This window comes from Peromyscus leucopus, chromosome 23, assembly GCF_004664715.2.
Source record: "Peromyscus leucopus breed LL Stock chromosome 23, UCI_PerLeu_2.1, whole genome shotgun sequence".
In the NCBI taxonomy this organism is placed as follows: domain Eukaryota; kingdom Metazoa; phylum Chordata; class Mammalia; order Rodentia; family Cricetidae; genus Peromyscus; species Peromyscus leucopus.
In genome coordinates, this window is record NC_051082.1 from 1,655,375 (window position 1) to 1,797,473 (window position 142,099).

The 142,099-nt window shown below is 50.3% G+C and overlaps 2 protein-coding genes across 4 annotated transcripts; both read left to right on the forward strand.

The window, feature by feature from the left end:
* The first annotated feature begins 14,001 nt into the window (after nt 1-14,001).
* Nucleotides 14,002-65,681, forward strand: Pitpnb (phosphatidylinositol transfer protein beta). Of its 3 annotated transcripts, XM_028859116.2 has the most exons (12): nt 14,002-14,106; nt 17,118-17,148; nt 19,941-20,086; nt 27,242-27,333; nt 27,915-27,922; nt 28,572-28,646; nt 30,576-30,659; nt 46,625-46,702; nt 57,476-57,586; nt 59,897-60,019; nt 62,786-62,870; nt 63,863-65,681. In XM_028859116.2, the coding sequence occupies exons 1-11, from the start codon at nt 14,087-14,089 to the stop codon at nt 62,831-62,833; spliced, it is 816 nt and encodes a 271-aa protein (XP_028714949.1). In that variant the 5' UTR covers nt 14,002-14,086; the 3' UTR covers nt 62,834-62,870; nt 63,863-65,681. The 3 variants fall into 3 exon arrangements, with proteins under 3 accessions (XP_028714949.1, XP_028714948.1, XP_037054491.1); XM_028859115.2 differs by lacking the exon at nt 62,786-62,870 and having other exon boundaries at nt 14,003-14,106; XM_037198596.1 differs by lacking the exon at nt 62,786-62,870 and having other exon boundaries at nt 14,045-14,106; nt 19,972-20,086.
* A 30,846-nt stretch (nt 65,682-96,527) lies between these two features.
* On the forward strand, nt 96,528-138,184 carry Mn1 (MN1 proto-oncogene, transcriptional regulator). The gene is given in 4 exon segments (XM_028859114.2): nt 96,528-98,071; nt 98,073-98,758; nt 98,760-100,975; nt 135,670-138,184. Coding segments are annotated over 4 exon segments (3,960 nt in total). The 5' UTR covers nt 96,528-97,189; the 3' UTR covers nt 135,846-138,184.
* Nucleotides 138,185-142,099: the final 3,915 nt, after the last annotated feature.

A 142,099-nucleotide genomic window follows, 5' to 3' on the forward strand; every position in this document is an offset into this window, starting at 1 on the left:
GTATGTGTGAAGGCTAGAGGAATAGGTTTTGATTTAAAAGATATTTGTGGTGAGGTGTGGTGGCATATGCCTTTAATCCCAACATTGATTGGGAGGCAGAGGCTGGTAGATCTCTGAGTTCCAGACTAGCCTGGTCTACGTAGTAAGTTCTAAGGCAGCCAGGGCTATGTAGAGAGACCTTGTCTCCAAAAAAAAAAAAAAAAAAAAAAGTTTGCACACAGCAGAAACAGTCCAGGTGAGTGTAGCAGTGGTAATGGCGTCACCCAAACTAGCCTCATTCTAGGGTGGATGGGAAAGAGTGTGTGTGTGTGGGGGGTCCTCAAAGCTGCATATCTGTCATAAATAAAAAACAAAGCAGAGCACACACAAGTCTTCTCAAGCCACTGCTCGGAATTTAATATCAACTTACTGTTATTGTTTTTGCCTGTTACCTGTGTGGGCGTGCGCACGATACAGCAGCTGTGTGGAGGATCCACTTTTACGTGGTTCCAAGGATTAAACTCAGGTCATCGGCTTCACGGCAGGTGTTTTACTCCATGAGCCATCTTGCCTTCTGCTAGACAAGTGCTTATGCCACATGCTGCCACAGAATGAGATGGAGAAAGTCTGATGTTCACTCCCAACAATAACATTTCCCTTCAGTGAAACAGCATAATCTCCCTTCTTCTCCATGGGCATCAACCAATGTGATCACCCCTCATGAACACATGGAAGACAGAGGAGCCTTGGGTGCATCTTGAATAGAAATATGAGAACAAGAGAGCTGGAGAGAAGATACCCAATCCCTTCTCCTTCAAGACAGTACTCGGTCTTTGTAAAGAGCATCTCTCCTTTAAATTGGGGACTGAGGCAGGCATGTCCTACACCCTTTAAGGCTCTTAAAATTGTGTGATTTGCTTTGTTTTTGAGTCTCATGAAGCTATGGCTGGTCTAGAACTCTTTATTTAGCAGGAAATGAGCTTGGACTACTGGATTCTTCTGCAGTTACCTTCCAAGTGCTGGGATTACAGGTGCAAGCTATCTTGCCTGGCAATTTCCTATAATTTTAAGTTGGTATTTTTCAAAATACACAATTAAAACAATTTAGTTGCTGAGAACCCTAAAATCACTAAAATAAAAAGTAACAAAGCTAAAACTTTGCATAAATTTGTGAAGCTGTAAGCAGGATGGGGATGGAGAAATACAGGAGACAATTCTTCAGTGAGATCAGGACTGTTAGGGATAGGGATGCAGACCTAGACAAGGTTCAGTGGAAGCTATATGGTCTTGGACTTATGCTAGAGAACAATATAAATGGGGGGTGGAGAGCTGGTCCAGCATTTAGAGTGCATGCTTGTGGAGGACCTGAGTTTGGTTGCCAGTACACATGTCAGGTGGCTCCCAATCAACTCCAAGAAGACCTGAAGTGTCTGTCCTGTACAGCCTGCACTTAGGGGCACACACCCATACAACTAATAACAAATCTTTTTTTCATTTATCTAACTTTATTTTATGTACACTGGCATCAGAGCCCCTGGAACTGGAGTTACATACAGGTAAGAGCTGCCATGTGGGTGCAGGGATTTGAACCTGGGTCCTTTGGAAGAGCAGCCAGTGCTCTCTACTGCTGAGACATCTCTCTAGCCTTCCCCAACAATTTTCCTTAAAAAGAAGTTAGCAGCCGGGCACTGGTGGTACAGACCTTTAATCCTAGCACTTGGGAGGCAGAGGCAGGTGGATCTGTGAGTTCAAGGCCAGCCTGGTCTACAGAGCAAGTTCTAGGACAGCCAGGGCTATGCAGAGAAACCCTGTCTTGAAAAATAAAACAAAACAAAAAGGAAATTAGCATGAATTATTAGACACTTAAATAAAAGCTATGATCTATACTTCTATGATCTATAATTTCTATGCCATGGAAATTCTGTTCTAGGACAGTGAGATGGCTCAGCACTTGCTTCACAAGCTTGGAGACTTGAGTTGATCCCCAGAACCCACAAAAGGTAAGAAAGAACTAACTCTCAAGGGCTGTCCTCTGCCCACCACATTATATAATATTGGCACGTGCATGCACACACACACACACCAAAATACACTAACAAACAAAAAGTGTAAAGAAAATAAATTTTATAAGGCATGGTGGCATATGTCCTTAATCCTAGCACTCAGGAGGCAGAGGCAGGTAGCTCTCTGTACACTCAAGGCCAGCATGATCTGAATAGTAAGTCCAGGCCAGCCAGGAGTATATAGTGAAATGCAACTTTCCACCTCCCGCCCCCCCAAATAAGGAAAGAAAAGAAAGAAAAATTCCTTTATACATAATACCTATTAAAGGCAGCTGAGGTGGCACATGCCAGAACTTGAGAGATAGAAACAAGCAGACCTCTGAGAGTTCCAGGCCACTTTGGTGTCACTGTCCCTCTCCACGGTCCCTTCTCCACCCTGTCCTCCCATTCCAATTTAACCCCTTAGGACCCTACATCCTACTCTAGAGACACCTGCTCGTCCATGTTCACTGCTGTCCTAGTCACAACAGTCAGGAAATGGAAGCAGCCCAGATGTCCATCAACTGGTGAATTCCAAACACAGCAGGCAACACTCCCGCTAACACGGAGGCAGGCCCGTGAGAACACAAGCAGAGAGGGGTGAGGTATTTCTGTAGCTGTGACAAATACCCGGCAGCACCATTTAAAATAAGGACTGAGACCACAAGCCGCCAGAAAACAAAACAAAATGACTATACCCAACACATACATTTCAATAATGACTTTAAATAATAGTGGCCCCAGTTGGCCAATGGAAAGATACAGGCTGGCGAATGGATTATGAAACAAAGTCCATCTTTCCTTAGTCTACAAGAAACTCACTTTAAAGAGAGGTACCAACTTAAAGTGAAAGGATGGAATAAATTATTCCAAGCAGATGAGACCAGGAAACAACCAGGTACTCCTTTCCTTGATATCTGTCTTTAAGTAAGCAGGAGAGATAAAGAAGAGTACTTCATTCTAATCAAGGGAACAATTAACCAAGAAGACATTTATAATACTAAATATATATGCACCAAACTCCATTGCATCCAATTTCATACAAAGCATACATGTGGAATTCAAAACACAGATTAACACCAACCCAGCAGTGGGTGATTTTAATACCCCACTTTCTCCAATAGATAGGTCATTAGGACAACAACAAAAAAATAGAATTAAATGATACCATACATCAAATGAGCCCAGCAGTTATCTCTCAGAACATTCCATCCAAACACCAAAGAATACACATCCTACTAGTGGCTCAGACAGCTGTTTTAAACTATACCAAACCTGGGATACAAAATGAATCTTGACAAGCACAGAAATTTTGAAATACTTCCATGTATCCTACCTGACCATAATGCTTAAGATCAACAGCAAACAAGCCTCTAGTAAGAACACAACTCATGGAGCATAAACATGAGTGATGAAGAAATCAAGAAAGAAATGTTTTGGCCGGGCGGTGGCGGCACACACCTTTGATCCCAGCACTAGGGAGGCAGAGGCTGGTGGATCTCTGTAAGTTCAGGGCCATCCTGATCGACATAGTGAGTTCCAGGACAGCCAGGGCTACACAGAGAAAAACCTTGTCTCAAAAAACAAACAACAACAACAAAACAGAAAAAGAAAAAAATTTAAATTCCTGGAACTAAATGAAAATGAAAACAAAACTAGCACACACTAAAAGCAGTCCTTTAAGAGAAATCTATAGCTTTAAGTGCCACACTAAAAAAAATCAGAAAGAATACAATAAATGATTTAATGATGCAAATCCAGTATTTGGGAACACAAGAACAAATCAAACTCAAATCCACTAGATGGCAAGAAATAATAATTTTAAAAAAGGGCAGAAATTAATGAAATAGAAACAAAGAAGTAATCTAAAGACTGGTTCTTTGAGAAGATAAACAAGATTAACAGACCCTTGGCCCAAGTAGCCAAGAAAAAAGGACCCAAATTAACAGAATCAGGAATGAACAAGGAAACATTACAATAGACGCCAAAGAAATTTAGAATATTATAAGGCAATGCTTTAAAACTCTGTACTCCATTAAGTTGGAAAATCTAAAACAAGTGGATGAATTTCTAGGTTCATCCAAACCACAGAAGTTAAACTAAGAAGAAAACAACCATCTCAACAGATCCATAAGAAACTGGGAGACTGAGGCAGTTATAAAACCCTCTGACTAAAAGGAATGCTCAGGCACAGATGGACTCACAGTGGAATCCTATCAGAGATACAGGGATGCTTCAACATATATAAGTCAATAAACATAAAAAAATCATGTAAATATGCTTAAAGACAAAAACTGCATGATTATCTCAAGAGATGCAGAAAAAGCCTTTTGACAAACTCCAACATGCTTTCATGATTAAAGGTCCTAGAGAGAGTGTAGGGCTGGGAGGAACATAACTCCACATAATAAAGGTTATATGTGACAAACCACAGCCAAACATTATTCTAAGTAGAGAAAAGTTCAAAGCAACCCCATTAAAATCAGAAAGAAGACAGCACTGTCCACTGTCCCCACTCCTTAAATACAGAGCTTTAAGCACTAGCTGGGACAGTAAGGGAAGGGAGGAAACTAAAGTGATAAAAAAGGAAAAAAAGTCAAATTATCTTTACTTGTAGATGACAAAGTATTATACATAAATGATCCCCAAAATATCATCAGAAACAATCAACAATTTCAACAAAGTGACAGGATACAAAATCAACTTATAAAGCCAGGCATAGTGGCGCACGCCTTTAATACCAGTACTTGGGAGGCAGAGGCAGGCAGATCTGTGAGTTTGAGGCCAGCCTGGTCTACAGAGTGAGTTCCAGGAAAGGCACAAAGCTACACAGAGAAACACTGTCTCAGAAAAATCCAAAACAACACCAACTTGCAAAAAACAGTATCCTTTCTATACACCAACTATAGAGACCCATAGAGGTTGCCTAGTGAGAACTTACTTATGGTCCAAGGATCCGAGCTTGCTTTACCCAGCAGGGCTACATAAGGGGACGATTTGACCACAAGCATGGCTGCCAGGTGTTTGTTTGGAAGGGTCTACACTTGGCTGTGCGGTGTGCTTGATCTAGCAAGGGGGAGGTCTTTTGCCCCGCCCTTGGCATTGTTATAAAAAGTCCTTTTGAAGAGCCAGAAGGGGCCGGTGGGTTTTGATCCAGGTCCTGGAGCTATCCTGTGTTTCTGTCTCCTCTGCTGTCTTTCCATCTAAAAGTTTCTTATCCTTCTCTCCTCCTCATAGGAGCTCTTTTAAAAGGTGGGAGCTGGCCTCCCACAACCAACAACAAACACACTGAGAAAGAGATCATGGACACAGAAAGAAAATAAATTATCTTAGAATAAACATAACCAAGGTGAAATAATACTATAATAAAAACTTTAAATCTCTGAAGAGATTGAGGAAGATTGTAGCAGGAATCTTAAATGGTCTTATTAATAAAAACAAACCCGGAGCCAAATATTGGGGTGAATGCTGGAAGATCAGAGAAGCAGAACAAGCCACAGCTACCTCACCTTGCCAGTTCCTCAGCTGATCCTGTTTCCTCAGACTGGAAGTCTCTCAGTCCTCATCCAGAATGGCTCTCAGCTGAATTGCTGCTCAAAAGTCTAAAAGCTTAACCAGACTAGTTCCTGGTTTTCACGCCTTTTATACCTTTCTGCTTCCTGCCATCTCTTCCTGGGATTAAAGATGTGTGTCACCATGTCTGGCTGTTTCCAATGTGGCCTTGAACTCACAGAGATCCAGAGGGTTTCTGCCTCTGGAATGCTAGGATTAAAGGTATGTGTGCCACCATTTTCTGGCCTCTTTATCTAGTGGCTGTTCTGTTCTCTGACCCCAGATAAGTTTATTAGGGTGCACAATATTTTGGGGAACACATTATCACCACAGAAGATACTAGAAAATGGAAAGACATCCCATGCTCATGGATTAGTACAATTAATGCTGTGAAAATGACCATTCTACAAAAGCAATTTACATATTCAATGTCATCCCAATAAAAACACCCACAGCAGTCTTCACAGAAATAGAAAAAAATCCTACAATTATTATAAACACATAGATCTCAGATAGCCTAAAGGATTACCATTCCTAATTTCAGGATATATCACAGAGCCATGTGGCATGGGCACAAAAACAGACAGGAGAGCAATGGGACAAAACAGAAGAGCCACACACGAGCATACACCTAAGTACAGCGATCTGATACTTGACAAGCACATCAAATACACACACTGGTGAAAAGACAGCATCTCCAACAAATGTTGCTGAGGAAACTGGGTGTCCACATACTGAAGAATGAAATAGACCTCTATCTATCACCTTGTGCAAAAATTAGCTCCAAAGGGATCAAAGACATTGTTGAAGAAACCCAAAACCCTGAAACTGCTAGAAGAAAACATAGGCAGTACCCTACAGGTCATAGGTGTAGGAAAGGACCTTCTGCAAAGGATTCCATTTGCCCAGCAATTAACAAGTGATACTTCACGCTAAAAAGCTTCTGTATAGCTGAATACTTAACTGAGTGAGGAGGAAAGCCACAAAGCGGGAGAGAACCTTTGCTAGCTATATATCTGATGGAGGATTAATATCCAGGATATATAAAGAGCTTTTTAAAAAATCAAGAAAACAAATAATCTAATAATGAAAAAAAAAAACTAGAGTTCTCAAAAGGAAGAATAAAAATGGTTAAGAAATATCTTAGTGTTTATCACGGTGGGGGGCAGGGAACCCTCACTCACTGTCGGTGGGGAAGGGACCCTCACTCACTGCTGGTGGGGAAGGGACCCTCACTCACTGTCAGTGGGGAGGCAAACTAGTGCAGCTACTCTGGAAACCAGTGTGGAGAACCGTCAAAACACTAAAACTACATGTATTATATGACTCAGCTGCACCACTTCTTGGCCTATGCCAAAGGACTCTCAACATCCCGGCCCAAAGACACTTGCACAACCGTGTTCCCTGCTGCTCTCTATTCACAATAGCCAGGCATCGGAAACAACCTAAATGTCCTTCAACTGACAAACAGATGATGAAAATATGGTACATATACACAGTGGAATAGTATTTAGAAGTAAAGAAAAAAAATCATGAAATTTGCAGGTAAATGGATGGACTTGAGAAATACGTGAAGTAACCCAGACCCATGTTCTCTCTCACCTGTGGTTTCTAGACTCATATCTTCAAGTAAGTGAATAACCTAGAGTAACCACAGAGGGAGTGTAAAGGGACCACAGGAAAGGGAGGGGCCTGTAAAGAGGGGACTAGCAGGAGGATACAGGTGATTGGAGGGGGAAATGGAAAACATGGGGAGAAGGCTTTAATTGGGGAGGGAGGACCATACAGCAAAGGGAAGGAGGAGGGGCAAAAAACCCCACTAAGGATGTTTGAAAAAGACCTAGAGAATTGTTATTTTATTGTAGCAGGAATCTTAGAGAGTCTTATTAATAAAATCAAACCCGGGGCCAGCTATTGGGGTGAAATGCTGGATGGTCAGAGACAGAACAAACCACAGCTAACTTCACCTGGCCAACTTCTCAGCTGGTCTTATTTCCTCAGACTGGAAGCCTGAGTCCTCATATCCGAATGGCTCTCAGCTGAACTGTGCTTCTAGAAGCCTGAAAGCTTAAACAGCCAAATGCTGCTAGTTTCTGGTCCTCACACCTTATATACCTTTCTGTTTTCTACCACCACTCCCTGGGATTAAAGGCTTGCTTTCTGGGATTAAAGCCGTGTGTCACCATGCTTGGCTGTATCCTTGAACACATGGATTTCTGCCTCTGGAATGCTAGGATTAAAGGCGTGTGCTACCACTGCCTATCCTCTATGCTTAATACTGTGGCTGTTCTGTCTCTGACCCCAGAAAAGTTTATTAGCATGCACAATATTTTGGGGAACACAATACCACATTTTATATTTATCTAAAATTATATATAATACATATATGTGGCTTAAATGAAATTACCTCAGTTAGGGTGATAATACTCCCCCTCCCAGGAGCCATAGACTGTCTAATAAAACCGCCAGTAGAGGGCATGAGAAACCTTTGGAGTTGTTGGTCGGGAAGTCCAAGAGATTCCCAAAACACTATAGCCTGTTGCTATTGCCCTTGGTTGCCTCCTATGTATATGAGGTCATGCCTGAGCAGATCCTGAAGGCAAAAAGCAAGTTACATGAAGAAGTTGCCTAAAATGCCTATGGTTTCTACTAGTTATAATGCTGTCGGCTGCCAAGCATGCATCTATAGCCTCAAGGAGAATGCCCTATGACAGGCTGACAGAGGAAGAGAATGTGAGGGCCTGGCTTACTGATGCTTCTACATGTTTTGCAGGCACCACCCAGAAGTGCACAGATGCAGCATTACAACCCCTGGGATAGCCCTGAAAGATGCTGGTGAAGGAAAATCTTCACAGTGGGCAGAACTTTGGGCAGTATATGTGGTTGCACATTTTTGCTTAGAAGGAGAAGTGGCCAGAGCTGTGATTGTTTACTGATTCATGATCTGTAGATAGTCAATGGATTGGCTGGATTGTCAGGGATTTGGAAATAGTGTGATTGAAAAATTGGTGGGAAAGATATCTGGGGAAGAAGTAAGTGGATAGACCTCTTTGGATGGGCAAAGGATGTAATGATACTTGTATCCCGTGTAAATGATTATCAAAAGGTGATTTCAGCAGAGGAGGAATGACCCATCTGTGGACAGTCAGCGTCTTTCCCTAGACTTCCCTGTCATTGCCCAGTGGGCCCACGAACAAAGTGGCCATGGTGGCAGTGATGAAGGTTATGCATGGGCTCAACATCATGGACTTCCACTCACCAAAGCTGATCTGGCTACAACCATTGCTGAGTGCCAAATCTGCCAACAGCTGAGACCAACACTATTTCCCAGGGTGACCACCCAGTGACCTGGTAGCAGGTTATTACATTGGACAACTTCTTCCATGGAATGGACAATACTTTGTCCTTACTGGAGTAGATACTCATTCTAGTTATGGGTTTGCCTTCCTGCATGTGATGCCTCTGCCAAAACTACCACCCATGGAATTACAGAATGTCTTACTCTGTGGAATAATCCTTTTGTGCACTGTGAAGATTTGTCACTGTGATTGATTTAATAAAGAAGCTGACTGGCCAATAGCAAACAGGATAACGTTAGGCAGGAGAGCCAAACTGAGAATGATGGGAAGAAGAAGGGCAGAGTCTGGAGTTGCCAGCCAGATGCAAAGGGAGTAGAGATGAATGTGCCATGTTAATAAAGGCACTACCAGGTGGCAGAGTGTAAATAAGAAATATGGGTTAACTTAAAATGTAAGAGCTAGTTAGTAATAAGCCTGAGCTACTGGCTGAGCATTTATAAATAATCTAAAGTCTCCAATTGGTTATTTGGGAGCAGGCGGTCGGGACATATACATGTAGGAAAACTCTGCCTACATCTTACCCACCATCAAGGCATTTCACACAGCACTGCTTCTGACCAAGGGACTCACTTCACAGCCAGAGAAGTTTTAACAATGGGCCCATGTTCATGAAATCCACTGGCCTTACCATGTTTCCCACCACCCCAAAGCAGTTGGCTTTATAGAATAATAGGATGACCTCTAAAAGATACAATTATAATACCAAGGAGGGCAGTAGCCTGGAGGGCTGGGGCAGGGTTCTCCAGAAGGCAGTATGTGCTCTGAATCAGCATCCAGTATATGGTAGAGTTTCTCCTATAGCCAGGATCCACAGGTCCAGGAACCAGGGATGGAAAAGGGAACAGTTCCACTCATTATCTGCTGTGGGATGTCTTTCTGTAAGCTCTGATTGGTTGATAAATAAAGCTACTTGGCCAATGGTGAGGCACTATAAGGTTAGGTGGTACATTCAAACTGAAGAGAGAGGAAGAAAAAGGTGAGGGGAGTCATTGTGATCCACCGCCAGGAGAAGCAAGATGTGAAAGTCCTGGTAAGCCACGAAGCCACGCAGCCAGACATAGAATGATAGGAATGGGTTGAATTAGTTATAAGAGATAGTTAATAATGTGCTAGAGCCATAGGCTATACAGTTTGTAATTAATATTAAGCTTCTGAGTGATTATTTTTATGAATGGCTACAGGATCACGGGCCAGGTGGTACCAGAGAAACTTCCAACTTACAACTATCACCCCCTCAATGATGCACTATGACAGTTTTTGCTATTCTCACGACCTTAAATTCTGTTAGCCTAGAAGTATTGATTCTAGGGGTGGGATTGTTCTTGTCAGGAGACAGGAGAAACATTCCACTGAACTGGAAGCTCAGACAGCCCCCTGGCCACTTTGAGCTTCTGATGCCCTTTAGCCAACAGGCTAAGAAAGGAATAACAGCGTTAGGAGGAGTGATTGATGCAGACTACCATGGAGAAATTGGATTGCTTCTCCACAATGGAGGTAAGAAAGATTATGTCTGGAGTGCATGAGATCCTTTAGGACATCTCTTGGTGTTACCATGTCCTCTGATTAAAATCAATGGGAAACTACAACCCAATCCAGGCAGGATGACAAGAGGCATAGACCCTTCAGAATTGAAGGTATGGGTTCCTCCTCCAGGAAAAGAACTAAGACCTGCTGAGGTGCTTGCTAAGGGTGGAACGAAATAAAAATGGGTAGAAGAGGAAGTAGCTATAAATACCAGCTAAGGCCATGTTACCAGTTGCAGAAACAAGGATTACAATAGACGTGAGAGTTTGTCATATTTTCTTAATAATGTGTTTGTAGAGATATTTATGTTCTCTTTCCTTAATTTCCTTATCATGTAATATAACATCAACTGAGATAATATCAGTGGTTATCATACTAAGTTTTGAGATACTAAAAAATGTCCCTCAAACGACACTGCTACCTATTCTGAAATATATAATGCATTTGTGGTTGTATGTGGATAGTTACATTGTGGTAGGTCTAATCATAACCTGGTTATTTGCATTTGGAAATTAAGCATGGCATAAAGACATGCAATTGTGTGCCAAGTTGATAAGGGGTGAACTTGTGATAGCTATTCTTGGTTATCAACTCTACTACACCTGTAATTAACTAAAAACCCAAGTCACTGGGCACACCTGTGCGGGATTTTAGTTAACTGGATCATTTAGTTAACCGTTCTTTGCATGTCTGCTCTGGCTTTCACTTCAATGGCATTAGAGCTTACTTCTTCGGGAATCCAAAATATACTGAAGACCAGCTGAGATATCCAGTCCCATGGTCTGAACCACTACTGGGAACTTTCCTCTGGGAGACAGCCATTGTTGGACTGGGACATAGCCGGTAAGCCATTCTAATAAATTCAATATATATATTCTATCAGTTCTGTTCCTCTAGAAAATCCCAGCTAACACAGTAGCCAAAAGCTGTCTAAATGGATGAAAGGCCTGATAAACAGGAGGGAAAGCATGTCTGGAAATGGAAACACAGCCAACTACATGTGGCTAGTGAAGCCATAGTTATTGGAGAACCTACAACTGCCAGTTTACTAAACCAGCATCATACCTAACTGCATTCTAAATACTTATCCTTATACCCACATGTAAGTGCATGTCTCACTCCTCATCAAAGATCTGTATTGCAGCAGCAGGAGACCATTACAGAAAGCCACAAGTGGTCAAAATGCAGAGAACACTGGCCATGGGTGCTCAAGCCCCTGCTGATACATCTACAACACAATTCTTGCACTTAATACTCAGGGAGCATGATAGAAGAGGAGGTGGAAAGATTGTAAGAGCCAGAGGACCAGGAAGTCGGCCTGGTGAGATAGTCCCTTCTCCTAAATCTCAACAACATGGCTGCCTAAACAAGACTAGAACAATTCCAATGACATCTGACATCCCAAGGTTATGGGGAAAATCTCACCCCCACCCCTAGATGAAGATCTATGGGCAATTAACAACTGCACTCCAGACAGAAGCAAGGGGAGAATTAGTCTTCCCTAGGGATGTGTCCCCTGACTAGCTATCTAAATACTGAGTGGTCAGTCCTAGAAACTTAAACATACAGGCAAAATTGAATTGATTAACAAGTTGTATTTATATGCTCATTTGTTTATATGTATGTGTAATAATAATGGTTAAATAAGAGAAAGCCCTGGCTTTGAGGGGGAGAGTGTGGTCAGATATGGGAGGGGTAGAAGAGGGTAGGGAGAAGTGATGTTATTATGTTTTAAGAGTCGTATAAAGTTCTCAAAGAATAAGCAAAAACATTATTTAATAATAAAAAAATTATGTGCATGCTTATATGCACACCTTCATGCACATGCCCTCAAAGGCCAGAGGTTTCAGATCCCCGGGGCTGGAGTTACAAGTGGTTGTGAGCCACCTGTTGTGGGTACTGGTCTTCTGGATGAGCAGTAAGCACTCTTAACATCTCTCCAGCCCCTTTCTGGCTTAATATTTTAATTTACTGTTGCCAATCCCTGGAAGTTTTTATATGGTTCCCATTTGAAAAACACTAGTAGCCAGGTGATACGTTACATAAGTGCTTCATCTAATTTTGGTTTTGCTGTAGTGTTGAAGACTGAACTCATTTCACTGCTGGTACATGTTAGGCAAGTACTCTGTAATCTGAGCTACCTTAGTCCTTTTCGTATCTTTTATTCTCTAAAATAAATCAGTTGTAGATGGTAATCACCTATTTTTGGTTGTATAAATGGAGTCTCTGCAAGATTCTTTACCTAAGGTCTCTTAAGTCAAAGAGCCAGAACTCAGACCCAGGTCTTCTACTCCCAAGTCCAATCCAGTTTCTCAAGTTGGTACACCTGACCTGTGCTCTGATACTTAACAAAATTAAAGAATGCTTGGGGCTATTTCCAGTTTTCATGAAAATATTCTCAAGATCATTCGAGAAGGGGAAAATATGGTTTGACAGAGTAAGCAAAGTGACTAAAATGTACATTGACATGAAATTATGCCTATGATGTCTACAGTTCACCAGTTGCCTGGGAGTCCCACCAAAAGGCCCCTGGATCCCAAGTTATGAATCTCAGTGAGTGGAGGTAGTCAGAAGGAAAAGCTATGTATAAACGCAGTATTCAAGCGATTGTTCGAAATTGTTTGATCAGATTTGTGTTACATCAACTAGTGCACAAAGCCCGTGCAGGACACACTGTGTGTGTGTGTGTGTTCAGGAATCTTCGGATTAGCTATGGTAAAATCTAACTTTCATTCTTATTGTAACAAGCTCTGTGCCCTGGAAGTACATAACGATGAAACCAATGCCCCAGGCTGGCAGAATTTGTCTAATCCAACTGGGTCTCTGTCATGCAAATTTGCATTTGTTGAGGATTAAATGTTTGGACAGGGGCTAAGCTATTAAAAACACTGGCTGCTCTGGCAGAGGACCCAGGTTTGGTTCCCAGCACCCACGTGGCATTTCACGACTGTCTGCAACTCCAGTTCCACGGATCCAGTGCCCTCTTATGGCCTCAAAAGGCATCAGACACGCACATGGAGCAGACGTGTATGTAGGCAAAACGGCCATACACTTTTTTAAAAAGTTTTTTTTTTTAAAGTCAGTACGGGGGGCGAACACATCAGCGTTAAAACACCCTCCTGTAAAATCTGAGGCGCCAAAATCTGGCGTCGTCGGCTTCCACACCTGTGTGAAGTCTCTAACGTGCACGACGGAAGCGAGGTGTCAGGAAGGCGGACTTCCTCTGCGAGCAGCGAGGGAATGCAACACCAGCCACAGCACAACGCCGCCTAGGGCCCCGGACTCGAGAACTCACTCGAAAGCAGCCTTTTGGGGTACTGAGGCTGGCGGGAGGACGTCGGACACCAACGCAGCCTCAGCGCTCGCCGAGTGTGCGCAGGCGCCGACCCAGCCGCACGTGCGCGCCAACGGGCCGCGCAGCCGCCGTGGAGGGCCCGTGCGCCGAGGGTGGGGCGTGGCCTGGGCGGAGCTAGCCCCCAGGCGCGCTGACGCAATGGCCCGCGGCGGAAGGGTGCGGACGCGCCTGCGCGACCGGGGCTCGGACCATTGGGAGGCCGGGCTGCGCATGCGTCCTGAGAGGCCCGGCGGTGGCGGCGGCGGCGGCGGCAGCTGTGAGGGGGTTCCCGGAAGATGGTGCTGATTAAGGAATTGTGAGTGGGTCGGTGGGCTGCTGTGAGGCTCCGGGACGCGAGCTGGGGAGGGTCGGTTGGCTCAGTGTGGGGGGCGCTTCCGGGACGCTGCGAGCCCCTTACCGGAGCCCCGAGGCCCTGTGCGGAGACGCCGCCCTCCGTAGCCCGCCCCAGGCTCGGCGGCGCGGCCGGAGCTCCCGTGGGAACCGGGAGTGCCCGGCGAGGGGTCGCCCGGAAGTTCATGCCAGAACCCCTGCGGGCTCGGTGGACCTGACCCCTAGAACATCGCCCTGCCATCGATCTCTGGCCCCGCACCTCTTCAGATGAGGCGACACCGGCCCCACCTGCATTCCCGGGGGGTGCGATGCTGCCTTAAACACATGGTGTGGCAAATGAAGACATCCCCAGGTGCATCGGGCTGGCCCCGTGATTTATTTCGTTGAAAAGTTGTGCTTCCCCACTCCTTAGAGCCGTGAACATGACAGGAAACTGTGGTGGCAGGGACTGTTCCGGCTGTCACACCTGAATCAGTGCTCCTGGTGCAATTAGGGGTTTCAAGTGTGACCCATTTTGTTGTCGCTCTTCTCCCCCACCCCAATTTCAGATTGTTTTTTTTTTTTAAACAGACCCTAATTTAGCTATGTAGACAGCTTGTCTGTGTTAATTTCAACGGTGTAAAAAAAAAAAAAAAAAAAAAAAAAAAACCACTAACACAGTACCTCTACTTAACACTGCCCAGATTATTTTTTCTGCTTATATCTAAATTTTCTCTTGCCCATCTCAGCATCGCAAGACCCCGTGTTGCTCTGCAAACAGGCTTAACTTAGGGCAGGTCTGTTTCCTTTTCCTTCTGCTGCCTTGGTTGCTTTTTCTGCCAATCAGTAGCTCACCTTCTCGTGGAGTTTGTATTGTTTGTCTTTGACCATGTTCTCTCCGCATTGCACGCTGTCCTTCCTCTGATACCTCCAGCTCTTAGAAACAGTCTTTAGCACTTAGAAGATACTCAGCAGTGCTCTTGGAGGTAAGAAGAGGGCATGGAGAGGGGGTAATGAGCCACTATGTGGGTGCTGTAAACTGAACTCAGGTACTCTGAAAGAGCAGCAGGTCCTCTTAGTCATCCAGCCATCTCTCAGCCCCTCAGCAAACATTTGCTAATGAATTGATGACAGATTACTTTTTGGAAAAAATTTAAATTTACGTGTGTGTGTGAGTGTGTGTGTGTGTGTGTGTGTGTGTGTGTGTGTGTGTTACACACACGTGTACGTGTGTACAGGCAGGTGCCACAGCATGCTTTTCGAGATCAGAGGACAACTTGAAGGGTCAGTTCTGTCCTCCCATTAGGGTCCTGCAGCTGGAATTCAGGTCATACTTGGAGGCAAATGCCTTTGCCTGCGGAGCCATCTCTGGCCTGAAAAAAAATCACTACTTCTTGTTAGTGATGGGGAACCTGAAAAGAGGCATGCTTTTGCATTCTGCGCAGAGCAAAGATTGGCATTTAAAACATATTCATAGCACTGAACTTTGAGCCTGTGTGAAAACTTTCTTCCAAGTAATTTCAATGTATCTTCAATGTAAATTCAGTGAAGCATTGCCTCATTTATTATTCTAATGGCAGATATTAAGACAGAAGGAGCCGGGCCGTGGTGGCGCACGCCTTTAATTCCAGCACTCGGGAGGCAGAGGCAGGCGGATCTTTGTGAGTTCGAGGCAGCCTGGCTACAAGTGAGCTCAGGAAAGGCGCAAAGCTACGCAGAGGAACCTGTCTCGAAAAAAAAAAAAAAAAAAAAAAAAAAAAAAAAAGACAGAAGGAGACTCTGAGACAGATAGAAATTGACTTGTTCCAGACCACCTAACGAGAGTTGCAGCCCGGATTAAACATGAGGTGTTTAGTTGTTTTTAATATATTAGTTACTTGTTTTCAAAATGAGAATTAACTGTTGAGTAGCCCTATTTGACAGTTAGGTGAGTAGTCTGCGGGCAGATTAGTCCAGAGTGGGAATTTATACACTATGCATTTTGCAAATCCTCTAAGATTTGTTTTTATTATTTTAAGTTTTGTGTGTGTGTGTTTGCTTGCGTGTGTTTGCCAAGCACAACCACTGTCCAGGGCCCTAGAAACATCAGACTTGGGGCGAGGGTCCTCTTGGAGCTCCCAATCCCTCCTTCAGACCTCCCTTACCCCCCGCTCACATCCTCCTCACTCACATTCTGGCCTCCATGGGCATCTGTACTTACTTTTGTCTCACTAAACTTGAATAATTAGGTTGTAGAGGTACTTTTCTGGAAACATTCATTCGTGGACTTCAAGGCATGTTTGTATTCTGAGAGAAGTATCAGAAATAAAATAGGCACAGGGTTATCGAGAGCTCTGTGGCTAAGAGCACTGACTGCTCTTTCAGAAGACCTGTGTTGGGTGGCTTGTGACCTCCTGTACCTGTAGTGCCAGGTGATCCCATGCCCTCTTCTGTCTTTTGTGGGTGCTCTCTCGTACACATAAAAGTAAACCTTTAAAATGTATAGCACATAAATGATGAATGCAAGTATACTAAAAATTTCATGAGATTGTCCTGACCAGAGACTCTACAGAGGATGAGCTTTGTCAACGCTTGCTTACCCTAACAGGAATCACACCTCTGCATCTTGGGTCCTGTGGCAGTGAGGCGGGTAGCCCTCCAACGTCAACAGTGGCAGTCTTAGTCTTGTAGCTGAGACCTTAGGGTCCTAGGCTTATAAACACCCTCTCCTGTAAATAGCATTCTTGTTTACGGTGTCACTAGATTTAAAGTTCCAAGACAAGCTGTGATGGCGCACGCCTTTAATCCCAGCACTCGGAGGCAGAAGCAGGTGGATCTCTGTTTGAGGTCAGCCTGGTCTATAGCATGAGTTCCAGGACTACATAGAGAAGCCCTGTCTCGAAAAAAAAAAAAAAAGAAGAAGAAGAAGAAAAATTATTAAAGTTACATTGAGTCTAGAGATCTGTGTTTTAAAGCCATATCAATATGTAATGTGTATATTTTTCTTTTTCTTTTTAGTCGTGTGGTTTTGCCGTGTTCTGTTCAGGAGGTAAGTTGTTTTTTTTTTTTTTTTTTTTTTGTTTCTGCGCATTCCATTGGTATGATCTACTGATATGTTGATCTATGCTGTTTTGGTAATATGCATTTGCTTTTGTCTTCCTTCTTGGTGCGGTCCTGGGATTTGGACCCAGGGCCTCACACGTGCTGCTAGGCAAACAGTCTGCCTTCATTTGCCTTTCCATCCAGTTCTTGTGACAAAATGAATCATGTGTTACAGATAATTGTAAATAAATTTCTGTTATATTGTCTCATTTGGAAGAATCTGTAGAAAATAGTTTAACCAGTGTAGAAATTGTTTCAGCGTTGTCCCAGAAAAATGAGGTTCCAGCCTCAAGGTGGCCTCCTTTACTACTGACATTGGTCTTTCCGCAGAACTTGCTTTTCTGTAACGTGTGTGAGTTAAGCCTTCTCTGTCCTGCCTGTGGTAACTCTGGAGCTTTTCTGGTGGTAGCTCTGCCTGCCAACCTCACCACCCCCAAGACCTTCTGTTCCACTTTAGCAGGTCACAGAGTTAAACATTCCCAGCACATCCATTTGTGCTAATATGATGTGACCTCATGACTTTACACAGCTGGCCTTGTCGCTACATGCGCTGTAGCTGCTGCTGAGCACTGAAATGGTGTTCCACATGTGATCTTACCGTCAGCTCAAAGTGAGATTATGATGGAGACGGTGGACAGGGAAGACAAAGCAGAGAGGCTGTCTGAGAAGTTGGCTTGTGGAGCCAGGGTAACCCCCTGGGTCCTTCTGAACGTGCTCACAGTAGTTCCCCAGCTGACAGTAGATCCTGAGCAGAGAGTTGGAAGTTGAACAAAACAAACCGATAAGCTAAGAAGTGACAGATGACAGAAGGCAGGAAAAGCAGAACTGAGGAAAAGCGGTGGCTTTCTCCTGTGTGGACCTGAGTGCAGCTGCGTGGTGACTGAGCAGGGCAGGGCTTTCACCACAGTGCTCAGAACACTGGGCGCACCAGGCCCAGCTCTGTGTTTGTACAATTGATTAATTGAGCTCAGAGGAGGGACTTGACATTTATTTTTGTTGGGTTTATTTTCGGGGGAGGGGGAGTAGCTGATTGAAACAACTTGTTAAAATCTGGAGTCTTGATATTGTCACCCCAGATCTTTTCAGCTTGTTATTATACTCAGATTTAACAAGCATGCCCCCCTTCCCTGAGTCTTGAGTTACTCATTTTTGTTTTTTCAAGACAGAGTTTCTCTGTGTAGCCCTGCCTGTCCTGGAGCTCACTCTGTAGACCAGGCTGGCCTCAAATGCAGAGATCCAACTGTCTGTGTCTCCTGAATGCTGGGGTTAAAGGTGTGGGCTACTACATCTGACCCTGAGTTGTTTTTCAAATAACACCCAAGAGACAACCTAGTAGCATGCTTCAAGTTACCAATTCATTAATCTTTTGGGGAGTCTAGCCATTTAGTTTCTTCATAGATTTTGTTAGACCAAATTTGTCCTCTATTTTAAAGACATTTTAATCCTGTTTAGAAATCTGACATGTTGAAAGAAAATTTTGAAAGGACTTTTAAGGACTATGACATTAGCATTAGACTAACCCAAGAAACATGTTGGAAAACAGAGGGAACAGCCTTCCCGGCCATCCAGATTCTTTTGTTTGTTTGTTTGTTTTGGATTTTGAGACAAGGTTTCTCTGTGTAGCGGCCCTGGCTGTCCTGAAAGTCTTTGTAAACTAGGCTGGCCTGTCTCTGCCTCCTGAGTGCTGGGATTAAAGGTGTGGCCCAGCACGCCCTGCTCAGTCCAAAGCCTTAAGTAGATACTTCCTTGGGAGCACTTTTTTTAGTTCCAGCCTTTCAGACCCCTCCAAATCGAATTGAGTCATGCAGGGTAGGGGTGAGGGTTATTAAGTTAGCCAGCACAATGTTGCATTCCCCGTGAGTGTTTCCATGAGTATTTCCTGAGCTTTTGATGATGCTTTTATTCTCTCAAATATAATTTTAGCTTTGAATTATGAGTTCTTAGAGGTAAAATTTTATGCCTTTTCTTTGAAAATAAGCTCATAAAGAAGAAAAATGCTGCTTCAAGCTGTCTTAATCAAATTTGAAGAGATTGGCATTAGTCCCTGGAACAAGTGAGACCATAAGAGCCTCAGTTTTGCCCCTTATGGTGACTGTTAGTGCACAGTCCAATACTGCTGACGCATGAGAACTGCCCTAGCCCTGAGAGCCCTGGTTCACCGTGAGATAGGAATGACCTCGTACTCACCAGCCTTTCATGCCTATGCTCACATGCTTATGTTTCCAGAACGTTTGTGCTTATTGGAGGATTTTGTTGAAAAGTCCTGATCTTGGGTACCCAATACTGTGTCTTTTTCAGCTGAGCAAGGGCCAAATTGTCACTTGCTTCATCAGTCATGGAAAAGACCCCAAAGCTGTGCTATAAGGTCCTGAGGCTTTTCCTACCACACAATACTCTTCATTCCTCAGAGAGCTAGCTGGTTGCTCAGCCTTAAGGTTACACTCCTGAGGTGTAAGAGAAGTAAAAATGTTCCACGAGGTACAAGTTCATGGTTCAGAAGCTGAACTAAGTGCTGACATTTTCCTGATACATGTTGTTATAGAAGTAAAATATTAGGAACTTCTATTTGTGAACAATCATGTGATCATCCGACATTTGTCACTTGAGTTCTGTTTTCATGGAGAGCACATGCTGAATGGTTTGCTTAGACTTTTCTGTATCATCTTTATTAACGTTTTAGCATAGCAAAGTTCTGCTGCTCTTATTGACTTAGTAAAACTCTGCTCTCTGGAATTTCAGTATCAGGTTGGACAGCTTTACTCTGTTGCAGAAGCCAGTAAGAATGAAACTGGTGGCGGAGAAGGAATTGAAGTCTTGAAGAATGAGCCCTATGAGAAGGATGGAGAGAAGGGGCAGTACACACACAAAATTTACCACCTGAAGAGGCAAGTGGGGTTTGCACCTGTGACCTGCAGTACCTACCTGGCAGCCTCCTTACAAGCAGGCCTGCTGAGCTATGATATGCAGTGACCGTGTGTTGTGCTTCAGTTTATTGTGGGCCCCCTCATGTTTTATACTAAATTATAAAGGTGATACATCTGCTTGTAACAGAAGTTCAAACAGTAGGGAGGACTATAAAATTAAACCTTCATCCTCAACCTGGAGAGAGATGGTTAGCGGTCAGGAGCACTGGCTGCTCTTGTAGAGGACCCGGCTTTGGTTCCCAGAACTCACATGGTGTCTCACAGCCATCCACCACTCTAGTTCCAGGAGATCCAGCACCATAGGGACCAGGCACATACATACATACATGCAGGCAAACCACTCATACACATAAAGTAAAAATACATAATTCATCCTCACTCCTTGCCATCAATATCCTTAAGAAGAGAAACACTTGAAATACTTAAAAGTTTATCCTTCCAGGTCCTAGTTCATCCATGTTTTCATGTGATATCTATAGGAGTCTTTTTTTTTTTTTTTTTTTTTTTTTTTAAATGTGTGTGGGTGTGTAGGTTCTTACTCAAGTGTGTGTGCCAGTGTTTGTGGGGGAGGCCAGAGTACAGCTCAGTAATGTGCTCAGCATGATGGTCTCTTCTGAGGTAGGGCATGTATTGACCTGGAACTCACCAGTTATACCAGACTGACTGGCACTGGGATTGTGGGTATGGGTCACTGTGCCCCCGGTACGCTCACGTGGTTTTGGAGATTAAAGTCAGGTTGCAGGACAAGAACTTCACCAACTGAGCAGCCCTGGGCTCTGTGTGATTCTTTGTAAAGCCAAGTGAAATTCCATGGTGTGGGCCCAGCATAGTTAATTTACCTGTTCCCTACAGGGTAAGGAATGAAGATTCGCACATGTTAGGTAATTGATAGTTTAGTATGGTTTTTGTAGTTACAGCAGGTGCTCTCAGCCACTGAGCCGTATCTGCAGCTTCTCTTTCACTATAATTTTTATCATCTATTAGTTCATTTCTACAAGCAGCTAGAGTTCCTTATTGAAAACACTGGACTTTTCTGGGAGTGCTATAATAAGCCAGAGGGTTTATGTGTAAAGTCTGTGACGTCCCTTTATAGATTACTATTCCAGTGTGAAAACATTAGCTTGTTCCATTGCCGTGACAAAACACCATGACCAAAAACAACTAGGCGAGGAAAGGGTTCATTTAGTTTACAAGGAACAGTGTATCATTGAGGCAAGCCAAGGCAGGAAACTGAGGCAGAGACCATGGAGGAGTACCACTCACCAGCCTGTGCCCCCCCATCATTAATTAAGAAGACATCCTTACAGACTTGCCTGCAGGCAATCTGGAGGAGGCCTTTTCTCAAAAGTTCTTCCCAGATGACTAGATTGTGTCAAGTTGACAGAAAACCAACCAGGACACCTCTTGAAATAAATATGTAATATCTTTTGTTTGAAACCTAAAGGTTCAGATGTTAGAAAAACAGCTCCTGGTTATGTAGAAAAGGTCTATTACTGGGCCACTAGGTATTCATATAGTGTTCTGTGTTGTTAAAACCTAATCAGATAAAAAGCCTAGAAAGTCATTAAAATGTTAGTAATGTTCGTCACTTCCTGCTGAGATAGGGGTGATTTCACTTTTATTGGAAAAAAGGCTATTAAATACCATTTTTGAAACATCTGATTTAGGTAACTCTCCAGCCATAAATAATGACTCTTAGTTGAAGCGAGCTATAAATATGGTCACTGCAAGTGATACTATTGCTCAAGAGCTGATTTGGGCATGTAGAACTTTCAGGCTTGGTAGTACGGGTCTCTAGAGGCAGCCTTCCTGTGTTCTGGTCTCTTGGAGCAGCATCTTTACTACTGAAGGGGTCATTCAGAGTCATTCCACAACGTCTTTTCTGTGTACCAGTCCTGAAACATAGGCAGGTTATGAGTTTTGCGTAAGAAGACATGGGAATACACACTTGCCGTGGTCAGTAAGTGACAGAGACTTGTTACTCTGACTTAATTTCTCTCTTGCTCTGAGTATGAAGTCCCAGGCTTGAGGAACACGGTTGAGAATCCAGTGAGCGCAGGTCCCCTGAGAAGGAGCAGAAGGGGACTAGTGGGATGGTGAGGCTGCTTGACTTAGTGCCCACTCCTATCAGGCCCTTCAACCCCATCCAGAAATGGTACCTGGATAGAAATACAGCAAGGCATAAAAGGAGACAGGACAGAGGGCAGCAGTGATGGAACTTCATGAGCGATGCCAGAAGCCTCTCTACCTCCAGAGACCAAACAGGCCATTGCTGCTGCTGTCTGGGAGCAAGAAAGACTCAGATTCATTACTGTCACACTGACTGCTGATAAGCCACCAGATAACCACATTACACCACATTACAGAAGGACACAGATCACTTAGCATCAAGTAAGGCCTTGATTCCAGGAAAGGTTGATGTCAGTACAGGCTCTTCAGAGTTGGGTTCCTCGAGGGCATTGTGTTAGCATTTTAGATGGTGGTACCCACTCTCCTTGTTTGTATGCAGAGCATTTAATTCTTTAGTTAAGCCAAGTTGTGTGCCCTGTACCCACTTAGCATAAGTAGAATTAAAGATTTGGCTGAGACCACCAACACCTTATTTTATGAAATTTGTGAAATTCGGTGTTTTACTTGACCCACAGTAAACAAAGTCTAGACTCCTTGGCTTCTTGATTATAGCCACTTGAGTATGAAGAAGAAATACTGGTCAGATATTTTGCCCTTTTTTTGTCAGTCTCCTTGTGTAGCTCAGACTCATACTTGTGATCCTCCTGCCTGAGCCTCCTTGAGTGTTAGAACTGTGAGGTGCATTGCCATGCCTAGCCTTCTTTATTGTACAGGACTTCTGTGTGCTGTGTCAGAGAGGTGATTTTCAGGTCTTCCCCTATTCTGTAGGCTAAATTTCTTATTTTCTTGGGAGTGCCTTTTGAGGCCTAAGCAGTTTATTGTTATTGTTATTTTAAGTGAACTTCTGGTTTTCTGGTTTTGTTTGTGCTCACCCAAGTCACTGGCACATGCCACCCTGCACCACTAGGTCTTTGTCCATTTGGGATTGGTTTTGTCGCCATTCATTCTGCCACTCTGCAGCTTGGTTTAATTTTCCACACACAGCCAGAGTAATCTTAAAACTTGACCCAGGCTGTGTTGTTCTCCTTCTCAAAGCTTCCAGTGGCTTCTGTAGACACAAAAAAATGAACTTTATGCTCCAGCCTGTCAGTGGGCAGCCCACCTAGTCTCCTGCTGCCCACACCTCACTGGCAACCCTGTCTTGTCATAGTCTTCCTTTGGTCACTGCAGTTAGCCATGCTAGGAACTGCCATGGCTCAGGCCTCCCTGTCCTGCTGCCCCCTCTCCTGTAGCGTACTCCGCCCCTGCCCTGTGCTGGCTGTGCTGGGATTGCCCGTTGGTTCATTGTCCAAGCCCCCAGCAAGGTAGTTACAGTCATTTGAACCATGTAAGTCTCTTGGTTTGCCTCTTCTGTGACCGAGTTGCCTACCCTGGGCTGGAGAGACTGCTCAGTGGTAAGAACAGGTACTGTTCTTGCAGAGGACTTGAGTTCAGTTCCCAGCACCCATGTCAGGCAGCTCACAGTGGCATGTGACTTCAGCTCCAGCTCTGGGGAATCTGATGATGTTTTTCAGCTGCCCTGCCTGGGAACAAATGGTTTATAACCATTGTTCCATTATGATCAGATCTTAGTACAGCCTTCTTTCTACACAGTAGACTAAAACACTGCCACTGACTTTGATCCCCAGGTGAATATTCTTAAAGTGCATGACAAGGGCATGCCCTCTGAGAGAACCTTCATGCTCTCAGGCTTTGTGCTATGGGAACTCTCCACTTAACCAGCCCAGATCTAGACAGGGTACCCTGAGGTGAGGCCTGCTAAGAACATCAGAAGGTGTCACCATCTCTAAGTGCTTAGGGGAGGAGAGAGGAGAAAAAGTGATTTTCATTAATCAACGTGATAGAGGAAAATTAAGAGATTATTTAAGATAGATAACAGAGGAAAAATGATAGCCATGCTTCTGGTTGTCTTGTTAAGAATGTGAAAAATGTCTACTAATGAAGATTTCTCTTCTTAAAAGCTGTTTTCTTCCAGGTGCACATTTCCCCAGGTTTAGTTATTTACTTAGGCACATGAAGACAGATTACCAGTGAATGTTTTCATGCTAGGTACAAAACTATAGTAAGTTTGGAGCAACCAGCTCAAAGATGGAAATTTTATAACTTAAGTTTTTAAAAAAGGAACTTAAAACGGTAGAAGCAGTCTTTTGGAACTCTGATAGGAGACAGTTGAGGTTAGGATGGAGAAATATTAGAAGTGGGTGTGGGGTGATGACTCAATGGGCCATAGTGCTTGCTGAGCAAGAATGAGGATCTGAGTTCAAATCCCCAGCACGTGCATAACAACTGAATGTGGCTCTGTGCACCTTGTAACCCCAGCACTGGTGGACAGAGGTGGGAGGATTACAGGGCCTGCAGCATCCAGTATAGCTCAAGGTCTGGTGGGAGACTGCCTCAAAGTAATGAGCTGAGGGCCATAGGACGGGCACTTAGCATCCTCTGGCCTTGAGTGTGCACACTGGGGAGTCAGCAGGTTTCATCCTGGCTTATGGAAGTTAGAGTTTTTCCACTCTTGGGCCACGTAGGATAAAGCTGTTTCTGATGTAATCTCCAGGGGGTTGCCAAGTTGACTGGCTGAACCATTGACGGGTATTTGTCATACTCTGAGATGACGCATACCCCAATTATGCATAGGTATTACGTTATGCTATGTTGGACCTCACATTGCACAAGGACTGTTGGTTCTAGTTCACATCTGTGTGTTGTTTACACTGGATGTTCTTTGGGTGTGTGCATTGTATGTGTAGGTGAACTTATACATGCATGTTCACATGCTCATGAGTGTGCATATGTGCTTTGGCACACTTGGGAAGTTAGAGGACAGTTGTGGGAATCCAATCTCTCCCTAAGGATCAAACTCAGGTCGTCAGGCTTGGTGGCAAGTACCTTTACCCACTGAGACATCTTGCCAGTCCCCACCCTGTTTTCTGAGGTATGCACTTAGAGCTTGCCCATTAGGTTATACTGGCTGACCAGCAAGCCTTGGGGACCCTTCATTCATGCTTGGCTTTTTACATGGGTTCTGGGGTGGAACTTGGGTTCTCGTACTTATATGGCAAGAATCTCCTTGACCGAGTTATCTCCCCAACCTGCCTTTGACTTTAAGACAACTTTTTTTTTCAGTTATCCTGACTTGATATTTTCTGATGTTGGTGCGAGTCATCGTACCATTTGGAAAGAAGAAATGCTCAGAGTGGGCCGTCATTCATTGTTGTCTTTGCAGGACATGAAGGCACATGGGAAGCTCTTTTTGTCTGTTCTAGGATTGTCACATGCCTCAGTACTCAAAGTATATTTTTTTCCTGTGATGTCATTTGTCCGAATAGTGAAACTCCCCAACTGTGTACCTGTCGTGTCCTTTGGGCCTGGCATTTTGGGCTCCTCCCTCCTCATGCCGCACAGCTTTCTGGTTGGTGTGAGGCTTCTAACATCTGCTTTGTTTCGCCTCTGGCATTGAGCTGAGGAATAGCTTTTACCCACTGCTTACCCTTAGTCCAGTCAGAAGTCCTTCCTGGCTCCCAAGTTTGCTTACTGAAGAAGTTTGTTCTCTGTCTTACTGAATAAATAAGTTTGAAATTTATTTAATGACATAAAGTGCTTGAAGTTGGGGGCATGATGTAGTTTTGGCTTATGTGATTTAATATTTTAATTACTAGCTATCTGAGATGATGAAACAGTACTTGCCTTATGGTGCTCCTGGGATGTTTAAATGAAGGAAAGCACCTTCCTTTCTACCAGTTTAAAGTTTAACATCAGCAACAGTTGATGGGGTGGGGATGGGGGCTTTCAGTGTTCTAGGTACATCATAGACATTGTGTTTCAAGTTTTGTGACTTCAGGGCAGATAATACTAACTCCAAGTTAGAAGATCCAAGCCATGTACCAGGTGTTGACAGGTTGGAAGGTGGAGCTTAGGAGTTGACTCCAGTCTGTGGTAGTGTATGCTGGAGCTGTCCTTACAGAAGCCTCTGTTCATAAGCATATTCAAGTCGTTGGTATTTCTGTGTAAGCTGCAAAAAAGAAAAAAGGAAGAAAAGAAAAGAAAAGAAAGAAAGAAAAAAGAAAAGGAAAGAAAGAAAGAAAGACCAGTTTTCCTTCTTGTTAACAACTAGTGTTTTCTGTTTATAAGAGTGGATCAGTTAGTTGTCTTTGGGGGGTTCTTGATGGGTAGTTTTCACAAGCTTGTGGATGTCAGCCATGTATTTAACCTTTCTCTTCCGAGCATTATTTGAGGGAGCTAGCAACAGCCATTTCTTGAACTTACAGAATTCCTTCCTTTTTTCCCCCCTGAATCAGAGCCTGTCTACATAGCCCTGGATGTCCTGGAACTTGCTATGTGGACTGGGCTGGCCTCAAACTCACAGAGATCTGCCTGCCTCTGTCTCCCAGTGCTGGGATAAAGACGTGTACCACCACACCTGGCTATTTTTGATGAGCTAGCCTCAAGCTCATGGAGATCCTTCTTTCTGAGCCTCCTGAGTGCTGATGTGACTGCTGTTAAGACATAGCCCTGCATTTATGGCGTGCTTCTGTGGTGGTGAAGCCTGACTACAGGCTTGGCTGGATTTCATTCTGGGGAAGTTGATTCACACTTGGTAGAGGGTGAGGACCAACACCAGATTTGCCTGCTGACCTCCACATGACAGTGGTGCGTACATATCTCACACACACACACACACACACACACACACACACACACACACAAAAAAAAATGAAGCAAAAAGTGTCAATACACAAAAAAAAAAAACAACACACACAAAACACAACACACACACACACACACAAACCTAAAAGACCAAATAGTAACCCCTTATAGCTAAACTTTCTTAATAATTTTTTTGACATTAATTTGATACATGGTTATTTTGGGATTGAAATAAACTGTTAGTGCTCTATAGCTCATCAAATTTAGAATGTGATAACATTTTTGATAGAAACAAAAATGATTGTACAGTTGAAAATGTATCCAATGTCTTTCTCCTCACAGCAAAGTTCCTGCATTTGTAAGGATGATTGCTCCTGAGGGCTCCTTGGTGTTTCATGAGAAAGCCTGGAATGCTTACCCCTACTGTAGAACAAGTAAGCCGGCCCCCAGCAGCACTGCAGCCTGCTGCCCTTGTGAGGAGAGGGACACTAAATGCCCCGAGGTTAGACCAAGCAAAGCCTTCTGTGGGGTCTCAGATAGTCACTGGTTTCCTCCTCAGACCTCTGTGTACCCCTCAGGTTCATTCCCAGATATGACAGCCTTATGGAAGTCCTGCTAACTGCTGGCTTTGGGGTGAACAAGTAAACACAGAAAGCGTAAAGGTCATGCGCACCCAGAGGTGCCTTTTGGTGTGCTACAGCGGCACTCTAGGAGGATGTCACAGATGGATTTGCCAGACCATCTTCATAAATGATGTTATGCTTTTGTGATATTCTTATTAGCATTACTTTGAATTAAGGTAGATTATTCTTCATATTGTCTTCGTAGTCCATAATCTAAATTGAGGATCTCTTGGTGTCGCTTGTGTAGAGACCATTTTGAAGACATAAGCTACTAAGTGTTGTGTGTTTGGGATAGCTTAGTCCACCAGACATAAATATGGGGACGGGCTGTTTTGACTCCATCTAATTGAAGTTTTTCCTGTTTTGCTGCCCGCCTCTTCTCTCTGCCTCAGTTGTAACGGTGAGTAGCACACACTAAACTTTGTTTTTGCATCCTACTGATTCCTAACTGCTGCTTGCTTTTTGCTTAAGCTCCATTGCTTCATGGCCTGCCCCGTACCCTCCCTCTGCCGCTCCCACCTCACGCGTCCCAGGCTTGCCTCACACTCCTGGTTGGTTCTGCTTTGCTTTTGCTGCTTGCTCTGAATGACGGAATTGCTCAGCAGACCTCACGGCCTTTTCTCTGCCCCTGTGCTGCATCACAAGTGGGAGTGCTTGAATTACGTAAAAGCGTCTTTGCTGTACCCATCAAGCCTCTAAAAACCGGGAGCTGGGGCTGGAGATTCAGCTTGGCTATTAAGAGCACAGGCTGCTCTTCCAGAGGACCCACGTTCGGTTCCTAGCACCCACATGGTGGCTCACAACCATCCATAAATCAAGTTCCGGGGAATCTGATGCCCTCTTCTGACTTTGGCAGGTACCAGACATGTGTGGCCACATACATAGATGTAGGCAAAACACTCATACACCTAAGATAAAAATAAATCTAAAACAAAATGGAAAGCTAATGGCTCTGGATTTGGAAAGCCATCCACACTGGGGTTCTGTGTGGGGGAAAGACCCCAGAGAACTGTGAAGGGGGCATCACTTTCTTGTTGTGTTCTCTGCAGAATGAATATATGAAAGATGACTTCTTCATCAAAATCGAAACATGGCACAAACCTGACTTAGGAACGTTAGAAAATGTAAGTTTCCACCCTGCACTAAGAAGGCCGAGTATAGCTGCTTCATGGAGGGCTTGGTCCATGTGTCCAAGGCTTGATTAGAGCTGGTGGTGCCAGCTCTGCTTGAGTGAAGAAGGCTGTGGGAATGGGAATTACTGGAAGCAGTCCACTCTCCTCAGTGCCCTGATGACCCTGGATTAAACAAGCTCCTGGCAGCACGGCTGTGTCATTGGGGTGAGACGAGCCAGCCAGATGCAGATTGGCTTCCTCTATCAGTCCTGCCTCGATGCTTGAGTGGACTCTTGTGAGATCGCTGTTGTTATCAGCAGCTCTCTTACTTGCAACAAGGAGGACGTGGGTGACAGCACTCGCAGATGGTGCTAGATCCCATTCTTACCTGGGGTTTGGGATGGTTTTCCTCTGCTCACCAGAGCAGTCCTTAGCAGACCGATCACTGATCACTCTGATGTCTGCTTCCACTTCACTTGTCTGGGCCCCAGATTGATGTCAGAGAGATGAGCAGAGGGCAGGAGTGAGAAGGTCCTTGTTGGCAAAGATGTTGTTGCCAAGCTCCCGACTTAGGTTATGATAAGCATGTTAAGGTTCATTCATGCCTGAGCTTCAAGAATACCTGCCAGGACTCTGGAAATAGCCGCGAAGGCTTGCTCAGGAGCTGGGGAAGCATCTGGCAAGCCCTGACACCCTTGGCCCCATGGGTCTCAGAAGCGTCTGTAACTCTGGAGCACAGCATCTAGAAGTCATTAGGAGTGTGTGTGCTCAGGCCTCCAGCAGGCTGCCTTCCAGTGCATACCCACATTCAGGGTTCCTGCTCTCATCCTAGAGTGTGAGTTAGTGGAGGGCTAAATTCTAGTCACACTGTTCTGTTACTCTGCTGTTTCGTTATTGGTGCCCATTCATAGAACTCAAATTTTAGTTTGTGTGCTTGTCAGTTCATCATGTTTTTCATAGAAGTTCTCTAAAATAAAGGGTCTGAATGAAGTGATCCGTGTCGATTGTGTTTTATACTCTGTGTGACTTTATCCTGCCATTTCTAGCTTTCAAATGGGCTTACCTGTTATTTTAAAACAGTTCCCAGGGATTGAGAAGTAATTGAGTAACAAGTGTCAAGAAGTTGACAAACTGAAAACAGGCTGTAGAACAGTCATTGCCTTCTCTTTTTTAAAGAACATTTGTTTTTAATTGTTTCATGTTTTTTTTTGGTTTTGGTGGGGTGGGTGCACATGAGTGCATATGCCAGAGGAGGTCACAAACTTCCAAGGCTTTTGCAACTGGAGTTACAGGCAGTTGTGAGTCAGCCAGCATGGGTGTTGGGACCTGAACTCTGACCCTATGCAAGAGCAGTTTGTGCTCCTAATCACCAAGCCGTCTCTCTAGCCTGGTGGTTCTCAACCTTTGACCACCTTGAGGTCAAAAGACCCTTTCACAGGATTCTGCTAAGACCATTAGAAAACACAGATACTTACATTACAATTCATAACAGTAGCAAAATTACAGTTATGAAGTGGCAGTGAAATAATTTTGTGGTTAGGGTCACCACACCATGAGGGGCTGTGTTAAAAACCAGCCCTAGTGCGGCTTGTTGAAGTCTGGTTGTCGTGTTACCTTTGCTAGCATAGCATTTAAGGGTTCCAAGCACTGTGCTTCTATCTATCATTTGCATTAAACAGGCAAGATACATTTTGTTACAAGAATCACCTCTTAGTACTACTATAAAACAGCCCTGACGGATTTCTCATGCATAAATCCACCCCTCTTTGGGGGAGTGATACAAAGAGTAAAAGCTGCCCAGATCTCAAGATGGCCAGCTGCTGCTTACTGAAATAGTAATGTCATCCCCATACTGTACCCTGAGGGACTCAAGCTTAGATGACATATGGAAATGGAGTGCTTTCCTGAAAAAGAACACACTAAAGTTTTCTGTTTTCACAGGTTCATGGTTTAGATCCAAACACATGGAAAACTGTTGAAATTGTCCACATAGACATTGCAGATCGAAGTCAAGTTGAACCAGCAGTGAGTACTATTTGATGGCATCTTGATGTGTCCCCTTCACGGCTCCAAGTTCTTTTCTGTCTTTACGTAGTCCGCATTTCTACACTGAAACAATCCTGGCGCTCAGGTCTGGTCTAGGCAACAGGGGCCCTGGAGGAAGAGAAAGTGGTCCTTTTCTGAGCTGTAGGCAGGCCCTTTAAGAAGGGGAAGGGTACCTTGCATATGTTGGACAGTGTTTGCTCAAGAAATGTTTCCAAAAGTATTCTGTTTGCTGCTTTAAAGTTATACTGTGTATGAGTAAGAAAGCAGAAATCCTCCTTACATAAGCTCAGTTAAGGCTAGTCTTGTTAGAAACATCTGGTGTATGATCAAACCAGCTAGCATGCTTTTTTAATGATTTTGTTTGCTAAGCTTTTTAAATTTTGTATGTGTGTGTTTAATGCAATTGCAGAGCACACATAGAGGTCAGAGGACAACTTTCACGAGTTGGTTCTCTCCTTCCATCTACACATGGGTTGTTACAGGGTCAAACTCAGTCATCAGGCTTGGGTGACAAGGCCCTCTATCCACTGAGCCATCTTGCTAGCTGTTTTGATTTTTATTCAGTGTAAGTATCTATGCCTGCCTCTTGTGACTCAGTGTCCTCTCCCCACATCAGGTAAAGACCCTCATTTGTTTCGGTTTCATGAGGTTGGTAAAGACTAACTCAGGCCTTTAAATAAAACAGAGTTTGCAGGTAACTCTTGATCTGCAGGTGCAGCTGTACACATTTTATAGCTAGGATAGCCAAGGATCGTCCCCTGCTTTGTGGTACCTCCCTGGTTTGGTTTGTCATGGACTGTGGGGGACCAGCCCCCACACTTATTTACCCCAGGAACTCTTGAGGAATGAGGGATAAGACACTTTGTTAGAAATAAAGAGGAGAGAAACAGAGAGAAAACATAGGATAGACTCGGGTGGGCCTGGATCCTTATCCACCAGCCCAGAACTTTATTCCAGAGGTCTGTTTATAATAATGCTGAGGGGTGGAACAAAAGATCTCCAACCCTTGCTAGTTACAGTCACCTGGTACCCAGGCCCATGGTCCTATCAACCTCCCATGAAGTCCTGCTGGGTAGAGCCACTAGGAAACCTAGTGAGCCCCAACCATGGACAGGGTAGGGTGCTCAGTGTCCTCTACCGTTTCTCTTTTTAGTGCATAGTCTCTTAAATGAGCAGTGTTATCAGCTCAGCAGGACAGAAACAAATACAAAATGTCCAGGTTTACTGTGAAAAGTTAAAGTTAAACCTTCTAAAACAGGTCTCCAACCTTTATCAGAAACACTGGGGTTGAAATTGATAGTGACCAGGCTAGACAGAATGTGTGGGCACTGAATAGTGGGGATGATCCTGGGGTTTGCCTTGCTTGTTTTTAATTGTACTGTGATTTGAAGTTAACCTCATTTCAAGGCTGTTTCCACCTTTGAAATTATGTAAAGGAGGCTGTTTCAATCAGTTCAAGTGAGGATCGTTCAGATGGCCACTGCTCTTTTGTTGGGGTGTCTTTTAGCCATTGTTACGGTGTGTGAAAGAATGGTGAGAGGAAGAGAAGTGTCTGGGGTGAGAGGAGCTGGTCAGCAGGCTAGCTGGTCATAGACAAGGTGGGAGAACAGTGTGGCAAGCCAGGGTTGGGTGCCCCGGGAACAGCATTAATACGTTGGTGTTTGAAGTGATGTGTTGTGTTGGCCAGGCAGAATAGAATGGTGGCATCAACTAAACCTGGACCTTCGTGGTTCAGTAGAGCATAGGACATGCCCGGCTTTGCTGGGAGCATGAAGAGTTTTTGCTCTTGTCCTGGGACAAAAGTGGACAGTGTCTGAGAGTGTGGCCAAGGCAGCCTTCTGCTCTGCATTTGCAAAGGCTGCACAGGTGGTTGGTTCTGTGGGTCTTTTGGTCTGTGTGCTTTCTTAGTCCTGATAGTGAAAGTGCAACTGATACCGTGTAGGATGTCAGACCTGACATGATGAGAACCTAGCTTAAGGACTGGAGAGCAGCTGCTCTTACAGGGGACCTGGATTCAGTTCCCAGCAGCCACGTCAGGTGGCTCACAACTGTCTGACTCCATTTCCAGGGGGATTGGATGCACTTTAGCCTGCATGAGTGGCTGGTGTGCATAAACTGACACATACTCACACATACATAAAAATACATAAAAAGTATCTTTTAAAAGAAGGTATTTGCAGTTTTAAAAGACAGTGTTGTCACAGCAGGCAGCATGTCATTGCATACTTCCCATCTGCCAGCTCCGCCGTGGGGTAGCTTCCCAAGGTCAGTGGGAGTCCCTTGCAGTTGGATAAGACCAGCCCAGTACCACGATCTCGCTAAGTAGTAGAGGTCCACAGTGCTGCAGGGGACACAAGGTCACCAAGGACTCAGGCCCAGGAAGGCAGAGATGGGTAGGGTTGCCGTGGTTGAAGGGGCTATGTATTACACCTGTTTCCTGCCGGCATCGCTCTCTCATGTCAGTCTTGGTTCATGTGTCTGTCTTTTCTGCATAGAAATTGGACCTCAGGGAGGAGTCCTGCTGTTGGCATGTTCCTTAGGCTTCTACACTATGCCCGTGGTGATTGCATGGTAGGGAAGAGCAGGAAAGAAAGGGGGAGGTACCATTAAGATGAGCCTGTGCAAGCAACAGTTTTTTACTGGAATAAACATTCATCTGTTATCAGTTTGACGACAGTGGGATTTGTCAGGAAACATTCTTGTATTTGACCTATGGCCAAGTGTGAGAATCCGTAGAACTGATGTATCAGAATCACCACTGTGCATGCCCTTTGACCTGACTCTCCAGTGTAGTGTAACGGGTCTTGAAACCTAGGACTGGAGACTGCAGTTTAAGTGTTCACTGTCAGTCAGGAGATGACTAGAGTCATGGAGGCACATGAGAGAGAGTGCTACACTTACTGGATGGAAGGAGTGCTCTGTCCCATAGAGAGCCCTTCCTAAATAGTCTGGGAGGCAAGGAGGATGAGGAGGAAGGGCCAGTCTGATATGCTCCCCTAGTATCTGAAAAAGGAGAGCAGGGTTTTGATACACCGAGTGTCCGTAAGAGTCAGGGCAGGAAGACATGTGAAATAGATTTGGAGATGCCCTTTTTAGCTGTATAAGTTGTATTACAGTCTTACTTATGGCCAGTCAGTGACCAGGTAATGTAACCCCAGTGACTTTTCATCTTCGCAGTCATTTATCGGTTGGAAGTGAGTCAGAGGTTCCCTGAGGAACTGTAGAGTAGGACTCCCTGGACAAACAAGGCTGTCCTTAGAGTGCAGTTCATGCCAGCCACCAGTTCTTAATGCTGCTTTGGAGATGGAATGGTGATAGAATTGAGAGCCAGTAAGACATTGTGAGATGGGATGGGGTGCTGCCCCCGGTGGGTTGAGTCACCACTGCCCCAGCTCACCCTTGCAGCCTAGAAGCAGGCTTCACTCCAGCTTTGTAAGACGCACCTTTGAGTCTAGGCCTGTGTGGAACTTTTGAATAGTTCTGCCTTCGTGGTTCTGAAATAAACCTCTTCTACCTTCATGGTCCCAGCGCTATATGTGGGTCAGATGACTCACAGATTTTTATCACCTTAGTCCCTGCCAGATCTGGCTACCTCTGTGGAGTCGTGGCCAAGGAGTTAGCTCTGTACCGCAAATAAATGTATTGGTGGTGGCTTGGAAAAAGGAAATTCAGGTGCCCTTCAGAAGGCAGTGGGCTTCTCCAGGTTGAGATTCCTGGAGAAGTTAGTTGGTCATCCCCACCGCCACCCCCTGCTCAGTGAGAGTTTTAAGTCTGGGTTTTTGCTTTACATTGAGTGAACCAGCTTGCTTCTTTCTTAGAAACTGCTTTTCAATTCTTTGTATACAGTTCCTGGGCACACACGGATAGCAGAGGGCATCAGATGTCTTCTTTAATTCCCCACCATATTCTTTTGAGGCCAGAACTCTACCTGAACCCAGAGCTTGGTGGGTTTGCTTTTGTTGTTTTGTTTTGAACTGTGTAAGCCTCAGAGATTCTCCTCTCTGCACCCCTCAATGCTGGGGTTACGGGTCTAGGCCTGTGTGTCACCATGGGGGAGACACACAGCTGCCTGGTGTTAGGGTCTGAACGCTTCCTGGTTGTGCTGCAAGCGATTTCACTGTAGACCCATCTCTTCAGCTCAGAGCACGCTCCTAACAACAAAACTAAACGGTTTATTTTCGTTTATTTTCTTCCTGCTGTTTGCTTTATAAGAATCAAACCAGTTGCACATGTGATTTTGAGAAAATAGGTAGCCAAGGTCTGTCAATCAGGGCAAACGTAAAATAGTTGAGAACAAGAATGTGAAAGGAAGCTTGAGTCTTTTCACTCCATCTGGTGGGAGTTCTCTGTCACTGCAGATGGGTTTGGTCTCAACATTTCAGTCCATAGTGACTCCTGCTTGCCTTAGGGCTCCCCTTCTGCTGGGCTGCTAGGTGGCTCACATTTCACTCTTGTGGACTTAGTGTTTGCTCATTCTCAGGAACTGTATTTTACCATGTATTGGAGGGACTGTGATTTGACCCATGGTGTGCCTGCATACTAGGCTGAGTGCTTCAACATGTCCGTAGATTTCTTCTAGAGGCGAAGACTTGCTGTGAAAGTCCGTCAGTGTGACTTAGGCTCACAGCACAGTCGCTGTAGGAACCACCTGCATGTCAGTGTGTGGGTTATCAGGGGCGTTTTGTTGGCACCTTTTGGGAAACTTCGGTAAGACTTGGTTTAGAGACATTATTTCTTAAAGAAACTAGTGAGCTGTCTGATATTTCTGTATAAGTATCTCACTCAGTTTCTTTTGCTCATTGGATTGTATCCACCTTGCAAAACTGACTTCCTCTTTGAGAGAAAGAGGCACTGAAGTAGAGTGCCAGTAAGGGTTTGTACCCTTCAAGGAAGGGTCCCTCTCCCTGGAGTCCAGCAGTCACAGAGCACACTGTCCAGCAGAACACCTCCGTCCACTCACACCCCAGCCCCTGTGTTCCTGCTCACACCCCCTGGGCAGCACTGTGCTCACTTGCCCTTCAGCCACTAGAAAGAGGCGAGTCCCGCTGTGGAGGGGGCTTTCCAGTGGTGCTTTGCTGGATTTTTTTTTTCCTGTCATCGTTGGCTGGTGTTGTTGTTGCTGGTGATATTTTTTAAAGGAGGAAGTCAGGAGATTGAGGGACGAGGGTTGCTTGAGCTCAGGAGTTTGAGAGCCTCATCTCAGAAAAACACAAGATACAAAGAAAGAAGGAAGAGAGACTCAGAAAGGCTTGGTCTTACCATGCAGGCAGTAATGCGCACAGTGCTGCTGCAACCCTTTCCAGATCCTATACCATGGGAAGTACACGGTGCTGCCTGCTCTGCAAAGACTCTGAGCTGCTGTTTGTGATCTGTTTCTGTTCAGGTTAAAAAGTGTCTTATTGGATTGTAAAGAGTCATATGTGCAGCGTAAACATCCAAATGTCAGTTTAAAGATTGCCCCTTCTAAGGTTGTTGTTGGTGCATAACCGCAGCGGAATGTTTGGTCTTCTTTAACTGCCCTGATGAGATGCTCACGCATAGCCTCAGCTTGGGTCCAGATCGTACACAAAGGCAGCACTTGACATCTGCTTCTGCTTTGCTTCCTAAGGTATGAAATCTGAATGTGGCCCTTTTAATCATGCCCAGCACTCCATCTAAGTAGCTTTCCATGATTTGTATACAAAAGTCACTTCCCAGGAGAGGAAGGCTCATGAGCTTGAAGTGTGCACACCACTCACAGCAGAAACCTTCAGTTTGAAAGTCATTTGAAAGAAATGAGTTTTAAAAAAGAGAAATTGGAACCACATTTAAAGATATTTATGTGAAATGAGAAAGAGTTCGTTAGCCGTTCTGGCTCAATACATGCTGTGTGACTGTAACTTCCAGGATAGGTTTCTAGAAGTTAGTAATAAGCCTGTATTAGTAACTCAGAAGTATTAGATTGCTGGAAAGATAAGGTTTAGAAACAGTGTTGTAGTGCATTGAGATGGCTTTGCAGCTAATGGGGCTTCCTGACAACCCTGAGTTCAGTCCCCAGGATGCACATGGTGTAAGGAAATGTCCACCGCCTGCAAGTTGTTCTCTGGCTCCCCACACATGTGGTATGGTATACAAGTACCTACGCTTTTACACTCACACACTGTATTTTAAAATACAAAAACATAGCTCAGTATAGTGATACACAATATTTTTCCCCATCTTAAAATGCAGCAGGTTCAAAGAGGATAACATTTTTTCCCCTCGTGTTTCAGTATAACTGTCGTATTTTTATTTGTGGTCAAAGTACTTTTTTTCACATGAGGCATTTCAAAACCAAAAATGACACAGTTTTAGGATCATGGTGATAGATCACTGAAGATGGCATTCCTTGACAGGAAGAGGAACCTATTTCTGGGTCACAGGAAAGGGTGCACACAGGGCCCTCCCACAGTGGTCCTCTGCAGAGCTTGGAACAGCTGTCCTTGTGGTTACTCAGTAAGTGGGGCTGCTGAAGTTTGCTGGGCTTTACTCAGTGCTGTTTGCTCGTTTGAGCCCTTCCTCCTCACCTGCCTGTGTGTCAGAGCTCCTTCCTTTCTGCCTTCCCCCTGCAAGCTCTCAGTGTGTCCTGGAATGCTACTGTGCCCTGGTACTTACTCCACTGCCTGGACCAGGATCCTGGACTCTAGCTCACTGTACACATACATCTTTTTCCAGGAGACACACTTCTTAAGCAGCTTTTTCCACACAGGGTCTGGCAACAAGCCTGGGGGTCCTCTTAGTGGTACTATGTCCTTCGTAGGAGGACACAGGCCCCCTCCCTTGAAGTGCAGAGCTCACCGCTCTCACAGTCTTGTGGAGAATCCCATGAGGCATAGAATGCTCAGCTTCCCCAGTGACAGCTCCTGTTCACTTGTGGGAAGTGTGTTCTGCACACAGGTGAGAGACTGCAGTGAGTGGGAATCCGGAACAAGAAGAGTCTCAGTTGGAGGTCAAGGCCCAATCTTTACTTAACCTTTATTTACCCCAAGGCAGGCTGGCAGCTTTTCTTTCTAGAGCTGATGAAGAGAGCACTGTTAATTTACTTAAGGCAGAGGAACAGTTCCTGGTTCATTAGTCCATCTTCCCCTGGTTTTCAGAAGCAGGCTCTTTGGAAAGGCCTGGGCATTGTTTTTCTTTAGATTCTGAGTTCTGTTAGACCATGTCTACACATTATGTATTCGATGGATAGTCTTGGTAGCATTAGCTTAACTGCACTGCTTCTAGAGAAACAAACAACAACAACAACAAAACTGCATAATCTTTAAGAGATAGAAGAATATATTTCCTAAACAGTCTGTATAGGGGTTTCCCCCCTCTTAAAAATTAGATATATAATAGTGTAGAATCTGGCTGGAAAAGATTAATAAATATTAATTCAAACCATGTGGGATCATTATTATTTGTCAGCTTTTGAGCTGACATTTTCTTCTGGGTTAGCTCACCCAAAGTTCCAGGTTAACCAGTGGGGGTGACACCCTGATGGCCAGGACAAGCTGCGATTTGGCTCTGTGTGTGTGTGTGGGGGGGGACCACTTGCAGGAGTTGGCTCCATTTTAAAAGTTTGTAGCTGATCACTGATGCGTATGAGCGACTTCGAGGAGCTCTGCTCATGATGCATGTACGAAGGTGGGAGGCTTATGACCCAGCTGCCAGTGGGATGGGTGCAGGGTGTAGTAGCTTCCAGTCTGAGGTGGCTGGTCTTGCTTGTTCTTGAAACTTGTTCTTGAAAAACAGACTTTCCATTTACTTATCCCACTTGCCTTTGCTGCACAGTGAAGCAAGCCCTTGACAGGATCTTTTTCTGTGGTGAGTAGTAAAGGATCCCCTCCCCCTGCCCCACCATCTTCAAAGAGGATATAAATAAATGTAAGTATGGTTACCATTAAAAATAAATGTGAAAATATTTTCCCACTTTAGTCTGCTGCCTTACATGGTCAAGTACTTCCAGCATGGACTTAGAGAGCGCCTGGTGTGTTAGGAGATGTGGCTGGCAGCAGCGCCCTCTTGTGGGAAAATAACATACTGCTTTTTTCCATGTGTACATTTCTGTTAAAGATCAGTGTGTAAAAACATCTTCACAAAATGACTTTCTGACTGGACCCCACTACTGACTAGGTCTTAGAAGAAAAATAGTGGGGATGGCTGGGGAGAGGAGAATTCTGAGAGCCAGAAAATGTTTTTGAGCAGTTCCCTGTTAAAATCTTTTTGAGAAGTGTCACTATTGTTTGTTTGTTTGAGGAGACTTACTCTGGAGCCCTGGCTGTCCCAGAGCTTGCTGTGTAGATCTCAGTCCTGGGATTGAAGGTGTGGTCATTCTGGCGGCACTGTGATATACTTAGAGACTGTTCCCTAGGCTGAGCAGCAGCAGAGGTCTTCCAGTCCTGTTTTTAGAGTGCAGTACTGAGGGCAGCAGCCTAATTCCTGCTCTGGGGTCACGGGTACCATGTTTAGGCAGGAAACACCCTTCCCCTCCCCACGGTCATGGCTGAGAGCATTGCTGGGGTGCTGGGGTGCTGGGGTGCCTCGCTCATCCAGAAGTGAAGCCACCAGCACAGATGATGCTGTGTGCTGCTGGAGTCTGCTTTTACGGAGAGGAAGTGGCTTTATAGTTTTTAGTAATTTTAGTGCCAACAGACCACACAGGACTCTGGATTGAGGAGCTGCGGGGCAGGTCGAGTACACCCAGCCCAGCAAAGGACCTTCCCCGTGTAGTTGATGCATTCGATGTGGTGTCTTCTGCGATACGCCGTCAGTTAGAAGGGAACAGAAGTGTTAAGGAACTGCCAAACATTTCAGGTGCAGTTTGGTTTTAAAATCAATGTTTGAGGAGCACCTTTACTGATGTTGGCATGTTAATAATGTGTTAAAACTTGTATCATTGATATCTAGAGTCTTAAATGCCTACGTTAAAATAATTATTACATATATAATATATACATACATATATGGAGATGTTGGGGTTGGGGCACGTGGTGCACATGTGAATGTCAGGACAGCATTGCAGAGTCAGTTCTTTTCTACTTTTACATAGGTTCTGGGATTGCACTTGGGTCATCAGCTTATTCGGGCAAGCATCTTGGTCTGCTGATCTGCTGATCCATTTTGCAGCCAAATGCTTCATTTTTGTTGGTGTGTTTTCAGGAGTTGTTTATATATATATATATTGGTTTTTCAGGGCAGGGTTTCACTGTGTAGCCCTGACTGTCTTAGAACTCACTCTGAAGACCAGGCTGGCCTCTAACTGTGCCTCCCTCCTGAATGCTGGGATTAAAGGTGTACACCACCACCACCACCACCACCACCACCACCACCACCACCACCCAGCAATTTCTTTCTTTTTTTCTTCTTCCTTTTTTTTGGAGACAGTATCTCACTGTGAAGACCAGGCTAGCATCCAACTGAGAGATTCATCTGTCTCTGCCTCCTAAGTATGAAGGTTAAAGGTGTGTGCCATGATACCAGGGTCTTAGTCTCTTCATTTTTAAGGGGTATAATAAATATATTAACATATAGTAAGGGCAATATTAAAATAAGTAGAGCCAGGTGGTGGTGGTGCACGCCTTGGGAGGCAGAGCCACTGTGAGTTCAAGGCCAGCCTGGTCTACAGAACGAGATCCAGGACAGGCACCAAAACTACACAGAGAAACCTTGTTTTGAAAATCTAATAATAATAATAATAATAATAAATAACATGGCAGTTCTGTACATAAAACATGCCTAAAACTGTAAACTCCGCCCCTTGGGAGAAGGGCTGGAGGGGACCACAGGTAGTTTTTTCAGGCACCGTCACCCCAGGCATTTGCTCTGTGCACCTCACCGACATCTCCTTTGGGAGCACGGTTTGTTTTCCTTCCTCTGTTGTCAGATGTGCAGTGTGTCACGTCCCACATTGCTTAGTAAACTTTCTTCCCAGAGCTGAAATTCTGACCTTTATTATTTCTTGGGGGTCTGCCCTCATAAACACGGCTTTGACCTCCAGCAAGGAAAGGATAGCATTAGAAATCAGGAGGAAGCTGCTGGCCTGGAGGTTCTTTAACCTAGCACTGCCAGCAGTGACCCACCCCAGTGGCTATACAGTCCATCTGGGGTCATCTTGCCACTCCAGGACTGTTGGGAGGGTCTCTGTAGAATTAGAAAGACTGGCACAGTCTGTCCGCATTTCTCAACCACGTTCTGATGTACATGTCTTTGATCTCCATACAGGTGTTTGTAAATGCAGTTTTTAGGATTCATTGGAAAGCAGGATTCATGGAGGGGCTGCATTATAGAATATTTTTAATGCACTTTTGTTCCTCTGAGGTACATTCAGTAACAGAAACTAGGCCAACAAGTTATTGACAATTAGTGGTCCTTTGGGACTCTGCTTTAATGAATAGATAAGAATGATTTGTAATTAGCATAATAATTATATGCAAATGAAGGCTTCTGAATTGCTCTAAAACACTTCTGAACTGTTTAAACAGCCCTCCTGAGATCTTGTTACTCTATTAATTTGTGTAGCAAATCTTTTTTTCATAGATCATGCAAAGATAAACTTCAGCCTGGCCCCTATGCCAGTGATTATGAATTCCAAGGTGGTAGGACCTGAATTAATGAGATTTACTTATTCTGTATTAATGGTACTCTGTGGGAACCTGCAAGGGTGAGGAGTCACTGGGGAGATGTAATTAAAAACAGAAAAGAACTGTTGAAATCAGTTTCTTAAACAAGTTAGTAAATGTTATTTCTTTCTCTGTTATTTGCTATAGTAACATTCAATGCAAACACTTTTTTAAACATGCTGACCTGGAGTATGGCTTGCATCTTTGTCAACTCCAAGCATACAGTCAGCTTTGGGATTAAAGACCTTTTCTTTTCTTTTTTCTAAGGGCCATAATATTTAAAAAGGGATGGAGTGGTGCTGATAGACTGAGTACTTGATGCTTGTCTTCACATTTCGTGTATCCTCCCCCTAAGCTTTGCTAAGTTGAGCAGTAGTACCCATGCATTTTAAACTTAGTGATTATCTCTGAGCTGTTTGAATAGACACCTAATTAATCATCGCATGCTAAAGTAGAACATTTGATAGCTGGCTGCAGGATCCTAATGTTTACTTTGTGAAACTCCCTGTGGGCATCGGGTTATGTGGGCTGGGCCTGGTCTTTATGAGCAGGTGTGGGAGGGGAGGTTGCTAAGGCTGGTGCTTTTGAGTCGCTGTTCCTGTTTCTGCTTACCCTCGCCTGTGCTAACCCAGGCGCACTTTAAGCAGTTTCTGGTGTCTGGGGCTCATCTTGATTTTCCACAAGCTGTCAAACTCACCTCCTACTCCCTTCCCCATTCATAATCATGAGTTAAATCTGGGCTCAAGGACATATTTAGGTTGGCTCAGCAAAGGTTTTATGCTTACATTTGGGGGGGACAGCCACTATGCTAAAAGATTCATAAGACTAATATTCTTTGTCTTCAAAATGAACCTGGTTTCTGTTGAGTCTCTGTTGAGAGTGGCAGTCAGTAACAGATGTGTACCCGAGAGGTAGTGCCGCCTTCCTGTTCCAGGGCAGAACAGCTCCTTATACGAATTTAATGACTGTGTTCTGTGACTCCAGTGTGGAGACACTAATCCACTTATTTACCATATCATACTTGATTTTGTTCTCCAAGGGGATCTTGACTCCATTCGCCTTCATTTTTACTTAAATAAGAATCTCGGTGACACAGCGTTGGTTAGCACTAATGCAAGTGTGTCTCACGCCCTGTGCTTTTGTGTCACTCGGGCACTATTGCTGGAGGAGCAAGGACTGTTGGAAGGTGCACCTCACTAGATAATGATGGTTTCACCAGGCCTTTATCCTGACCAGGCCTCTCGGCATTGTCTGGATAATTAAAATTATATCACAAAAAATGTTAAACACAATGCACCTTAGTATAATAAGATTTCACTCCATTTAAACCTGATTTTAATACCTTTTTTTTTAAGTGTGTTTCCTTGGCCTAGTGAATTTGCCCTTTTTTCCCAAGGATTACAGAAAGTGCATAGCAGATTCAGCCTTCAGAATACCCAGGAGCTGAAGACTCAAGCAGACTGCAGCTGTCTTCACCCACAGTATTCTAAAGGAACTAATGAGATGAGAAGTCTGCAGCTGGTGGCGAGCACAATAAACCATGAGCCAGGGGCTTCTCTTCATCAGAGCCACTCTTTCCCCCTGGGATCCCAGAGGAGACAGAATACTAACAGAGCCAGCAGGCTGTCTCATTCCACACTACTGCTCATTTGCAGCTGTAATTGGTAGCTGAGGCTGCATTCTGTATGCTGAAACTGTCATACATGAAGGAATATATTTGTTCATTGTGATATGGATATAAATCGACCAGTTTTCGTATCCAGAGACCAAATCAGATACCCAACAATAAAACTCAGCAAGAAGATGCTATTCAAAAAAGAAATTAATGTTTATTGTAAAAATACAAAATTGAGGTTGTGAAAACTACATCCGCTTCCTGGCTTTTCATATTATGCTACTTAATTCAACTGATTAAACATTTACGGATTCAAGCTAGCTAACGCAGAATGTCTAGGTTTGACAAGGTGCGTTATCCTCACCTGTCAGAGTTAAGATGCTAGTGTTGATAATTGGATTATATTACGTTTTCAGTGTAACGCCTTTAATGTTTGCTGCTGTGCACTCCAGAGAAGAAAACAAAGAGGGGAAGGTTTCGTTCTGTGTCTCCACCTCAGGAAGACCACTTGGACTGGCTTCTTGGTGTTTTAAATGTTTACTTCCTGGGATTGCTGACACCTATAGCTGCCCTGTGTGATACAGTCATGTGAGTCAGGACAGACAGAGATCAAAGAGTTCCGTAGGGGCTGGAGAGATGGCTCAGTAGATTAGCACTGGCTGCTCTTCCAGAAACCAGGGTTCAATTCCCATCACCCACATAGTGGTTCCCAGCCTTCTGTAATTCCAGTTTCCGGGGATCTAGTGCCACCTTCTAGCCTCTGAGGGCAATGTTTGCATGTGGGGTACACAGATATATGTACAGGCAAAACACCCATACACATAAAATGAACAAATCTTTTAAAGAGTGGTTGAAGTCCAGGTGTAGGGAGCCATGTCAGTTCCTCAGTTCCTCAGTGGATGGTAAACTTGATGCGTTTTAGAAAAGCAGCCTTGGCTCCCTCACGTTGATGATGAAGGCTCGCAGGTGTGCCTTCAGAATTAGCGTCAGATCTAGAGTGGCACTTTCACAAGGTTTTCAGTCTCTCGTTTCTGCATCTACTGCAAATGGGTTCTGTCGAGGTGTGAAGTGTCTGCCTGGCGTGGAGCTGGGGTAGAAGAGAGCGGGTTCTCTCTCTTCTGACCCTTCTCTAGCTGACACCTCTGCTGGTCTCTTGTGGCAGACCTGGAAATGATCGATGTGGTCAGAGTTTAAACCGAGTTCTCCCTTGGTGAGTTGCGTGGCCCTGGTGTATGGACTGCCTGTATTTAATGCCGTTGGTTTTATTCCTTCAACCCTGGAGGTGATTGTGTACACTTTATTGTGTGTGTACTTACTTTTCCCATGGGTGTGGGCAGGCTTAACGTTCACAGCACCCCACAGTTCTCCATACTCAGTCCTGAAATCCTGCTCCCCGCTTCGCTTTCACAGTTGACTATGTCCAGAATTGAGGTCTGTCTCCCTGCTGTGATCCGTATTAGCCTTCTGCACCTTTATTGTTAATGTCACATAAAACAATGGTACAACCTATAACCACGTGCAGAAATGTGATGTTTACTATTCAGTTCCCTTACAGTTCAGGTTTTGTAAAAAGAAAAGAAAAACGTGGCTGGTGTGGCCATAGCCACATCACACTCCAGTCCATAAGAGAAAAGGGGGGTGGGTTCTCTCTCAGAGAATAGGCTGACAAATCATGGCCAGCCTTTTGGGGATTAGACTGATGATTAGAATTTAATTGTTGAAATATTATAAACATGGTATGGCTGCCTTTCTACTTTTGTTTTTGTTTTGTGAGGCAGGGTTTCTCTGTAGCTTTGGCTGTCCTGGAACTAGCTCTGTAGACCAGGCTGGCCTCGAACTTGCAGAGATCCTCCTGCCTCTGCCTCCCGAGTGCTGGGATTAAAAGTGTGCTCCACCACTACCTGGTTTTTTTCTACTTTTAAATATGAAGGCTACTTGTCTTATGGAAGGGGTGTGTTCTCAACTGGTTTTGTTTGGTTTTGATTCTGATTGAATGTTCTCTCTTCTCTTTTGGTAGTTAATACATACTTCTTGGGGTTTGGGTACCTGTTTTGTCTTGTCTTGTCTGCCTCTTTCAACTAGACTGATGCTAGGAACCAGCCCTCTGTTCTGGCCTTTATCATCCTGTGGTAGCTGTTCCATTGCGACTTTGATGGAGGGAATGGTGCTGGGCATGGTTGTTTGATATAATGTTGCTTTTTAATTTGGGGCAAAGGTGGGCTTTAATTTTGAGCCTCTGTTCGAGAAGAGAATGGTCTGGAGACGTATAGATATGAGTTGTTTAGGTAGCTTACTTCTGTGAATGCAAGTTTTGGGATCACCTGTTCAGTTGCTTCTTTCCTGGGTCTGAGAAAGCATGCCCGTTTTTATGATGCAGGTGTGGGTTGGAATTTACAGATTCATCCTGGCTGGCAGAGATTGAAGTCAGTGCTGTTGTGCCCAGACAGATGAAGTGACTCTGGTTCTGGAGTCCTGCCCCCCCAGGGCAGCTCATCCCTGTGCGTCCTTCCTGAGTAGTGCCGACTGGCCTCATGTCCTGGCCATACCACGTTAACTATTTCAAATCGTTGAGACAGGTTCACGTGTTTAGTAATTTCAGCCCTTTCTCTAGTTTCTGAAACCATGTTGAGATGGCCTTCCTGTCCACAGTCATGTTTACCCAAGCATGCTTCTTAAAAGTTTAGTTTCTTTCCTGATCCTCACTCTTTTTCTTTTTCACATGGTTTATTTATAACCCTGCCTAGGACTTATTAGCATGATGTATGCATTTGCTAACTGGTCACTTCTCAATGGCCACTTGCCAGTGTGCTTTCTTTGCTTTGGGAAAGTTTGTATTGTACTTTGGAGTGTGCTCTGTGCATGCTCTGTTTGAATGGCTCTTAACTCAGAGACTGCGGTTTCTAGCCAGAGTTTCCCCTGGGCCTTGTCTGAGTGCTTGCTGCAGTGTTTGTGCCCTTCACCAATGCTGTGAGGCACCTTGGGGCCCCAGAAGCCGGCCTGGAAGGAGCGCGGTCTCCAGGCTTTAGACTGACCCTGGGCCTATATCGTGACAACTAGTGAAGTTCCCGTCATTTGTGCATACTCCAAAAATAACTTCACTTCTGTTGAGAGAGGATGGAGGGAGGAGGGGAGAGGGACAGGCACTTTGGACAAGTACAGTCTGTCAGGCAGGATGTACTGAGGGAAACAGCTTACGTGCATGAATCGTAGATTTTGGGGTCATCTGTGGCTTGCTCTCACTGAAGATCCTCAGTCACCCATCCCTGCCTCTCATGACAGTGAGGGACTTAGAGGACACAGATCCAGCTGGGAAGGGAGGAGGGAAGCCCAGGAGCAGGGCATCTGGTCTCTTTCCAGTGCAGTGGTGGCTCACAGTAGCAGAAGCAGCCCAGTGTCACCACGGGCAGGCGTTGTAGACAGTGAGGTGGGCATGCTTGAGTTCTTCAGCATGTCTGCATGATTGTCGGCTAAAACCATGAGACACTTAACAGCCCAGCAGCTAGTCTTGGTGGGCTGCTATCACTCAACACTCCTAATTACATAGTTGAGATAAAAGTGTAAAAAGTAATGGGGTGCGAGCTGCAGGTGCTGTGTGGGGACGGCACCCCCGTGTGTCAAAGCACAGGGTCTCGCTGCAGAAAGCCGTCTGGCAAGGTTCAAGGATGGCTTCTGGTTTTCTTCTTAACCTCCGACTCTGTTCTGCTTTACAGGACTACAAAGCCGATGAAGACCCTGCATTATTCCAGTCAGTCAAGACCAAGAGAGGCCCCCTGGGACCTAACTGGAAGGTATTGGCTGCCGACCTTGCTGACAAGTGGAGTCTTGGCAACATGACAGCTGACAGGTCCCGAGTCTCACCAGAGGCGGTAGTGTTTAAATGAAAAATAAGAATTGCACAGAGGGTTTTATTTGCAGGGAGGACTTAGAACACTTGCAGCTGGCCTGTGTGTGCCGCATTAGCAAACAGAACAGAGCCGTGCTGTGCCGAGGAACCTGAGAGGTGAATGGTTTGCTTTTGGGGACTGTGGCGTCTTCTGACTCTGGACAGTACAGAAATCATGTTAAAGGAGGGTTTGTAATGGGGTCTAGTCGGCATCAGCTCTAACAAGTTCGCTCCACCCAGGGTCTCCTGACCTCTGTGGTAGTTACGGTTCTGGAGAGCAGGACATCAGAGCAGTCTTCATGGCGAGTATTTGTATGCAGGTAGAGCACACCTTCTTCACTCCATTCATGGAGTAGGAAAAGCAGTTCCAACATAGTCGTGTGGTATAACGTGCTACACGAAGTGAATCCCTTAAGCAATCCCGGTAATTCTGATTAGTTTGACAGACCAGGAGGCACATTAAAAACTCAAACCTGACCTGAGCAGGATTTTCTTGGCAGCCAAGCTCTAACAGGCTGGTTACAACTTCAGGGAACAGTGCAGAGCTGGCTGTAGAGGATCACTGGTCAGCCCTGTTAAACTGCTGTTAAAACTCTGTTGTAAACTGTTGCACATCAACTAAAAGGAGGGATCTGACTTGTTTTATGTAAAATGAGTCATTGAAAAGTGTGGTGGTTCACGGCTTTAATCCCAGGACTCAAGCAGAGGCAGGCAGATCTCTTGTGAGTTCAAGACCAGCCTGGTCTATGTCAAGTTCCAGGACAGTCAAGACTACACAGTGAGACCCTGTCTTAGAAAGGCAAGAAAGGATCATAATTTGTCTTATTTTCACATTTGTTTCCAGGGTAGAGTTCAAAACTCTTCCAACCTAATTACCATAACTAGAGATTAACACTCAGGAAGCGGTAAATGTCGCATGAGCATTGTCTGAATCTACTCTGAGGGTTTTCCAGGTTTGTAGCTACATCCTCGAGACACCCACAGGTCCGGCTGGTGGCTCTCCAGGGTGTGTCCCTGCTGAGGTGGCACTGCCCTCTCTGGGGCTGACTGGCTCACAGTGCTTTTACAGAGGACGAAGAAACAGAAGGCTTGTGACAAAACACTGAGTTCTTTCACCCAGTTACCGGTGTTTGGATGTAGATTTCACACACCTGTTGCCTGACGGGCCTGTTCTGCTTGAATGCAGAGCTTCCCCCATGGGAAGGAACTCATGGTTTTCCGGCCTGCTACAGAGTTACTTGATGTTTTTACTTTTGCTTGGCTTTTCTGCTTCTTTGGAAATTATAATGTGTGTTACTAACATTGCTTGTTCTTGCTTTGCTGCTGTGATGTGTGTTTACCCATGGTCCTTTCGCTCTGGTTGGTGACTTATTTAAAATTCTGGAGTAGCTCAAGTTTGTTTGGGGACAGGGTTCATGGTGGGGCCCATGCTACCTGGGGGTCACCACACAGCCCGTGCAGTCCTTGAACACCTAGTGGTTCTCCTCCTCAGCCTCACAATGCTAAGATGACAGGCATGAGCCATGGGGGCTGTGCCTAGCAAAGAAGTCCAACAGTGACTTCATATTGCCCATGCAGAAAGCTACTCCAATCCACTTGCTTGTTGATCACTTGTTCACGATCCACACGGTGGTAGACGCAGGGATTCTTAAAAAGCCAGCAGCTGCTAACTGAGCTGCCATGACCTAGGAATAATGGGGTAATGAAGAAAACAAGCCAAACCACCATTAACTGATGTGCAAGGACATGAAGGTCACATTCGTGACAACAACTGAGCACACATGGGAATGCGCACCTATGGACTTGATCAGCGGGCATGTGTCCTTACTCCACCTATTGGTGTTGGTGGCAGGCTGAGGACAGAAGTGTGTGTGGGCATGACAAGACATCTGCTGTGGCCTCTGCTGTACCGTGCAGGCTGAGAGGTAGTCTCTCCGAATGAAACCTCCTTGCATCATCCACCTGCTGCTTCAGCAGCAGGCTGTTGCTTACCGATCCACATTCCAAAATGTGTCCAAGGCTAAGTGAAAACCTAAGGGTCTGTTGGTTTGTTTGTGTGCTTGTGTGTCTTTAGTTGCTCAGGGTGTCAGACCCCAGTGATTGCCTTGATGCTTCCTTTACTTGATGCAGGGATACTTCCTGTTGTATTTACTGCTTTTCAGCTGAGGGGGGAGGGTTCCTTGTGGTCCCGGGGACTATAAAAGGTCACATTTAACTCTCCAAATTTCACTGTGGTGCAGACACAGGTGCTTTGTTTATAAGTGAGAAATGTGGCCAGAGAAACCCGGAGAAGAGTTGTAGGAGAGACGGCAGTGCCTGCCGGGTCTCAGGCCTGGGTCCAGTGCTGTTGACGGGGGTGATGGGCAGACTTTCTTCAGCCTCGTTGGTTGTGTTGCATCGTGACGGTGAAACTCTGCTGAGACAGTTCTGCACAGAGGTCAGGGCGTTTCCAGGATAGAGGTAGAAGAGGAGACCCGTTCAGATTCTGTGAGGTACATGGGTTAGCGTTTAGATGGCGTAAGCCTTGAGCCTCAAGTTTCCATACCTCTAAAATGTGATTGTTAGCACCAACCTCAAAAGTTGTTGGGAGGATTAAATGACGTGAGTAAGTGCTGGGCACAGGAAGTCGTGTCAGAAGGTCAAGTTATTGAGCCTCCCCTCTCGAGTGTGTGTGTGGGTGTAGGTGTGTCGCACTGCTTACACCACAGAGTTCTCCTCTAGTACCAAGCAGCCCTGCACACTAGTAGCTAGGATTCATTTGTCCTGGGTCACCAGTCCTACAGTGTTTAATGAGTGTTTGGTGGGGGTCAGCCATCAGAGGGTCTTCCCCAAGTCGGTGGTGTTGCTGCCCAAAAGATCCTCATTTCCTAAGCTTGTCATGAGCACAGGCTTTTATTTTTTCCCTTATGGTATGCTACATATTTTTACTTAAACAAACACACAAAACCAGGAATGCACCACAGCCCTAGAGACACAAGCCTTACTTGTGTGCTCGTTTTCCCTCTGAAGAAGGAAATTAAAAGATCTGAGCACATGAATTATACTGTTACTTAGAGTTCAACATGAAGTGACTTTGTGCATGCTAATAGAGCAATTTATAACCTGATTAAGAATTTTGCTTCAAGGCAGAACTGCTGACGAACATCTTACTTCTCTGTGGCACAGTGTGCATGCACACGCATGCTTATGTATGTGTAGGTTTCGGTTTCTATCTGGGGGGGCGGTATGTGTCTGTGGCACTGCCACAGCCACCTCTCTTAAGGCTTCCAGTAGTATTTTACATGTGTGTCCTCTGCTTGTGATCCAGGGAGTGTCAGATTGAAGACTATGGTGTCATTCTAACCCAGTGAAAGTCCTCATCTCTTTCTTCATTTAAGCCAGACACTCCTGAAGAGTAAAGCTTCTGTATCTACATATGGATGATCGTTAATAGCTCGGAGATCATTAATACCTGCCTTTGCAGTGCTCCGTCATCGGAGCGTGTGGTAATCGGGTCAGGTAAAGGAGTTGGCCCAGAAATGACGGTGGTTTGATGTGTGCAAGTGTGTTCTTCCTCAGAGTGCGGGCAGTTGGAACTTGGCCTTTCAGACTCAATCACACTCTAGAATAGCCCTCATGGCCATCTGAATCCTCAGGATAGAGGAGGTGCTGCCAGTTGTAGGTAGAGGCGCCAGTTTGTCTCCTCCCTGTCCTCATGATTGCTTTCTCTTTCTACTCCACATGTGTGAAATGTGACAACAGCCTTGGCTGCTAGATGAAATGTAAGATTTTGTGCCAGGGATGGGAACAGTGGAAGTGTTCTCTGAAAGTCTCCTTCCAGGTGGAGACTAGTGGGAAAGGGACCTAGAGCTTCCTCCTGTGGCTCATGACCAGGTCCTTTTCATGGCTCTCCTAAAGGAAGATGCTACCTGCTGTGCTCTCAGATCCTGACCTTGACATGCCTGAGGCCCAGAGCAGCTAAAAGCATGCTTCTTCCCTGAGGTCTCCTGTTTGAAACCCCTAACTGGAATGTGCAGAACTCAAAACTGGTTTCTTGTTAGCCCACATTTTGGATTCTATGCAATAAAGCGGTCTACGGACATGACAGGTTTTCAGAGATTACACAGTTTGGTGACTTCGCTTTTAGCCTGAAGTTTTTAAAAAATGCATTTAGTGCTTATACATGTAGAACTTCTCCCAAATGAGCAGGCCCATGTTTTCAAAAGTCTGGGTGTCCTGAGCTGCTTGCTGGCCGTTGACTTGGTTTGGCTGCGCAATGCCTCTGCCTCTAGGCAGACCTGCAGGACTCAGGCCTCTGGAATGTATGCTGCCTGGTGTGGAGAGGAACTCGGCAGAGCAGGCTCAGGCCAGGCTCTTCTTGAGTCCAGTGGGGTGGGACCTGCAGCCGAACTTGCACAAGGTAACTAACTTCCATCATGATGAGTAAGGGTATGAACTGTGTCACATGATTATAAGGGAGGATGGACTCTGTTGATCCCTTCATGAGCAAGGGCCTTCCTGTTTATTTTCCCTATTTTTATGAAATTACCTATGAGTAGTTCACCCTTTGGGACGTTTATGAAGTTAAGAGTCTCCCACCGGGAGCCCCCACCCCACCAGAGGCATGTGGGTGCCCCTCTGGTGCTCCACCTCCTGTCTTGTGTGAAACTACCAAAGTGTGTGGTAGTGTCTGTCACAGATGTGCCCTCCGTGGTGCTTAGTACAGTCAGTTAACTGTCATAAAAGAAATCCGTGAAATAGGGTCTTAACATGTAGACAAACACCATGTCCAGCCCGGGCTTGTCTAGAAGACTCACAGTAAACGCTGTCCAGAGAAGAGAAGACAGTATATGTTGGAGAATGAGGCTTTGCCTGAGATTGTGGTGCACATGCGTGGCATGTGTTTTGTGATCCTGTGTTGACATTTGCTGGTGCACACACTGGCAGCCCTCACAGCACATTTATTTTTAACTTTCTTAGTGAGATTTCGGTTGGAAACTTAACACTACGAATTCGGCCGCCAAAACTGAGCATTCTGATTGCCTACCACTGAAAAACTAAAACGCTGGGGGAGTGTGAGCCGCACCAGGGACTGCTCTGCTGCTGCTGCAGAGCGCTGACTCCACTCAGAGGCACTGCCCCCACCCACACTCCTCCACAGGACGAGCCTGTGAAGCTAGTGAGGCTGAGAGGACCAGGTCAGGAGAATGCCTCAGTGCTCTTTCACTCTCTGACGCTTGTGTATGTTTGTTTGTCACAGATTCAAGAAATTTGTTCTTGAGGCTAATGTTGGCTGATTGCTTACCACGCAGCTCCACATGCTGCAAGTCATTCAGTCATGATGTGTGGTTGCCATGTCTGCTGCTTCCCTGAAGGCCTCGGCCACATGCCTCCAAGTAACCTAATATGTGCTCTTAAATTGAAAACATGATTTGACTTGGGAAGCTTCATTTATAGTTAGTAACATGAAATGTAAGGAATTCTGTGACCATACAAACTATTTAAATGCAATTTTAAAAACATTTTGCAGCTAACTAGTGGATGCTATATTATGGATGAAATTTAAATTATGTGGGGAAAAACATAATGTGGGGTTCTTTTGTTAACTCAGGACTCTCATCTTACAGAACTTCTGGTTACTCTTTTGTTAGCCAACCAATGTTCCTCCTCTATAAAAAAAATACGCTTTTTAAAATTTTAGTCTATATAGAACTCGCTTACTGGCAGAATAATGGTATTGTGAACTAGCAGAATTATCCTTAGCTGCTTTGATGCAGGTAATGAAAAATCTTCAGTTTGATCTGGATTGGAGCAATGTATGGAAGACCTTCACTTGATTCACACCCTCCTTTTTTTGTTTTGAGAGGCAGTTGTTTTTAAAGCAATAAAGAGGAAAGAATTCAGACACATTCATATTGTTTGTAAAGAACCAGGAAGCTGTGGCCTATAGCAGCTGAGCTAGGGACCTGTACAAGTTAGAGTTTCTTTCTGTCACAGTGGGAATTTTCACATCTTCGAAAATTGTTTTCTAATTTTTTTTTTAATTAGGGGCTGAAGAGATGGCTTATCAGTTAAGAGCATTAGTTTTTGCAGAGGGCCTGGGTTTAGTTCCCAGTATCCACATGTTGGCTCATGACCAATTCCCCAGTTCCAGGGGATTTGATGCCCTCTTCTGACCTCTGCAAGCACCAGGTATACATGTGGTACCTATACATACATGCAGACACAACACTCATGCACATAAAATTTAAAAAATTGAAAATTTTTTGTTACATTTACTTGTGTGCGGCTGTGTACATGAGCAGGCACTTGAATGCACATGTGTTTGCCTGCCACAGCATGTGTCAGGAGCAGAGGAAAGCTTGCAGGAATTGATTCTCTCCTGTCACTTGGCACCGAGAGGTTGAAGTGGAACTCAGGTAGTCAGGCTTGGCAGCAGGTGCCTTTACCTGCTAAGCCATCCCCAGTTACACATCTGTTTACAGGACGGCCTGGTAGCCCCGCCAATGCTTGTGCTTTACTTTGCATTGTTTACTCTTAGGAACAATTAAACGTGGGCTGGGCCCACATTATCTGTTAAAGGCCCCGACTGAAGGCCTGGAGAGACAGCTCAGTGGTTAAGAGCACTGGCGTCTGGATCTTCCCGAGGACACAGGTTTAATTCTCAGCACCGACGTGGAGTCTCACAACTATGTGAAACTCTAGTCCCAGGGGATCCAGTGCTTCCTCTTTGGTTAGTGTAGACACTCGTACTTACAAATAAGTAAGTAAAATCTCAAAAAGTTTATGCCCTACTGAACTTTCACCTCAGTCTGTTTCGCTTTGATGTATTAAATATCAAAAGGGGGTGGGGGAGCCCCAAAACATTTAGATTGTCATAGGCAGAGAAAAGAGGACAATTTGAAATAGTGCCCATAAAAGTTAAGGCAAAGGAAGCCTTTGTCTTAAAATATGTGACTGAGAGCCACAGTATTTTAAGACTCAGGTTTTGTTTTTAAATAATAAGGTTACCACTTCCCAGCGATAAAATCATGTGAGTTTTGAAAATAAAGTGTTGTACCTAAAAGGAAATAAGACTTGGTTGTTACGAGCTGCATTTCTGCCATTCATTTAACTATTTGGCGTGTGTCCTGATCCGTCTACAGGTGTCTGTCGCTGCTCATATGCATGTTGCCACTGGTTTTCCCTTTCTCCCATAGTAGTTGATCTTTGGAAGGTGTCTCTTCCCACAGCTACAGTGCAAGAGGCAGGACTGCTGTTGAGTTCAAGACCAGCCTGGCCTCAGTGGCGGTCCTTAGTGGCTGTGCGCACAGTAGCTGTTGTTAGGAGACCTAAAACGTGTACTGTGCACGCGGAGGGTCTTGACTATGAGTGGGTCTGTTCTGAATAAGTTAGCACATTTGTATTTGTTTCTCTGATAACAGGGAAATGGTAAGATGTTAATAGCTTCTCATCCACCATGTCAGACTGTTCCCCAGAACAGTGGTGTGGAGATGTTTAAAACCCCATTCCTTTGGTTTTCAAGACAGGGTTTCTCTGGGTAGCCCTGCCTGTTCTGGAACTCGCTCTGTAGACCAGGCTGGCCTCGAACTCAGATCCGCCTGCCTCTGCCTCCTAAGTGTTGGCATTAAAGGCGTGCGCCACCACTGCCTGTAAAGCCCTGTTCTTAATCACTAGCTTAAGGCCTGGATTAAAGGATGACTCCCTATCGGTCGTTTTTAAACAGGAACGACACTTAAAATACCATCAGTATGTTAATTGCTGAAGGAAACCGTGTAGCTCATGTGTTGTTGCCTGTGACTCTACCTTCTCATTGCTTCCTGGTCACTTAGTGAGAGGTCGACGTCTACAGGAAGACTGAGGCAGGAAGTCGAGGCGGCAGGCCTTTGTCTACTGGAGCAGATTTGAGTGGGCTTGCATGTTCTTCCCTCATAGGGTGGGCTTTTTTATTTTGTTTTTAATAACTACTTGTAAATTGGATGGGAAGTGAGAAGATTGAAAATAAATACACATCTGAGGCATGGGAAGATAGCTTCAAGAACTAAGATTTTTTTTTGTTCCATTTATTTTTTTAAATAATTTTTATGGCCCAGTGCAGGCTCTGTAAATTGCTGTGTTAATTGGCTCTACGTAGCTTGCCAGCATCCCTAGGAAGCATGTGGGAAACAGCCTGGTTGATTGTGGAGTCGGTGTGTGCTGTGTGCCTGGATCCGGCCTGTGGGGGGCGCCTGGGTTGCATTTAGTTCACTCTTCTGATTAGAACTGGGTTTCCCCCATGCGGTTATAAATTGTGGGAGAATTCTGAAGGGCTGTTGTTCTAATGGGGTGAGGTTTTGTGGAGGATAAGGTGTGCAGCTTAAGTTCCAATGAAGCTGTTTGTAGCTTGGGGTTACCAGAACTTGTCCAAGCTGAAAAGTGCTTAGGGCTATCAGTGTTCAGGGTTTCGGGGGCTGAGCTATAGAAAATCTTTAGTCTGGGTGTGTGGACAGGGGCATGTGTAGGTATAGGAAGCTTCACGAGCCATTGGATGTTAAGGGCATGCTTGGTTTACCGTCTGCTGCCTTGGAGCTAAGCTTGCTCAGCCCTGGTTCACCTCAGTGGAACATGGAGTGATCTGAGGAATGAGGCCAGGGAAGGGAAGCACAGCTGGATTGACCTGGTGCCAGCTAGACCTGCCTGACCCTTGAACCATCCTCTCACACTCAGCAGCACTCACTGGGTTAGAGGCCCCAGCATGGGCTCATTGCTTATTGAAGAGATGGTCCGTGGAAGGCTCACCTTACCATCCTTTCCGTAGGACATCAGAGACAGGGTGTCCAGTAGAAGCTGGCTGACCTCATCCACACCAGGTGTCCAGCTTAGAGCCAGGCTTGCAGTCACAGGGAGGGAGGCCCGTGTCAGTTTAACTGGCCTGGTAGAAATGAAGATGTTCTAGAGAGACGCTTGTATCTGTCTCTGTCACTTGAGATTATTGAAACAGTGGACTCAGCCGTGGGGATTTCCCCAGGAATCTCATGCTAGGAGAAGGAGAAAGTGCCTGTCAGGGGGAACTTGTCCCCAGAGAGAGATTCCATGCAGCTCTAAGAGTTGTCACCACCTTCTAGGATGAGACTGGAGATGACCACAGGTCATGGCGGGAGGACCGCACCTTGACAGGTCTCACGTGCATAGCCTTGGCTCTCTGTTTAAACTTTGTTTTCACTCTAGGACCCAAAGTCACACTTGAGGGCTCTGCTGCACATCTTTGTCCCCCTTCCCTGGTGGCCACATTGAGTAGCCCTCCTTTTTCTGCTTCTCACCATGAAATCGACTCTTTTTATTGGCTTATTGAAGATGGTGGCCAGACCTGACTTGACATAACTTGTGACCCCCATGTCTGAAAAGATCTGTGTGTGCTATAGAGTTTTTGTGGATGAACAGTTCCCACCAAGGGCAACAGCATTGTTTTATTATTGAAAATAGATGTTTGGGAGAGCTGGGAGAGATGGCTGAGCCGTTAAGAGCATTGGCTGTTTTTCCAGAGGTCCTGAGTTCAATTCCCAGCAACCACATGGTGGCTCACAGCCATCTGTAATAAGATCTGGTGCCCTCTTCTGGTGTGCAGGGATACATGCAAGCAGAGCATCATATACATCAAGTATAAAATACATACACATTCTCTGAGTCAGTTTTGTGTGCCCCTGACAGCACCTAACACAGTGTGATGTATAAATGGTTTCCACTTAATAATTGCTGAAGCTAGCTTTCAGAGTGAGGTTCCCAGTTTATTTACACACACACACACACACACACACACACACACACACCATGTGTCGTTAAAGCAGAGTTGCATACAATAGGTGGTATCTAGCGGCTAGATACACAGGTGAATGTCTCACCACCCCAACCCTCCGTGTGTGTGTGTGTGTGTGTGTGTGTGTGTGTGTGTGTGTGTGTGTGTGTGTGTGTCCGTCCATCCGTCTGTGTGTCCCAGCTGGGGGGTAATTCTTTTGCAAGAGGTCTACAGCAGAAGTCCCCAAGGTGGCAGTCACATGGCTCAGAGGACAGTTCCTGGCAGTATCCCCCATCTATCCGAGCAAGACTTGATTTCCCATCTACGTCCCTCGAATACCAGTGTATGGATCTCTGTGCAGTTTGAAGCTGCATGCACAGGCCGTGCTGTTAGTAATGTGTGTTTGCGTTGCTGGCTCTGGCCTTCTGCTGTCACGAACTCTTCTGCTCCACTTGGAAATTTTTGAAAATACAGAAAATGGTAAAATTCCGTGGTGGGAGATAGGAGAACTTGACCTTGTTTAAGGCTCGCTCTTGATAAGAACCTCACCATAGGTAGGAACTCCAGTGAAGCTGGGTGGTGGTGTCATATGCTGTTAATCCCAGCACATACTCAGGAAGCAGAGCCAGGCAGATTTCTGAGTTCAAAGCCAACCTGGTCTACAGAGTGAGTTCCAGAACAGCCAGTGCCACACAGAAAAACCCAAACCAAAAAATCTACAGTGACACACCAGCTAACAAACTCCTCTATAAGACCTCACCGCTGGGAGGTGGCTCAGTGTGTGGCGGGAGAGGAATGCTGCTCTTCTGTCCAAATGATTCCAAACGTGAGACTGGTTTCCTTGTGTGTCTGTGATGTTGTTATATAGCAGTCAGTCAACCAAAACCTAAATACCAAGCTCACAGTTGTTCTAATCTTCTCACCTAGAAGGAGCTGGCGAGCACCCCTGACTGTCCTAAGATGTGTGCCTATAAGCTGGTGACCATCAAGTTCAAGTGGTGGGGGCTGCAGAGCAAAGTCGAGAACTTCATCCAGAAGGTAAATCTGCTCACAGTGTGGGGAGCTGAGAGAAGGGGCTGTGGGGAAATGGTCTCCGTGACCAGCGTTTTCCCCTTTATGACATGAAAGTTACTGTCCCCATGTGTCTGTCTGTCTAGTAGTGAGATTTTAAGAGATCTTTTTCTTTTTTCTTTTTCCCTTTGTTTTCTTTTTTAAGGTTTTACCTTTTGTGTATGGATGTTTTGTCTGCGTGTATATCTGTGCATCACATGCATGCGGTGCCTTTGGAAGCCAGGAGAGGGCATCAGATACCCTGGAACTGTAGTTGCAAACAGTTGAGAGCCATCGTGTGGGTGTTGGAAACCAAACCTGGGTCCTCTGGAGGAGCTACCAGGTCTTACCCTCACTGAGCCAACACTCCCGCCCTTAAGGGACTTCCTTAGAAGAAATGCAGTGCTTTATGTGTTCAGTGTGATTTCCTCGCTTTCCACAGGTTTTTCCAGTGGTTTTTCTGCACTCGAGCACAAAGCCTCTCCCATAACCAGCCTGTCCGTGAAGACACCTGGTTTCCTGGCCACTTCTCTGGCAGTCTTGTCTGGAGTGTCTTCTGTAGAGGTCTTGCCAAGAGTAGATAGACCCTGAAATGATGACATGATCTGAGGATCCCTACCCAATTCCTTTTTAAAAAATGGAGATAACATGAGCAGTTAGATAGAGAAGGGGTATCACAGTGGTGTAAACACATTTATGCAAAGCGTTGCCCAAACACCACACAGAACAACAAAATACCAGGTTATAAATACACAGGAAGGCCAGGCAGTGGTAGCGCACGCCTTTAATCCCAGCACTCGGGAGGCAGAGGCAGGCGGATCTCTGTGAGTTCAAGGCCAGCCTGGGCTACAGAGCAAGATCCAGGACGGGCACTAAAATACACAGAGAAACCCTGTCTCGAAAAACCAAAAAATAAATAAGTACACAGGAAGATGTGGGAATACCCTATGTTTACTCTTCCTATAGGATCCCTCCCACCCCATCATCATCATATAAAGATGTCGTTAGGGGCTGGAGAGACATCTCGGTGAAGAGCACTGGCTGCTTTTCCAGAGGACCTGGGTTTGATTCCCAGCACCCACATGATGGCTCACAGCCATCTGTAACACACGTTACGGGGGGATCCACACCACTTCGTAGCCTCCACAGGAACTGCAAGCATGAGGTGCACAGACGTGCATGCATACACAGAGGAAATCTAGGGAATAAGAGACGTCCCTGTTATGCACTGGATTCTCACTGTGGTTCTTAGCCTATTCACAGCCAGCCCTTGAGCACACTGTAGGTGCTGGCCTTCTCCCCTTGACATTGTAGTAAATAGGTCGACAGTCCAGTTTCAATAAAGGAAGTTGCATGTGTAAACATGCAGTTTTCTGTTCATGGGAGAATTGTTCCCAAGTGTCAGTTGTTGTACTTTGCTCTCTTGGGAAAGTTGAATACAACTTAAATATTTGGGTATTTAAAGCCGGTATCTCTATACATGGTTTTCATATACGTGTTTGTGTCTGTACATGCACATGGGCAGTAATGATGCAGAACACCCAGTGCTTTCATCATTGTGTCTCTGAGCACTGGGGCTTTCCTCCAGTGCAGGGTGCCCTATGATGCACAGTGAAGACTGAGTCTACTCTCACTGTAGAAGAACCCAGTTGACCTTTGATCCTGGGCATTGAGAACAGGTGTCAGTGTGGGGCCCAGCAGGAACATGTGGGATTCAGTTAGGCATGCCGCACGTGCTCTCGGCTTCCACCAGGCCATTCATCCTTGTGCCAGTGGAGATTCTTTCCCATTTCTCGGGGAGCTTTGGAAATAAGGTTTGAATTATGTGTGTGTGTGTGTGTTTGTTGTGTATGGTTGTGTGTATCATCTGCATGGGTGCGGAGGTCAGAGGACGGTTTGTGGGGTTGGTTCTCTCCTCCCACCGTTTGAATCCAGACACTGAACTGAAGTCCTTAGGCTTGGAGGCGAGCACCATTGCCTGCTGAGCCGCCCTTCACAGGGAATTTAGTTTCCTCCTGTATAAAATTATGATAGGGTAGAATTAATGTGAAGAATTCACACAGTCTCTGCACAGCCCTGGCTGTTCTGGAACTCATTATGTAGACCAAGCTGGCCTTGAACTCTCGAGATCTGCCTGAGTGCTGGGATTAAAGGCATGTGCCCCCACACTTGGCCTAGTTTCTGCTATTGTATAAAGTGGTCTTTTCAAACTAAGTACAAGTTCATTTTATGTGCTGCTTGGGACATGTAAAGTTAATGTGTCACTAATTATATGTTTTCCCCACTTTGTTTTAAAAGCAAGAAAAACGGATATTCACAAACCTACATCGCCAGCTCTTTTGTTGGATTGACAAGTGGATTGACCTGACGATGGAAGACATTAGGAGAATGGAAGATGAGACTCAGAAAGAACTAGAAACAGTAAGGCTTGCTGTAGCAGTTCTGTTTCCCTTCTCTAAACGTTACATGCTTAGCAAGTATAGACTTGGAGTTGGGGGGAGTGTTGCTGGAAGCCATTTCTAACTTACCATGTGTAGTTTCATCAAAATGGAACTTTTTGGACACTAATGCCCTTCAGCCTCCTGAAGGTGGGCTAGAGCTTTCTTAACCTACAATGTGTTCCTTGTAAATAATGTCTCAGGCATCTCTGCGACGGTACCTGTCTTGTTCTTTTGATCAGGATGCCTTTGGCTCAGCCTGCTCAGCAGTCAGCTCAGTTCCCTCCATAGGCAAGGTGAGGCTTGTGAGTCCTCCGAGTCCAGCGATGCCATCTCCCCAATCCTAACTAGCAGTGAGCTCTTCTTCCTTGGAAAGCTCTAGGCAGATTCCAGTGGTCCTTGGCAAGGGGTCAGGGGATAGATAGTTCCATGGCTAAACTTGCCCTAGCTCCTGCCCATAGCCAGTGGGTGTCTACACTCTTCCAAGGCCATCTTCTTTGGCTTCCTCCCACAAGGATTTGGATTTGAGTTTTCCCCGAACCATGCTTTTCAGCAGTTGGTAGTTCATTCTCCAAATGGGAAGTAAATCCAAGGCATATCCAGGACCCCTTAGGGCTTCCACATAGTCACCCTGAGTCCCGCCAGAGGTCCTGGTTCTGCAAGCCCTGCAAGTGTGGTATCTGATGCCCTGTGTGAGGCTAGAGCCCCATGTAGTCATGGGGAGTGGCAGGAAGTCAGGCTCTTTGACAGGGAAGGGGTACTGTCTCTGCTGTAGTGAAGGATTGTCTGCAGCTGGTTACTTGGGGTGATCAGGGCAGGCCTGCTTCTAATTACCTTATACCAATCTTCAGAAAGAAGTATGCTGTATATTGTTAATAGGGCAATAGAATGTTTTAGCCTATCTTATATTTAAAGTAAACTATAGACAAACATCACCTTATAAATGGATTTTGCTCCAGATTATTTTAGGTTGACTGAATTTGGAATGTACTTTCCCATAAAGACAATATTATAAGGGGGTTGGTTTTTCTCCTACTGAAGCTCTGAGTTCTGGGTCTTGGGAGTAGGGTGATGGAATGATGGAGTCGCAGGAGTGGCGGGGTCTCCCTCTCCCCTTTGTTCTGAGGCTGGCCATGGGTGTTTAAGCAGGCAAGCACAGGTCATGCTACTCCGCACCTCTCACCCGCTGTGCTCACTTCTTCTCAGTAGTTAGGTGCTCCTCCAAAAGCAGCCCTGGCACCACCCTCCCAGCATGGACCCTTCCCCTGCCGTGCCCTGCCTCCTGGTAAACACTCACTCCTCCTACCGTCAGCTCTGGAGCAGCTGCTCAAGCTGTAGCACAGCTGCTTCCAGCCAGTGTTTCCCAGAACCTGGAGGGGGCGCGGAAAACCATCCTCAGCAAAGACCCCTTGTCCTGGCTATGCATTTATGCTGAATGGTCAGTTGAGGAATACTGACCACTGGTGACAGATGGTGAACTCGGGCCCCTGCATCCCGACCCCTTGGGCAGAGGTCTGCTGCTCCCCACTCTTGGTTCTTTCAGGGTTCTCAGCCTGCAGATCCCTGACCACACCATGAGAGTCCTTGCTCCCACCTGTGGCGTAGGCCGGAAGATCAGCAGCTGCTCTGCCAGCCATTTGGAAGTAGCACTATAGCAGCTCGGGGCTCAGTGAACGAGGTCCCCGTGAACTGGCTGCGCTCTGTCCTGGGTTCAGGGTGTAGATGGCTGTTTGATCTGTGAATACTTGGGAAGTGTTTTAGGCAGGTCTCAGCATTCATGCTGACCATCCTCATACTAGCTTCTTCTTGTGAGGTCACAGTATTTTATGCCTGTAGTGCGCTCATAGTTCCATCGGTTGGGGTGTGCCAATCCTCAGAATCATGCAGCATGGGGCCTGTGTTTGGGAGCACCAGGCAGGCAGCTCCTTCCCCGTGAAGAAGACTGCAGTTCTGCAGGAATTTCTTCTCATGCCTAGTCAAGGACTCCCATACACTGTAATGTTCTTAATTCACAGATTTTTAAGAATTGGCTTTCTTTTTATCAAATCTCTTTTAGACTTGAAAATGCCTAGCACCTTAAGTTGGGCATAGAAAGGACATGCACATGCATGCATGTGTGTGTGACCTGCAGTCTACAGGGCTGTAAGGATTAGCCAGGTGGTGGAAGAGAACTGGCCAGACCCTGGGGGGTTGGGGGGAAGGGATTGTTTGTTTTCTGTCTGTTTCTGGTTTTCTCCTTTGAGGTGTTTTTGTTTTGTTTTGTTTTGTTTTTTGTCTGTAGCTGTTAGACATGCCTGCTCTTCTGCTGGTTCCTTTTGCCGTGTGCTGTTCCTCTGTGTGTCTCTTCCTTTGATCCTTGCTCTTTTCACTAAACCTGGAAGTACTGAGAAACAGCAGCAGCACCTTCACAGCTTCCTGTCTGGTCCAGAGACGGACCACGCCCCCCTCCCCTGAAGCGTTTTCTCAAAGCATATTGACAATTTCCTTGCAGTTGTATCCCTGATAATTTACTGCCAGACTGGAGACCTTGGTTTAGATGCTTAGTTAACTTTCCAGGCTGTTTAAGGAATACCCCACACAAGTTTGTTGAAGCCAGGACCAGTTGAAAGCCTCAGAACCACATCTCTTCTGGGGATCCATGAGAAGTAGACAATCTCTATGTAATCATTGCTAGATCTTTTTTCTCCACTTGCTTACTAACCCCTACATAGAATCATTTTAGCAGCTCATGATTTTATTTTACATTTAGATGCGTAAGAAGGGTTCCGTCCGAGGCACGTCGGCTGCTGATGCCTAGATGAGTCCCCTGTAGGTCAGAGACATTTTCAAACTGTGTAAGTGAAGACCTGGGTAAAAGAATGTCTAAAAGCCTGTGCCTTTGGTGATGGGGAATTAACTGCTGAGCCCGCCATAGGCTCTTCTTGCCTGTGTTGACGGGATTCTACTTTTAGAATTGAAGAGGTGCCTGTTGTAGAAACTGTGAGCATGTATGTTTTGTGGATCACTCTGTGGGCCAGGTTGAATGTCACAGTCTCCACCCCCTGTCAGTGGCACTGTCCTGGAAGCTGGTTGACCTTTTGATAGCCAGCCGATTAGCGGAACCGTTTCTCGGTAGAACCTTTTGCGGTTCCAGGATCCCTCCTGCCCCACTATCAGGCCAACTTCAGTAGCTCACTGTAGGTAAAATGTGTTCTGTGTGCCATAGTCTCCCTGGTTACTCTGTAGTTTGCCTTTTAAGCCTAACATTTTTCTGTGGTGTTTCCACCAAAGCCTATGTGCCCATACGACATTTCCATAGATGGAACAGAGAGTGTCCACGTCCACCCCACAGGCGTAGAGAACAAGAGCAGCAGAACCTCCTCTGTGTGCAGATGTGAGTAAGGACAGAGCAGGCCCTGTGCCCAGACCTGCACTGAGCCTCCTGGCTGCTCGCTTAACGGAGCTGCCTTCCGCCATGGACTAAGTGAGAGGTGTTCAGTCATGAAAAGGAGCTGCTATGCCAAAAAGAATTGAGTAGCACTTCTGAGATTGCCCCAAAGTTATTTATATTTCATTCAAAACAAAACAAAAACCGGGTTTTTGTTTTGTTTGGTTTTTTTCAATTATTGCCACTTTAAGTACTAACTTTCTGTGATTTGTTCCTACTTTGAATTTACTTTTCTCTGTGATGAAATAAAATGTTTTGCCTTTAGCATGGCCAGTCTTTAAACAGAAACAAAGTTTTAGGGTGCAGTAGTTTGGGGAACATTTTCTATCTGATTTTTTCCATATTGAGTATCTCAGGAGAGCCTGGGCCTAACTTGCTGTGTGCTTCTTTACTTTACAGCTACGGAGTCAAGGCCAAGTGAGGGGGACAAGTGCAGCCTGTGACGAGTGAAGACGCCACCAGTGTCTCAGTGATGACTCAAGCTCACGCACGCGTGTGTGTGCACACACACACACACACAGGTTTGTGTGTGTATGTGTGTATGTCTGCAGCTATATGAAAAACACATATGGCTACAGGCCTAGATACACACAAGTGTATATATGTATATGCAAAACATTGAAGGGATCAGTACAATTTCTCCAAAGTACTGTACCGATCTTCAGCAAAAATACTAAAGAAAATATTTTCAATATATATACCTGGAACAGATTTTAATAATCATCAATGTGATGCCCTTGATGGATAAATGGACTGCCATGTGGTGCCATGTGGTGCTGGCTGGCGTGCTTCCTGAATGCCAGGTGTGGACCAGTGTGTGTAGTCTTTGGTTATGTTTCTGTTTTCTCGAGTCACCACACATACACTTTTATTTTCATCCCATCAGCAATAGACTCCTACAGAACGATTTCTTCAAATTTTTAGATACTCCAGTGATCTAGAAAGTCAGCTCTGGATGTATTTATAACTATTTATTTCTGGGTGGCCACTATCTTCCAGCCAAATCCAACAATACCCAACGAGTAAGGAGTCAAAGAAAAGCTCTTTACTAGTGTGCCCGAGGGTGGGGAAATCCTTTTTTAAAATTGCCACTTTTTATTGGATTTTTGTATTTTGAATTTCAAGTATTTTTCTACATCAAATCTAGCAAAAACAGTGATGACGGTTTGTGATTTATAATAAACACTAGACAATATTCAGACTCTGGCTAAGCAAACTAGGCGGTAAAGGAAGTAACCCTGCGGGTAGTGCAGGCCTTCTGTGGAGTTTGGTTTCTGGAATTCCAGTGTGGAGACTATGCAGACCGTCTGTATTGCTCTGAGCTCATAGGGTGGGAGAGTAGTGACATTTAGCTCTTTTCCTGTTGCAATCCAAGCCAGGGGGAAATGCTGACGGGGAGCTAGGAACAGTTTGAGTGTGGTACAGGGCTGTCACCGTCCTGAGGCCCAGCTAGGTCCTCGGCATTGCTGCCCACACTGCTTCCTCTTCCTCCCCCTCCTCCCTCCCCCCCTTCCTCTTCCTCCTCCTCTTCTTTTTTTAAAGAATAATAGGTAAGATTTTTTTTTTTTTTTTTTTTTTTTTTATCAACTTTTCTCTCTGATGCCGTTTTCCCTTGTCAGTCCTGGAAGCCTGACCAGAATCATACTGTTGAAGCCTTCAGGTCACACACTGTCTTCTTAACACACTACCCCACAGTCCTCCTCCCCCCACCCCCAGAACACATCACCCCTGCAGTCAGTCCATTAGTAACCCCTTTGCTGACAGTCTTGCCCTCCATGCCCCTCCTCCCATGTCCTGTGTTCCCGTGGGAGCGATGACAGAGCTTCCCACCACATTGCAACAAGTCCCTGTCATCCTCCGCAACAGACCCTGGGTCCCGTGTGCCCTCTCTGTTCACTTTGTGGGCACTGTTGGGAGATGGGCTTGGTCACATCAGTGGAACAGTCACCTGAAGGGTCATCGCCAACCCCAGGCACTGGAGAACCCAGTCTCTCCCCCAGTGAAACTAACTCAAGCACATCTGCAGTCTCATTGGGAGCTTGGGCACACGAGGAAGTGAGAGCCTGGTGTGGACTCTAATGTTTTTCTAACAACTGTGGAGATTGAGGGGATGTGTGGTGAATGTAAAATACCCCGTTGACTTGGCAGTCTCTTGTGTAAATTACAGTAAAACAAAGTAAGTGACATTGAAACAAAAATAAATTTGATCACAAAATGCGCTTGTGTGCTTGAATGGCTGTTTCCTGGTGCCACTTGCTTGGGGCAGCGCAGGCCACTTGGGTTCTGGCTTTTCAGCGGCCCCACTCTGAGAAGAAGACAGAAAGGGTCTTGGTGTTTTGCTGGCCCTGTGAGGTGGCTTGTTCTTGACATGGGCCTTTGCGGGTCAGGTTGTCACATGGTTTCAGAGGTGATTTCCTGTCCTTACTGGAAGCTGGGTACTGTTAGCCTCAGAATTTGTAAAAAAAAATATTTTTAAAGGAAAGAAAATACAGAAAACTTTGTTTTTAAGTGCTCTGTCGGGCTTTGCTGTTAGGCCTTGACTGTCTCGAGATCGTGGCTCCTAGATACCTCGTCCTGTAGAACTTGGTCGTTTCTGCTGTGCTCTGTTTTTGAGACAGGGCCGACTGCCCGCCCGAGCAGCTTAGTGTGCAGCGTGTTTCCAGGGTGTTTGAGGTTCCTCTCGTGGTGTTCTGTTCAGATACAGCATCAGCATGTATCCACCTGAGTGTGTGTGCACAGGCCCCTGGCGCTCAGCAGAGTTCTGGGGGGTGGGGGTGAGGTGCAGATGTGCAGTCCAGTGTGGGGGACAGACAGATAGGAACAGGTGCAGCACAAGTTGGTGTGATGCCCTCAGGAGGGGGGTTGGAGAAGAGATGTTACAGATTCACTAGGCAGGCGGTCCCAGCCGCTGTGACCCCAGGAGCCCTGCGAACTCCCCAGTCTTATGCTCTGCCCTGGAGGGCCCAGGCCCAGGCGGGTGAGACTTTGCACCCTTGTGACAGATGGCAGCCCTTTCCCTGGCCTTGCGTTTTGCTGTTCCGTCCACTTTCCATGCTGCCGCCTCGAGTGTCCAAGGCTGCTCAGACCTCCTGTCTCCTCAACCTGATGGTGTTTCAGGTGTCCCAGCCCAGTCCCTGCAGACATGTCTCAGGAGGTCAAGAGGTATGCAGCCTCTGTCTTGAGGACACACTGGAGCTCCCCAGCCATCCAGTGGAGAACTTGCTGACCTTGCTCTTAGGTCAGTAGAGCCACTGGAAGATTCACAGGAGGTGAATCTCAGAGGGTCAGTGGAGTTGCAGGATTCTAGAGCCTGGCTTGGTGTTACTGGGAAGGAAGGAGAGCAGTGGAAACCGAGTCCCAGCCCGTCTTGTCTATGGGCTGCCTTGGGCAGACCCGCCCATACACTCCGGGCATGTTACCTGGCATGAAAACAGTATGCAAGTGCAGTTGACTTCACATCCCCTCAAGCAGGTTACATCGGAAAAGTGGGAAAGGTGGATGTCCTGAACCTTCCTATGGTGATCATCCATTCATCTGTGTGGTGTTGCCATGGTGCGGGGCTTCTTTGCTGGAGAGGCGTTCGGAGCAGCCTCGTTCGACAAAACCAGCCTCCTGCACTCTGACAGGCTTCCCCTCTCAGAGACTGAAATTTCACACAAGGAACCTTAGTGACTACCTCGTGCATTCTTCTCTTCTGAGTTAAATCATGAATTCAGATGTGACCGGATTAAGAATGTCTCCATTCCCGCCACGGTCCTCTGGCCGTCCGAAAGCCAGCCTTTGCAACTCCATGTCCTGAGTGACTGTTTCGTCATGCTAGAGGCCAACCTGACAGTAGATGCACAACGAAAGAAAACCTTTACAGATGCCACTTTCCCGCCCGCCCACTGCCGTCCCATGCATCTGTCCTGGTGCACTCTCACTTCAAAAGCAGGAAGGGGGCCCAGAAAACCCATGTCCTCTCCTTCAGGAAGCTGTTTATTGTGGAGTGGCCTCTCTGCCACAGTTCACTCCTGGTTGGCCATCACTATTGGCTGACGGATGGCACCCTTAAATCCCACATTTCGCAGACGAGGTTAGTGTGGGGACTCAAGGGCAGGTGTCATGCTGTGCCTCAGTCGCCTCTTGTCATGGAAGTTTCAATCATGAGTGTCATTGTTCCCACAGCAGATGTCTGCCAGTCCAGGGACAAGACACCTTACTCTTGGGGTCTAGGGGAGGAGCAACAAGATCTAATCTCTTCCCTCAACCACAACACAAGGAGCAGCAGCCCTGGCAGCCGTCCAGGAGCACTGAGGACCTTCCTCCTTCCTCCTCAGTTACCAGAGGCTTCCGAGTCCATCTCCAGAATGTGGGTGCATCACTCATGGCCTCCCTGGGCAGGAAGCCTAGCTGGTCCCCCAGTCTCCAAGAGTGTTCCTGGATGAGCCCATGCTGCCCTTTGTCTTTCAGTCCAAGCTGTGTTCTGAAGGGGACCACGAACTCCACATGACAAGATAAGCTCACTGGGTATGGTGGTGCACACCTTTAAAGCTAGCATTCGGGAGACAGGCGTGTTCCCTCGTCAGGTCAAGGCTGTCTTGAGCCACATAGGGAGTTCTGTCTGTATCCACCATAGCTGCACACTAAAACACTGCATTGTTTTTAAGGGCTATGCAGTATGTGAGACCTTGTGTCCTAGTTTCTCTGACAGCTGTGTCTCTGCGTCACGCGGAAACAGCCAGTGACCTTCATACAGTGTGGCCCCCAGAGCCTTCATGGGAAGGCAGGTTTGACCAGTGGTCACAAGTGTAGCACCCTGTATGGATAGTCTCGGGCTCTGCCACAAGCAGCTGTCTAGAACCCCTGGGGTGGTGCTGTGTTCCTGACTCCATGAGATCCAGAATGCCAGTCGCCGCCGTTAGGTGCCTCGTTCTGGTGCTGACGGGCAGAGCCAATGGCAGTCGGCTTCCCTAGCCAAGATACTCAGAGGAATAGTTGAACGCATTACAGTTCCAGCCAGCACAAACCCAGAGCTGCAAGGTGGTGCTACAGTGAGTTCACGGAAGGCGTTGAAGAGCATGCTGTTCCTCTACTGTGGTGGTGCCCATCTTGTTAACCTGGGCTTTGTGCCCTGGCGTCTGGTGGAGTTCCTTAGTTTCTGAGAAGCTGTGCGGTGTCTGACCTGCTGCCCGTGTGTTGATCCTTTGTCGTATGTTGACTGCAAACTCGCCGTGCATTTCAGGCCGTGTGAGGTGTGGAAAGGCCCAACAGGAGTGGCTCACGGTGAAAACAAGCTTCAGCTCTGGGTGGCCCGTGGCAAGATGGCTCCCTGAGTCCCTGAATGCCAATAGCGTCTTTTTAGCACGACTCACTTTCTAACCCACCCAGAGGTGCTGTGCCCACTTCCCCTCCAAGGTGTGCTAGCCTCCATTCCCATGTGCCCTTGCAGGAGAGGGGGTCCCAGGACAGCTGTAGTCCACAGCGGCTGTTCGTTTGTTTAGAACTGGGGCTGGCAAGCTTTCTGTAAAGGACCAGCTATTCGTTGAGATTTGGGGGCCTATATAGTCTTGGGCAGCTGCCCTGTGCTGCCCCTGTAGCAGGCAGGTAGCCTTGAGCATCACAGGGTGAGGGGTGTGGCTCCACATGGGCCAGGTGACACCTTGCTAATAATTGTCTTAAGGCATCATCTGACTTCAAAAACAATGCTAATGTCCACCAGCACTGCCATCCAAGTAGACCTCACACCAGGTTTGCAGCTTGACAGTCACCTGGAAGGCAGGTGACATTGTTTTTACATCTACTAAAAATGGAGGCAGAGCCGGGTGGTGGTGGCGGCAGTGGCGGCGGCGCACACCTGTACTCCCAGTACCTGGGAGGCAGAGGCAGGTAAATCTCTGTGGGTTCCAGACCAACCTGGTCTGCAGAGTGAGTTCCAGGACAGCCAAGGCTACACAAAGATACCCTGTCCGGGGGGGAGAAGAGGGGATTGAGGCAGGTTGCCTTCTGAGCAAGGGTCCCACAGATCATCTGCTTGTCCAGACCACAGTTCCCAGTTCAGAATTCTAAGCCTGTGGCAACAGCCTCAATGCTCAGCCTTTTGTTGTTGTTGTTTTGTCTTGTCTGGTTGGTTGGTTTGGTTTCTCTGTATATCTTTGGCTGTCTTGGAACTCTGTGTAGACCAGGCTGGCCTCGAACTCACAGAGACCTGCCTGCCTCTGCCTCCCATCCTGAGTGCTGGGATTAAAGGTGTGTGCCAACAGCATCTTAAGATCATTTGCTCCTAACGTCCTCTGAGGCAGACCCCGTGGTGGCACAGAAACCCTCAGGCGTATTCTGTAAGTGGAAGGGGCAGGTATGGGAGGTATGTGGTAGACGCCAGAGCCCCTCACCCAGCATGGCCTCTAGCAGTGTGAGCAGCCCGGTCTGTCCTATGATTCCACACTTGGAGGCCTCACAGGAAAGGTGGGCAACATTCTCCCCCTGCTGAGGTCCCTGCCCAGTGGCACCTTGTCTCCCTCCTCCCCTCCCCTTCCCCTCCTCCAGCTGGCTTTGTGTTGGTGCTGTGGGCCATGACCAGTCTCCAGGAACCTGTTGTGTGTCCCTTCTAAGTGTGTTTGACAGCAGCCAGGGGATGGGGGTGTGTGTGGGTGTGTGTGTGTGGGGGGGAACAACTGGCCTGTGAACACCTGGAGGGGGCAATGGTGAGGCTGTGGCCAGGGCTGTCCCACTTTACCAAGGTATTATAGCTTTGCCGGTAACCACATGAGGCCTGGAGACTACCTCCCCTACATGCCTGGCCAGCGTTGCCTTCTCTAGCTGGGGACAATGTCAGTCGAGCATCTAGTGGGCCATGAGCTCAGTGCCCTGTAGCAGGAATCTTAAAAGGTCTTATTAATAAAAACAAACCTGGAGCTGGGTATTGGGGTGAACACTGGAAAATCAGAGAAGCAGAACAAGCCACAGCCACCTCACCTTGCCAATTCCTCAGCTGATCCTGTTTCCTCAGACTGGAAGCCTCTGAGTCTTCATCCAAATGGATCTCAGCTGAACTGCTGCTCAAAAGCCTAAAAGCTTAACCAAGCTCTAGTTCCTGGTTTTCACGCCTTATATACCTTTCTGCTTTCTGCCATCACTTCCCGGGATTAAAGGCGTGAATCACCGTGCCTGGCTGTTTCCAGTGTGGCTTTGAACTCAGAGGTCCAGAGGGATCTCTGCCTCCAGAAGGCTAGGATTAAAGGCGTGAGTGCCACCATTTTCTGGCCTCTATATCTAGTGGCTGTTCTGTCCTCTGACCCCAGATAAGTTTATTAGGGTACACAATATTTTGGGGAACACAATATCACCTCAGGGTCCAGACATCTAATGGGATTCAGTCTTCCTCTCAGCCCTGCTTGAGTGGCTGGCTCTCCTTTTCCACTTGTGAGACTGAGGCCCGCACCTGTGCATGTCAGTGCTGCCCATGGCTGGACTCTCCACTGCCCTGGATTTCACATTCCACGCTAGATCTCTCTCCCCAAGACTGCCACGATGTATCTGGCAGCCACCATCCCAGGGTGCTGGGAGGTGGGGATGTGCTGGGGTGAGACAGTGACCCCCATGTTTGCTCAGTGGGATTCCTGTTGCTGCCTCTGTCCTGTTGGTGAACTCTGTAAGTGTGGTTGACACCATGGAGTCATGGGCTTGGCTGCTCATGCTGCAAGAGACCATGCTGGGTCAGAGGCTTTGGCATTTAGCACATGCATCCCATGCCTGCCCCTCTACTTAACCTAACAATAGGCCCAGAGTGAAGCCTTGGCCCCTCGGAGCCTTGGTGTCCTGCCAGTGGAAGTCTGAGTAGTCAGCACCAACATGGAACATGGCTCTGTGACAGGGAACATATGAAAACAACCCTTTGTCTGTGCCCTGGTCGGGCTCTTAGCTAGAGCCACCAGCCATCCCACTTTACCCAGGACAAAGTATTCCTGGGAGGCCAGACTTCAGTGCTAAAATCAGGACAGTCCTGGACAAACAGAGATCATTGGTCACCCTGTTATAAGACCCAAACACCAGCATTCTTGATCCAGCAGCTTTTATTTAAAGGCAGATGTCAACACTGAGCCAACATTCTATAGAAGACAAGCAATGTCTACAATCTGACTGCCTCCAGCTCCACCAGGACACAGATGGCAGAGCTGGGAGTAGGGGCAGGGGGACTGTGAAGGCAGTCTCACAGGAGGTCTCTGGAAACACTCAGCTAGGCCAGGGAGAGCCCCAAGGGTTCGTCCTCACAGTGCACCGTTCTCCCCAGGCTGCCCTGGACAGTTAGCTCCCTGGGTTTCCAGCAGCCCAAGGACCCCTTCCCAAAGGAGTGAGTGCAGGGCCCCCTGGGCAGACGTGCCTGTCGTACCCCCTCCCCTTTCATTCCTGCCACTCACCCCTAGGCTCCACCCACAGTGGTCTCATTCCAGTTTCTGAGACCAGAGAGCCCATAGGTCTGTTTTGAATGAATGGAACAGAAGAGGCTCGGAATTTAACCCATTCCACGCTAGCCTGCCCCCTGCCTTTAACTGTTTCCTGCCCCTGCCTATGGCATGACCCGGCAACGGCCACTCAGCTCTCTCCCATTTTGCAGGGAAACATTTCTGCTTTATGACTGCGTGTGCTCTCGTTTCTCTCCCGTTATCTTAATGAATTAACTGGGTGCCCGTTGCTGCCCGGCCCCCCGCAGTTTATGAGCTGTACAGCAATCACTGCGATCTTAGTCAGCCCCACACAGTTGTTGTACCGGTTCCTATTACAGTAATTGGCATGAACTTTATTCTTTTGCAGAGAGATTCTTTGGCCCGCTGAGACTGCATAACCATCTGCCATAAATTGAGACTAGTACGGCGTGTTTTGGTGAATGCAAAATTGGATCCCATTCTTTACTCTGTGGCTTGATTCAACTTCCAGATGGTTAATCCACATGAAGTAATAGGAATGCACCACAGCTCTGCTTAGCTGAAGATGGAGACGTAATATTTATTTGCTGATGTGGAGGCCTCCAAACGCTGCCCTGTCAGGATGTCAATATATAACACAGCAGCACAGAAATGTCAGCTTGTTCCGCAGGAACGACAGCCTCCCCTGAGTTGCCATGGGGGACCCCTGGGTGCCCCTCCACCCCCGTCTGTCCTTGACCTAATCTCAAGAGGTTTTGTTCTCTCCCGGGCTGCTTCTTATCAGCTAGGTCTGCCCGTGTAGCTGGCTTCACATCTGCTTTGACTTTAGTGCCTGTGACATTTTCATTAATACTTCTCCAAGGTTGAGCCTTTATTCCAAATACCCTGCAGCTCACAGAAGCCTAAGCTCAGCTGTGCCCAGCTGGGGGCTGCTGGGAAACTTGGCCCCGAAATACCAACAAGTCTGCTGTCCCCACCCAGACAAGCTGATCAACACTTTTTAATTATTACTGATCATGCTCACCTGCTATGCTGGAAGATGCAGAGGTAGATCTTAGGGGTGGGGGAGTGGTTTTCTGGGGAATATTGACTGCCTCTGGGCTTGGCAGCATGGGCTGCCCTGCCCCCCAAACCCCTCCTGGACCTCAGCATGTGGTGCAGGAGGGGCTGAAGCCTGCATCTCACACCTGGGAGTGCTAAAGCGGCAGGGGCGGGGGTGGGGGTTACACCAGACGGGTCCTCCGACTCAGTTTACCCAGGGCTAATCTGGTCTAGTCCCTCCTCCTGTGTGCCACTCAGAGCTGGGCACACTGAGAGAGACAGTTGCCCACCCTGTGGGCCCGTCTGTCCTAGATCTGCAGAGAGGACCTCTGGGACTCATTCTGAAGGTCCAGTGTTGCGGTTTGTTCTCTGGATGATTCCAATGGCCCTTGAATTTGGGAACCACATCAGTGAACCTCACGTGCCTCCACAGTCCACCATCTTACTATGTGCCTTCGGGTGCAGAGGGCATTTTGCATGGATTTAACCCACAGTGCCATCACAGATGTCTTGACTTCTTCCTGCCTCAGTTCTCATCTCTGCCTGCCTACCTTTTCCCACTCAGAAGACTGACAGACGGACGGAAGCCCAGGACACAAGCAAGTACTCGTGTTAGGGTTGTGGCCTACACCTACTCTCCACCTTCATTTTCAAAGTTCTTGGGTACACTTGATCAGCAATTAGATCACGGAGGTTCTAGCCACATGGGATTTAGATGTAGACTTAAAAGAGGGTGGTAAGAGCCAAATGTGGTAGCACACACCTTTAATCCCAGCACGCAGGAGGCAGAGGCAGGCCGATCTCTGAGTTCCAGGCCAGCCAGATGCAACAGTGACGGCCCTTTCTCAAATAACCGAGAGAAGTGAAAAAACACAAAACAAACACATTTGAAAGTTTCCAGATGGAACAAGTAAAGCACAGATCCGTGGCGGAGTCGTGGGCCCCCTCTGCCCGTCACACACGAAGCTGTGTGCAGTTCCCAGTCACTCCAGGCTGCGGTGCCTCTCACAGCAGCCCCTTGCCATGTCAGCTCGGGCTGCCTGTACCGTGCAGATGGAAAGACTTTAAAGTTGGGCCCTCGAAATGCACGATTGGCAAGAGAATGGCAACCAGCGCGGAGCTGTCCAAGGGAGCCCGGGGTCCATCCAGCAGGATCAGAGCCTCTGGCTGGAGCCCCTGGCTCTAGTGGCAGGCCGCGTGTTTGTTCAGGTGGGCTAACTGAAGCCCCGGGGGCAGGCTGCAGTGGATGGGGGAGAAAGGCGGAGCCAAGTCAGACCATGGCTCAGTCCAGCTCCCTGGCTGCTGCTGCTGCGTCAGACGCCTCCTGCACCCGCATTGGATGCAGGAAACTCTGGCAGCTGCCTTCTATCGCTGCCTGGCCACAGGCTCCTCTCCCCTGCCAGGAGCCTCCTGACTCCAGCAGAGGCCACACCCCTGCGTTCAGTGCTATCCCACAAAACAGGGTCACGTGCAGATTCCTTGGTGGCTCTCCAGGCCCCTCTGCTCTCATTCTGCCCCCATTCTATTCCGGCTACACTGCCTCCTGCTGGCTGCTTTGTGTCCCACCATGCAGGGCCCTTCGGCCATGGCTGATTCCATTCCCGGGAATGATCACCACATCCCCTCGAGGGTCCCTCCGTTGACTCACTGGGTCTGATGGCCTCTCTTCAGATGTCTTCCTGAACCACCATTTAGGCCCTCTTACAGCTAGTCATAGCTTTTTTTTCAGCACTTACTACAGGGTAGGGAGAGAAAGGGAGAGGGGGCGCATTTCCCACTGGACCAGAAGTTTCAGGAGATCCCTGCCCCCGTGGCTGTTACACATGGGATGAGCAGCCACTGTCTTCAGTCTTAGGATGGGCTGGCAGCTCTCAAGGAGACCCAGAGCGCAGAGATCACATGCAGCTGAGCGGGGCTGTCCAAATGTCATAATGGCCGTCCGTGTTGCTCTGCCCAGAGCAGCCATTCTGGAGCATTCTGTGTAATTGGAGCACAATTAAGCATCTGGCAGTGTTTCCCTGGGCTGAGATCCGATTCCGAGCTTACTCGATGTGAGCTCTGGTTTCTTTTTGCTAGAACAACAAATCTGGATTCCCCTGCAAGGCAGACCCTGTGGTCTGGACTGCAGGGAGATCCTGAGGAGTAAGGCTCACACTAAAGGAATTTTAGTCTCCAGACAGTGGGCCGCATACTCGGGGGCCATTTCTTGGACTTTGCATTATATAAATGAAGGTTCCCACTATGAGCCACGTCACACTCAGCTGGGGCAGGATGCTGCCCAGCCTGGGCTGCCAGTGAGGACCAAGGCTGTGTGATGGAGTCACCTAGGGTGCACCTCACCACCCTCCCAGGCAGCTCTCACTGGCCTCATTTTTCCTTCCAGATCTGCCAGGCTCCGCTTCCTCCATGGCCATGATCTCCGGCTTTCCCAAAGAAAAGCCGGTGAGCTGACGGCTACCTGAAAGAATGAAGCTCAAAACAGAGAAGGTAGCGGTGAACTGCAGGGGTGACGCCATCTGTGTTCTCGAGAGCCATCCACCAGGGGTGCCAGTCACCCAGGACTACGGACGGGTGCACAGGGCATGGCAGGTGGCAGGGGAGGGAACAGGCTAGAGTATCGAGCCGTCAGGTGATGACACCGGCCCACCCGTAGACAAGTGTTCTTGAGGAAAGTGGTTCAGTCGGGTCCCTGGTGGTAAAGAGAGTGAGGGTCCCATGAGCCTCCCCAGGAGGTCCTAAAAACAACAGAGCACGGGGCGGCTGGAGAGATGGCTCAGCGGTTAATAGCGGTGCTCTTCCAGAGGACACAGTTCCAAAGGACCTGAGTTCAGTTCCCACACCAAGCAGCCGAAACTCCAGCTGGCCTCCAAGGGCACCCACATATACTTGCACAGACAGATATAAAAATAAAATCTTAAAAACAACACAAATGACAAAAACAAACAAACAGAAAAAAAACCCACTCAGATACTCAGGATTTCTGCACTCTTTGAACCAGCATACAGGTCTGTATAGTGTCCCGTACTAAAAATAATATCTGGGACCAGAGGTGCTTCTGGTTTCAGGTTTTTCAATGTTGGGGTGTCCGCACAGCCACGTCTTTAATCTGGAAATTTCAAGTCCAAAATCCTAGGAACCTAGAACTCTTCCCACCTAGAGCGGTTGCTTGTCTCTCCGGACACCCACCTAAGTATTTGCAGAGTTCGGATCGACGTAAGCGTGTTCAGAGAGTGGGTTTCCAAAGTAAAAGTACTTAGCCAAGAAAAGATGAAAATCTGCATCCTAGCGTATTTCCCCCTCTCCTGAGATTCTAGAACATCCTCTAGTTTGTGTGGAGCGTCCTGTGCTGGGTTTTTCTGTTCTCCAGTCCTGGCACCCCTCCCTGAGGCGTTTTCCCTCATAGGCAGCCCCTTTCCTGATTCCTCTGTCAGCACTGCTGCAGGAGATGGAGATACTGAGTAAGGTAGTTCCCCTAAGAGGCCTAAGAGTCATCGCTGTCCCTGCCAAAGCAGGTCATGATGTAGGAAGCAAAGCCAGTGTAGGGGCCCAGGGACCCCCCAAAAGCAAGAAGTGCTTTGCAACACGAACTTCAGAAATATCTCGGACCCACAGATTTGTGTGCAGAGGGGGGCCTGCAGAAGGAGGGATTTGGAAGAGCCTAGAAAGCCTGGAAGGCGGCATTCCATTGCAGAGGGGCTCCCTGCCTGTCCATAGCCCTGCAGGATCCATTCAAGAAGGCTGGGGAGGAGGGCCCCAGCTGGGAGTCCACAGGCTGAGACAATTAGGGGATAATTGGGGCTGAATCATCTTGGTGGAGGCCCAGGAGGGTGTTGGGTGGGTGTGGGCCCTGAGTGATTGCTCCAGACCAGCACTGGCTGAGTTCATTCTGTGGCTCCGGCTCCTGTAAGCTGGCATTCACAGGCATAAGTGCCTGGCCTTGACACCAAGGTGACCTGCTAAAGACAACACGGGCCCCAGGAATGCCTTGATCTAGTACTGGAGCTCAGTAGTAAGTACTGGCCTGGCACACGTGAGCCACAGGTTCCATCCCCAGTGCCGTGGACATAACAAAAATAGTGTCTTAACCTGGGACAGTGCCATAGCCAATCAAGGAACAGTACCACGACCTATTTATTCAGAGAAGTGCTCTTTTAGTATCTCTAAAGTCAATAGGGTTTTGGCAACTGATAATGTCCTGGCTGTGGTGTGCTCTCAGGGTAATAGAAAAATAGTAGGACCGACAACCATTTGTGTAGGACTCAACACATGTCAGCTGTCTTCCATCAGCCTTGCCATTGAATCCTCTCCACAACCCTGTGCGTTTGGATGGAAAACCCAGTTTCAAGAGGGAGTCCTGTGCCCCACAGGTGGGGACTCCTGGTGGCACATTCTGACATGGGCACGCAGACTCTGAGAAGGCAGGATTACACTTTTTTTTTTTTTTTTTTTCGAGACAGGATCACACTTTCAGTTTGGCACCTGCAGCACAGTAAGTGCCCCTTGGCTGTGGGAAGATAGGTGGGTAGAAGGAGTCCGTGAATGAACAGACAAACACCCAGGCATTGTTGCTCCACCCACATCCCTGGCACCCTGGCAGCCACCCATCCACAACTTCTCCCCGGCTGCCTAGCACGCACCCTATCCCACTCCAGGAGCTACCCTCCGACGGAGAGAGATGGATGTTGGTAGACAAGTGACCCAGCCCCCTAGTCCCCATTAGGGTATCTGGAGTGTGTAACCCACACAGTCTCCCAGGGTCCCAAGCACTCCTGCACCGCAGTGTCCCAGGCAGCCTCTCTGCACAGCTTTCCCATTACTTCTGGAGACCCTTCTGGCACGACAATCCTGCCCCAAATCTCTGCCAGAAGGTCTGATTTGATACAGTGGTGAGGTTGGCCTCTGTGTCAAAGGAATGGGTTGTGACAGAGGTTAGCAGGAGGATGAGAGTGGTCCTCACTCCAAAGGACCCACAAGGCTGTCTGTCCATGCTGGTTCAGATCCTGCAGTGAGGGGCTGGTGGATCAGCTTGATGGTGAAGCCGAAGAAACCCCACACCTTGTATGGCAGCCACGAGCCAGGGTGCGGGCTCAGAGAAGCCGCAGGACGCAGCGAGACTTTAGGCTCAGAGTCGGGTCTGTAGAAGCCCTGTTCCAGGTCTCCTGGATTGTGGCTTACATTGCTTTTCCGAGCCTTGTCTTTCTCCTCTGAAATGAACCCTGTGCCACAGGACACAGAGGGGACTCAGGGAGTAACACACAGCGGGTTTGTCATGCAAAGCTGGGCCCAGAATCGTCCCCTTTAGGGGCCCTGCAGGCTCACATTCCATCCCCCTTTTACTGTAAATGGGGGAAGATATCCTCCCCAAAAGCCCATGTGTACAAGATCCCATATGTAGGAACTCAGCCTCAAAGAGCAAGTGGCCTTGTTGCAAACCATAGGAGCCCCCCAAAGAGAGAGGTTCTGAAGTCAGATTCTGGGCTCTGGCCTCCTCCCACCTCAGCTGTATAGGATGGCTGAGATGAAGTGCACCCTGCTGTTCCTGAGACACTTTGAGGACTGTATCCTGGAATGCTGTTCTCTTCTCAACCCCCTTCCCTACCAGTGAGCCTTCAGGGAAGCTCATCTCAGCCTCATTCCCTAAGGCCATCATGCCACTGTGGACTCCAACAGGTGGGTACTGCCTCTCCCTTTCCAAGGGCAGAGGCTACCCCTGTTTTGGCCAAGACATTCTCCCTGACCATGTACAGTCTGGCACACAGTCAGAGCTCTATCCCCAGTGGATGTTTGTTGAACAAATTCTAGATGGGGCGTCTACCGCAGAGATTGACTGTTTCAGCCTTGTCTGGGGTCAGGGCATGTGGTGGGAGCCCATGCGCCCAGTCCAGCCCTACCTCAGTTGTATGGTGCCCATAGCTGTCCAGCCTGTGCAGAACAGTGAGGAGAGCACCCCAAAGCAGTCAGGAAGGTAACAACAGCCTTGCCCATTAAAGGCTGCCATGTCTGCTTTCCTCAGAGGGGTTTCTATCCAATACGGGATGATGGGGGTTCCCTGGAGCCCAGTCTAGGGATGTGCTGTTGTTACAAGACCGTTGCCTTTTGTAAAGTTTTGACCGTGTTTTATGTGTATGAGTGTTCTGTCAATACGTATGTATGTATACCTCTCACTTGCCAACATGCATGTATGCGTACCACGAGCTTGCCTTCTGCCTGAGGAGATCAGGAGAGGGTGCGTGATCACCTGGAACTGGAGTTATGGATAGTTGGAGCTGCCATGTGGGTGCTGGGAACTGAACCTGGGTCCTGTGCTCTTAACCACTGGGCACCTCTGCAGCCCCCGTTCCTGTTCCCTATCAGCAGTGAAAGTGCGTGTCTCTTGCTCCTTCCTGCCTGTCCCTTTGCCTCCAGCTGTCCTTACAACATGGCTGCTGGGCTAACAGCTGGAGCCACCTCCTCAATGACCAATTTGACCCCGTAAGTGCTGTGTAAATCCTTGCACATCTCCCTGCTCCACCCCTGTTCCTTCAGGATGAAGTTCCAAACCCTTTAGGCTCTTAGCTGACCACAAGGGCGTTTTGTTTCACTACTAGGCTCCTGCCATGCCTTAGTGTCTGTCCTTCCTGCCTACCCTACATTCAAAAGCCTGTCCCCATTGAAACAGACCATCCCCAACAATGTAAGTCTGGGGTTGTGTCCTAACGGAGGCCACTTGCTGAGAGAACTCTTGGAAATGTGTCCTAACGGAGGCACCTCAAAGGAGCAGCCTCGCTCTCGGATGGGGCCGAGGGCGCACACATATGACCCCAGCACTTACGAGGCGGCAGCAGGAGGGTTGTGAGTTCGAGGCTAGCCTGGGCTACATAGAAAGACCTGTCTACAACACAGAAAAAAAAATATAAAAGACAACATATCTTCCTTCCCTCCTGTCCCTACACATCTTCAAACCTCAGTTGCCCACTGTGTAAAATGGGCATATGAAACCTCGCTGGAGAGGCAGCCAGGGACCTTGTGATCATCGGGGACACCGTTCCTTAGCCGCCATGACAGAAGATTGTTCTCTCCACGGGGTGATTAACTGTCTCCATTTGCCCTGGACTGAAAGGTCTTCTTGAAGGGGAGGCTCCAAGCTGGAGCTAGCTGTCAGAACCAGCAGGGTAAGTTAGTAGCCTCCATCTCCTGCATTATTGGTTCTGGAACAAATGTCTTGCCAGACCAGAACTTGGAAAATGCCAAGTATGTCCAGAGTCTGACCCAAGGGCTGCAGGCTTTGCCCAGAAGCACAAGTCGGCTTTCCACACATGAGGAATTGGCTGTTCCCTTTCAACGGAGCGAGAATGGTGTCAACCCTCACCCCTTCAAGGGCCACACTGTGCCACCCCTCCCTTCCGACCACCCCGGCACGCGATGGCCGGACCTTCAAGACTGCACATCTAAATATTCCCTCCATCAGAACCTCGTGTTGTTGGTTTTTTCCCTCCTGCATCGAGTTTCTCGGTTTATTCGGAGCCAAGCAGCTCCTCACCCAAACTCCTCTGCCTCCTTTCAAAAATCCACGGCTGTATTCAGCCTCCGAGTCCAAACCGCACTTATGTAACCCATGGTGATGCTGAGTGAGTAAGGTTGGCTAAGAGGTGGGCCCCCTTGCACTCCCAGCACAGGGCACATTCTGTCCTGTAGAAATGGTTCTGGGGTGTGTGTGTGTGTGTGTGTGTGTGTGTGTCTGTCTGTCTGTCTGTCTGTCTGTCTGTCTGTGTCTGTGTGTGTCTCTCTATGTCTGTGTGTGTATCTGTATGTCTCTGTGTATTTGTGTGTGTCTGTGTGTGTTTATGTGTATCTGCGTGTGTCTGTGTATGTGTGTCTGTGTGTATCTGTGTGTGTATGTGTGTGTATCTCTGTGTGTGTATCTCTGTGTGTTTCTCTCCTGAAATAAAAAAACAAAAAACAAAAACAACTCCTTCTGCTCAAGATGTCAAAAAGAAGACTTAGAGAAGGGAAAAAGCCTGGAATAATTTCAGCATTGGGCCCAGATCAAGAACGGCAAACGCTGGAATATTTTCCGAAGTCAGGCTGTGAGTCGAGTCACCCTTACGGGAAACTGGAGTCTGACCTTGTGTAGCTCCAGGGGTGTGTGCTGGCCACATCCACCACCATAGGGACAGGGACAGCAGGCCCTCATCTTTCCCCCTCACTGCGCTCCTACTTCGTGCCCAGGCCACTTCTCCTCCATCTTGGCATCATCTCACAAGTGTGTTGTTGTATTAATCCATTAATTTAAGAGGTAAATCAAGTTCCAAAAAACAATGATATCTGAGGGGCCTCGCCAGTTCTGGGAGAACAGGGCTTGAACTAGGTCCATGTGTCCATCACCGCATGGTGCCATGTGCAAACACCTACCCTGTGAGGCTGGCGATTCATCTTGCCAGACATCCAGCTAAGACTCAGCTTGCAGTTTCTCACCAGCCATCTAACGATGGGAGTAACACTAAAGGTTACTTCAGTAACACAGTGTCTGGATGTTTGGGCCTCTGACAACTGTTCCTAGAACCCAGCTCTTTACTGGGGATCCTTAAGACCTTGATCAACTCCCAAGGGTAGCATAATTCAGAACTGGCCTCCGCCAAACAGCCCAGAGTCCCCAAAGGACTGTCAACACCTATTATGCATGTGAGAGACTTCGTCTTCCCTCTTAGAATAGATTCCAAAGTGGCTTCTGAGGCAGAGCTGGGTGGAGCCCAGGCTCATCAATTCACTTTGCTCAGCCGGAGCTCTGGTCCAGACCAATGACTTCACAACGGGGCAGTCCACGGTCCAGGGAGCCATTGAGGAGGGCGTCTTGGCAGTCTACCAACCAGAGAAGTCCAGGATAGCAGAGGCTGGATGTGAGCTGGTCACTACCGAGTCCCCAGCATGGTGCTTGGGACCTGGTAGATCCCAAAACATGTCTCTTGAATAACCAAATGAGTGGATCGAGTCGAGTCAAGGTTAGGGAGGACAAGACAAAGGCCCCCAAATGGCACACCTTTATCCACAGAGCTTGTGAATGTTTCTGTCTGCGGCCAGAGACATTTTGCAGGTGAGATTGAGAGAGCGCTAGCTAATAGACCTGAGATGGTGGGGTTGTCCTGCATTATCCCGGAGCTCCAATCTGATGAGATCTTAACATGAACAGGAAGCCTTTGGAGAGCAGAGTCAGTGAGGCAAATTTGTAATCCTAGCCCTGGAAAGGCTGAAGCAGGGGAGTCATACACTCCAGGATAGCCTGGGCTACAGAGCAGGACCATATCTTAAAAAAAAAAAATCAGGACAGCCTGGGCTACAGAGTAGGACCCTATCTAAAAAAAAAAAATCAGGATAGCCTGGGCTACAGAGTAGGACAATATCTAAAAAAAAAAAAAAAAATCAGGAAATGACTAGTCAAGAGAACGTTCCTGTGTGAAGGAAGGGATGCTTCTGCAAGGCATGAAGTTAAGGGCAGACGGGGAGCCACCCCAGCCAAGGAACGGCAGCCTCTGGAAGCTGGAAGAGGCAGGAGGCAGCTTCTCTAGTCTCCAGGAAGGAACACAGCCCTGCTGCCACCTTGGTTATTAGCCCAGTGAGACCAATGTTCTGATGTCAGACTTCTGATCTCTAGCACTGTGAGAGAGGAAAAAAAAAAAAAAGCCAGTCTGTATTGTTTAAAGTTAAACGTCTGTGGGGGTTCGTCATAGCAGCCATGAGTGAGTATCAACTATTGCAGAACCAGCACCTGCCAAGGCCCGGGACGAGGAAGGACCTGACTGTGCCTTAGTGTGTGACAGAGGTGATGCCGTCACTGCTCCTGTCCTTCTAGCCCAGGTCGGGGGCAAAAACAGCTTGGAGAGCGCCTGTCTTCCCGACTGGTACTTCAGGAGTGTGCTGGGCAAGGTCAGGCAGGGATGAGGCACTGGCCCATCAGATGCGAAGAGTGCCTTTTTCCAGAGGATTCACAAAAACCACCAGAGGAAGGGCCCTTGACAGAGGGAGGAAGATTAGCTGTCAGAGCATGCTGCCTGCTGTCTTCAAAGCCTTGTCCGGAGCTCACAGGCTGTGTTTCCTCTTCTAGCACCGTAGCCTCATTGGCCCTTCACACCAGACCCTGTGACACCCAGAAGGTGACTACCTCAGCGCTGTGGGGACTGCCAGGCCAGGCGCAGTGACTCCAATGCCCAGGAAAGTCCAGAGAGGTTCCCCTTGCCCCTGAGGTGAACCAGCATGTGGAGTGGGACTTGGCTAGAGCCTGCCTGTGTCTTAGGATGGCCTTCCCAGACCCCCCCTCTCCCTGCTGAGTTATTTTCTCAATCATGATAAACAGAAAGCGAAGCTGCCGCGATAACCATTGTCAACATCACGGTTTTGTGTCACCGGCTTATAGCTGCTCGGCCACCATGGGCATTCACCGACACTGCTTCCTCTCTCTCTGCCCTGCCTGCTCCCTGTGCTGCTGGCAAGAGCTCCATGCCTTCCTGTGCCTCTGGCTCGGTCTGTTCTACTCATCACCTCTGCGTAGAACCACAGAGGAAACAACCTGCACATCTCTCCTCACACAGCGCCTCAGCACTGAGTGTTGGGAGTGTCGGCACGCTGGATCAGAGCTCCGTCCCTTTCCACGGCTGCATACTATTCCATTGCATGGGTGGGCAGAGCACACATTTTGCTTACTCATCCCCTGTGGATGGAAGCGTGGGCTGTTGTGGGGGGAGTTTAGGGACAGTTGTGTGTGTGTGTGTGTTGTGTGTGTGTGTGTGTTTGAATACCTCTTTTCCTTTCATGGAGAGGGTCAGCAAGAGTGGAAAGCTAAAGCTTTACTTCCGGGGAGTCTGAATTAGTTTTCCAAAACTGCGGTCGATTGAGTAGGCTTTTCCAACTCTGGTCCTGAGGTTGAGGGAGTCACCCCATGTCACTTCTGCAACTCAGTGTGCAATGGCAGAGAGGACAGCAGATGGGAGAGACATGGGACAGACATGGAGGCCTTGGATAGGTGCGTGTGGGTGTTGGATATTTACCTGCCTGTGGCCATCAAGTCAAGAGGAGGACCATCAGCATGAGGGTCAGACAGGCCTGTGCATGGGCCATTTTCCACCTGTGAGGTGGAGCTTCCTCTGAACCTGGTGCTGGGTGGTGGACCCAGCTGCCAGCAGCACCTGGTCCCCCCTCCGCTGTGGCAAGCAGAAGAGACCCTGGAGAGTTCTCAGCTGGGGCTGCCTGGCCACTCCCTCCCGTGAGAACTTTCCTCAAACACTTTCAGAAGGTTTTGCAGGCGAGTGATCCGCGCTGCTAATATTGACAGGGTTTTAAAAAGTAGATTTGTAACCACCAAAAGGCCTTTGCCAGCTGGTCCACCGGCCTGGTGGGGATCTTACCCTAACCCTGATCAGCAGCCACTGGCCACAAACCTCTCCCACTCTCAGTGGTGGTGGCAATGGCCCTTTGTCTTGGAGGGAGAGGCCACCAGTTCCATGACACAGTTGTCCTCAAGCCAGCGACTCCTGCCCCACCCTCCGCTTCCTGAAGTGGAGTTCCTGGGTGGGTGAGGAATGTGGTCTGGGTTACCCACATGGCCGTGGCCAACCCACGTGAACTTGTATTTGAACCTGTGCTCTCCCAGCACCAATGACCCTGCAAAGGCTGGCTGAACGCGTGCAGGTGTCCCCCCGCCTCATCAAGGACAAAGATGACTTACACAGTTGTTCGTTTCAACTGTTGAGCCAAAGGTTGGGAAAAAGGGAATTTTCTAGAAAATAATAGTAGCGAGGCTCGTAGACTGTAAAGACAGCCTTGGTTAAACCTCAGTAGGTTACAGGACAGCATGAATGTGGGAAAGGGACCCGTAGGGACATGGGGTGAGGGTGGGTGAGGTTGAGGTGGGGTGGGGGTGGGGCTGACGGAGTAGGGAATGAGAATAACCAGAATGCATTGTACACAAATATGAAGTTGTCAAAAAAAAACCACATCTAATAAAAACCAAATATTAAATTAAAAATGAAGAGCAGTGTTTCACAGCACCTCCCTGGCTTCCAGCTTTTACATTTCTCCCACGTCATTTCCTTAGAGAGGGTGTGGCCTGAATATCCTGTTTAGGGCTGTGTGCCCAACTGTCACTTACTCTCAAAGACAGGGTTTCCTTGTGTAGACCTGGCTGTCCTGAAACTAACTCTGTAGAGCAGGCTGGCCTTGAACTCACAGAGATAACAATAACAATTATTATTATGTATATTTTTTAAAAAAAGATTATTATTATTTATGTTTTTCACAACAAATTATTATTATGTATATGTATGTTGTGGAGGGAGGACACACAACAAGAGTTATTATTATGTATATGTATGTTGAAACAAGAGTTATTATTATGTATATGTATGTTGTGGGGACACACAACAAGAGTTGTTATTATTATGTATATGTGTGTTTCAGGGGATAGAATGCATCTGTTACAATGTTCCTGTGGAGGTCGAAGGACAACACATAAAAGCTGGATCTTCCTTTCCACCCTGTGAGTCCTAGGGATTGAACTCAGGTCCTTCGGCTTGGCAGCAGACACGCTTGCCCACTGAGCCATCTTGCTGACCCGCTTTCCTTTCTTTAAGCTACACCATTTGCCTCATGCTCTGTGACTGTGGAACTCCGACCTGAATGAACACTCAGTGCTGGCCCAGGACTGAGCTGCAGAACTCACCTTTGCACTTGCCTTCAGTTACTGTAAGATGTCATCAGGAACACCATACGATTATAGTAAGGCAATTCTAATTATCTTCTAATAATAATTGTTGCTAAAAAAAAAAAAAAAAAAAAATGTGAGCCGGGCAGCGGTGGCGCACGCCTTTAATCCCAGCACCCGGGAAGCAGAGCCAGGCGGATCTCTGTGAGTTTGAGGCCAGCCTGGGCTACAGAGCGAGATCCAAGACAGGCACCAAAACTACACAGAGAAACCCTGTCTCGAAAAACCTAAAATAAAAATTGAAAAAATGTATCCTGTTATGAGCTGAGCCCATGATCAAGTTTGAACTAAAGTCAAACGTGTGTGGTGTTGAGACCCTTCCGTTAGCAATTAGCCAGCTCTTTTTTAACTGACAGGAGGGTGGGGGTGGGGGAGTGGGGGTGGCGGATGGGGGTGGAGGGGGTGAGGTGGGGGGGTGTGCATTAAAAATTGTGCAAGCCAAAGGGCAGACCCACAGTCACAGGAATGAAGTGTTTTGTGATGTGATTAGAGAAATATATTTGAACACCGAACTGAATAGCAAAAACCAAACCTGAGCAAAATGGCCTGACATTTTTGCCATAGATTTTATGTAGTGTTTGTTGGAGAAGCTGGTTCCCCTGGGAAACATTCTAGGGCGTTTAAAAGAATCAGCAGGTGCTGAATTGAACGGTGTCCGTAGAGAACCTGTGAGTAAGGCATTACTTGGAGCTGGGTCTTTGCAGGTGGAATCATGCCAAATCTCGGCCCCAGGTGGAAGGTGTGCCTCAGTGGGTAGAGTGCCTTCTTAATATGCATGAAGCCCTGGGTTCCACAGCCCAGCACTGCATAAGCCAGGTGTGGTAGTGTACACCTGTGAGCAGGTAGAAGTGGGAGGGGCCAGAAGTTCGAGGCCATCCTCAGCCATCCTGAGTTTGTGGCCAGCCTGGGCTAATTTGAGACCCTGTCTTAAAAAGAAAAACCTTGAATTAGATGTGTGTACGGCAGAGGGCGGGGAGGGGGAGGCTTAAATCTAGGGTGCCCTTAGCAGGGAAACTCAACAGAGGCTCCAGGAGACAGTCACAGGGTGAGGGGGGATGAGTCAGAGCAATGTGTCTGTCCATCATCCTGGAATCCAGGGCTCACCAGGAGTCTCTGGTGCTCAGTCCCCGTGCGTGGGCTCAGAGTCTGTGAAAACAGCCGGCCTTCTGCGGCAGGCCTCTCCCCTTGGCCTCTGTTTTCCCACTTCAGGACCTTACTGGGACCCAGTTTGCATAGGGTCTTCCCAGAGCTGTCTGGGGATGGTGGGCTGTCCAGAACTCAGGTCCGGAGGGAGGGTAGTTCAAAGCAGAGGTCAGCTGGGTGGTGGTAGCACATGCCTTTAATCCCAACACTCGGGAGGCAGAGGCAGGCAGCTCTCTGTGAGTTTGAGGCCAGCTTGGTCTACAAAGCTAGTCTAGGACAGGCTCCAAAGCTACAGAGAAACCCTGTCTCGAAAAACCAAACCAAAACAAACCAAAACAAAACAAAAACCAACAAAGCTGAGGTCAGCCGAAGGGATGTCTGAGGATATGTCACCTATCAGAGAGGTGGCTGTGTCTCAGCCAGGTTTTTTTTTTTAGAAAAAGCCCTTCAGTGTTGGGCAGGAGCCTTGAAAAGACAGAGGAGCAGAGCCAAGGTCTCCCGGGCCTCATAGACTACACTGAAGAACCTTGATGGTCATCTTCTGGGATGTCACCTGGGACGTGCAAGTGCTTGTGTGTGACCTAGCTTGAACACACTTATATCTTGCTTCTGTCTAGGTATGAACTGGGGAAGAGGGTTCAGGACATGGGAATGGGGGGGGGGTAGCATTTGTGTGTGTGTGTGTGTGTGTGTGTGTGTGTGTGTGTGTGTGTGTGGTGTATTCGCATGCGCATTTGTGTGTACTCTTGTGCACCTGAGACACATATGTGCGTGTGAATGCACACCCTGCAAATGTCGGAGTGGAGAAGTGTCCCGGCTTTCTTTCCCTCCATCTGAGACTCCCCTAGAGTTGGGGTGGTGGCTGGAGCCGTGGTGGGAGGAAGCCCAGGGCCTGGAGCACCCTCCTCCACAGTCCTCCCCTTTGGAGCGTCTCTGTGTCCCTGCCCCCTGCCCCCACTTTCTTCTGGCTCCCTGTGATTTAAGAGGCATTTTCCTTTAGGGTGATATAGATTCTGAGACGCAGCATCCATCTCCGGCTTGGTGAGGCCGTCTGAGTTATAGCAGATTGCTTTCTGTGCGGGGAGAAGGGGCGGAGGCCGCTGGTTGCTTTCTGCTCCCTGAGCCTGGAACATTTGAGCAAACATTCCTGGCTGCTTTAGAAGTTACCAGACCCAGATGAGCTCATCGCAGCCAGAGGTGGGGGCAGCTGGCGCCTGGAGCCCGCCCAGAGCTCCCCAGGTGGCCCGGTGGCAAATGGTGGAGGCGGCTGGGCCTCAGCTGGGAAGAAGGCAGCCAAGACAGGGTGGGCCCCTGCACAGCTGGGTCTGCCCGAATCGGGTGGGTTCTTTGCTTAGGGCCCTTCCTCAGAGCTAACGAGGCACTGGCTAGGAGCCTCTGCAGCGTAGCCAGCGTCTGGGGGAAGCCATCCTGAGCAGCCTGGCTACAGCCCTTCCTGGGGCTACCCCAGGGAGCTACCCACTCTGCAGGACCACAGGGCCTCCCTCCAATGCAGTAGCTGCTGTTTATTGAGTGTTAACTATGTGCAAAGTGCCTGGGCCCCATTCACCCTCCTGGTGTTCTTAAGAACACTTACTCTCCCCATTTGACAGATAGGGAAACTGAGGCCAGGAGAAGTGTGGTGACTGTGAGCGGCTATACGAAATATGAAAGCTATACCATCATTGTCGTTGTTGTTTTGTTTTTGAGACAGCGTTTCTCTGTGTAGCCCTGGCTGTCCTGGAACTGGCTCTATAGACCAGGCTGGCCTCGAACTCACAGAGATCCGCCTGTCTCTGCCTCCCGAGTGCTGGGATTAAAGGTGTGCGCCACCACTGCCCCTCTATACTGTCTTCTTGCTGGACACAAAACCGCATTCAGAGAATGGGTGGTCATGTTGCCAGATACCTGGAAGACCCAGGGAGTGAGCCTGGCCCTGACTTTCTGGGCGGCTTCTCAAAACCAGCAGGCTCCTTCCCTGACTAGGCAAGGAGTGTTCCCAAGCCTCCCCTGCGGGACTTCCTTTCCTGCCGAGGCCCTTGGGTTTGTCCTGGGTCTTACATGTGTGAGGCCAGCACACTGCCACTGAGCTGTGCCCAGTGGGACACAGCTGAGTAGAGGGAGGTACTCCCCACTCTGGGATACTGTCCCCTAAGTTCCCTTCTGTGAAATGGGCGCATGTACATCCCCTGGTGGGATTGGCGTGGGACTCAGGACTGACCTCACGGAGAGGAACACCACTTCCCTCCAGCTTGCTCCCAAGAGGATGCCCAACGCCGCCATCACTTCCACACCCTCAGGAATCCCAAAGAGGCAGCCACTAGTTTCTCCACACTCCTGGGGTGACACAGGACCACCACACCCTACCATCTCATTCCATGCTCCAAAGAACACTTCTCGTAGACACGATTGAAGCCAGGTTTACAAGGGAAACCCAGGCACAGGGGGGATTTATTCTAAGCCACGCAGCATTTCTTCCCTGGTAGAAGGGGGTGGATGATGCTGCAGAGCAGGAGGGGTCTTACCTGCCCAGCCCCCCAGTGCCACCTGCTGCTGCCACTGCCGCCCAGAGTCTGGAGAGGACCACCGGGACAGGTGGCCTGGGGAGCCACGGAGATGAGACAGGGGACCTCCCTGTGGCTGTGGGGGACTTCTCTCTGCAGTTACAGTTAACCTCAGCACTGAACGACACCACAACCTCTATGCCTGCGGCTGCTGCTGAGGAGGTGGAAGCAGAGGAGGGTCAGGGACAAGGGATGGTTGATCCAAGAGGATGTGGAAGGCTGTTTAGAAGCCTGCTTGCCTCTGGGTTCTAGTTGTAGGGAGCCCTATTGCCTCTGGGCGGGAATAGAAGGTGAGGGGGCCATGACCATGCTAGCTGGGTTTGCTGTCTTTGCCTTCACTGTGGGTCATGTGGCACTTGGTGCACAAGGTCTGCTTTATTCTTTATTGCTGATTGGGAGTTCTGAGGGAGGCTAGGCTGGGCCCCGGAGCTGCTGGGCTTCATTTCCAGCCTGTGGGGCTGGCGTGAGTTATTTTGGGACAAGAGCCAGGTTCATCACACTCGGCTTACAGAATGGAAAAAATGGAAGCTCCTGGCTGGTAACTGTCTGGGGAAGAGGCATCCATACAGGCGAAGCTTCAGGACCCGAGGGCCTGGGTCATCTGTGATGACTGGAGCAGGTCACCACCCCTCCCAGAGCTAGGGTGCTGAGGGTAAGGGGGTGCTTTCAAGATTCAGGAGAATCCAGAAGATCTGCATGCTCAGAAAAGGGGCCCTAGCCAGGCGGTGGTGCAAGCTTGTGATCCTGGTACACCAGGAGGCAGGAGTTCATTGCCAGACAGGTCTATCTAGTGAGTTCCAAGTCAGGGCTATGATGCAAGACTCTTTCAGAAAACCAAACAACAGCAACACAAAATAAAAATAAAACAAACAAAACCAACCCCCGCCCCCAAAAAAAAATGACTGGCTGTGGTTGCTACTGGGATCCCGTCTCTGAACAGTGGTCCCCTCCTCAGCCTTCTCCTTCTGTGAGTCTGGTGCCCAGGGCCTCTGTGTGCCCAGGGCAGCTCTACCCCGGTGCCAGCAACATGCGCTGCAGTGCCAACCGTCCGTCAGCTGGGCAGCTGCGATGTGGGCAGTGCTGAGCTGCCCTTGTGTGGCACAACCAGAGGCCTGAAGCAGCTGTGGAACACCACACCCCTCGTGGCTGCGTAACCGTGCCGTTGAAGGGCCTGCAAGAGAGATTCTGCGGCACAGGGTCCACCCGGCCCCAGCAAACGCCCTCCCGAGTGCCATGCGAGGGGACCGTCAGCGGCGGGTTCCCACGCGGAAACACTGAGGTCAGGCTGCCCAGAAGGAAAGAGTGGAGGGTTTCTTCCTAGGCTGAGGGTCTCCAGGATGTCAGGCTGTCCCCTGCAGACCGCAGCTTGGGTTCCAGAGGAGTGGAGCAGAGCGGCACAGAGCCTTGGCCCCGGTACCGGCTGGCCGCTTAGCTGATAGTTCTGGTTCGATGGCTTTGTGAGCTCGGGCACATTGCTTCACCTGTCTGTGCCTCAGCTTTTCCTCCTTTACAACGTGGAGGAGCGTAATGGAGCCTCTTGAACGTGTTAACAGTGGCCTACAGATAGAACACCTGTCTCCTGTCAGTCACCTGCCTACCTATAGTAACCACCCATCCTACCTGTGGATCAGTCATGTATCATAATGTGTCTGTCTGTCTGTCTATCTATCTATCTATCTATCTATCTATCTATCTATCTATCATCTATCTTCCATCTATTCATCCATCGATCTACCTACTTAGCCATCTATCATGATCCATTCATCATCTATCTATCTATCTATCTATCTATCTATCTATCTATCTATCTATCTATCATTATCATCACCCATCATCCATTTATCTATTCACCATCTTCCTTTCTTCCTTTCTTTCATCCATTCACTTATCCATCCATCCATCCAATCTGTCTTTGTTTCCTTCTCAATGATCTGTCTATTCATCCATCTACCCTGTGAGCCGGGGTCTTTCTTGCACATTTCCCCCTCCTGGACACATTTGTGGACAGATTCTGCTGCCTAGTCAGGGGCAGTGGCTCTGAACCTGAGAGTTATGGCTCTCACACCCAAACTGCTCTTAAGAGACAGGTGGACAGACCTGGTCCCCAGGGAGTGCATCTTGTGCCACAAGAGGGAACTCTCGTCTGTACAAACAGTATGGCATGCTCTGGGCTAGCTGCTTAGGGACAAGCACAGGACTTCCTCTCTCCCAGGCCTGGTTTCCAAGGAAACCAGGTGAGGATGACTTCTGGGACCACCTTGAAAGACAAAGGAAGGAGACTCTCAGGTCTCAGGGATTTGCTTCTGATCTTTCATGGTAGTCACAAGGCCTGTACATGTCCACCTGCCCTGGAGGGCCTCCTGATTCAGGTACTGATCCTTTTTCTTGCTACCTGAAACTTCCCACACCCCTCTAGCCTGGTTCCTACATCTGGAAAGGTCCTTTGGCCTCATGTGGTTATCATACTCCTCTTCTACCTTCAAAACCCACCTTTGTGAACCCTTTTCTATTTCCTCCCCCTCCCCCATCACAGAAACTTTAAGCCCTCATTGATATAATCCCCTTCATGTCAAATAATGGGAGTCCTGTGATCCGCTTTGGCAGCTGAAACTGTTTTCAACTTTTCCTTTTCTGAGTTTTCAGGTGGAACCTTGTAGGCATCTGGTGGACATCTAGAAGAAGAGGCACCCTCAGAAGATATCAGTCATCATGTGTAGAGAGGTGGGAATTGCTGTTGCTTAGCAACCAGCAGCCTGTGGCTGCAGGGAAGTCTCATCCCTTCCACCCACCAGTTAGCTCCACTGTCTTCTCTCCTGGTCGCAGGAGGCCTCCCTGTCTAGGGTGCCATCTAGGTGCTCCATGGGCACTAAGCATGGAGGACGGAGTAAGGTACCCATCATGATAGCTGGGCTACGAGCAAGGCCGAGTTCAACCGTCGTTTTCCCTGTCTTCTTGCATTCACATGCAGGAGACATGTTGATGACCGCAGTGACAGGGAGAGGAGCGGGCGCTTAATCACGGGCTGCATGTGAGGTCTGTTGGCTCTGCAAACATGATCAATCACCCTTACGCTCTACACAAGCCGGCTGTGATGCCCCTTTCCAACAAAGCAAACAGAGGCCCAGAGAAGCTAGTATTTTGCCCAAGGAAACACAGCCCATGAAGGTGAAGAGAAGATTTAAATCCATGGGCCCGGGACAATGTCATTTGGGGGCCACTTCATGGCAAGATGTTGGAGGAGTGGGCTACTCCAGGCCTTTCAGAGGACTCCGCGAAGTGTCCAAGCTCCAAGGGTGCATGGGAGACTTGGGGAAAGGGGAAGAGCCCTGCTACTCCCCGCCCCCACCCCCATCCTCCCTCCCACTTCCCCCACCTCCCCTCTCCCAGCACAGCCATGTGCAGCTATGACCACAGAAGCACACAGGCCTAGCAGTAGCCTGGCTGTCTGTGGACTGGAATTTGGGATCTGCTATTATTTGGTTCTGGGCAAATTCCTTGACCATCAGAGGCATCTGTCCGAACGGGTCAGGTCTGGACCTTGAAGGGCTGCCATGGAGATGAACTAGGACCTTAGATGGGAAGCCGCTTGCACTCAGCCAGCTGAGAGGATACCTTGCCTCTAGGGTTCTGACGGGTCTGTCAAGTGTGTGTGTGCTGACAGGTCCCCTTTGTGTGTTTGTATGGACCTGATGGGCAAATGTGAGCACTGTGTCTCCCGCTGGCAGGGCCATGGGTTTCGGGGGTGTGCGTTTTGTTGTATGTGGATGGCACAAGCCCCTCTTCAGCCCCAGCTGGAGGCTGTTGGGAGCAGCTGGGGGTGGGGGGACATTCCAGGCAGCTCCTCACATGTCCCCGCTCAGAGCACCCTCGGCAGCCCAAGGGCCCCAGTCTATCTATGTCCCTTCCTTCCTCTGCTGGTACCAACATGCTCAGCAGTGGTGGTGGTGGTGGGGTACAGGAAGGGGGAGAGGAAGGAGGAGGCCCTGACGGATGCCCCAGGCTCTGCAGCTCCTGGCCGCTGCCTGCCGGCAGGGACTCTGAGTCTGTTTGAGCACTAGGGGGCAATGTGTCTGTTTGAAAGAAACTTAGGAGCCGGCTCCAGAAGTGTGAGCACACACAGGCACGTCGTACCGGGGTGCCCACATCATACAGGGGCACACTCTGCTGCACAGAGGGCCCAGGCAGAAGTGCTCATCCTCACCCAAGACAAAAGACACACAAGGGCAGAGGTGAGGGCACTCAAGGGGTGAAGGCAGCTGCACAGAGATAAACAGCTGCACACCCAGAGAGATGGGCGGGTGGTGGTGGTGGCTGGGAGCAGACAACACCCATGTGAGTGCGCACACACACACACACACACACACACACACACACACACACACACGCCCCACAGCGACCTCCAAAGATGCATGCCCCTGCTATATACAGAAACACACGTAGATGCCAGCCAGACCTTCCAGGGCAAAGACAAATGCAGGCATAGTCCATTTACAGTGTTAAGGAAGGGGTCCCCTCCAAACCCTCTCTTCAGACACTCACATACCCCAAAGTGCTGACTCTGGAAAAGAGTCTGGGAAAAATATGCCTCTGCCTCCTCCCTTGGGGGCAAACAGGAAATCCTGTCAGATGTGGGGGGCTCCACCCAAGGAGCGTCAAGTAACACCCCAACACCTCAAACCAGTGCCCCTCAGAGAACAGGCCCGTGCAAACTTCTTCCCAGCTCCTGCCATCCCTCCCTAGTGCTCCACACAGTTCCCGACACACCCCTGTCCCCTCCTGACATGATGCACAAGGTACTTCATCCCTGCCTCTTGGGAAGGCCACTGCCCCAAGATGGGCACAAGGTCAGCTGTCACAGCTCTTCTACCTGGGGCATCCTCCTGAGATCTATCCTGACCTCTCCCCTTTCTGCCTGGAAGGTCCAAGGGCCCTCACTGTGGCCCTAGAGGGTCACTTGGGGGTGTCTAACCGGGTCCTTATTCCTTTGTGCCTACACAGGCCAAGCCCCTGTCTTCTCCCTGGCTCTCCTTTCCTGTCACTTTGCTAAGTAATAATTTCCATGTCCAATTCCATTTCTTTTCTAGTTCTGAAACCTCTAAGCTATCAGCAAGAGGATAGTTCGCATGAAAACTAATTACACAAAATCAATATTTAATCACAGACCAACAACCTGATCCTGCAGAAAAATCCTTTTAAAACTCCACCACCCTGCACAAATACTTCTTCCCAATGCTTATTTATGGGTCCCTTTTTTTTTTTTGGTGGGGGTAATTTTCATTTTTAATTTCAAAAGGAAAAAAAATCTGTAGACTGCAGGAGAGGCTTGAGCTTGTTACAGCTTTCTGAGCTTTATTTCGAGGGCGTGTGGGGGTGGGGTGAGTGAATGTGTGTGTATGGGGGGGATGAGTGAGGGGGGTGAAGGAGTGGGGGTGGGGTGTGTGGGAGACGGGGGTGAGTGTGTGTGGAAGGGGTGATTGCTTCAGGAGTCCTTTGGGGCTGCCTGCTCCCCCCCTTTCCTAAATCGAGCCCATTTTCCAACTAGAAGCTCCAGGGAGTAATGAATCGGCCACGAATGACACGGTAACTTTTAACTCATACCCGCGACAGTGGAGTGCTTAATCTGAGGTTTTTAAATAAAAAGGGCTCCGGGTTGGTTTTATTATAACGTTTATTTCATTTCAGATTTCATGCGTAATTTAGCAAACGCTAGACAGACTTGGGCGATAAACACTTTCTTTTGTGGGGGGAAAAGGCATTTTTATACACCATGCTTAATTTTATTTAGATTTAATAGCGATATCAGGGCACTTCAACGAAAGTTTTTTTTTTTTTTTTTCCTTTTCCCCCTCCTCTTTTAAGAATCCTGGCCTGCCAGCAAAATTGCCTCGCTTTATTTCATGGCAAGGAAAATTAAAGGCCTTTCTGCCCCTCCTCCCCTACTTACGCTTTGAGAGGAAAACACGCACACGCGTGCTGGCGCGAGGGTGCGCGCGCGTCCACATAATAAACACCTCCACCTCCCATCACCTCCAACTTCCAACTTTTAATTGCAAGACAGATTTCAGCCTCCGTGAGGATTAGGAAGATTTAAACATTTTAACTAACATTATTGGGATAAATATTTCATAGGAAACAGGGCAGATATTAAATTATTCCTATTGATTTTAGTATCACAATCCAATTCCGTCCCTTGACCTCTTCAGTTTAATTGATCTCTTAAGGAGTCCGACTTCGCGCCCTCCAGGGCCTGGGCCTGTGCGCCTGTGGCCGCCGCAAGGTGTCGGCCCCCCCTGTGTGCGCTCTGCGCGTCGCTCCTTCTCCGGGTTCCGCATTGTTTCGCTTCGCTGCTCCCGCGCCGGGCTCACCCAAAGTGTCCTCAGAAAGCGGCCGAATGTGCGTGGCTTCTTCCCGGTGGAACCAGAGGCAGAGAACCGGAAGCCGCAGACGGTGGGAGACTCGGGAAGGAGCAAACCAGTCCCGGCTCCGGGAAGCAACCTTACTTCGTGTTTCCCCCTCGGCGATCACATCGAGAACTTCCCAGGGCCGGCTCCCTGGGGCGCCGCCCCGGGCTGCAGCACAGGCGACACTTAGCGACTTTCCCTGGCGAGTCCCGGGGCTCTGCCAGGCGACCCCATTGTCTGTGCGCCCCGCACAGCTCGCCGCCCACCTCCCCGCCCCCTGCCCACCCGGCAGGTCGCGCTGGCTCCAGTTGGGGGTGGGGAGTTGGGAACAGTGTGAATGGGAAGGGGCGGACAAAGCCCGGCTCCCGCCGTAGCCCTCTGCTCGCGTCCTCCCCAGCCGGGGGCACTCAGGGCGCACCCCCATCGCCGTAGGCTGGACCCGGAGTAGCGCGGGTCGGTGGCCAGGCCTGCGCAGCCCGGACCCGGGACCACCTTAAGAGCGAGCCCCGCCCCCGGGCCCGCTCGGGCGGCGCTGATTGGTGCAGAGGTAATGGCTGGAATGGATTGCTGAAACGCAAAACTTGTTGCTGCTTCTCCCGGCGCCGGCTAGAGGCAGACGCGGAGCGGGAGCCCGGACCTCGCAACGCCCCGCCCGCCCCGCGCGCCCAGCTCGCCCGCGCGGCCCCTTCCCGGGTCCGAGGGGACCCGCGGAGCGCGGAGGCGGGAACCGCAGCCTCGGAACCACCGGCCCCACGCCTCCCCGCCCGCCCGCGCGCGGCCTGAGACGCCCGCGAACTCGCGCGGCGACTGGCGGACGAGCCCGAGCCGCGGAGCCGCGCGTCTCCCGCAGCCTGCGCTCCCGCTCCGGCGCCCGCATCTCCTGCTGCGGGGCCAGCACCGGCGATGAGGAGCGGAGCCGCCTGTCTTCCGAGCCGCTGAAGCATTCGCCGCCGATCGCCCGGAGGTGCGGGAGCCCGTGCGACCCGGGCGCGGGGACTCGGGGCAGGGGAGGGACCAAAGGGCTCCCCTACGGCCCCAGCCGCCGCGTCGCGGACTCCAGAAGGTGATCATTCCGCTCTCCCGCCCCTTTCCCTCCCCCGACTTAACTTTTTGTCTCAGCTCGTCGGCCGCCAGGTCTCCTTTCCGCATACCCACCCGCGGCCGTGCCATCCGCCCGGGGCATGGGCCCCCCGACCAGGCTCCAGGAGGCGCCGCGGCCTCACAAGACGTGAGAGGCCCGCTTGGGTAGATCCCGAGGTTCCGGGAGAGCAGCGGAGAGCTCCCAGCCAGCGCCCGCGCGCCTGGCCCGGTGGCGGTGAGCGCTGCGCCCCGCGCGCGGTGCAGAACGTCCCGGAGCGCCGGAGCCGCGGCTGAAGCGAGTAGCTGGCCCGAGGCGCGCGGCGGAGCAGGCTGTCATGCCCTATTGATCCCCCCGCCCCCCGCCAAGTATGTTTGGGCTGGACCAGTTCGAGCCCCAGATCAACAGCCGGCACGCTGGCCAGGGCGAGGGGAACTTTAACGAAGCCGGACTGAACATGAACGCCCACTTTAAGGCTCCTGCTTTCCACGCCGGCCCCCCTCCTGGCCCTGTGGACCCTGCCATAAGCGCTCTGGGTGAACCCCCGATCTTGGGTTTGAACATGGAGCCCTACGGCTTCCACGCGCGCGGCCACTCCGAGCTGCACGCAGGGGGGCTGCAGGCGCAGCCTGTGCATGGCTTCTTCGGTGGCCAGCAGCCTCACCATAGCCACCCCGGAGGCCACCACCCGCACCAGCATCACCCCCACTTCGGGGGCAACTTCGGTGGTCCGGACCCAGGTGCCTCGTGTCTGCACGGGGGCCGGCTGCTTGGCTACGGAGGTGCAGCGGGCGGCCTGGGCAGCCAGCCGCCCTTCGCAGAGAGTTATGAGCACATGGCGGAGAGCCAGGGGCCGGAGGGCTTCGGCCCGCAGCGACCAGGAAACCTCCCGGACTTCCACAGTTCGGGCACCTCGGGCCACGCCGTGCCTGCCCCGTGCCTGCCGCTGGACCAGAGCCCTAACCGGGCTGCCTCTTTCCACGGCCTGCCCGCCTCCAGCGGCTCGGAGTCTCACAGTCTGGAGCCCCGGAGGGTGACGAACCAAGGAGCTGTAGATTCGCTGGAATACAATTACCCGGGCGAGCCGCCCTCAGGACATTTTGACATGTTTTCGCCCTCTGACTCCGAAGGGCAGCTGCCACATTATGCTGCGGGTCGCCAGGTTCCCGGGGGCGCTTTCCCGGGTGCTTCAACCTTGCCCAGGGCCGCAGGCATGGTGGGTTTGTCCAAAATGCACGGCCAGCCACCGCAGGCCTCCGCCACAACAGCAGCAACCTCAGCACGGAGTATTCTTCGAGAGGTTTGGCGGGGCCCGGAAGATGCCTGTGGGTCTGGAGCCTACGGTGGGCTCCCGGCACCCGTTAATGCAGCCTCCCCAGCAGGCCCCACCACCCCCGCAGCCGCCGCAGCCCCCGCAGCAGCAGCAGCCGCCGCCGCCACCACCCGGGCTTCTGGTCCGACAGAATTCTTGCCCTCCTGCTCTCCCGCGGCCCCAGCAGGGCGAAGCTGGCACACCCAGCGGCGGCCTGCAGGACGGGGGCCCCATGCTGCCCAGCCAGCACGCGCAGTTCGAGTACCCCATCCACCGGCTAGAGAACCGGAGCATGCACCCGTATTCTGAGCCCGTTTTCAGCATGCAGCATCCCCCTCCTCAGCAGGCGCCCAACCAGAGGCTGCAGCATTTCGACGCGCCCCCCTACATGAACGTGGCCAAGAGGCCGCGCTTTGACTTCCCGGGCAGCGCAGGCGTGGACCGTTGTGCCTCGTGGAATGGCAGCATGCATAACGGCGCCCTGGACAACCAACTCTCCCCCTCTGCCTACCCAGGCCTTCCAGGCGAGTTCACACCGCCTGTGCCGGACAGCTTCCCCTCGGGACCGCCCTTGCAGCACCCAGGTCCCGACCACCAGTCTCTGCAGCAGCAGCAGCAGCAGCAACAAGCAGCAGCAGCAGCAGCAGCAACAACAGCAGCAGCAGCAGCAACAGCAACGCCAGAACGCGGCCCTCATAATTAAACAGATGGCGTCTCGGAACCAGCAGCAGCGGTTGCGACAGCCCAGCCTAGCCCAGCTGGGCCATCCTGGGGACGTGGGACAGGGCGGCCTGGTCCACGGAGGTTCGGTGAGCGGCTTGGCTCAGACGAACTTTGAACGCGAGGGCAGCGGCGCGGGTGCGGGGCGCCTGGGCGGCTTCGAGCAGCAGGCGCCCCACCTAGCGCAGGAGAGCGCGTGGTTCCCGGGTCCACACCCGCCCGGAGACCTGCTGCCCCGGAGGATGGGCGGCGCGGGGTTGCCGGCAGACTGCGGCCCGCACGACCCTGGCCTGGCACCTCCCCCTGCTCCGGGTGGCTCAGGGGTGCTATTTCGAGGCTCTCTGCAGGAGCCTCTGAGGATGCCGGGGGAAGGCCACGTGCCAGCGCTGGCTTCGCCGGGGTTGCAGTTTGGGGGCAGCTTGGCTAGCCTAGGCCAGTTGCAGTCGCCTGGGGCCGGTGTGGGACTGCCCAACGCTCCATCGGAGCGGCGGCCCCAGCCTCCGGACTTCCCTGCGCCAGCTCTCGGGGGCCAGCCCGGCTTTCCATTTGGCTCAGGGAGCCGGCAGGCCACGCCGCACAGCGCCCCAGGCGTGAACTCGCCCCCGAGCGCGGGCGCGGGCAGCGGCAGCTCCGGCGCTGGCGGGGGAGCTTACCCGCCGCAGCCGGATTTCCAGCCCAGCCAGCGCAACTCGGCCAGTAAACTGGGCGCGCTGTCGTTGGGGTCCTTCAACAAGCCCAGCTCCAAGGACAACCTGTTCGGCCAGAGCTGCCTGGCTGCGCTCTCCACCGCTTGCCAGAACATGATCGCCAGCCTGGGTGCTCCCAACCTCAACGTGACTTTCAACAAGAAGAACCCACCCGAGGGGAAGAGGAAACTGAGCCAGAACGAGCCCGACAGCGCGGCCGCAGCCGGCAACCCGGGCTCGGATTACTTCCCTGGAGGGACCACTGGGGCCCCTGGACCCGGAGGCCCTTCCGGGGCCAGTGGTGGCGGCTCTAAATCCTCAGGACCGCCCAACCCACCCATCCAGGGGGATGGCACCAGTCTCTCCCCCAACTATACCCTGGAGTCAACATCGGGGAACGATGGCAAGCCTGTCCCAGGGGGCGGTGGCCGGGGAAGGGGACGCAGAAAAAGGGACAGCGGTCACGTGAGCCCCGGGAACTTCTTCGACAAGTACTCGGCGGCGGCGGCGGTTCCTGACAGTGGGGGAGCACCAGGGCTGAGCCCCGGGCAGCAGCAGGTTCCCAGCTCGGCGGCGGCGGCTGCTGCTGCGGGGAGCTCCGTGAACGAGGCCCGCGGGCCCACGCCCCACGAGAAGGCCCTCACGTCGCCGTCGTGGGGAAAGGGAGCCGAGCTGCTCCTCGGGGACCAGCCGGACCTCATGGCGTCCCTGGACAGCACAGCCAAATCGGACGGCAGTTCCCCGCACGTGGGCGAGTTCGCCTCCGATGAGGTGAGCACGAGTTACGCCAACGAGGACGAAGTGTCCTCCAGTTCCGACAACCCCGCCGCCCTGGCCAAAGCCAGCCGCAGCCCCCTGGTCACCAGCTCACCCAAACTCCCTCCCCGAGGAGGGGTGGGGGCCGGGGAACACGCGCCGAAGGCTGCCGCCGCCGCCCTCGGCCTGGGCATCCTGTCTACCTCTACCTCGACCCCTGACAGCTACGGTGGGGCCGTGGGCACCGGCCACCCCAGCACCCCAGGCCTGGAGCAGGTCCGGACCCCGACGAGCAGCAGCAATGGCGGCGGCGGCGGCGGCGCGCCGCCCCCCGACGAGATCCATCCCCTGGAGATCCTCCAGGCCCAGATCCAGCTGCAGAGGCAGCAGTTCAGCATCTCGGAGGACCAGCCCCCCCTGGGGCTCAAGGGCGCCAAAAAGGCCGAGTGTGCCGTCGGGGCCTCGGGAGCCCAGAACGGGGACAGCAGCGACCTGGGCAGCTGCTGCTCCGAGGCGGTCAAGAGCGCCATGAGCACCATCGACCTGGACTCCCTGATGGCAGAGCACAGCACCACCTGGTACATGCCTCCCGACAAGGCCCTGGTGGACGGTGGCGACGAGGACAAGACGACTCTGGCGCCCTGGGAGAAGGCCAAGCCCCAGAACCCCAACAACAAAGAAGGTATATGTACCCGCCTTCCTTGTTTTCTGGGGCCGGCCCTAGCGTGGGCCGGCCGCCTGCTCCGTCTCCACAGACCCAGGCACCCCTCTGGCTGCACCCTGCTGGGCTGTCAGGTAGATTTCGGTTTTCCTGGTGATTTCCCCTCTGGAGGAGGATCATCTGTAGTTACGCCTTCTAACCTCCCGATTTTAGCCGAGTTTTTCGGGGTGCAGGCCTTGGCGAAGCTGCCCTTCCCATTTCTCACTAAGACTCCTGCTGCCCCCAGGGTTCAGCCCTGCTGCTTAGGTGCTCTGGGTCCCCTCCCCGGCAGGACACCTGGCTACACCGCCCCCCCCTTTCCTCCGTAGCCCTCCGCCCGAGTTGGCTTAGGTGGCAATACTTTTTCAAAGTCCCCGCCCTGGTGTAGGCAGCGTCACCCAGAGGCCAGGCCTCATTGGACATTTGTTTTTTTTTTTTTTTAGAGGGAATAGCTTTCACCTGGGGACCCGCCAGGGTTGGAGGCAACCGCCACCATCCCAGGTGTGTCTCTGCTTGGCACCGGGCAGGAGGGCTGGGGCTGGCTTCCTCCTGGCAGTAGTGACCGCATCATTCCTTCAGGACGTCATTTGTGTTTGGGGATGTGATGGTTTGTTCCTAACACACAAAGGACCTTCGTTTGTCAATATCTCGCTTGGCGTTGGTGACAGATGTCCGGTCTCAGGTCTGTCTCTTGCACTCTGAGCACCCCACCCCTTCCCCACCAGGCCTGGAGGCCTGTGAGGTGGGAGGGCAGAGCCAGTAGAAAGTCCAAGGGCCCTTAAATCTAAGGATGAGCAGGCTACAGTAAGTTTACATTTTATAGGACGGGGCTTTTTTTTTCCTTCCCTTTTTCTTTACAGAAACACAGCTGGTAGCTTTTGAAAATTGGTAACATCGTTTCGCCTCCTTTCCCCACAGTGCTTCTAAGTCCGAGGTGGCATCACTGGGTTTTGCTGAACAGAATATTACCACGGTGCCCGTGGCATGGCTGGCAATTTTAAGCCTGTCTTTAAAAAAAAAAAAATGTACCCTTGGTTGCTAGCCTCCTTTTCAGCTCTCTGCTGAACCCTCCCACAGCCTCCTGCGTCTTAAGTATGGATCCGGGAGGGTAGGTTTTAAGAAAATATGACAGGCCCCCTTCGGGAGGAGGAGGGTGGGAGCTGAGGGGGTGCTGGAACTCTGTCTGGGTAGTCTTCCTTAGGTTTCTGGTTCACGAGTGTGGTCTGGCTGCTTTTCTCTTTGTTCCTTGTTACTGCCCGGCCTGGGATGCCCAGACGCACGCTCTCATTTGAAGCCGGGTGTTTAGCATGCGCGGCAGACACCGGGCCGGCATCAGCATTCTACAGACTCCTCCCGGGCAAGGCCAGAAATTGGTTAGTTTGGGACCCTCAGCTCCCCTCGGCTCGGGCTTTTAAAATGCAGTTGGACACAGTTTCCTGCTGCCCCCTTATTTTCTTGTATATAACATCCTGATCTAGCCGATCAATAGTCCGTCAGCACAGAACTTAGTGCTATCACTTCTCTTGGTCCAGCACGGCTCCCCCTCTGCCCCCACCCCAGTAATTAAAAACATATTGGTCAGAATGGGGTGAGAAAAGTTTTTAAAAATTAGAGAGCTAATAAAGAAAACCGGTTAGTATTTCTCCTTCCAGTCTTTAGAAGGACTCTATTAGATGGAGAAATATTGGAGTTTTAATGATTTTTTTTAAATGTATCTTCCCACCTCATGCTGAATGTGAGAGGTGCAGGCTGCATACAGAAATCTTTTTTTTTTTTTTTTTTTTTTTTTTAAATCTTGTTTCAATGTCCCGGTACCATCCATAGGTCAAATATGTACCAGTTGTTTTTGGGTTGATTTACCCTGTAAACTCGAGGAAAGCTCTCCTGTATGTGAGGAGACAGACTTCCTCGGGGCCCAAAGGGCTGGCTTTCTCCTGAGCCTGGTGGGGGATACCCACCTGACCCCCTTTGTCCTGCGCTCTGATATGGGAAGGACAGTCCCCTAGATAGCTTGAGGAAATGAGGCTTATGAATGTGCTGCTCGGGCTACGAGCTGGGGCTTCATAGGGACACTCCGGTCTCCCTTACTGGCAGTGAACAAGGATGATTAAACTTTTCATTATGATAACACCCCCACAATTCCATCTGTACAGGTTGTACAAATAAATACACACAGCTTTCTGTCAGCCTCTGAGAGCCCTGGCTGACAACCAGCGAAAGAGCCACTTTGAAATAAGTCAGAAAAAAAGGGAGGGGGGCAGTTATAGAAAAAAAAAAAGTCTATTTTCTTAAAAGTCCTGAGGTCCCATTAAGTGATGTGGAGATATCCAGTGAGGCTGATGGGCCTTGAACTTCCGGCCCAGAAAGTGTTTCCCTCCACCACCCTCTCAGGCAAAGGCCATTTCTGTAATGATATTTTATTTTGTCTCGCTGTAAAACATGCCAGTACTAATGTGATTAAATATTAACTCCGTTTCTGGAATTCTCTGCTCAGATGACAGACTACTAGTCAGTGTTTTACAAAGTGATCCCATGCTGGAAGGAGAAGTCTCGGGGACGTCACAAGTACGGAGCCGCGGGGATGTGCCTTGCTTGTTATTAGGGCTGTCGATGGTCCGTGGGAGGGGGAGAAGGTTGACGGGCCCATGGCAGTTCCTAAAAAGTCTAGGCCAAAGGTCATATGGTGATGAGGAGTGTGAGAAGCTTGCTTCTCTAGATGACATGGCCCTAACTTCTCAACCAGCCAGACAAATACCTTTTCATAAGCAAACTCCACTTCTCTGCCCACGATGCTTCCTGCACGAAGTTGGAGAACAGGGCAGGGTGAGCCGACCTGAGTGTGAGGTGGTTCAGACATCTGTTATGTCAGCGAGGATAACGTGGCTTTTAAGATTGTTGGCCAGACCTCTACCTGTGTGTAATAGGCATAGGGTAGATCTGGGGGAATTTCAAGGCACGCAGGGAGGAAAAATTATAGAAGGTAGTGGGTACCGACTTGGAAAAACCTGCTTTCTTTCGTCCTTTGCCCCACATGGTTTTCAGGACGGGAATTTTCCATGATCTTAGTCTGTTCTCGCCAAACTTCCTTCTTTATGCTGGTAGCCCTACAAATTGAACCCACTGGCTAGAGGGTCTTCCACAGACGGTGAGGTGGAGCTGGCCCTGTCTGTGCTTCCCACCCAGTCCTTGCCCCACCCGCCAACTTTGGAAGTCGTGTGTTTTACAGAGACTTGGGAGACATTTTTTGCAATTGCACGCTCCTCTGTATTCCTGTAGGAACTCAGGCAGGGCTGAGGAAGTACTAGGTAAGCCGGGAACGGGATGCTAGGTTTTGTTGGATGTAGGGCGGACTTGAGGAGGCAAGGCTTGTCCTGGCTAAGCCCTGGCTGATGGAGCCCTGGGTCCATCATGCCTGCACTAGAGAGAGAATTTTGAAGTCTCATCTGGACTTGCCCTGGGAAAGTAAGCCGGCACGGCGGTGGCCATTCTTCTACAACGTCACCCAGCACAGTTTGCACGCCTTCACGTGACTTCTGTGCCTTCAGAAGATGTAACCCCAAGCTCCTCAGGTGCTAATCAAGGGTACTGTAAGCGGATAGGGGCCCCCTTTGTGCGGCCCGTGCTCTGGCTGCCCACTCCCTGGCTAGTGAAGGGCATATAACTACTGTTCTTCCACGCTTGTTTAATATTTCATGGCTGTAATAAACCTGTCTTCCTTGCCCGCCTCCCAACATAAAACCCCAAGTAGCACACATCTGCAATTATACATTTCTACTAAATATTAATAAAGGACCACGGATTTTTAAGGGGCCGAAGCTCCGTGGAGTTGAGCTTGCCATGGTCTCTGCTCCTGCGTTTTTCTGTTGTTGTTTTTTAAATTTATTTTTTTATTTTAAGCACCAGTGCATTCCAGTAGGCACCGTTTACTTACAGTTACACACAACTCGTGCTGATGGAAAGGCCATTCCTCGTGATAGCCTTCTCTCACATAAATTCATTTCGATTTCTTGCGAGGCCCCTTCAGACCGGAAGTGAGAGGCTGTTGAAATGCACTCCTGTTTTATTGAGGGCTCTAGGAAAGGAGCGTGGGTGGCTTAATCTCATTTCTCTTTCTAGCAATGAAATTCTATGATTCCTGATATGATTTGGTTTGCCTGACAGAGGTATTTAAATTTCTACAAAGCATCTTAATCGGCCCTGAGAATACAGCTGCCCTCACCAACAAGCTACTTGATCCACTCTCCTGATATAAAATATGCATCTTTAATACCCCGTGCTGGAGGACCAGGTGAAATGAGAGGAGTGACATTCTCCTCTGGGCGGAAGGGCTGGCTGGAGGGGATCAGGGGCTCCTCAGCGCTGTGGAATCCAGCGAATCGCTAGTGGTCCGCTCCTCTCCACTCGAGTGACAATAACATTGGATTGTGTTCCTTGCCCAGGGAGCAATCTGCTTTGCCAAAACCATTTAGGAGATAAATACTGTCAGTTAGGAATACTGTATTTACCTCTGTTTGGCTAATTTTAGAGATGAAAAGCCTGCAGCTTTGTATAATGGGATCAAATGTCTGGGGAGTGTGTGGGGACACGCAGGCAACAGGAGAAACGGCCAACTCCTCCCTCGCCCAAGGGTCCTCAGCTAGTGTGTTAGCCCGTAACCAGCACGCCTGCCTGCTTTCCAGCCTATTTGACTAATTCTCTGTTTGTTCTTTGGCCAGGAAGAGCTGGAAGAGTCCACCTTCCTCACCTTCACTTAAGTTGGCGTCTGTCTGGTGAGGGTAGGTTTGTTAGGAAGCAGCTATTTTTAGGTGTGTCTTGGGTAGATAGATTTGAGTGTAGGATTTGATTGCGCGTGGCAGACATGCTGATAGATCCCTTAGCGTGTGATGGAGAGGAGTTTCCCTGGCCTCCTCATACACACGGAGACCAGATGAAGTAGTCTGGGGGCTTGCTGGAGAGAGTGGGGTTCAGTGTTCGGCCCAGTCTTGGGGGGCCTCTGTGCAGCGTCTGCCGATACCCTGATAGGCTCACGTCTGTCTATGTGTGCTTCCCTCAGATCTGTAGCAGCTTGTCTGCTGTCCCCAGTCTACTTTCCCAAAAGTGTGCTCATCTGCATCTCAGTGGCCACAGCTGACAGGTTCCGATTCCGTGAAGGGACTACATGGGCACAGATCTCAAAATCAATCGTGTCAGAAGCTCCTGATTACAACCCCCTCTGCCGCTGGTCTGTGGGTGGCCTTAGACCCGTGTATTTCAGCAATAGACACCTGCACCCTTTGCTGGGTTTTGTGTGTGAGCATGTGGTATGGGGAAGAGTCTTCCTAGATAAGTTCAACACGTCCGGTTTCTTGTGAGGGGAGGAATCTTTGAATCAGTGATGCCCGCCCCCCTTACCCAGTTGTGGGCACCATACACTGCTGGTTGTTTATGGGAATTCTTCTCCTTTATTGAAATCTTTTGGTACCAATGATGTGGCAGAGATGATGCCTGGCTTTCAAATTAGCCATGGTTCAGCCTGCAGGGACCCTCTGTCCAAAGGCACAGCAGTCCCTTCACATGCCCAACACTGAGCTGCTCTGGGGACTCGGAAGCCCAGAATGAGGCTCCAAGCACAGCTGCTGGGATCCTGACACATCTGTCTGGAGGGGTTGCCAGCCCAAGGTGGCCAGCATTTCCTGCCATCTTCCAAGAGCCTGCATGCAATACCCAGTCTCCTCTGGGACAACGGCCTGCGAGTCTCATTGCGGGACAATTGGTTGTTCTGTTGGGTATGAATGTCAGGACGCCTTGTGGGTGTGGCCTTCCCAGGGCCCACATTCTACAGGGATGTGCCCAGAAGTGGGGAGTGGAGTTGAGGTTTATTTTTTTGGATGAGGAACAGGTTTAAAAACTCATTTTCTTGTGACCAGAAGGAGCTGAGGCCTGCTGTATTTTTTTTTTTTTAAATCTGCATTTAAATCAGCAGGGTTGAGGTTTGGGAGGCCAGCTGAGTGCCTGTTATAGGCAGTGGTACCCTGCTGGAGCACCAGGTCCGGGAGGCACCACAGGTTCTCCTGAGTCTTGTAGCTGTTTCAAGTCGCCAGTCATTTCAGCTTCGACCTAGCAGTCTCACTGCAGACGCCCTTGAACCTACTGAGCAGGGCTCCATCCCAGCTCCAGCACCCAGGGCTGAGGGAGCTGGGTGGTCTGTATTACTGCTGTTCCCTTGCCGAGCGAGATCAGAGAGAGAGAGACCTTTATAGTGATCGTCTGCGAATCCTTCCACGATTTATATACATCATCCGAGGGACCCAAATGCCCTTTAAACTGAAGGCGATTGAATTGAACAGTTTTGGAGGTCTTAACACATTCCTACTCGCTTGCTGGCTCTCTCTGAATGTCCCGGAAGAGACATCTTACATGAAATGAACTGCTCTGAAAAAGACGGGTAAAAACACCCGGTCAGTTTAGCCCAATGTAGCCCGCATCCTTGGCGGCAGAAGTAGACTCTCACAGTCTTGCCTTACAGCGTCGGGGTTCGGCACCACATTCCCTCTAGCTTGTGGATCAGCTGTGTGACCGGAAAGCTCCGTCTTTCTTCCCATTTTTTGGCCCTTTCTGTGGAGAGTTCTGGGCTCTTCACAAAGACGCGTATCCCAGGGTTCAGATGGCCCCGACAGCCGCTGGTCCAGGGTTTGGGTCTCCTCTACCTGGGCTGGCATGTGCTCTGAGTGAGCTGAAGTGAGCTGGGAAAGCATGGTGGGGACATGTCACCTTCGAGGGTCTTCGGAAAGCTCAGTGCGTTCACTCAGAGGAGAACTGTGTTTCAGAACCTCTCTCACCCCCCCCCCCCCATCTCAAAGGCTTTGGAGGAATTGTGAACTGACTTTGGAGGTACTCCGGAGCCTCTCACTCTGGCCCCCTTTCCCTCAGCTGGCCTGCAACAACCCAGTGGCCCATCCCTGTGTTTGAGCTCCAGGATTTAAAATTACTTTTCCCTCTGTGGTGCTGATATGTATGTAAAGGGTCTTGGGGCAGAAAGGGTTTCTTTGACCCTAAGGCATGGGAAAGGTTTTTTTTTGTTGTTGTTGTTGTTTTGTTTGTCCCCCACCCCCCCCCCCGACAGGATGTTCTGGCTTTTCTGATGCCTTGGGCTTCACATAGAGTGACTGGGGCCATGAGTCTGTCTTGAAGTTGGGGACCCCAGCATACTTTGTCTAGCTCTCCAGGTTGTATTTGGGAGTTCTTGGAATGTGAGGTGACAGTTAATGAATTCCTCCATGCATGTGCTCATGTCACCCCCCCCAACACACACACACATACACACACACACACACACACACACACACACACACACTCCTTTAGTCATTCAGGGCACAGGGCATAGGACCTTTCTTAGTTACTGTCACGTCCTTGGATCTTGGAACACAGCATTGTTAAATGATTGACAGTGACCACCAGGAATAAGATACTTCTGACAATCTCTTAGATCAGCGGAGGTGGGTGAGGCTGCAGAGACCTCCGAGCAGCCTACAGAGGAAGCTAGGCTAGGCTGAGAATCTGCTGAGAGCTGATGGGTCCTTTCCTGCCTGAGAACTCTCAACTGTTTTAAGGCTTACCTGATGTGGGTGCCCCCCTGTCTCAGGAACCAGAAGGCAAAGAGGGAGAAAGAAACAGCCTTTCCCAATTTGGAAAACTGGGGTACAGCTTATTTTCTTAGGTGGGAGGAGTGGCTGCCATAGAGATGATGGGGGGTGTACCCTAAGAGTCCAGTGTTATTTACTGTATCTCAAGATTTAGATGTGGAAAAGAATTTCTAACAAGGAGTCATTTCTGCCTCCTGGACAAGGCAGGGACGTGGGGATTGCTTGGAGACTGACATGGCTATCTCAGATGACAGAGCCAAGCTTTCCCCACAGGGCCATAGGTGTAGGAGGACATAGATTCGGAGGGTCTTGCTTGGAAGGTCTGTTAGCAGTGAGCTGCCAAACCAGCACAGGGTGGTGATAACCGCAGACAGCCTTGGGTGGGTTGAGCCACAGAAATGTCTATCTAGCCAAGACTATGATGCAGTGAAATTTGAGGATGTGCTGGGGTCGTTCCATGAGCCGGGGACAATGGGGTGGGGGTGGGTTGTGCCTTTTCCCCTGGAGACCAAGTGAGCTGGTCTTGCCTTTTCCAATCCCCGTGGCAGGTCCATCACAGTTTGAGGAACCAGCACACCCTCACTGGCTTCCCACTCAGTAGATATTTTCATCCTTTTTCTGAATGGTAAGGCAAGAGGGAACTCAAATTAGTGACAGATTTAGCAGGAGGGACATTTCCTGACTTGGGGTAAGCCAGGTATAGGAAGGAGCCACGGCAGAGAGAGACATATGCTCGGCCTTTCAGGGACTAGGAACCGTCATGCCCTGGTGAAGGGCCTGGCTGGTTGGAACAAGTGGCCTTTCATCTCCGCAGCCGACTGTTGCTTAGCTGGCTAATGGCTGAGTCGAGAGAGGCTGGCATTTGGTTTTTCTGAAGGGGAGCGATTGATTGCATGATCCTTATGTTGTGACTATTTCTAAATGATCCAGGCTCTGGGCATCTTCCATGGGTTGTGTTTTGGGCACATATATGAGTTGTGTGTGTGTTGTATCTGTCTGTGTCCTTCTCAGCTCAGGCCTGAGAACTCTTACTAAGGAAATGAAAAGATAATTTTTGCCCCTCGAAGCTCAGACAAAGTTTTGGCCCCATTCAGTGTGAGGTAGAGGCTCACCGATGCTGTTGTGATCAGGTTTTGCTGAATTGACTATCTGCTGGGCCTCTGGGAAAGGGCTGGTGAATTTCCTTGTGTATTTCATTGTTTTGGCTCAGTTTAGTTAATAAGCATTTATTTTGTTTGATTTATGAGAAGCATTTGTGTGAGGTTTGATGTGTGTGTGTGTGTGTGTGTGTGTGTGTGTGTGTGTGTGTGTGTGTGTGTATGCATGCATGTATGCATTAATGGAGGAGACCAGTCACTGGTCACAGAAGAATACCTCCCATCCCTTCACAAGCTGGGAAGAGGGGATGAGTGGCCCTCAGCTGTGCCCTGTTGGAGAGAAGGTAGTTAGTTATTCAGTTGTTTCCGCTACCCAGGGCCTTGGAGGCAGCCATGGAGCCTGGCCCCTTCCAATGCTTCCATCCTGGGACCCTGGGAAGTTTTCTGAGCATTAATTCCTAAAAGACTGGGAGGCGGAAGACATGACCCTGAGCCGAGGCATCTCACGGTGCTTCGGGGCTCCCAGTATCACCCCGCTGCTGTGCCAAGCAGTGGGGATGGTGGCATGTGGGCCTCGGTGCGTGTGTGTAACTTCAGAAATGTGTGGGTCGATTTCCAAAGAAGGAAGGGAAACCATGCCGAGGCCTCGTAAGCCGGGAAGAGAGGGAAGATGGCAGACTGACCAGAGCCCTTCTGAACACTGACTCCACAGGACGCACATGTCATGCTGGTGGTGGGCGTTTCAGCTGCTGCCCCTCTCTTTGTCCTCAGGCTCCCCGAGACCCGCCCGTCTCTAAGGTGGTGTTTGAAAACTTCACACTTTAAAAGCGACTGCCACTGTGAAGCCAGGTTAGGCGATGGCAATTCTTGAGCCAACATCTTCCTGAGCCCCCGCCCCCCAGGTCCCCGCTTGCGTTGACTCTCACCCGTCCTTTTCCTCCAAGGCCTCTTCTTTGCACGGCCAGGCCCAGCCTGAGTGTTCTTGGCGCTGTGCCAGCCTTCAGTGAACTCGAGGCTCTGAGAAAGCGAGCATTTGGAATGATGAGGACACGATTTCTTTTTTATGTGGGTCTGTTAAAATCTAATGGGCATTGGTGTCTGGCTTTAAATTTGGAGAGGGTCTTTATCTAACCCTTAAAACCAGAGTCATTTCCTGTGATTACAGTGCCCATCTCCCTTGTCTGGGGCGCTGTGTCAGGGTGGGGGGGCACACCTGTTACCTTTCTCAAATGTGATTACGACATTTTAAGCTCCTGGTTGGTAGTAAGAATTTATGGGCCAGGTCTGGCCAGAAGACAGCAGCCAGAGGTGCGGCCACGAAGGAGCCCCACGCCCAGCTCCTGCCACGGCCTCACGTCTCTTTAATGAATTAATCGAGCTCCCCACACTTGGTATTCAGTAGTTATTTTGGGAATCCAAGGGAGAAAGAGCTGGAAGATTAAAAAGAAGTGGGAGAAGGAGGAGAAGGACGAGAAGAAAAAGAAGAGGAAGAGGAAGAAGGAGGAGAAGGAGAAGAAGTAGTATTTGAGAAAAAGAAAAGAAAAAGTGTTGCTTTTGAAGTTTGAGTTGGCTTGAATGAGATGCTGTGGAGACTGTGTGGACAGGCCGGGGCCGCGAGGCCCAGGCTGGCCCCACCGATCCCACTTCTCTGAGTGGAGTGTTCTCGGTGGTTCAGAGCAGCCCGGTACCTCGGTGAGGCATTAGGTAGTGCTGTTTGCACACCCTCGCCTTCCAAATCTAGAGAAATGTGGTTTTAATGGGAGACGGCAGTGTTACCATCTTGCTGTTTGCTCAGCGTTTAAAAATAGTTTGTTTTGATGTTCTGAATTTCATCCTATCCTTATTTGCTTGTTTGATGGAGACGTGCGTTCTGTGGTGCATCGCGTACAGACAGGGAGTGGTTGCGTGGTTAGAACCACACAACCAAGAAGCGGTGGTGATTTGGCACGGCCCCTGGTGACAGAGAGCCAGGACATTTGCTTTTGGCTGAAACTATCTCCTCTCTTCCTCGGCACCCTCTCCTCTGCTCAGCAGCATTTTGTTTCTTCCTTTAAAAGGACTTGGGGCCCGTTTTGCCCAGTCCCCCTCTGAATAGCATTTCAGGGGTTAGAGTAAATGTGTTTGAGGGTGATCTCAGCTCTCAGCCTGGGTGTCCCGGCACTAATGGTGAGCAGGGCCTATTATAGAGAAGCGGAGTACATTGTAAATGGCTTATGCAGAAAAACCATTTAGATAAAAATGCAATTTTCCCTTCTGCATGGAGTACTAAGAATTAATAGCACATTCCTTCTAAATGGGTATTTTCATATTATATTTTTCCCCCTAATGAAATTCTTTTCCCAAACAGGAGCAAGTTTCATTTTGAACTTGGGGGTAGAACGGACATGTTCATCGGTAGCAGGCAGATACGGTACCCCAGTCCTTCCCTGCTGGGGAGCCTGGGGAATGACTGTGCCTGTGTAGGCTGAGACAGGTAGCAGAGACTGCATCTGCCCGTCTGTTTCCTTCCTTTTTGCTGCTGTAGGCCTGGGGTGTTGGGTGGTTTCTGTGCATAAAGCATTAGCCCTAAAGCCTGAGTTCTGGAGGCTGAGCTCTGGCCTGGCCCTTGAGAGTGGCCTCACCCGCCAACGCGCCCCTCCCATCACCCCCCAATCCCCCTGCCCGCCCCACCCCCAGCTCGGGGAGTTCCCATGATTCTTTTTGATTGTGTTTGCCTGCCTGCAGGGCAGGCCTGCTCCTTCCTAGGTGACAGCTGGGAAGGGGACTGTTTTGTCCTGAGTACCCAGCAAGGAGCTGCTCTGGGGGCCAGGTCTAGCAGCGCCTGCCTGAATGACTGATCTGGGCAGGGGATCGGGTACAGGGTAGGCGACTTACAGGACAAGTGTTGCGAGCTTGTCACAGGCTTCCCTAGAATTGGTTCCTGGGCTTGCCTTGTTCAGGTGATCCTGTTGGGAGGTATTGCTGCTACTGAAGAGTGCACCTCTGTAAACCAAAAGTTCTAATGTGGGAGAAACTTAGTCCTGTCTTTAATGTCCCTGTCCTAAGACATTTCCCCCGCTGAGAGAACTGCCCAGAGAGGGCAGGCAACTCAGCCAAGGTCACACAGCATAGCTCCCAGTGGGTTTTTCTTTTTCACTGGGGAGCTAGGCTTTCTCTTATCCAGCTAAATGTTGTACAGCCCAAAGCCAGGTTTCAAACTAGAAATTTCCAAACCTTTCTAGACTGCCCCAGGACACCCTCTTGGGAGGGCGGGGGAGAGGGGGTAGGCATTCAGCATTTCCTGCCCTTGCGATGGGTCTGGATCCTGGGGAAGCCGTGGGATACCTCATCCTCCCAGATGAGAGACTGTGCCTCAGGCCTGGATCTCTGGCTTTTCTGAGCCATGTGATCTCAGACATTCAGTTCCTCGCTCCCTGACTGGCATCTTTGACACAGAGAAAAAGGAGAAAAGGAGTATTACCCCACAGAAATCCTGTGGAAACCATATAGTGTGATGGGGACAGGTGGTGGGATAATGTAGAAGCAGAGGCTGAGTTCAAAGCCCAGCAACTCTCCTTCCTGTCGGTATGCCCTTGGGCAGGTTACTCAGCCTCTCTGTGCTTCTGTTTTCTTGTTGGTGAAGAGGCTAATAATAGTTCTCCCTCAATGAGCGGCAATCGGGAGCCGTCCACACAGCGCCAGCCTTTACTGACGGCCAGCTCGGCTCGCCGCTTCCCGTTTCAGACCTTCAGAGAGATGTAAGACAAACACAGAGCGTTGCTTTGACTGTTTGTCCCATCTGAGGGTTGGGGAAACTGAGGCAGCAATAATTCATCCTCGCCGTCAGGCTGGAGGGTGGGAGGTAAGCCCTGGACAGACCCTCTCGTTCGAGGCTGTTGGACAGACCTCATGCCGGCATCGGCGGGCTGGCGGCCGCTATCAGGGACTGTCAAGCACTGTTGGTCGCCGCCAGCTGGGAGCATGGAGGTGTTTTTCTTCCTTCTGACAGCAATACCCGGCTGGGAAGCCATCCCTGGTGTGCATAATGGTCACCCTTCCTGTTGGAGGAATTCATGAGCTACCCCCGACCCTAAGCCTCCCAGTTCTGGGCAAGGATCCAGAGCCAGCCATAAACAGTCTGGGAGCTGACAGTACACCCTCAAAGCCCCGGTGTCTAGCACCTCAGGTGGCCCTCGGCAACCTGCAGAACTGGGGCTGAGCAGAGAGAGTGACCTGGGGGCAGAGTGTTGACAGACGGTGAGGTCTCTGCTCCTGTTGGGATCAGGGTGTTAGGAGTTGGATTTCCCCTGTGCTGTGTGGCTTTGGGTGGGAACAGCGCCTCTCTGAGCATTGGTTCCTTCCCCTGTAGACAGGCATAGTCCTGTGATCCTCTCAAAGGTGGGTGTGGGCTGAGTCGCAGAGAGGTGGCGGGGAGCTTGGGGTGCTGAATTTAGAGGGATGGTTCTCTGACCCCCCCAACCCAGTTATGCCTCTCTCTCTCTGATCTTCAGCGTTTGTGGCTGCAGACGGGGCTGTAGGGGTGGTCTCACCCAGGGTGACGCCCCCCAGGGGAGTTTTAGGAGCATCTAGATTCAGCTCTGGTTGTCACACCGAGTCCGGCTTCTCTTGGAGTCTAATGGTCAGGGGACTGGCAGGCTGTTGTTAAACATGAGGTGTGGCCCCTTCCCCACAACAATAAAACCATCCAGCTCCACCCGTCAGTAGTGCCCAGGAAACCAAGAAATTCCTGGACAGCAGTGAGTGGCCTGGGGTTAGGATAAACCTCAGATCATTCAACAGGCACGCCCCCCCCCCCAAGCCCTCACCGTATGTCAGGCTGAGGGGAGCCGCAGGGACCAGAGCCCCACGCCGGTGCCATCTGCCTTCTAGGAGATAGACCACAGACAGCAATAACGACAGTGCCACAGGACGGGCCAGCCTGGGAATGAGGAGGGCACGTGCACAAATCTAGTCCGGGCTGCAGGGAGGTCTGCGGGAGATGTAGACACAACGCTGAGTTCTGGATGGTGGGGAAGAGTGAACCGTGGCATTGTGGGGGTAAAATCGAAGCTGCTGATGCCTGAGGCATACATGCTCTCTAGCTGGCGTTTCAGCCACAGAATTCCTGGATCTGTCACATGGACTCCTGTGTCTTGAAGTCGGTCATGTCTGATGGTGCAGGTTCAGGGCCATGATGGCAGCGTCCAGGGGATTTGTGGCCATGGTCAGGACAGCCATGTTTTCCTGCGAGCGTTGATGAGAGCTGGGGAGGTTTGGGGCTCTGGAAGGTGATGAGAGCCCATGTCGCCGTAGGGTTTCAGTTAACTGGGGTTTGTTTGAATTCAAGATGACCCAGAATGTCCTCCTCATCCCAAGCCAGGCCACCGGTTAGGGCAGGGCATTTCCTTGCCACCCCCAGGAGGAGCTGGGGCACCAAGGTGGGGCGCAGCTTGCCTCTCCGGGGAGTCCGTGGTCCTCTCTGCTCAGGGCAAGCTGGGATGGATCTGTGGTCCAGGGTGTCTGTTTCCTCTGTCCCTCAGCCATTGTTCTGGAGGCCCACAGAGGTCACCGGCAGGGTGGCACAGCGTCCACCCAGGTGACCGCCCTGGCCTCCACCTTCTGGAAGCTTTTCTTGCGCTTCCTCCCCGTGTGGCAAAGGAATGCGGCACCCTCGGCCTAAACCCCAGTTTGCAGACAGGAAAATGAGGCTCAGGGATGGGGGTGTGACCTGCCCAAGTCCATCTGTCTTGGAGGGATGGTGTGTAGACAGACTCACACTCACGTTTATGAGCCAGACTTAGGCAAGGGCACAGGAGGAGGCTGTACTTCCTTAGCATGCACAGGAGGTAACACTGCTCTCCCACACTCCCTGCCCTGGGCTAGTCCAGTGTTTGTTGAGTATTCCCCACAGGTGACAGAGCTGGGCTCAGAGCCCTGGGCATCAGTGTCATTGTTGGGTGTGACTGGGGCAAAGGCAGTACTTATCTCCTCCTCATTGGGCCTCTGGTATCCAAGACACAGATCCTGGCCTCTCCTAATGAGCAGGGAGCTTTTTGTGTGTACGGGGGGCACAGGGCCATCCCGGCAGGGCTGCTTCCTGTTGATGTCAGGTGGGTCTAGTGTCTGTCACAGATAACACTGAGCACAACGGCCCCAGAACTCTGCCATCTTTGACCCCCGAAGCCAGAGAGCTGGGCCAGCGCCCGATGTCATCCATCTCTGCCAGGGAGGTGCCCTCCACCCCAGCCCATCCACTTCTCTGTCCCAGCCTTGCCCCTCACGACTCCTCCTGTGATATGCCATTTTCCACTGTCGGCTTCTTACCGTCTTTGGGACTTGGCTGACTGTGGTGGGGTTTCCTGTCTCACTTGGAGCCTGCTGGTCATCGGCATTGGCTTGTGTGTCCCACCCAGACCTGGGGGAGGAAGACAGCGAGAGAATCAGAGGCCGTGGCATCCCCCTGGATGGATCCTTCAGCTCCCCAAGCCTCAGTTTCCCCCACGGTCTTTTGGGTTACGTGGAGTATGGTGATGTTCTTGAAGAGTTCCCATCCTAATGCCTGGCTTGGCTCAGCTGTTCAGGGCCTTGGCAGAAACATGGTTTCTGTCACTGATGTGTAGAATCTGGAACCTGTGGGTAGCCCAGGGATGCCACAGAAAGAAGGGAGCCAGTGATCTTGGGCAGGACCAAGGGGGAGACCCGTCAGTCTGTGGTTTCAGGTGGGGGTGATGCCAGGTGCTGGGCCGGGCAGAGGGGTGCTGGGCCTGTGGGAGTCCCCAGGTTTACTGTGTGTTTTCAAGTGCAAGCCAGCAAGAAGATGCATCTGCCCAGGCGTGGAAATTGGTGTTTTATTTTTGTTTTCATTATTTGTGTGTATGTGTGTACATATTTTGCAGCAGTGTACCTGAAGTCAGGGACAGCTTTTGGGAGTCAGTTCTGTCCCTCTGCTGTTTCTCCTGGGCATCAAACTCAGGTCCTCAAGGCTTAGCAGCAAAGTGGCTTTATCCACTGAGCCGTCATGCTGGCCACATCCGTGAGTCTGAAAACTCTCTGCTCCACGTAGCTTCTTCTTCTTCAATCCTGCTTGTGTATGGCTCTGGAAAATCTGCCCCTTGCTAATTTGAGGAAACTGTTGTAGAAAGTCCCTGGGAGACGGCTAAGAACATCTCACAGAACAGTGTTGCCTGTGTGTGTGGGTGTGGGCAGTGATGAGACAGGCCTGTCAGCCCTTAGTCACAGGGCCTCCCGGATGCTCTGTCGTTGGCTTTGGTCACCGAGGCCGGATGGGAGACGCACCCTGCAGATCTTTCCCTCTATTGAGACATAGCCCAGGCTAGCCTCAAGCTCACACTCTCAAGGCTGGGGCTGAGCCGGCCGACTGGGTGTCTTTGATGCCCCCCAGCCCCCCACCCTGACTCCCCCTCTCCCTCCTGCAGTGGCCATCCCAGCATGCTCTTCTGGGCTCCTCCAAAACTGATCTGTATCCCAGACGACCAGGCCTGTGTCGTTGTGACTGTCATGATGGCTTGGAAGAGATCAGGGCTGCTGAGGGGCCTGGAGCCATGCCGTGTCAAGAAAGAGGAGGCCGAGCCCAGTGATGCGCAGCCCAGGGACTGGGGGGACTCCCACGCTTTCCTCCAGGCCAGTGGTTCTCAACATGTGGGTCGCGACCCCTTTGGGGTTGGACGACCCTTTCACAGGGCTCACCTAAGATCATTGGAAAAGCACAGATCTTGACATTGTGATTCATAACAGGAGCAAAATTACAATTATGAAGTAGCAATAAAAATAATTTTAGGGATGGGGGTCACCACAACATGAAGAGCTGTGTTACAAAGGGTTACGGCATCGGGAAGGTTGAGAACCACTGCTCTAGGCCCTGTTTCCTGCCTGCCCTGGAGCTGGCCAGCCTCCTCCTGGAAGTTAGACTTTCCTGTGAATTTTATTGGTTATTACTATCTAACAGGGTCAGGTTGAAATCCATGTGACCAGGCCTGCCTGCCTGCATTTGAAGGCAATTAAAACCAAGACCCGTAGCTTAATCAAGGGGGGGTGGGTATCCCTGCAGAATCACTTTTGATGACTTCCTCATTGTCTTTGGTTCTAACTAGAGATGGCCCCAAGCAGAGTGAGCACCCCCCCCAACCATAGGACAGCGAGCTTTCTCCATCAGAGAGGCCATCTTGGCTTGCAAATGGGGTGTTCCCTGTCCAGAAGATCCAGGGGAGGGACCCTGCCAGGGTGAATTCTTCGAAAGCACAACCAGCACCGGCTGATCTCAGAGGATGCCCTTGATACTAGATATTTCTTGAGTTTGCTTGGGGCAGGTCATTGAGCTCTGCTGAGGAAATCTGTCGCCTCTCTTCCTTTTGTCCCCCCACCCTGTGCTCCGCTTCCCTTCTCCCCGATATGCTGTGTCTACGCTGGCCGTTTTGGGTATGCGGGGCGAGAGCTCAGCCCTGCCTGTGACTCTGGAACACAGGGTCCCCCTCCCTGGTCTCTGTCCTTTGGCGCTGACCTGAGTCTGAGCTGCCAATCAGTTTTATAGTGGGAGAGGCAGGCACAGTGGCTCACCTTCGCAGAAGGTCCCCGCATGTGCCGGGCACATGTTGGCCACCGCTCGGACTCGGTGGCCGCGGTGCAGGGCAGGCATGGCCATATCTGGTGCTTCCACCTGCCGGGCCACATGCATGGCTCAGGTGAAGTGCACCCCTCGCTGGAAGATATGTTGTGTCTCAACTTATAGGTAGGGAAACTGAGGTCCCGGTGGGGTGGTGCTGGGCTCAGTCTCCTGGCATGTCGAGGGACTGAGTGAAGCTTCCCCGGGGTCTCACTCTGCAGACCCTCTCTTGGAGGCCCCCCCCCCCCCAATCCTGTAAGAGGGGCTTGACTTGCAGATGGACGTCATAGCTGTTCTGTAGTCACTCAGTGGCCAGCGGCCAGTGTGGTTACAGGACACATGGCATTGCCCACAATGTCCTCGCTACCAAGACCCATTTTACAGATGAGGATGCTGACCCCAGTGAGAGGACTATGGCCGCCAGCCTATGGCAGTACTAAGCTCTGGCCTGGACATGGCACCAACGGGAAATTGGAAGTGGGCGGTCTAAGAAATGAGGCTCAGGGGAGAGTTCCGGGGGGGGGGGCACTGCCAGGGTGAATCTGGGGCGGGCTTTGCCAGTGGCTTAGGCCAGTATCTGGTAGAGCCGCTCTCTGTACAGCAGCCTCTATGTAATTATGGATGCTGTTCCTCAGACCTCAGTTTTCCCATCTGAGCATTGGGAACACAGCAGTGTCGGGTCTCAAGGGAAGAAGGTCCTGTGGGGATTAGCCCCTCTGTGGATAGCCAGGAGCATAAGGGATCCAGTGGGAGCCAGTGAGAGCCGAGATAGGGAACTCTGACCTACCTCGTCCAGGCTTTGGGCTGGTCTCTAAACTGGGGCTGTGTAGTCCTGGGTAAGTCACTTCACTGCCCATTTTTCAGCGTGGGTCAGTGAGCCGGTGGTGAATTTGTGGTAGAGGGGGCAGGGTCTGCTTTGAGTCTCCACCCTTTACTATGGGCAGTAGCTACCCTATAATCTGGGCCTCAGTTTCCCCATTTACAACGGAAAAGCTGTAGTAAGACACCTAGACATGCTTGCTACCCTCAGGTAGGCCGGCTGGATGAAAGGGCTTAAACTTTAAATAACAGAGTGCAGGGGTGGCGGGATATTCAGGAGGCGCCAGATTTAGCCGGTCAAAGTCTGCAGAGAGGTGTGTCAACAGAAGGACCAAAATGGTATTTGCAAGCCTGGGTTTGAATCCTGTCACTCTCCGATGAAGCTCCTCGCAAATCGCTTGTTCCCTCCTGGCTCGGTTTCCCCTCCTGTGACGTGGGGCCCATGGATTTCCTACCCGGGAAGCTGGGAGGACTGGGTGGAGCGTGGCGTGTGAGAGGCCGCCAGCCTGTGCCCTCCCAGGATGCAGCCAGTCTCTGGCCTGGTTCAGCCTGGGTGGATCTGGAGCGGCGGCGGAGACAGAACCGAGTTCTCCCCTGTGGTCCATGGTTCCTCTCCCTCCCTCCTTCCCTCCCCCCTCGCTTGCTCTGAAATCAAGCTCAGCACGTTTCCCTGGGAACTGCTTAATATTCTACTGTGGTAAAATGAACTCATTGGAGCTACCCGCAAGCAGCTGAATGAGCCCCAGCAGCCTTTCAGAGCGGCTCTAGACCCCCCCACTCCCAAACCCGGGCCTCGGGGAAGGCTGGCAACAGCGGTGGCTCGGGGACAAGGGTCCCCTTTTCTTCCTGGTTCCCCAGGGGACCCGTCTCCCCAATGGAGCCCCTGGAGGGCCAGAAGGGGTCTGCAGCTTGGGCTGGGCGGCCTGTTTGGGGGTTTGTTTGGGCTACAGGGCTGTGTGTGTGAGGCCTCCTGGGGCGGGCTGAGAAAGCTTGGCATTCCCCAGTCTCAGGATTTTCCCTAATCCGGCCTTACATTGGGCCCAGCGTAGGCAGGAAGGCCCAGCCTACAAACTAGACTGCTTGGTGGTGGTGGTGATGATGGTGATGATGGAGATGATGGTGGTGGTGATGATGGAGATGATGGTGATGATGGTGATGGTGGTGATGTGATGGTGATGATGGTGGTGGTGGTGGTGATGGTGATGATGGAGATGATGGTGATGATGGTGGTGGTGGTGATGATGGTGATGATGGAGATGATGGTGGTGGTGATGATGATGGAGATGATGATGATGATGATGGTGATGTGATGGTGATGATGGTGGTGGTGATGGTGGTGGTGGTGGTTGTGGTAGTGATGGTGATGGTGGTGGTGGTGATGGTGGTAGTGATGGTGATGATGGTGGTGGTGGTGGGGTGGTGGTAGCAATCTAGGTGGCAATGGTACTGATTCTTCTGGCTTGTTTTTGTCTACGTGACACAAACCTAGACATATCTTGGAAGAGGGAATCTTAATTGAGAAATGCCTTCCTAAGATTGGCCTATCGGCAAATATGGGGGCACTCTCTTGATTGATGATTGATGGGGGAGGACCCAGCCCGCTATGAAAGGTTCCACCCCTTGGAGAAGTGGTCCTGGATGCTCTAAGAAAGGAGTCTGAGCAAGCCAGTAAAGCAGCGTTCCTCCATGGCCTCTGCTTCAGTTCCTGCCTCCAGGTTCCTGCCCTGATTCCTGCCCTGACTTACTTTGATGTTGAACTGTGATGTGAAAATGTAAAATGAATACACCCTTTCCCTCACGATTCTGGTCTCACGGTGTTCGTCACAGCAATAGAGACCCTAACTAAGACTGGTGGTGGTGGTGGTGGTGGTGGTGGTGGTGGTGGTGGTGGTGAGGATGTCAACAATGATGGTGACACAGATGTGGTAGTGATTATGATGGTAACAATGATGGTGATGGCGGCAGAGTCTGTGCCATTTGTGACTCCCCCAGAATCACTGGGGATTATCTGCTCTCCTGATTCTCATTTGACGCAGGAGAAAACCGAGGCCCCCAAAAGTCAGCTTGCCCAGGGTTGGACGGCTAGGGAGTGATAAAGAAGAGTAACAATCAGAGCCCAACTCTGGCCACCAGGGCTCCGTCTTGGTACCACCCCAGGGTTGTGCTAAGGTCAAGTGGGAGGACAGGCATACAGGAGGTAGGCAAACAGTGGCACTGCTTAAGTGCTGGCCATTGTCATTAGTTGATGACTTAACAGCTGCGGACTCTCCCTTCCTATACCCAGTAGCTCCTGCATGCCATGATTTCCCCCTCAGCTCCCTCAAAAGGCATACGTCAGAGGCCATCATGAGGCACCATGAAACTGGTTGAGTTGCACATAGCAGGTGATAGTGTGACATCTGCTATTATTATTCCATCCTTACAAGCGTCACTGTTACTAGTATCACCATCATCACCATCATCATCATCACCATCACCACCATCATCACCACCACCACCATCATTACCATATCATCATCATCATCATCACCACCACCACCCCTCCAGCCTCTGCATCTCCAAGACTCTTTGCTGAGTGCATTTAAGTCACCCAGGGCTTTTCACAAGTCAGGCATGATGGGGTAGTAGGAGGCAGAGGTGAGGCTGTTTGCTTTGAGAGAGGGTCAGTGTGTGGCCCAGGCCCTTCTGTCTCAGTCTCCTGAGTGCTAGGATTACAGGGATGCTCTGCCAGTGACACCCGGCTCATGAAGTGTGTCCCTGCCAGATGACCTTGGCTTGGTCCTTTTATTACTCTGGACCTCAATTTCCCCTTCGTTGTGATGGGCAGAGGTTGATATTTCAGATTCGGTGCCATGTGTTAATCTAGGTTGACTACTCTTGACTGCCTGTAACACCGTGTGGATAAAAACTGAAGCTGGGTCTAGGGTCCATAGGGGCCAGTGCTGTGGTTTATAAGGATGTCTGGTAACCCTAGAAAACGCCCCTGGGGCCTGTTGGCCTCAGGTGTGGCTCAGTGGAAGGATCTTCCTGTTAGGAAATGGTAACAATTCTTTGTAGGAAAAACACTTGTCATGATAGCTAGCCCTTGATACAGATTGGGATGGACTTGGCAGATTGGTCTGGATTAGTGGAAATGTCCTCTGCTGCACAATCCCTGTAGTCTCCACCGGCCTCCTGCAGTTGTGGGACTGGCTGGCGTGGCTGGGCTAACACTCATTCCTAAATTTCATTTAATTTAGAAATGTCAGAGTAATTAGTGTGTGCGCAGGGATGGAGGGGTAACCTCGGGATACCCCAGTTCTGGCCTCTAGTGGTTATTGATTCCAAGAACTTTGCGGGGGATCATGGTTTCAAGACAGGGTTTCTCTGTGTAGCTTTGGAGCCTGTCCTGGAATTCACTCTGTAGACCAGGCTAGCCTTGAACTCACAGAGATCCGCCTGCCTCTGCCTCCCGAGTACGGGGATTAAAGGCGTGCGCCACCACCGCCTGACTTGATTCCAAGAGGATTTGCTAGTGTTACTCCAAGGACTCAGGTGGGTCCTAAGGTGAGAATCTGTTGCTTGGCAACAGAGATAGACAGTCCTGGCTCTGGCTCTGCCTCCCAGCAGCCAGCTCCTCTGCATGTGTTCCTGGGTGGGTGGCTGCCTGCTTGGGGCCTGCTGTTCTCTTCTGGGGATGAGAGCTGCTTTCCAGAGTGCTGAGCTGCACTGGGCAGGGCCTTGGTGCTCAGTGTCGGAGACTGGATGTGCAGGCTCTCATTTCCCAGGGCCCCAGGAAACAGCCTGGTGGTTCCCGGTGCACAGTGTGGGTAGCTGCGAGGGAAGGAGGGTGCCTGGAGTTAGGGCAGCAGGAGACCCATGGCTGCCTCCCAGTGTCTCTCTCACTCGCCTGCCTCCAGTGTGGGATGGTGCCGCAAGAGGTGTGGGGAAGGACTTGGCCAGGTCTCATGTCAGTGTATGGTGGAGATGTGTGGCGTTGAGCAAGTTGCCCTGTCTGTCTGAATGGGGGTCTGAAGACTGTGAAAAGAACAGAGTTCTCCTCTATGGCTGTATGGACCCGATGCTTAGGAATGGGGAAGGTGGTACCCGTTCCTGGCAAGTCATCTGAATGGATGCTCTCTACTCAGCTGTGTGTGCTCTCCCCGCCCCCATCCTTGTTTTTATTCTCTCCTCTCTCTGTCCTTCAGAACCAATGCCCTCCCTAGCCCCCCCCCCCGCCCCCCTCGTCCAAAGACGGCTGCAGAGCTGGGGAACTCATTCTCCTGCCGGAAGTCAACTTAAGTATCATTCAGAGAACGTCGTCCCAGGCACCTGTGCCACAGCCAGGCAGGCTGGGCACAGGGTCTTTCCCAGGGCACCTTTCAGCCCGTGCTGAGGTCTAGCCTACTCTCTTCTTCCTCTCTGTATCTAAAGCCCACAGGGAGCATTCTAGGATCCAGGCTCTGCAGCAGGGTGTCCCCTCTCTGTGAGCCTGGGGCAGCACAGTGCCCCCCGGGAAGTCCTGTGTCTTCAGCCACCAGCAGGCAGCAACTCCCTCGGCAAGTTCCTACTCGTGTTGGCCTGGAGGCCCAGAGTGGTGGCAGGGCTCCCTCAGGAATTGGCAAATGACAAGACCTACTGTGTGCAGCCCTGAAGCCAGCCCAGGGAGCGGAAGACAAGGCCCTTGGTATAGAGAAGTCACGCTGTTGGGTTGTACAGGCGAGTGTGAGATATCGGGGCACCCTGTTGCAGTCTGTAACACCAGGTGCAACCAGGGGCGTGGACAGCCTTGCTGAGGGGCACGCAGGAGCCAGGTGGGAAGAGAGGGGACAGCAGGGCCCAGCAAGGTGAATGAGGGTTGGAACGGCGCTGCCACTCCTTGGTGACAGTGGGCTGTGAAGACCCGTGATCACGCCCCCAGAGTGTCTTGGATGGATCTAGCCACTCTTCTGCCATGACTTAATTGGCCTGACTCTCGCTTCCCTGCTGTGCAGCGCCTATCCACTGTCTTCTGGGGTCTTTCTCTGTCTTCTCTAGAAGGTCCCCAGGACAAGGAACTTTTGACCTCTGCCCTTGGAGGAGAAGCTCTGGGCTTTAATCCGGTGCGTGTGTCCTAGAGACATAAGCCAAACAGAGAAAATCCCTCCCGAGGTGGAGCGTGGGTGTTACAAAAATGTGTCTTGTCCAGGGGGAAATCTGACAGAAGGTGAGGACAGGCTGACTCAGTCGCTGGCCCCCACCCCTGTACCTGCCTCTTCCCTCGGAGGCCCCTGCTCCCCTAGGAGTCCACACCCCACCTTCCTGGGTTATGCCAGAAACTGCACTTGGGTGTTGCAGGCCCAGTTAGGAACTCAGAGCTAAGCCAGTCACCAGGGCTCAATCCTTCAAGCTTTCTCCCACCCCCAAGGGAGAGATTAAGGAACATTTCCCAGCAGTCTACAGGGCGGTTGGGGGTGGGAAACACCCACTGGGGGCTTCTGCAGGTCATGGAGTCAGGGTTCTGTCAGCTGACTCTCACCTTCCTCTTACAAAGGGGTAGCAGCTAAGAGACTGGCAAGCAGCGTCTCTGAGGTCACGCTGCCAGCTTCTGGCAGAGCTGGCACCTGGTTTTCTGTCTCTGGGAGAGGAGAGCCGGTGAGAGAGAAATCAGACCGGTACTCCTCTTCCCAGAGGGTCCGTGGACCCTGGCTGTCACTGAGGCCTTGGGGGGTAGGAGCTCAGGGTGAGTGCTCGGAACACAAGAGATGTCTGTCCGCACTGCCATGATGGACAGACGTGACGGCTCCTTCTAAGTCCAGGGGCCGTTTAGTACGACAGGTCATGGACTCCCACAGACCTGTGTTCAAATCTAGCCTGCCCACTTTTGGTCATGTGGCTTTGGTCCTCACAGGCTGTCAGGAGGATCCACCAGGGCTATGGATGTGGCTCCACTGGCAGAATGCCAGCCTAGCATGCGCGAAACCCTGGGTTCGATCCTTACTTAATAAAATATAAACAGGCCTGGTCATACACAGCCCTGGGGAGGTGGATGTTAGGTGGACAAGTTCAGGAGCTCAAGGCTAGCCTGGGCTGTGTGAGAGCCTGTCTCAAAGGGAGATCAGCCTTGAGAGATTCGTGGCTGGTCTGGGCAGTGCTCTGCTCATCGACTCCTAGGCTGTCTGGCCATCACTGTCCTTATAGTTTGGTGCTGAGCTTCCAGGGTAATTTTTCTGGCCTGGTGTGGCAGCCTTGCTGTGTCTCAGAGAAGCCATTTCTCTTATTCTGTGGGAACTCCTGGAATGATTTCTTTCTTTCTTTCTTATTCCTTTAATACAAAAGCATTTTTAGAGCAGTTCCAGTTCATTGATTTTTTTTTTTTTCCAGTTGGAGGTTGGAAGGTGTCCACAGTCAGAAGAAAGCTGGGGCCATACTGACCAATAAGGGTATTTCAGATCCCCTAAGTGTCATGGTGTAACATCCTCACATGGTGTCTAGAGCATGTGTTAAGCACCCACCAGACGCTGGTAATTTCCTCCTTGTATAGACTTGAGCCTCGGGTTTGAAGGTTGGCAAACTTTCTCTGCACAGGTGCCAGTTAATATTTGGCGTTTGCGGGTTGCAGTGATTCGTTTTGCCTGGGTCACAGGGTGCCCAGATTTTTGGTTAACTATGGTTTATCTGGAAAGCCCAGACTCATGTCACAAACAAGGCAATGTGCTAACAAAACTTCACTTGCAGATGTGAGCTGAGATCAGCCAGCCTGGGGTAAGCAAGCACCTCTGGGACTGGGTCAGGAGACAAGACAGGGACCTCGGTGAGTGCCGGGGAATAGACGGGGGAGGGGGAGACCATTAGGCACAACTGCTGCCCGTCATTGCTGATATCTGCATGAATGAGTCTCCTAGCTGCCCAGTTCTGTGTCTGATCTCCCTGCGCACACAGGGAAACACAGAGCCGTGGCCCACCTCGCCCTGTTGGTGCGCCATGCTGGGTATCTTAGAGCTCCCTTTCCTGGGCCTCCGTCTCCCTCCCTGTAACTTCAACAAGGACTTGCTGGTGTGAGGTATAAACCATGATGACTGCATCTGTTGTGCTGAGAGGAGGCAGAGGCACGGGGAGGTGTGGTGTGGCTGCTGGGGAGCAGACCCAGGGACTCAGAGCTGCAGGTGTGACTTGGAAGCCCGCCCAGGGCTCCTGGTTGGCCTAGTTAGGCAAGAGGTTTTCCAGAGTGTCATTCAGGTGGTGTGACAGAGGCTTCAATCTCCAGCCTGCTCAGGGTTGAGAGATACCAGGGATCGTGCGTTTTCCCAGGTCAAGACTGGGGTAAGGAAGACGCGAGCTCTTACCCACCTCGACATATTCCCAATATTCTGCCCTTACTCTGAATCGTGCCTGGTTCCCATTGCTTTCAGGAGGACCAGGCTCCTTCCTAGACGCCCCATGACGAGGCCATCCTGGATGTCCAAGGCTGTGTGAAGGGGCTTCGAATGTCCCTCTTCTTCCTCTCCTGCAAAATTCTGTGCTCGTCCTTAAATCTGTCCTCCTGGAACCCCGGCTCGTGCGCAGTTCCCACAGCACAGCCAAGACCTAGTGTCCCCTCATTGCCAGGCAGGAATAACCAACCCTGCTTTTCAGGGCAGGATACAGAGATTCAGGGAGCTGATTTGTGTTAGCCTTAGCCCCACAGTCTGGCACTTATGCATTGGCTACCCAGACCTTTGTCTGCATCGTGTGTGAATGACTATCCACATAGACCCCCTTTTTGGGGAAACACCTGAGCTATGGGAATGTATGTGGGTGGCAGGCAGTTACCATCCCCACTGTCCCCCTGGAGGGGTACCCCACATAGAGGAGCAGGCATCTCCAAGCATCTTAATCTGGAGCATCAGCCCTCTAAAGATGTATTTCCTGAAATCCACACTTGCAGTTAAAGCCATGAGACTGGTTTGCTAAAGAAATGGGCATGTCTGTCTGTCCTGATAGATGGAATGTGGTTGGGCCGGGGAGACACACTCATGAGTACATCATCTTGGGGGCCCGAGTTCAGGTCTCAGCACCTGGTGGAGAGCTAGGCAGATAAACACAAGACTGCAACTTCAGCACCATGTGGCGCTGAGACAGGGGTGGGGGGTGGGGTGGTGGTGGGGGTGGGTGGATGGGCCTTGTTGCCAGCCAGCTTAGCTCCAGCAAGAGGCCCTGTCTTGAGGGAATAAGGCAGGAATGATGGAGCAGGACCTGGACATCCTCCTGTGGCCTCCATAAGTGTGCACTCGGGAGTTCACACCTGCAGGTACACCCTCTATATACACCCAACACACTGCCGCTCCCCTATCCCCGCCACACATACCTCTACATACACCACCCACACACCACACACACACACCACACACACACACACACACGTCACCCACTCTCTACACACATCCAGGCAGAGTGTGAGAACCTCAGAGCTCAGAGAGGTGCAGCATCATGTCTGAGGTCACCCAGCACTCAGTCTCCATCATTGTAGTAAAAGGCAGAATCACCAAAGGCACAGTCATGGCCCCTGGGGTCAGGACTCAGCAGTAGTGGTGACAGGTGGCAGGTTACCTGGTGCACACGCAGGAGGTTGTCCTTTGGGAACCGTGCGTTCTCTGTCCTGCATCCTGGACGAGGAACTGATGCTTGGGGGGTGGGGGTGGTAACTTTTGGCTGGAGGAGCTAGGTCCCAAGAGACAACTGGACACATCTTAGGCTAGAATCTCCCAGAAGAGTTTCAGCCTGCGGACAGCGGTCCTTGTGTCCCTACGCCCCCTCTCCCGGCACCCTCCCCTCCCACCTTTGCCCTCAGCGGGGCCATCTGACTGACAGCTGCCATTGTCCCAAAGGCAGCGTGAATCGGTTGCCCAGCTCCCCACAATGGCTGTCATTACTCTTCTGGGCCCTGAAAAGCTGGGCTCATGGACTCCTGATCCTCAGCGAGGCTTTTTATCCAGCCTGGCCCTGTGCTGGGGCTGAAGGGCAGGCAGGGCCCTCTCTCAGGACCTGTGACAAAGGGCGTAGCCTGCGCGAGGCCATGTTAAGGAGGCCGCTTCCAAGGGCGATTCTTAACTCACTGTGAGTGTTAAGCCTGGGCACCCTTTCCAGAGAGCAAGGAGGGTACTGTCCCGAGGAGGGTGATGGGAGAAGAGAAAGGGGGAGGGGCCGTGAGGGAGGCACACAGCCTCTGCCACCCGGGCAGGGACATTTTTTTTTTTTAATCTCTGCAGATGACTCCCTACCAGACAGCGTGGCTCTACTGATCATCAGCTCTTGTGGCTGTAGCACTGTGAGCTTAGACTCCCCGGACTCAGTTTCCAGGGCTGTGAAATGGGCTGTTGATTGTGCTCCTGTGCCCTGGCTGTGGAGGTGGCCCAAGGTCAGCAGAGCCAGTGACTCTTGTTGCTGTTCCAGCCGGTGACAGAGGCATGGCTGATTTCCCTCCTTTTTCTCTGTTGTCACATGACCCTGGGGGCTGGGCACCGTGGAGGGAGAGCCGAGCCCGGGACGTAGGGGTGGGCAGGTAGCTGAGGTCGGGTGCTGCCTGCCCTGGTCCTCGTGAGATCCCATGTGGTGTCACCAGCAGGTTAACTGTCCCTGAATCTGTAGGTCGTGAATTCTGGCCCTAGCGTCCGGGAGTCTGAGTCCTGCCCCAACCTCTGCCTGTAAGATGGACTCCCTCCCCAGGAACTGAAGGACTGTGGGTCAGCCAGTGCTCTATTCCGGGTCCTGGTGTGCTGATAGGAAACCCTGACGGAAGGGAGGCTTTATTCTGGCTCACGGTTCAGGGATGCAGTCTGCCATGGTGGGGAAGGCGTGGTGGCGTGATGGCGAGGCGGCCGGTCACACCACACCACAGTCAGGAAGCAGAGAGAGCGAGCGAGAGGCAGGTGGCACTCGCCTTGATTTCTCCTTTTCGTTCGGTCCAGGACCTCAGCCCATGTGATGGTGCTGCCCGTATTTAGGGCGAGTCTTCCTTCCTTAATTAACCCAATCCAGATAATCCCTCACGGGTGTCCTGGAGACTTATATCCTAGGTGGTTCCAGATTCTGTCAAGTTGGCAATCAGAGCTAACCACAGCTAGCATGGGGTGTAGGCCATGACCCCAGCACTCAGGATGCCGAGGCAGGGGCTGTTAAGTTTTGGTCAGCCTGGGCTGTGTTGCACTCCCTCCTATAAAAAGAAAGGATGTACATCCACCTGTCATGGTCATCAGAGGTGACTGAACAGGCCCAGTGAGGGGGAGTGATTTGTAGAAGGCCACACAATGAGCAGGGTGTCATGAAGATATTGAGCAGATACCTAATAGGCATTCACTGTGTGCCAGGAGCAAGAGGGCCTTTGTCTCCAAGAAACTCCACTTCTTATCCCTTTTACAGACTGGGAAACCGAGGCTCAGCAAGTTGCCCTGCCTGAGGTTGCAGAGCTGGGCAGGGAAAGAGCCAAGATTCAGACTCGGGGTCTGGGGCCCAGGTCTTGAGCCGGGGACCAAGCTGCCCGGCTGTGGAGTCAGGGGAGGGTGGGCTGTAGGGGTCTTGGCTGGCTCTGCCACGTGGGGGCCTCCGGACCTTCTGCCATCCACATCTGGCTGAGGTTTGCGCTTCTTGCCCCAATGGCTGAGCCATGGGCCTGTCTCCCAGGGCTGGGTCCCTCCGGCTGCAGAGGTGGTCCTCTTTGCCCTCAGGCTTTGTAGCCCAGACTGGGTGTGAATTGGTGTCCTCCAGCCTCAGCCTGAGTGTTGGGTGATTGGCCTGTCCCACCAGGTCCTGAAGCAACCTCATGGAGACAAGGGGGCTGTGGGCTGGGGAGACAGCTCGGGTGGTAGATGCTGGGGAGGCAGGCATGGGGACCTGAGTTTGTCTCCAGCACCCATATCAAAGCCAGACACGGTGGCATATGTCTGTAACCGCAGTGTTTGGGAGGTAAAGACGGGAGGATCCTTGAGGCTTGCGGGTCAGTCGGTACAGCCAAACAGTGAGCTCCTGTCTCTAACTAAGAAAACTAAGAATGGCAGAGAAGATACCTAAATGGATTCTGGTCTCTACATATCACACACACAGAGGCACACACACACAGGCACACACACACAGAGGCACAGACAGACAGACAGACACAGTTACACATATACACATAGAGACACACAGGCACATACTCACAAACATACATACACACAGACACATACATACAGTTAAACAGGCACACACACACACACACAAACAGACACAGTTGCACATACACACATAGAGACACACAGGCACATATACATACAGTCACACACACAGGTACATACAAACATACATACACACAGACACATACAAACAGATACACACACACACACACACACACACACAACTTTAATTGCTATTCCAAGGACTAAAGCCTTGAGCCATGTAGCCCTTCCTAAGCACCTGCTCTCGGGCAGACCCAAGAGGCTGGTGGTGTTGGCATCGTCCATCTTGAGCAAGTGACTGGCAATGCTGTAGGGAACTAGTCCCCCTGAGCTCTGCGTCTCCAGGTGTTTGGGGCAGCCTGTGGGGAGGGGCCTGGACACACAACTGCCTCCCTTTGTGCCTGCCAGCAGGGCACCTTGGGTTGGGGACTCCCCATGGGCCTGACAGCGGAGCAGGGAGCAGGAAGGTGGGCTCAGCAGGGGTACAGAGGGCAGGTGCTGCAGACCGGGGATGGATGCGTCGGGGCGTGGTTGGGACTGCGCACGGTAGGAGAGAGACAGATGGTGCCAGAGGCCAAGTGGCCAGGGTGACCAAGAGGTCGGCTTAAGTCAGGGCCCAGTCCTGGGGACTGGGGAGCCATGGAAGGTTTAAGCAGGAGGGAGGTCTGTCTAGGCCTGCGGATAGTTGATGCAGAGAGAGCAAATTGGCTGCAGGCTGTAGCTGGTGTGGCCAGTCGCAAGAAAAGGAAGTGATCCGGCCCTGAGACCCCAGCAGCTCTGTCCCAGCCAAGGGCAGAAGTCACAGAAGACAGCACCTCTCCCTTTACCCTTCCTGGGTCCAAATAAAGGAAATTTAAAATATATTTCCCTTTGTGGGAATCGGGCGAGGTGAATGTGGGGGGCGGCATTAGCTGTTGTTCAGGCCCACACTCCCTCTTACATAAGCCATGAGTTAAAAATACCCGCTCCGCCTCACGCTGGCCGTAGGGAGCCCCCACAGAGACGGAAGCACTACTGTTCTAGGTCTGGTGCCCCCAAATCCTGGGTTATTGAGTAGCAAGTGCAGGCCCCGGGCCTTCTGGAGGCTTGGGTATCGTGCGGACCTGCCCAGAGGTGGATTCACCCACCACCCCTCTGTGCCTGTCCTTGATCTGGCCTCCACCCATGTTTCCCATGTCTGTCATCCCTCTGGTGGGCAGAGAACAGAAGGCCAGGCCAGAATCCCCATCCCAGGACTCAAGGTAGAATGGGTCTGGAGAGCCACCGAGGCAGGAGCATGGCCCCCCCATGCTGGATCCTGGCTGGGGCTTCAGGAGAGGGCAGGGTGCAGCCAGGACTGTTGGCCTAGAAGAAGAGAGGAAAGATAGAGGAGGAAGCGAAGGGGAGGATGAGAGGAGTGGGGAGGGAGGGAGGGGGGAGGACGAGAGGGGAGGGGAAGTGGGGAGAGGGAGGGAGACAGGCAGCCCGCAGCCAGTTTGCTCCAGTTGCCACTGGAGGCAAGTCAGGCCCTTCACATTCCTGGTTCCTCTGACCCCTTTGCCTGGCTGCTCCCCATCTCTTCGACTCTGGGATCTCAATGTCCAGGGGTGACACACACAGAGACCCCCCAGTGTACGGGTGCTGCCTGCCATCGCTGTCGGACCCACAGGAGAAGCCAGGAGACATCAGCACTCGCCTCCTGGCCTCACTGCGTGGCTTCTCCTTCACTTCCGGGGCTGATGTCTCTCGCGGCCTCGCTGTGGCCTGAAGCCCGGCAGACAGAAGCCCACATGGGTCTTTGTGGCGACCGCGAGTGAGCTGGTTGGGCTCTGACCTCAACACCATGAGGCAAAGCCATCCGCAACGATGACCCTGTGCAGGGTCTGCGGCCATCAAGGGTTGGTCTTGTGAGGAAGGGCCTTGAGAGGTCTTGCAGGGGCCGCCCAGAGCCAGCCTTGACCCTGGCTGTGGACATGAGGAATCTATGGTGTCTCATAGGTGCAGTTCAAACTCTCCTGGCCTTTCTTGGCCAGTCAGCTATGGCCCCCAACCTCTGAAATGCCACTGTCAGTGAGGTATGTGGTATGATGGTACCCCTCCCCTCTGGACACCGACCCTCACCTGTATGCATGAGGCCCGCCTTTCAGCTCCAAGGTCCCTTAGCTGCTGTGAGCCTGGCTCACCCACAATGACCCTTCCAGTAACAGATGGAGGAACAAGTATTTCAGACAGGCCAGCAGCCTAGGTGTGGGGGTTCCCTCACCTACCAGGAACCCCAGGCTAGAAAGAGACAACCTGTGGCATCTGCCAGCACTAGGTACCCAGGGATCCCAGGTGTCCCTCAGCCCCAAGGGCTTGGTGAGGGGGTAGTGTTATCTCTGGATTGCTGACATAGAGGCCTGGGTGTGCTCACCACCTGAGGCTTGGGGACTCAGCGTCTTCTCTGCTGGGACAGGCTGGGACTTGAACAGCTTCTGTGGGATAGATTTGTCATCCGTGAGTTGACAGCCCGAGAGGCCACCATCCTAGGCATGATGGGTCCCTCCACTGTAAGGACTCTGTAGATGGGGTGATATAACCATGCTTGCAAAAGTCAAGAGCTGAAGAACAACATTCTCTCCTAAAAGGCCTATGTGTGGATAGTAGGCTGGGGTTGATGGCCTCGTAAGGTCCCGCTGAGACTGGGGAATTCTGTACCCGTGATCTGTGGCATTAGGCCAGCCCCCTCGCCTCCTCTCTGCCAAAACGGAGGAAGGGCGGTACATTGTTGGCTTGTTAGGGGATGGGATTAGATAATACTGGACTCCACACCAGGTACAGCAACTGCCTGGCTCTGAGATCAGGGTAGAGTTTAGGAAGTGTCAGGCCTGGGAATGGAGGCAGGGGGTGACCCGAGGATGGATTTATCGGAGCCCGGGAGTCATACATGCTTAAGAAATACCTATGTCCTGTCACCTGCCTGGGGCCTGCCGTCAGGCCTGGGCCTGGGTCTCTCCTGTCCTGAGCCCCACCTGGCTCATCTCTACTTTGATGAGGGGCTCTGCTCTACTCCTCAGTGCCTGCCCCCACTCGTGTGTGTGTGTGTGTGTGTGTGTGTGTGTGTGTGTGTGTGTGTGTGTGTGTGTGAGGGATGCAGGTAATGGCTTTGTGCGTCTCCTAAGAGGACGACCGGTCCCTCGTGGGATATTGTGCTCTGGAGTAATGTAACTCGGGGCAGGAAGCAGGGATTCTGCTGAGAGTGTGGCACCTGTGGGCTCAAACAGAGCGAGGACTGTATCGCTCCAGGCTGGGGCCCACATGCTCGGGGACCCGGATCCTCTGTCTCTGCCATCCTAGTGTGCACTGGGGCTGGATCCACTGGCAAAAACCACACCTGCCTGAGCTGGAAACCTTAGTTTCTTTTACAGGATGGGTGATGACTCCATGTGGTGGGTAGGAGGGAGACCACCTCACCAAGATTTAGGAAAGGAGGGGCTTCACGGGTTTCTGGGTGGCTCCCTTCCGACCTTCTCAGGGTCATGCCCAGCAGCCCTATCGGGGACCTCCGTATACTCAGTTTACCTCTGACTACCAGGCCATCACAAGGTCCCAAGAGAGACAGCAGTAGAGCTGTGTCACTCAGCAGTGGGACAGCCACACCTGAGCCGCCCTGATTGGTCACAGAGTGGTGTTGCCTGGTGTCACTCGGGAGGATCCCTGGGCCGCCATGCCGGGATGTAACAGGTCCCAGATACGTGCTCGTTGATTGAATGAGGGAGGGCAGAAGCCAAGGCAGGTTTCTCTCCCCACCTTGCAGGTCCTGGAGCCCTGGAGTGGAGCCCGGAGTCCTAGAAGCTTGCCTGGCTCAGGGGGCGGGGCTTAGCATTCTGTTAGGGCCAGGCTTAATCCTAGGTCCTGGGTGTGCTGGGTGGGCAGCTTCTGCTGTAGTGATGAGGGTGAGCGGGTCATGGAGGTCAGTATCTGGGTGCGCCTCCTTGGTCTTAGTTAGGCCCCCACCCCAATTTCATCTTACTGCTTGTCTGCTGAATTCGCCCATATTCAAACCTAGCTTTCCGAGCCTTCCTGGCAGCTCAGCCTTAGGCAGGGTACCCGACCGTCTGACGAAGGAGAATCAGGAAGCTGCCATTCAAACATAGTAGGGCAGAGCCCAGCATGGCTTGGCAGTGTGCTCTGAAAACTGATCTGTCCCATCTCTACCTCAAGCAGAGGAGGAGGGCGCGCACGCGCACACACACACACACACACACACACACACACACACACACACACACACACACTCTGTCCTAACCCCTGCTAACATGTTAGTGGTTGTTCAATGCCTTTCCCTTCAGGCATATCTCTGACGCAGAGACAACTGTGATGTGTGGTAGCTCTGGGTCTGTGTCATCAGCTGAGTGAGTTGGGGGTTGAGGTGGCTCCCTGTGAGGTGTGGAGGAAGCATAGAAAGCCTTTCCACAGCGATGGCTGATGGGGTCTGGGAGCTCAACTCTGTCTACTGCCTTGAGCACTTCATGGCACTTTACAGTTTACACAAACACTTGACCACGGTAATAGCCTTGATAACTGATGCATGTGAGGCCCACGTGCCTGGGTCATTCCATGTTCAGAGGACGAGACTTGGGTTCCTTTGTAGAACTGGGGTCTCGGTTAGAACTGTATGTTTCCAGGCAAGTGTCTGTGTCTCTCTGGGCCACAGATGCCTGTCTGTAAAGTGCAGGGCTGAGGTGTGTGTGAAGGACATAGTAGGTGTCTATAGGCTCCTCCCTTGCCAGCCCACCCCAAGCCACCGCTTCTGAGCCCATCCCCTGTGCCTTAATGGGGCTGTGACCACAGAGCACTCTGACCTCTACCTGCCATGAGTGTTTCCAGGCTGGTCCCTACTGGCTCCTTCTCCATCCTGCCAATAGGATTCTCCTCCGTGTCCCCCACAGCAGGCCATTTCCCTTCCTGGACCTCAGTTTCCTTAGCTGTAAAAGTGGGATGACCCCCCTTAGCTCTAGACGTGCTAAGTACAGAGTAAGCCCCCAGCAAGTGTCTGTCCAGGGCACTAGACAGTCTCCCCGACTCCTTTACGGTATCTATGACGTCCTGTGCACCCTCAGATGCAGATGCGGGTTTCAGAAGGGCTTTTTATCTCTCATGGTGTCTGGTAGTCTTTGTCCAAACAGAGATGGGCCAACTCCGATGTCATTTCCTATCTTCTGCCTCCTGGGGAGCGACAGACCTAGAGGTGGTGTGTGTGGGTGTGACAGGGTGGGCTTTTCTTAGGTAGTCTTCACAGCTGAGCCTCTGAGGTCGTCTCCAGCCACGGAAGAGGGGCAGATGCTGCCTCTCATCGCCCCCCCGCCCCCGTACCATCATCACCCCGAAGGGTCTCCCACTGGCCACTAACTCGTGTCTCCTTTCTCCACAGCCCATGACCTCCCTACCAACAAGGCCTCAGCCACCCAGCCCGGTAGTCACCTGCAGTGCCTGAGCGTCCACTGCACAGACGGTGACCCCAAGGCCCGCGCCTCCGTACCCACCTGGCGGTCTCTGCACTCCGACATCTCCAACCGGTTCGGGACGTTCGTGGCCGCCCTGACTTGAGCCCGTGGGAGCCTCTCCCTGCCCTGCCCACCCGTGAAGGGCCTCCGTGGCTGAGCAGACTCGTGTTTTTTTTTTTTTTGTCTTAGGTTGGTACCTGCTTAGTGGCACTCGGAATGGAAAGGGTTCATTTGGAAAGGGGCCGGGGGAAGGTTGATATGAAAAAGAACCTCAGAGAATAATTAAAGAGACCGTGTGCCATGGTCGTGCCGGCACCAGTGTCCGTTCTCAGCCAGCAGCGAGCGCTGTCTCAAGCCGTTTTCCTGCTAGAGAGCCCCCTGCTTTCCGTACTCGGAGTGTGTTCTAGAAGGCCCTTGCCTTGTCTGAGCCAAGGCGGGGTGCGCCTGGTACCCCTTTTCTTTTTTATTCTCTTTGATTCTCCCCTCCTCCTCCCCCTTCTCCTCCCCCATTGCTTCTGTTCATCACTGACTAAGATGGAGATCGTGGAGAACAGTGCTCTGGAATAGCCCCGGGTGGAAGCCGCAGGGTCTCTGTAGCGTCCGCTGCTCTAGTCGTCACCAGTTAGGAGACAAAGACAAGGAGCAGCTTGAGGAACGGCCAGGGACTGGGTTGTCTCTGTTCCCGGAAAACCTGGAGAGGTATTTTCCTCACTGGCCCTTAGCCTTCGGCTGGCTTCCACTCTTCCCACTGGGGACTGCTCCTCCGGTCCCTCCTGGGTTGTGTGCTGGATGCTGGGGTGCTGGGACCAGCCACTTGGAGGAAGGAGTCTGCCAGGGCCGTGAACTCCCCACATCACCTTTGCACACTCTGACTTCTCTGTGCTGAGCAGGGTGGTCTTGTGACCCTTCAAGGGGACAGGAGAGGAGCGGTCAGCTGTCCCCGTGACCTCCTGGCCCTGCTCTCCCAGGTCTCACACTTCCTCCTAGCCCACTCGAAGTGACTCCATCCCTGGGAGGAGGGATTAAGGCAGCCAGGCTCAGGCTGAGACACCCTCTCTGATCCTGCAGTTCCCTTACAGGGATAGGAGGGAAAGAGGATAAAAGGATGGCGGCTTCATGATGTCCATTCCCGGGCCTCACGTTCCGTTCCCTTCATGGGGGATGTCTCCTGCCCTTTTGATTTCATTTCATTCAGATTTGAAAGCAGAGCCCTGCCCCAGGTGTCCCCTGGGAGAGGCGCCCCTCCACCGCCCCCTTAAGCAGAGAGGAGCAGAGATTGCGGGAGCTGATGCAGACGACGCCTAGGGTGTGCTCTGAACCCCACCGGCCTGTGTGACCCGCTGCTGTGGGGCCGTCCATCTCGGGGAGGGTCAGGCCAGAGCCAGCAGCCCTCCAGTCTCAGCTCAGCTTTTGTTGTTAGTGCGGCTTCCCACTGCTCCTTTCTGAGCCCCCACCCCGACTTGACGGAACCCCCTTCCTTTGCTCAGCAAGAGGCCCGAAGGCTCAGGGCTCTCCAGATACCCATATTGTTTGTGTCGAGGGACTTTCAACCGTGGGAGCCGCTTGCCAAAAGCTGGCTGTCTCCCTCCTGCCCTCCTCCTCCTCCTCCTCTTGGCTGAGGTCTGAGCCCCCAGGGTCCTCACTTGTCTGGGCAGTGTGATGGGGCTCAGAGGGCAGACAGAAACAGGTGACATGGGCTGGTGAGCAGGAAGTGCCCTCTGTTCTATGCCCAGAGCGGTGAGGGGATGGCCCTAGGAGCCTCCTCCAGGCTTTGGTCCCGACTCTACATTCACCCTCAGAGTTTGCGATGCCTAGCCGTTCGAGAGAGCCAGCCTTTGGCTCCTCAAACAAGAATGACTTCTCCTTCACTGCTTAAGGCCGGAGAACGAGTGTCCCAGCGTCCACCAACAAACGTCCCAGCATCCAGTCCACATGCAGCCACCGGCGTATGGCTCAGGCCACCTCCCGAACCCCGGAAGTTCCAGTGTTCTCACGTTCTCCCTCCCCATGACCCCAGGGTGAAACAGCATTTAAAATAGCCTTAAGCAAAAGGATGCCATGTCATTAAACTTGGTTTTAGTGGAAAGAATTTAAAGGTGGACGAAAACCACGCGAAGTGCGCGAGAGCCCGGGGACACTGTAATCAGTATGCAGCCAACTCCAGTAGAGAGAAGGAAATCGCTATTGCACATGTAAAATATGAACCCTTAACCCTGCGGTGCGGTGCGTGAGCCTGTAAGCTTTTTTGACTCTTAAAGAAAAACCGTTTCTGAAATGCTTGGGAAGACAGTGACAATAGCTCATGAAACTGAGTGGTATTTTTCTTTCTTTTTTTAAAAAAAAATATGTAAAGTTGAGTCTTCCGTATTCACGCATTACTGTATATACGTGTATATGTTTTGCTGAGCGGCTTAAATAACAATAAATACAACGTTAATGGTGTCTGGGGCATGTTTGTGGGCCTTCCACAGGATCCTTGCTCTCTTTGCACACATACTGTGTTTGGTGTGCCTGCGTGTTCACATGTGTGTGCACGTGCACTTGGGGAAGCCTGAAGTTGACATCGGGTGGCCTTCCTCCAACATCCCGTCCCTTGTAGAGTTCAGCTCTCACTGGTTTGGTGAGCCTGGCTAGCCAGGTGGCCCTGAGGGTTCCCTAGCTGTGTCTCCTAAGGGTGGGGGTTACAGGTGGCCACCACACCTGCCCGACTCACATGTCAGTCATCCAGAATGCGTGTGTACACTGTGCATGTGCATGTACACATAGGCATACGTGTGTGTGCACATGTGTATGTTCTGAGTCAGGTTACCCCAGGGCCTCACAGCCTTGATGTATCCCCCTCAGGGCCTGATTACTTTTTCTCTTATAGGGCAGGGTGGGTGCTCAGGCCTCCTCACAGATCCCAGGCTCCTACCCACTGGGCCTCAGCAGGATTCATCCCCCCCCCCCCCAGTAGTGACAGCCAGGATGTCTCCAGTTTTGTCCGGTGTGGAAGGACTGCCCCCGTCAGGAACCCCTGTGATGGGTCAGGGGTATGGGAAGCCATGGAGGGTTGTGGGATGGAGGTCCTTCTGGAGTCTTGTGTTCAGCCATGTGACTGATGCCAAGAACGCGGCTGCGGCCTTGGGTACCTCCTTGTCCTCACGGGTGAGATGGGTGCAGTGTGAGGGTCACCTTGGTGAGCGGGACGCCATGAGGAAGAAGGCTCCGGATGCACTGCTGTGGCTTTGGCATTGCTTTGGGGAGAGCGGCATGTCTGCGTGGTACCCTAGGGCGGCCGCCATTCCCGTCTTTCCAAATGGAGTGAAGGTGGGCTGTAGACATGCTCTCTGCCTGTGGAGGAGGAGGATGAGTGCTTCCTAGCACGTGCCAAGGCCCTGGGTTCCACCACCCCACCCCCATTTTCCAGGGGGTACAGCTAGCATCCAATTTGAAGGTCTCGCGTCATCTTCTGTGGCCTGGAATTCCAGGTTCGGCTTTATGGTGTCACCAAGTCACACCTTCTCCCCTTCACGTCTTCACGTCTTCAATGATGGTGTCTGCTGTAGTGTGGTCCGGGAAATGTGGCAGCAGAAACCTGGAAGGGTTTGTTAACTTCAGCTTGCTGGCTGAGCCAGACGCTGACCTTGAACTCCGTAGCGTTATAATGGTGCTTGGGTTTCTCTCCTAGCCTGCTACGGGCCAGGCCGCAGAGACACTGGATACTTCCCGAGAGCCCAGTGCTCCCGGCTACGCGCTCCTCCTCTCCTGCTTCCCCCTCCCTGGAAGTTCATACTATCTAGCAGATCCCGAGATAGGCACAGCCAGGTCGTCCATCCCTCCACCTCAGGAGCAAAGACTGCTGTTTCCCACACGAGTGGAGGCTCACCTGGCCCTCAAGCAGGCGGTGCCTCGCTCTCCTCGGTGGCACAGTGTACACAGAGCACTCACTACTGACCCCACAGAGCTGGTCTGTGGGCACAGGGAAGCAGAGCCAGATGCGGGTAGGGACAGAGAGGAGATCCGAATCCCCTTGCAAAGGACCCCACTAGCCCAAGGAAATCAGCGATGTAGTGGAACTCAGCCGGTTTATTTCTCCTGCTGTGGCCAGGTACCATCAAATACCTGCAAGCCAGAGGTGGGGTCCTGTGAGGCATGGCCACTGTTGTCTCCTTGTGTTCCGAGATCACCTGTGCCACATGGCTCCAAGGGCTCAGCTTACAAAGCTGCTTTTGAGTCCTGTTGCAACAGACGCCATGGCCTCCCTGTCCATGAAATTATCCTGGTCTGGGAAGGGAACACGGGAATAAACTGGCAGCTTAAAGTGAGGATTCCAGTCACTATAGTGGTATAAGGGTCTTGAGGAAGGCTATCCCCAGCAGGGCATTCTGGATAGGTTTTTTTTTTTTTTTTTTTTTTTTTTTTTTTTTTTTAAAGAGGTTTATTTATTTATTATGTCACAGTGTTCTGCCTGCATGCTTTGCCTGAAGGCCAGAAGAGGCCATCAGATCTCATTACAGATGGTTGAGAGCTACCCTGTGGTTGCTGGGAATTGAACTCAGTACCTTTGGAAGAGCAGCCAGTGCTCTTAGCCGCTGAGCCGTCTCGCCAGCCCCGGGATAGGGTTTTGAAGGATGTGTAAGAGTTTATACTACTTCTCTCACGGTATAGATTGACTTTGATTGTTCAGATTTTTATCTTTTGAGTTTTTGAAGTCCTCTTTATCAAGGTCATAGTGTTTTCTCCTCAGTGCCATAGCCCAAGGACAGACCATCCATCTTTATCTTAAAGATCCTTCAACCTTTAAAGGGCCCCTTCCACAGTGACACTGTTTTGGGATCATGGTCAGGACCTGGGGAAGGGCACACGTGTGGAGCATGCTTGTGCCTGTGCTGGGCGGGGCTGAGTCATCCTGCAAACGGCCCAGGAAGCACATCACTGGGGTGGGAACCCCAGACACATGCAAGCAACAGGAGGACACGCTAGTCCTGGAGAGAGCCAGCTCAGGGACCGGCTCCCTCCTCCTCCCCACCCTGACAGTCCTGGGGATGAGGGACAGATGGTGGCCAGGGGCCCGCTCCCCTCCAGTCAGGATGTGGGGTGAATCTCCACAGCAGCAAGGGTGAGAGAGGTATGTGGGGTGCAGAGTAAAGGATGGGCCGGTGCAGCATAGCCCAGGGTCCATCCTTCGGGCCTCGGTTTGCTTGTTTGTTATATGGGGAGGAGTAGCCCTGTCCTGGGTAGTTTTCATCGTCAGCTTGACAACCTGGAGTCACTGGAAGAGAGAACTGAAGAACTGCTTCCATCAGGTTGGTATGTGGGCAAGCCTGTGGGGCCTTTTCTGGAGTGACGAGGGAGGGCCCAGCCCACTGTGGGTGGTGCCACTCTAGGCATTGTCCTGACTTCCCTCGAAGACACCTGTGGTGGTATTGTGTTCCCCAAAATATTGTGTACCTTAATAAACTTATCTGGGGTCAGAAAACAAAAAAAGCCACTAGTTAGGCAGTGATAGCACACGCCTTTAATCCTAGCTCCAGAGGCAGAAATCCATCTGGGATCTCTGTGAGTTCAAGGCCACATTGGAAACAGCCAGGCATGGTGACTCACGCCTTTAATCCCAGGGAGTGATGGTAGAAAGCAGAAAGGTATATAAGGCATGAGGACCAGAAACTAAAAACATTTTGGCTGATTAAGCATTCAGGCTTTCAAGCAGCAGTTCAGCTGAGAGCCATTGGGATGAGGACACAAAAGCTTCCAGTCTGAGGAAACAAGATCAGCTAAGAAGTTGACCAGGTGAGGTTAGCTGTGACTTGTTCTCTGATCCCTCCAGTTCACCCCAATACCTGGCTCTGGGTTTGATTTTATCAATAAGAACTTTTAAGATTCCTGCTATAGACACCGAAGACGGTGTGGTGGTCTGAATGATAATGGCTCCCCCGTGATGTATTTGAATACTTGGTGCCAAGTTGGTGAAACTGTCTGGGAAGGATTAGGAAGTGTGGCCTTGTTGGAGGAGGTGTGTCATTAGGGGTGGGCTTTGAGGTTTCAAAAAGCCAGGCCTGGCCCAGTCTCTCCTCTCTCCCTCTCCCTCTATTTCCCCCTCCTCCTTCCCTTCCCCCTTCCCCCTCCTCCCTTTGTCTCTCTCTCTCTGTCTCTCTCTGTCTCTCTGTCTCTGTCTCTCATCTCTCCCTGCTTCTCTCTGTGACTCAGATGTGAGATCTTATCTACTGCTCCAGTGCCATGCCCTGCCTACCTGCTGCCACACTGCCCGCCATGACGGTCATGGACTCTAACCCTCTGGAACTGTGAGCCCCCAGATTAAATGCTTTCTTTTATGAGTTGCCTTGGTCATGGTGTTTTATCCAGGCAATAGAAAAG

Excerpts from the sequence above, each read along its gene's own strand:
- Pitpnb (XM_028859115.2), top strand. The coding sequence starts at position 14,087 with ATGGTGCTGATTAAGGAATT. Across the intron at positions 30,660-46,624 it reads GAAGTCAAGTTGAACCAGCA|GACTACAAAGCCGATGAAGA; the intron begins GTGAGTACTATT and ends TCTGCTTTACAG. Across the intron at positions 60,020-63,862 it reads CTCAGAAAGAACTAGAAACA|CTACGGAGTCAAGGCCAAGT; the intron begins GTAAGGCTTGCT and ends TTTACTTTACAG.